Source organism: Salmo trutta, chromosome 26 (assembly GCF_901001165.1).
Source record: "Salmo trutta chromosome 26, fSalTru1.1, whole genome shotgun sequence".
NCBI lineage: Eukaryota > Metazoa > Chordata > Actinopteri > Salmoniformes > Salmonidae > Salmo > Salmo trutta.
In genome coordinates, this window is record NC_042982.1 from 7,878,570 (window position 1) to 8,022,748 (window position 144,179).

Here is a 144,179-nt window from a genome sequence, read left to right on the forward strand (position 1 = left end):
AACGCAGGAATGGCTTCGGGACAAGTCTCTTAATGTCCTTGAGTGGCCCAGCCAGAGCCCGAACTTCAACCGGATCGAACATCTCTGGAGAGACCTGAAAATAGCTGTGCAGAGACGCTCTTCATCCAACCTGACAGAGCTTGAGAGGATCTGCTGGAAAGAATGGGAGAAATTCCCCAAATACAGGTGTGCTAAGCTTGTCGTGTCATACCCAAGAAGACTTGAGGCTGTAATCGCTTCCAAAGGTGATTCAACAAAGTACTGAGTAAAAGGTCTGAATTCTTACACTACAGTTCAAAAGTTTGGGGTCACTAAGAAATGTCCTTGTTTTTGAATGAAAAGCAAATTTGTTGTCCATTAAAATGACATCAAATTGGTCAGAAATACAGTGTAGACATTTTTGATGTAAATGGCTATTGAGCCTGTAATCGAACCCACAAATGCTGATGCTCCAGATACTCAACTAGTCTAAAGTTGGACAGTTTTATTGCTTCTTTAATCAGTACAACAGTTTTCAGCTGTGCTAACATTAAGGCTTTTCTAATGATCAGTTAACCTTTTAAAATTATAAACTTGGATTAGCTAACACAACATGCCATTGGAACACAGGAGGGATGGTTACTGATAATGGGCCTCTGTATGCCTATGTAGATATTCCATAAAAATCAGCTGTTTCCAGCTACAATAGTCATTTACAACATTAACAATGTGTACACAGTATTTCTGATGAATTTGATGTTATTGTAATTGTCAACGTCGTGTGTGTAGGTGGCAGGGAAGTCAGGCGCAGGAGAAAAACTTCATATAAGCGGAGTAGTTTAACAAACTTTCAAACAAACTCCAAAAATAGAATACATAAAAAATCAACATGGGTACACATACCCGTCGCACACCTAAATAAACAACACGCACACAATAACACAAACAATCTCGGACAAGGACATGAGGGGAAACAGAGGGTTAAATACACAACAGGTAATGAATGGAATTGGAACCAGGTGTGAAAAGAAAGACAAAACCAATGGATAATGAAAAATGGATCAGTGATAGCTAGAAGACCGGTGACGTCGACCCCGAGCATCACTCGAACAAGGAGGGGCATCGACTTCGGTAGAAGTCGTGACAGTAATGGACAAAAAATTTGCTTTTCTTTCAAAAACAAGGACATTTCTAAGTTACCCCAAACTTTTGAATGGTAGTGCATGAAAATTTGATATTTCAGTTTCATATTTCTTTTATAAATTATCAATAATTTTTAAAATCCTGATTTTGCTTTGTCATTATGGGGGTATCGTGTTTAGATTGCTGAGGTAAAAAACATTTCAATACATTTTTGAATAAGGCTGTAACCGAACAAAATGTGGAAAAAGTCAAGGGTTCTGAATACTTTCCGAAGGCACTGTATGTATGGAGCATAATGTATTTACTGTTTTATTCACATTTCAAGTACTGGTGACAAATCATGCATTCCAATTCTTGCATAGATTGTAATGGACACATTTATGTAAAATACTTTCTTGAATGTTGTACTGATTATAATGAGCTAATGACAAGCTAATTGCCGGCTATATGTGGTGCGATGTTTGTTGACATCATACAATGCATTCTGGCTGTATGTAAATGTCTGTCAGACCAAAGATGTTATAACTAAACAAGGTGAAGGGATGGTTCACCTCATTGGTGAGGTCACCCGTGACGTGAGAAATTGTAAAAAGTAATTGCTATTACCTAATTCATATGGTTTCTGCCAGCCGAGAGTTAGATAAAAATGACCACTTGTGTTAGGTCACTCTTTCCTCAGTTAGCGGTACAACTAATGTAGCCTACATTTTCCAGTTTGGATGAGAATTGTGTTATGCTGTAGCTACTTCTGTGAATGTCTGAACGTTGCATCCAAACAAAAACTGCTCACATTGTGGACATAACGTTGTAAAAACTGTGTTTGTCCAAAATGAGAAAAAAATTGTGTGGCCAGCTCGAACACTGACTCTTGCATCAGTCGTAAATGGATGTTCTAAAGTGTTCGAATCACACCGGTTCGAGCGTACGCTGCTAGGACCTCCGTCGAAGGATCACACCTGCGTGTTCGTACGGTACCAGTCAAAAGTTTGGAAACAACTACTCATTTATATTTTCCACATTTTTGAATAATAGTGAAGACATCACAACTATGAAATAACACACATGGAATCATGTAGTAAGCAAAACAAAACAAAATATATTTTATATTTGAGATTCTTCAAAGTAGCCACCGTTTGCCTTGATGGCATTCTCTCAACCAGCTTCACCTGAAATGCTTTTCCAAAAGTCTTGAATGAGTTCCCAAATATGCTGAGCACTTTTTGGCTGCTTTTCCTTCACTCTGCGGTCCAACTCATCCCAAAACATCTCAATTGGGTTGAAGTTGGGTAATTGTGGAAGCCAGGTCATCTGATGCAGCACTCCATCACTCTCCTTCCGTGTAGAATAACCCTTACACAGCCTGGATGTGTGTTTTGGGTCATTGTCCTGTTGAAAACAAATTATAGTCCCTCTAAGCGCAAACCACATGGGATGGAGTATCACTGCAGAATGCTGTGGTAGCCATGCTGGTTAAGTGTGCTTTGAATTCTAAATAAATCACAGACAGTGTCACCAGCAAAGCACCCCCACATCATCACACCTCCTCCTCCATGATTCACAGTGGGAACTACACATGCAGAGATCATCCATTCACCTACTCTGTGTCTCACAAAGACTCAGCGGTTGGAACCAAAAATCTCAAATTTGGACTTGTAAGGAACCATTTGTTGTCCCAATTTGTATAAAGAATAACTTATAGTACAACATAAATATCTAGCTCACGCAGTCAGCACTAATGTTGAGTAGAGCCAGTCTATTACTACAGCTACAGTTGAAGTCGGAAGTTTACATACACCTTAGCCAAATACATTTAAACTCCGTTTTTCACAATTCCTGACATTTAATCCTATAAATATTCACTGTCGTAGGTCAGTTAGGATCACCACTTTATTTGAAGAATGTGAAATGTCAGAATAATAGTAGAGGATTATTTATTTAAGAATTTATTTCATCACATTCCCAGTGGGTCAGAAGTTTACATACACTCAATTAGTATTTGGTAGCATTGCCTTTAATTGTTTAACTTTGGTCAAATGTTTTGGGTAGCCTTCTACAAGCTTCCCACAATAAGTTGGGTAAATTTTGGCCCATTCCTCCTGACAGAGCTGGTGTAATTGAGTCAGGTTTGTAGGCCTCCTTGCTCGCACACACTTTTTCAGTTCTCTTTCGCCCCAAAGTATGTTCATCTCTAGGCGACAGAACGCGTCTCATTCCTTAGCGGTATGACGGCTGCGTGGTCCCATGGTGTTTAGACTTGCGTACTATTGTTTGTACAGATGAATGTGGTACCTTCAGGTGTTTGGAAATTGCTCCCAAGGATGAACCAGACTTGTGGAGGTCTACAATTATTTTTCTGAGGAATTGGCTGATTTCTTTTGATTTTCCCATGATGTCAAGCAAAGAGGCACTGAGTTTGAAGGTAGGCTTTGAAATACATCCACAGGTACACCTCCAATTGACTCAAATTATGTCAATTAGCCTATCAGAAGCTTCTAAAGCCATGCCATCATTTTTTGGAATTTTCCAAGCTGTTTAAAGGCACAGTCAACTTAGTGTACGTAAACTTCTGACCCACTGGAATTAAGATACAGTGAAATAATCTGTCTGGAAACAATTGTTGGAAAAATGACTTGTGTCATGCACAAAGTAGATATCCGACTGATGGCCGACTGGCCAAAACTATAGTTTGTTAACAAGAAATTTGGGGAGTGTTTGAAAAACGAGTTTTAATGACTCCAACCTAAGTGTATGTAAACTTTTTGACTTCAACTGTAGGTATGCTACCGAGTGTAACATCACTTTCAAGAATGAAAGTTACCGTTTCACAGACAGACTTCTCCAGTTAGCTGATAAGTGCAGATGTCCTCTCTATGACCATTGCCCACATTTGCAGAAGTGAACATTACAAAAGTACTGTTATCGACCCACCAAATTAATTACTCAAGAAATCCAATAGACATGGCCTTTTACCATCACTTCTGTCTCACATTCCATCGACTGGAAACCAGTACTGTCTGTGGTGGGGGAAAAAATACATGGGAAAATATAGGGTGTATGCGAAAGAGTCCAAAAGAGGGTTTCCTGACTGAAATATGTATAGGGGGGACATTTTCAAACTCACTTTAACTCACAGAGTGACTGATGTTAACATTTAATTTATTCTGGGCAACCCCATATCTCTGCACCTCGATGTTCCCCTGTATTAATGACAGTGAAATCCTTCGATCTCTTGCCATGAGGAAATAGTGAGGATTACTCCATTCTATGATGTATGTAATAACAGCAAAATGATGATTTAGCACAATGTCAGACAGTCATTACTCTCATGGCACACATCACCCAGCAAGCCTTTAGGAGGACTTTGGGATAGCTATAAACAGCCATGAAAGCCAGGCTTTCGCACTTTCAATAAGACATCCAACTCACGCAAAGCATTCTGTTGGTTAAATGACTGACCTGGATCGGATTCACTGCACCAGATGGTGAAAACCACCACAAGAGATTCTGTGCAAATTGCAGTGTTTAAATTCATGTCGGCTTTGAGGGTCAGGGGGAAAAACATAAAAAGAAGTCAGTGGAATTGAGTTGGCAGAATTTAAAGCCTACTAGGTGGGGGAGAGAGGCTAACCTTGATGCTGAATATCTCTATGTGGAGAAGGCTGTAGGACTGGTGGGGTAATATATATAAAGGGCTGGACGCTATGGGATGATTCAAACCTAATTTATTTTTACCTCTGGGATCCCTTTCTCCCTCTAAAGTAATTTGGATTGACTGCCATTGTGCTACAACCATCAGGTAACACATGTTTTCGGCTTTGCGGTGCCATGAAGCAGAGATAGGTGAGGCGGGGATAGGGAGTGGGTGTACAGTACTAGGTTTGTATAGGGGGAATACAAGAGGAGAGAAGTACGTGTAACAGAAGGTAAATCATCAGCCACAAACAGGCCTGTTAGTCTCTAGGGAATGAATCCACTTTTTTACAATTTTATTAGAAAAATTTCACACACCATAAAAATTACATGTACAAAACTATAAGATTTGGAATTGCGTTATGTACAGATACAAAAGATAAAGCCAAATAAAAAGTGACGGAGAACACAGAAGAAGGTGAGTCCCCAGCGCTGAGCGTTTTGTCTGAGTCTGCCTGTTTGATTCCGTTCTCACTGGGTTCGGCTCAAAGGTGAGAAAAAAAAAACGCAACACAGGGTGATGAAGACCATGGTGACGAAGAGGTGGTGGTGATGCACAGACATGCGGTTCAGTTTGCTTAGTCCCTGTTAGTTCTTCCTCCTTTATATCCTTGTGTCCTCGGAGTCCGGATGGGGTAAACTCGGCCCATACCTGCAGAGAGAAGAGAGAGACAGCGAAATCAGTGAGGAATATGTTCTATTTTGCCCTTTCATCCGTTTACGATTGACCACATATACAAGTCCACTTAATCCAGGTTGATCATTGAAAGGGCTTCATGAAGATCAGCCAACATTGTAGCCCCTGAAGTATCGTGATGATACTGTTTCTCCTTGACCGGTGTTCGAGTCATTGAATCCCTGCCATACTAAGGCTTTATTTCATGAAACGGAGAACATTCAAACATTTCCATAATGACAATAGACCAAAGTACATCAGTTGAATAACCTGTGTGTCTAATACAAACACAGGAAGCTTCACAAACACTGGCAGCCATACGACCACCGTGCTTGGACAATGCCCTCTGTTTGGATCCGTGTTGTGCTCTACTGCTGTTTGATACAAATGTAAATGACTGGCAGCCTCCCTCACAGCACTGGCCAAACCGTGGCGGGCTTGCCTACGTGGCCATGAAACGAAACAGGATTATAAAACAACAACCCAGTGCCATTAAACAGCCATTGAAGTGAACAGATGCTTTTCCAGTATAGTGCAAGATTACATTTGGGACTCCTCGGCCTTAGACTCATCCTCAATGTCTCACGCACTGTCCACAGAAGAGTGATAGGAGCTAAGCCGGTCAGCTCAGACAGCCCAGCCCTCACGGTAGCCTGACTAAGCCTCCCTCGGGTTGGGCATATCATGGCTCTGGATGCATGACAGGTGGTGAGCTGAACACAAGCCTGGCAATCATTTTAAATAGAATACTTCGGCTTACATCTACATATGGAACTAGGCACTTTGAAAAATGGTGCTGGATATAGGCTCTCTGGTGGATACGTATGGTACCTGGATATAGCTGACTAGCTGGCACTGCAGGTGGTTTGTATTGGAGAGGAGAAGAGGCTGAGCAGGTGCATGAGCAAGAGCTACAATGATGGATGCCATTTTGGAAATGCTGATCCCTTGTGTCAGGCTAACACGTTTGACGCTGAAAGCCCTGAGTGGACTGAGGCCTATAAAGTGGAGGAGTTGAGAGGGTACTTATTTTTGCTTCACAATTGGCTGAATGTACTAGCATGACGTTTATGTCAAAACACAACTGCATGACAGTGTTTTCAGGCACTTCATGCTGGCTTCACAAGGCAAAAATAGATTGTCCATTCGAAACATAGGGGCCATTACTCCTTCACCACAACCCATTCAAACAAACAATTTGCTTTTCAATAGCAAAGTGTACTGTAACACTTGACTTGAACAAAATACATTCTACATTCACATTCAATACATGTTCAGGACTAGTCTATAGCAGGTTTTATCTTGTGAAAAATGTATGGCTTAAAGTTTGATGTAATCTGCTCCAGGACCTTAGTGACCATGGGCGTTCTCTGCCTCTCCCTCCCAGCGTGGGAGCATTGATAAATTCAGCCAACGTCTACACAAAGCAGAACCTGCCCATCTGTACTACTCTCTTGTTGGCACAGCAGGAGAGTCTCTCTTAAAGCACAACCACATATTATGAAGCGCTTGGATTCAGCAAAAGTGCAGAAATATATTCCTGTATTTCCTTAACCACTTTAAAAGTTGACGTATCAAACTGAGTACACGAGACCTATTTGTACACTAAATTACAGCATCATACTGTAGCTTAATTTCCATTAGATCTGCTACCTGCTCCAAATCATTCATGGTGTTGCATGACAAACTATCTCTAGAAACGCTATTGACAGCGACTCTACGTGGAATAGCTTCATTTACAGCTATTTACAAACAAAGCATGTTTCATTGTGCTGAGCATGCACTACTGAGCTAAATATATGATCTTCTTCACCATCCAGGAGAAAGGATATTGGACCAGCATTGCTGTCTCAGGGTCATGACATGGCGGCACTCCTGTCCTGAGAAAGTGCATTCCATGGAGGGGTCAGTGCGATACACATTGTCCGACTCTTATTTTGCAACCCCGATTATGATTCCCATCGTCACACTTTGTTTCTCATCAGCACATATTGATTATGCAATTAAATGTGGCCTGAGCAGCAGAAATCAATTGGGACCGGCTGTACTAAGGAGTGAACACCGCCCCCGGGGCAATCACCCAATCATCATCTGATATGAATCACCTCAGTGTGTCTGCCAAACAAATCTCTCTCCGAACGGCATCCACTGCGATCCTCTGCCGGCCAACCCATAAACTGTTCAGGGGGAGACCGTAATTTATTCTCCATAGCAACTTTCATCATCTCACCTTTTTACATGGGATGTTGTTATTGCTGTTTCACATTGTCTGACTAGAGGGCGAGTGATAACATCAACTGCATTTTGCCCTTGGTTTTAGCCTCTTAGTCACCAGAACCGGCAAAGTCTGTTTAACAAAACCATAACTCTGGTATTGTGAATCTCAGTAGCCTCCTCTACATTTGCCCTGCTCAGAAGAACATGATAAAGTGACAAAGTGAAAACAAATAGAGCCTAGAACCTAATGTCCCCTGTTGCCTCGGTTCTGCCCCATGATATCTGAGCCGAACATCATTCTGTCTCCCAAAGAACTTGTTTGCATAATGTCTGCATAGTGATGCCATAGCTGAGCTTTCAGACAGTTCAGCACAGACCATTTAGCCCGCTGTTCTTGACTTCCATTAGTGGGAAGACCTCTGTGATCTCACTCAGAACAACCTGTTTATTGATGCCAGGGACCTGTGATCATCAGGCGCCATGCCGCTGCTGATACATTGGGTAACATGCTCATCGCTGCGTCATCAGCATGGAGCAATGATTAGCCACGTAGCTATCCTCTAATTGCCAGAGCAATGAGGCTGGAGACTTGAGAAAACATAATGCTAAGTGTGGGAGGATTGGAAGATGGGCGCCATCAAGCCATACAACATGTCATCATTGATTTCTCCAAGGCCTATTTTAACAAAATGTTGATAGCAATCTAAAACCAGCTGTGATCTCAATCCGTGAGGAATTTTTTGTTGTTGTTGTGATAATGTCTCCAGAGCAATAAGGATCATAGAACACGTAGCTAGAAAATAAAACTTTGAGAGGCAGAAAAACGGCAACCCCTAACTCAATTCTGTTCTCGCTCAATACAAACGCGAAGAGACAAGAATGGAATTGCCACTCGGTATACAAACATATTTTTGGGGGCGCAGACGGGCAGTGTGACAAAAAGAAACAGAATCAATGCCTTTGCCATTGTTTGGAATTAGTGCTGAGTTTAAATTGAGCTGCAGTGCGCCCCGAGGCCCAGTGCCTCACACACACAGAAAGCAGAAACTACGGCCTCGATCAAAGCAAACACACAGCAATGGCAATAAAGAAAGCTGCAAAATTAGCAAAATAAATTCCTCTGCTGACATTTGCCGGCCTCTTGGTACGGTAGTAATTAATTACATTTGGCAGTGGTTGTGATATGTAAGCGTCATCTGCTTTTTGTTTGTGTGGTTTTTGTTTTTTAGGATGGACTCTTGTGTAAACATTTTTTTATTAACATTTTAGTCATTTTTAGCAGACGCTCTTATCCAGAGCGACTTACAGTAGTGAATGCATACATTTCATTTCATGCATTTTTTTTGTACTGTGAGAGGCATGGTGTTCTCACAAAAACCACACACACACACACACACACACACACACACACACACACACACACACACACACACACACACACACACACACACACACACACACACACACGTATGTAGGAAAACACACACAGCCCACACGTATCCTACAGATTGTCTCTACATCTCCCTTGCTTGAATAGCAAACACTAACTAGGAAATTACACCAGCAGCAGGGTTTACGATCCTTTTACAGTGGTTCTGTTTTCCAATCCTCATGTTATTTTGTGAGACAGAATATTTACGATACCAGACTCTTTGAACACACACATCTATCTTCGCCTCATCTCATCTCTTTCAAGTCTAACCTTAAACCAGTCTAATTTCTCAAACTCCAGCTTGATGGAGTTTGATATCGGTTGATCAATAGTGATTTCATGGCCCAGGCCTTGGCGCTGATGGCCGACTGAGCCTTTCCATTTGTCCCTGTCCACTCGGGGAAGGGTGAGGGCTACGAACAATGGGGTCCCCTGATTTCACACATCACTACACCTCAACCCTCTCCACATTAATATCCAACAAAGAATGCAAACAAAAGCACCTGTCCACCCGCCCCTGACATTTTATTAATCAGACGGGCACAACGTTAGTTTGCTGATCAAATATATTAAGGGTGAGTTTACTCTCAACTATCAAAGGCTAAAGCCATCAGAGTGAGAGTATGATGAAACTATTTGTTAGGACATACAGCGATGCTCCAGAACTGTCCTGCTCATTTTCCCTCCCTTCTCGACACGCTTCTGTGCTCTCAGATGTTAGCAGGTAAAAGAAAGACTTCACAGGGGAATTGAAGGCAAGGTTAACGTCTGAGGCGAGAACTAGCTGCTGTTATCAATTATGCATACCTCCCTTGCTTTGTTTCAGAAAGCCGAAATGTAATAGCAGAAGGCCCTTTCACTGCAACATCCCTCCTCTCCATCTCACGATAGGGCCAGATCACTGTGTAATCACCTTGTTGTACAAATTGTAGACGTGCCGTCACAGAGACACAAGCCTGTCTGAACACATGGTGGGCGAGGGTAAGAAATCAACTTCAATGAGTTGTGGGATCCAACGTTAATGGGATTCATCTGTGTTTGGTTGTACAATGGTATACTATGACCACGGCAGTGATCTAAGATAGCATAGACCTAAGCTATGACATGATGGCTGGATAAATCTCTAGGAAGCGCAATCCTATCTTTGATGTGAGAATAATTAAGTATGATCTCGTAAGGCGTCCCGGAAATGACCAACCACATGCATGTCCTCCAAGAAACTTATTTATTGACTTACGTAAACAAAATGTTTCAAGTCAGCACAGCCAAACACAAAAAGCACACCATTACCCGAATGAACACAGCCATAGCCGCGCTCAGTATGGAACTCTACTGATTGGTTTACTAAACATGCTACAGTAAAGCCGGGCTTGTGGCTGTCTAGATCGCTGCGGTTAGTTGTTGTTTTCAATCTTATCTGCGACCTGCCCTTCTGGAACTGTGAGGAGTAACAGCATAACCTACGTTGCTACCATGACAAAGACCAAAGCTGGCAGGAGTGCTGTTGAGGACAGCGGTGTCTTTCTATCACAGGTGAAGGATCTTTTAAACAAACAAACAATATATATTGTAGTACTATATATATATATATAGTGCTACAAGCAGTTTTTACAACAACAACAAAATAGCTTCAAGTGTTTTGTCCAAACACTGGTGGAGTCAACTAATAAAATAATGGACGACTTGATCAGAGAGGTCCAGGACCTGAAGAACAGTTTGTAGTCCTCCCAGGGTCAGCTCGGTGAGTTTAAACAGGAGAAAGGCAAGATGACAGCAATCTGTAAATCATTGAGAGATGACATCAGTTCTGTGTGTGAATCATGATAACAATGACAGAGAAATCAGATTATCTCGAGGGACAATCAAGGCGTAAAAACATGGTTATGGACAGAAATGCAGAATCTCCACGAGACCTGGACGGAGTCTAAGGACAATGTGAGGGAAATTCTCGGAGAAACTGAATATGAACCACAGGAAGATTGAGGTCCAGGTGACAGGCTCAGGCCGATAGTGGTCAAGTTCCTGAAGTTCAAGGACAAGGTAGCTGTTCTGGAAAGAGTCAAGAACATGAGAGGAACGTATATCTCCCTCAACAAGAACAATCCTGAAGCTGTGCGCCAGAAGAGGAAAGAACTTATCCCAACCATGAAAGCTGCCAGAGCGCGTGGGGACATTGCTTACATCCGCTATGACAGGCTCATTGTCCACCCTCCCTCCCAAATGCCTGGAAGGGATGAGAGAGCCAAACCTACGGGTTCGTAGCTTCAACCCCGCAGCACACACACACTTACATACACCAACTTATTAATGGACTGCTGAATGTTATTTATTTTGTGTATACCATGTCTATCTCTGATAAGCTACCCAGGAAAGGGCCTGAAAATAGACCATTTTAATATATGTAGCCTTAGAAATAAGGTTCATTAAATCAATAACTTGATAACATCAGATAATGTTAATATATTAGCCATTTCTGAAACTCACTTAGATAATTCATTTGATGATACAGCAGTAGCAATACAAGAATATAACACCTATGGAAGAGACAGGAATACTTATGGGGGAGGTGTTGCTGTATATATTCAAAGCCATATCAAGTGTTATTGAAGTGTTGTGGTTGCAGGTTCACTTGGCACATCTAAAGCCTTTTCTTTTGGGGTGTTGCTAAAGGCCACTAAGTGCTAACAGTCAATATCTAAATAATATGTGTGAAACGCTTGGTAGTGTATGTGATATAAACAGAGAGGTCTACTTTCTTGGGGACCTGAATATTGGATGTTTTTTATCAAGCTGTCCGCTCAAGAGGAAGCTTCTCACTGTAACCAGTGCCTGTAATCTGGTTCAGATTATTAATCAACCTACCAGGGTGTTTACAAACACTACAGGAACAAGATCATCCACACGTATTGATCACGTTTTTACGAATACTGTAGAACTTCGTTCTAAAGCTGTATCTGTACCCATTGGATATAGTGATCACAATATAGTGGCTATATCCAGGAAAGCCACGGTTTCAACAGTTGGGCCTAAAATAGTGTATAAAATCATACAAAATGTTTTGCTGTGATTTATGTGGGTGAGGTTAAAAATATTTGTTAGTCTAATGTGATTAATAAGGAGCATTCAGGCGCTGCACTTGAGGAATTTGCTTCTTCCAATTATTAATAAACATGCATCTGTTAAGAAACTGACTGTTAGAACTGTTAAGGCTCCATGGATTGATAAGGAATTGAAAAACAGTATGGTTGAAAGAGATGGGGCAAAAAGAGTGGCTAATAAATCTGGCTGCACATCTGAATGGCTGAGTTACTGAAAACTAATAAATTATGTGACTAAACTCAACAAAAAGAAGAAGAAACTGTATTATGAAGTCAAGATCAATGATATAAAGAATGAAGATTTTTTGGGGGGTGGGGCAGAAAGACTAATTCAACAAATATTTTCATTGAATCAGATGGCTTATTCAACACAAAACCATTTGATGTTGCCAATTATTTTTATGATTACTTCATTGTCAAAGTGGGCATATTTAGACAGGAAATGCCAACGACTAACAGTGAGCCATTGTACTAATAATGAAAGAAAATAATTGCAAGTTTGAATTTTGTAAAGTTATTGTGGGAGAGGTGGAACAATTATTGTTATCCATCAATAATGACACACCTCCTGGCATTGACAACTCAGATGGAAAGCTACTTAGGATGGTAGCTGACTCTATAGCCACTCCTATCTGGCATATCTTTAATTGCAGCCTTGAGGAAAGTCTTTGTCCTCAGGCCTGGAGGGAAGCCACAGTTATTCCGTTACCCAAGAGTCGAAAGCGGCCTTTACTGGTTTTAACAGTAGACCTATCAGCTTGCTGCCAGCTCTTAGCAAACTGTTGGAAAAAATTGTGTTTGACCAAATACTTCTCTGTAAACAAATTAACAACAGACTTTCAGAATGCTTATAGAGAAGGCAGTAAACATGTACTGCACTGACACAATGACTGATGAGTGGTTGAAAGAAATTGATAACGACGACTGTGAGTGCTGTACTGTATTATTGACCATAACCGGTTTTTGAGAAAACGTACAGTACCAGTCAAAAGTTACCAGTTACCAGTACCGAGTCGAAGTGCAGGGGTAAATGCAATTGAGGTAGATATGTATATACATTACCAGTCAAAAGTTTGGACACACCTACTCATTCTGTCACAGTATCTAACGAAGGTGGCGCCCCTCCTCGGTCGGGCGGCGCTCGCCGGTCGTCGTCGCCGGCCTATTAGCTGCCACCGATCGTTGTTTCTGTGTCTTTTGGTTTTGTCTGTCTATCCCGCACCTGTTTTGTGTTTGTCATTAGTGGGGGGTTATTTAGTGTGTATTTTCAGTTGGGGTTCTCGTGCGGGATTGTTTATTGTTCACTCAGGACAGTTGTGATTGTATCCTGTTAGTATCCATTATATTGCCATTATATTTTCAGTGCGCTTATTTTGGGAAAAGTGTTTTCCCCTGGCGGACTTCGCCACGCGCCCTGTGCCCTACGGCTATTGCATTTTTCTATTATTATTAAAACACAGTTGCTCCGGCCCTCTGTCTCCTGCTCCTGATTCCGCATCTCCACTGGTCCTAGACAACCGTGACACATTCAAGGGTTTTTCTTTATTTTTACTATTTTCTACATTGAAGAATAATAGTGAAGACATCAAAACTACGAAATAACACATATGGAATCATGTAGTAACCAAATAAGTGTTTAACAAATCAAAATATATTTTAGATTCTTGAAAGTAGCCACCCTTTGCCTTGATGACAGCTTTGCACACTCTTGGCATTCTCTCAACCAGCTTCATGAGGTAGTCACCTGGAATGCTTTTCCAACAGTCTTGAAGGAGTTCACACATATGCTGAAAAACCCTTGAATGAGTAAGTATGTCCAAACATGCCACCAGGGGTCTTTTCACAAGCCCCAAATTCATGGAAACGTACAGCATTATACAGAGCCATGAGTGCATGGAACTCCTTTCCATCTTATATAGCGCAAGTGAACGGCCAACCTGGTTTAAAAAAACAAATAAAGCAACACCTCATGGCACTACGCCTCTCCCCCATGTAACCTACTTGTTGTATGTATGTACTGACATGTATGTGTAACTGATAGATGCACACACACACGTATGTCAATTGTAAAGTATTTTGTCTGTAATGTCTTTTTTGTTATGTGTCGGACCCCAGTAAAACTAGCTGTGGCCATTGGCATCAGCCAATGGCCATCCTAATAAATGAATCAATAAAAAAAAAGAGTTGAAAGAGAAAGTAGGATTAGCTCCAGACAGATTTAGTGATGCGTTTAGGATCCTCTCCCACTGTGTTCCTCCATCAGTGTGTTCAGGACCTAATTGCGCTGATCGCTTACAAAATTTGACTCCTTAATTGCCTGTCTACCCATAATTATCTCCCGTCCGTTTAGCCAGGTTCTTAGTTAAGCCAGAGGAACCAGTGGAATGGGCAGGGAGGAGACGGGGGGAGATGGGAGGCAAACATGGGAGAAAGATTGGGTTGGAGTGGTTTTCCTCCTCCAGAATAACCACATGTTATATTCAAACACCCTCCTTCTCCTGTTCTGTAACCACAAGCTAATCTGACTAGAACTGTCTGGATCTTCTAACACGGTTAGCTAAATACAAAACAGAACACACTCTCACACACAACCCTAAATTAGCTTTCTGATTTGAGTTGAATTTTTCATCACTCTCCTTCATCTCAAAGATACAGTGCCTATTCATCCCTCTTGGCGTTTTTCCTATTTTGTTGCATTACAACCTGTAATTTAAATATATTTTTATTTGGATTTCATGTAATGGACATACACAAAATAGTCAAAATTGGTGAAAAGAAAAAAGAAATGTAAGTAATGGAAAAAGTGGTGCGTGCATATGTATTCATATGCAACCAATTATCTTCAGGAGACACATAATTAGTAAAAAAAAGTCCACCTGTGTGCAATCTAAGTGTCACATGGTCTGTCACATGATCTCAGTGTATATACACCTGTTCTGAAAGGCCCTAGAGTCTGCAACATCACTAAGCAAGGGGCACCACCAAGCAAGCGGCACCATGAAGACCAAGGAGCTCTCCAAACAGTTGTGGAGAAGTACAGATCAGGGTAGGGTTATAAAAAATATCCAAAACTTTGAACATTCCACAGAGCACCATTAAATCCATTATCAAACAATGGAAAGAATATGGCACCACAACAAACCTGCCAAGAGAGGGCCACCCACCAAAACTCAGGGACCAGGCAAGGAGGGCATTAATCAGAGAGGCAACAAAGAGACTAAAGATAACCCTGAAGGAGCTGCAAAGCTCCACAGCGGAGATTGGAGTATCTGTCCATAGGATCACTTTAAACCATACACTCCACAGAGCTGGGCTTTACGGAAGAGTGGCCATAAAAAAAATCCATTGTTTAAAGAAATAAGCAAACACATTTGGTGTTCACCAAAAGTCATGTGGGAAACTCCCCCAAAATATGCTGTACACCAGTGGAACCCATCCAACTTGAAGGAGCTGGAGCAGTTTTGCCTTGAAGAATGGGCAAAATCCCAGTTTCTAGATGTGCCAAGCTTATCGAGACATACCCCAGGGTGGCTCTACAAAGTATTAGCTTGGGGGGGGGGGGGTGAATAGTTATGCATGCTCAAGTTTTCAGTTTTTTTGTCTATTTCTTGTTTGTTTCACAATAAAAAATATTTTGCATTTTCAAAGTGGTTGGCATGTAGTGTAAATCAAATGATACAAACCTAAAAAAAAAATCTATTTTAATTCCAGGTTGTAAGGCAACAAAATAGGAAAAATGCCAAGGGGGGAGAATACCTTCGCAAGCCACTGTATCTGTGGCTGGCTTGATTGAAATATATGGTCAACTTGGTTAAATCATGAGTAAGTCCTGGGGGATTTTCTGACCTTGTGACCTGACCAGGGAGTGTTTCCTGGTCAACCCACATAGAGTACATGATCCTGTGTACACTCACCTTAGGCTGGGTCCCCATCCTGAGTCTGTAGACAGTCAGGTAAAGTAAGGTACAGTATGAGCAGGTCCAGGAATAGATCCAGGTGCATGAACAGGTCCAGGTATTGGCAAGTCCTGGTCCAACTACAGGTCCAGGAACAGTAGTAGTGCTGTGGTAATGACAGCGGATACACAGACAGTCAGCCACAAAGGGATACAAGGCAATACGTTTCAAAAGCCACCGGCGAGGCCTTTGGCCCGTCTAGTTCCACTCCCATAGATTATGATGGTGAATTGAGTCCTTATTTAATCCATCTAGGTGTGTTTTCATGGAAGGGTCCATGGGTACCGTGTGAACTCCGGGGTCGCAAGGAGGAAGTCCGACAGAAGTCCTAAAAATGTTCCTGATTTATAATCTAATCTCCTTGATTCCTGGAACCCTGGAATATTCTGAAAAACATAAACATGAGCAATGGTTACTGATTGAGTTGAACGCATGACATTAATCACAGCTGATCATGAAAAAATGTGCAATTGTTTGAATGGTCATTTGACTTAATTGCAACTGTGCAATGATCCGTTTTGTATTGCTGTTGCAGTGTATTGGTGTAGGATGAAAATGTAAGTAAATGTAATTCATGTTTTTGCATTATGTTGTTTGGATGTCTGCTGCTATCAAAGTGCAGCACTGAGTGTTAAGGGTGTGTCCTCTGCAATTAGTCTCGCTGAATATGGCATATGTGTGGAAACAGACTCCGGAGGGAGGTCTCTGGCAGTAACGTGGCTAGTAATATGTTAGCTCTGACTAAGTGATATTTTCTCTCTGACATGGCCATCTCTCCGTCTCAGTTTGTATCTATTCATCTATCTTACACTAAAGACCCCCCCCCTCTCTTATCTTCTTCTCTCAAGTAGATTAATGGAGAGGAACAGGGAAAGAAGGGCACCATTACTCTTGGAGGTTGATGGCTGCTTCTCACCGAGAAGCAGAAGGAGTCATCAAATTTTAAAGTCGCTCCAGTCTCTGTGAGCCCTCTTGTCGTCGTCGGCAGCCGCAGGCGCCGGCGTGTCTGGTGGAAGAGACAAATAGAGGTGAGAGATGAGGCGGGTAGAGTTAGTGACAGCCAGGCTGGACATGGCGCAGTGCATCCCACACCCTTCGTCTCAGGGACACAGCACTCGGGAGCCTGCGGACATGGCCGTGGGAATGTGATTCATGGCCCGGTGTCATCTGTACCAAATTGGCACCATTTTGTCTCACACAGGGGAGCTACACAGGTTTTTGGCACAGATCTGATATGGGATCCGGGCAAAGTGACTCCGATCTCATGGTAGCCTTGCACTGGTTGTGTGTCGCATATGATTCTACTGGTGAAAGTAAATTATGATTACAGAATGTAAATGTATAGAGTGATTTGTTCACTGCAGCACCTTTTGGGAGTTCATTATCTGCATTGCAGTGCAAAGTGTGCATTACACAGCAATGACTGTGAGAATGTGGTTGGCTGCAAAGGTTTTGGTCAGGTTCAAGGGCAGCCAAACTCAACCGTTTTCATTGACAAATTATCCTCAGTCTAGATTGATCATTTTGGTTCATTACGTCCCTTAATTTCAACCAAAATGTATTTTGCAGCTGCACTGAGTGATTGACGCTATTGAAAGAGAGGGCCTGTCTCTCCCTGACCCTGATTTAATTCACCATATTGATTTAGTGATTTACAAGGCCAAGGCTCTGGAAATCCATGGCCATTCATTCAGAAAGTGCAATTATCCGATTGGAACAATGTATCCAAGTTTCTCACTCTGGAGAGGCTCTTAAAATATACTTGTCTGTGGCCCATTGAGTCAGTAGAATAGCACTGTTCTTAGCAATTACATGTCTCAGAACTGGCATTTTATGTGCTGCAATGAGGTGTGCTGGGTTGGGCTATGCAATGGACTCATGTTCAGTGGCAGAGCTCTAACTGCCGATACCTACTGTTGGTCACAGAAGGAATAAAAATGAATTACAAGCCAGATGTTTCAGACATGCCATAGAGATACCACATTACAAAAAATGGGGTCATTCACTGCCATTCTCTCTCATTAACCCCATTCACAACCATTTGTATCACTCAAGTACTTACTTCCCCCCACATTCACATTGGTGGCCTCTTTGGGTGTGAGCTCTTCTCTTCTCTTCATCTCAATGGCAGTCCTGGAGTGACGCCTCTTAGTAGGCGACAGCAGGTCCTCAGCAGTCATGTCTGATATCTGCACCACCTTCTCACAGTCAACCACCAGCACCAAGGTGTTAGAGTCCTTTTGGGTGGCATTAGGTGATGCCGCTCCACTCACACCCCCTCCTCCCCCTGTCCCTGGCCCCCCTCCCACCCCAGCAAAGGCATGAGCCTGTTGCTCCTCCTGGCTCTCTGTAACTTTAGACCCAGAGTGTGACACTTGTCCCCCAGCCTGTCCTCCGTTGGTCTGGGCACAGATGTTGTCCAGGGTGCCCACCTTACCTGTGTCCATGCCCTGGTGGCTGTAGACCTTGTAGCGGATCATGAGGATGATGATGAAGACGAGCACGGAGGCCACGATGATGCCACCAATAATGATGATCATGGTGCCGCCCAGGAACTGGCTGTGGAGGGCCTGGCATTGGCTGTACTCGGTCTCCGTGATGAACTGGACGCAGCCCACCTGCCGCGTGGCCGTCAACGAGGTGATGCCGTCGTCGTACACCGCCAGGACACACAGGTCGTACTCACGCCCTGACACCAGGTCACGAACCAGGAAGTCCTGACTGGTGGACGGGATCATTCTATTGATTAGAGAGAGGAACATGTTTTAGGACTGATGACTGCCATGATATATATACAGGTACAAATAATCTGTAGATGGCACATATTTTCAAAATATGATTATTTCTGAGTAACTAAAAGGTAGTGTAGACACTGGACTTGTCTATAGGGCTATGTGAATCGATATGGATAGTTACTCGCTAAGACATACTTTTATCTTAAGAAATTGTTCCACAGTATTATAATAGCGTTATGGTACACCCCTTGGTTTGAGATGAGTGGTGCGATCAAACTGGTACAGCCCATTGGGCTTACTAGTGGGACCATCATAATGACAAACCTCAAAATCAATATTCAAGGGCCATAAAATGGATTTACCAGAAATGTATAACATGGAATATATTATGGATGAAAGTAATCAGTGTAAGGGCCCCTTGTGGATTCTCTGAAACGTTGACTCTGCAGAGAGCTTGTGAGTTACACCCACAGTCAATCACCTAACCCTGGTCCAATGAGTTTGTAGAGAAAGACCATATTGAGATCAATGTCCATCCAAGGAGTAAAGCATGTGCCCAATAGGTGCCAACACTACCAGATAATAGGGTGCATGTAGGCTTCAGAAGCACTGTAGAGCCTATCAACACAAGCAGTTTCATTTTCCTTTTGGTACCATACCTTTTCATTCTGAAATCACCCCTTTCAGCACTAAACTGAAATGACTGTATATGATTGGACTGCATTTGTCAGGTCATTTTTCAGGATTGCTCCACTTTTCTAGATTATGTCAATGATCTTGTCCCATTCCTGCAGCTATGCAGCACTATCATGGGCAGGGTCGGGAAATAATAACAAAGAGACAATAAAACTATGCAGTCGTTGGCAGACACCGTTCCCTGTGATAATAGTCTGGTGAATCCGACCTTTGCAATGACAACAATATGCAGACTGTTGTGACAGAAACTACAAAGTCGGCAACACTGTAGTATAGACCCCTGAAAGGCACTGTGATAGTGTGCGGTCATGCGTGTGATTTCTGACAGTATAAGTGAGCAGTGTATTTTCCGCATACGTCCGGAACTCTTTCATTAGGGGAAAAATGAGAGGATGACAGTCATTAAAAGTGATGCCAGCGACATCTTGAGCTGTGATTAAATGTCAGTCTCCATTCGCATAACTCCCAAAAGCTTCCAAATCTCCCATTTCCATTACGTGTGTACCATTATCTGGCTAACAAGACTTGACATTTAAATTCACTTCAACAGTTCAAAAAGCTGAGTTTGTAAACAATACCCGGTGTCATCTCATTAAGCCGCCTTGGTTGAGGCTGAGTATACCAATAGAACACTTAATATAAGCTAAGAAAACTCTCCTGGACTTGTTCAAATAGATTATAATCATTTAATGTTTTGAAGACATTGAGAAGACATTGTTGACAGGGTTGAAAGAATGGGTGACTTTGGCTAGGACCTTGTTACTACAGTGCTGAGCTGTCCATCCCGAAATCTCCTCCACCGAGACACATTGACTGAGAATGTGCATTGCTCAGTACAGTGTTAAATCACAAGGTGCCTCCAGCTTGAGCTTGCGATCATTAGAACCCCTATTCAATATAAACCAATAAATATTAAAACATTTCTGGCTGAAAGTTTAACATTTACACTAAGAACAGAATGAATTGGAAATGTAATTTTCATTTGTCAAATACATGTTCTACTAGCAGAGAAAGCTGTTACGCAAACCAGACATAATTAAATAGGAAATATTCTCTGAGTTGTTTGCACCAACTTCCGAAAAATCTAGTGCATACAAGAAAATGTATTCACTTATGTGAACTGACAAAATGAAGTACATGGGAAAAGTAACAATAATCGTAACCCTGACATCCAGCCAGAAATGTTATTGCTGCCAGTGCAACCTCTTCCTAATCTTTATTCACTCAGATTATCTTTGCATCTTCTTCTAGAGGCTTTTCCAATCCAGTACCAGCTAGAGAAGTGACGTGTCAACTGCAAGGCTATGAAAGGTTCAAATCCACATTCTCCATTCAGACAATCAACCAACCATAACCTTAGCCTTGGTCTTAACCCCATTTTTTAAGAGTCATTGTAGCTAATGCTCTTACAGACAATCTTGGCTACAATAATATCAGATGTCTGAGTCCAATGGAATGCCTCTTTCACATGTTATACAAAGGCCTTAACGGGGATTGGAGAATATAGGAATATAAATAGGTTTTAGCTAATATAGCGTTCTTCCAATTATCTTGGTCAATGTTCTAGTATCAATGTTCTTGTGTTTGAATCACTATCACACTTACATTGGCAGGAAATTGGTTGAGTGTATTCCTATTAAAGTTGAAAGACATTGCTAGAAGACGTTTGTTTATTAATTGCGGATCCCCTGAGGTGGCCGTTTTGCTTGGGAACTCCTCCAACCTATCGACTACTAAAACGAGAGCACCTGTTTGAGGAAGAATTATCCTAATCCAACTAGGATCACGGAAAAGTCTTCAAATTAGTCCACGAGTCAGCAAAGACAATTTTTTTCTCTCTTTCTCCATCTCTCTCTGTCTCCCTATGTTTGTCTCTCTCTCTCGGTGTGTCACTCTCTCTCTCTGTGTGTCTCTGTCTGTCCCGCTTTCTCTTCCTCTCTCCTTTAATAGTTAATGTTATGGTCTGTAGGGGAAAAAGAAGATCTCAATCCTGGATCCTATTAAAGTGTGGCAGGGAGAAGGAGGAGCTCCACGACTAGCCCCTTTAAAAGTGCTCTGAAGTCCTCTTATTTGCCTCACCTTTGCCTGTTATTTTGACTGGAAGCCCAGAGTCTGCCTCATTCTGTCTCTCTCTCTGTATAGGGATGACATCCAGACTGCCTTTACGGAGAATCATCATGGCACAATGCTGAACAAAGTCGCCTTGATCTGGGCTGTGTAGAGGACCTTTATCTGGTGTTTTTGTGCTTTGGTTTATTGCGGGATTTATCATGGATGTGGCAGCTCTGGAATAGGCTATTAGACATTAGACACTTTAGGTGTAAAACACATGAACATAGTTACAAAAAGGAATAGAAAAAAGGTATTGGAGCGATGCAGGGGGACTGATACCTGATTCATGAAGCATCCTTGCGGCAGATACCCCAAATTAAATTACTTCACAATGAAGCCTGGTGCCGATTGTGAATAGGGAAGCAAATTATTCTCTTTGTGGGAAATTTAGGGCAGAGAAATGAAACTGCGATGTATTTTTTTATTTTTTTCGAGGCTGATTGAAATCTCTAAGTGAAGAGCCTGATGAGATGAATGAAGCTTGAAATGGAATGCAAATGAAATGCTGCTTCTTGGTAAATAACTACGACAATCAGCTTGTTGATCCCAAAATGCATCGTTGGATCACTAATGCTGATAAATCCTTATTTGGTAGGTGTTAAAAACCAATTTCCTAATATAATTATTTAAATGCACCACATATGCATACTCTAAACAACATACAGTATACACCATTGGCCTACAGTACGAGAGGACTTGTTTTAAATTACAGTACCAGTCAAAAGTTTGGATACACCTACTCATTCAAGGATTTTTCCTTATTTTTACTGTGTTATACATTGTAGAATATTAGTGAAGACATCAACACTATGAAATAACACATATAGAATCATGTAGTAGCTAAAAAAGTGTTAAACAAATCAAAATATATTTTATATTTGAGATTCTTCAAAGTAGCCACCCTTTTCCTTGATGACAGCTTTGCACACTCTTGGCATTTTCTCAACCAGCTTCATGACCAAGTCCATATTATGGCAAGAACAGCTCAAATAAGCAAAGAGAAATGACAGGCCATCATTACTTTAAGACGTGATGGTCAATCAACCCGGAACATTTCAATAACTTTGAAAGTTTATTCAAGTGCAGTCGCAAACACCATCAAGCACTATGATGAAACTGGCTCTCACGAGGACCGCCACAGGAAAGGAAAACCCAGAGTTACCTCTGCTGCAGAGGATAAGTTAGAGTTACCAGCCTCAGAAATTGCAGGCCAAATAAATGCTTCACAGAGTTCAAGTAACAGACATATCTCAACATCAACTGTTCAGAGGAGACTGCGTGAATCAGGCCTTCAAGGTTGAATTTCTGCAAAGAAACCACTACTAAAGGACACCAATAATAAGAAGAGACTTATTTCAGCCAAGAAACACGAGCAATGGACATTAGACCGGTGGAAATCTGTCCTTAGGTCTGATGAGTCCAAATGTAAGATTTTTGGTTCCAACCACCGTGTGTTTGTGAGACGCAGAGTAAGTGAACGGATGATCTCCACATGTGTAGTTCCCACCGTGAAGCATGGAGGAAGACGTGTGATGGTTGGGGGTGCTTTGCTGGTGACACTGACTGTGATTTATTTAGAATTCAAGGCACTCTTAACCAGCATGGCTACCACAGCATTCTGCAGCGATACGCCATCCCATCTGGTTTGCGCTTAGTGGGACTAACATTTGTTTTTCAACAGGACAATGATCCAACAGACTTTCAGGCAGTGTAAAGGCTATTTGACCAAGAATGACAGTGATGGAGTTCTGCAACAGATGACCTGGCCTCCACAATCACCCAAACTCAACCCAATTGAGATGGTTTGGGATGAGTTGGGCCGCAGAGTGAAGGAAAAGCAGCTAATGAGCGTTCAACATATGTGGGAACTCCTTCAATACTGCAGGAAAAGCATTCCAGGTGAAGCTGGTTGAGAGAATGCCAAGAGTCTGCAAAGCTGTCATCAAGGTAAAGGGTGGCTACTTTGAAGAATCTAAATCACTTTTTTTGGTTACTACACAATTCCATATGTGTTATTTAATAGTTTTGATGTCTTCACTATTATTCTTCAATGTAGAAAACAGTAAAAATAAAGAAAAACCCTTGAATGACTTGTAAGTGTTCAAACCTTTGACTGGTATCGTATATCTATATATTGTACTTTGTCTGGAATCTTTAGAGGGGTGATAATTAATTTGTGCTACAGGTGCAGTCTTTCTACCTGTGACATACACTGTTATTTAATATTGGTAGTAGCTCTTACTAAAATCAGCCTCCATGTTTTCTCAAGAGGACTAAGTATGAACACAAAAATATGACAAAAAACAACATTTCCTTCCCACATAATCCCATCTGTAGGGATGCACTGTATAATTTCCTGAATGATTGGCATGCAGTCTGGCGGAGAAACACTGACCTAAAAAATTGCATCGTGGATGATGGCGTATCAGGGAAGCAGTGGGAATTAAAGGCGTATCGCTAGTGAGGTGTGTATGCTTACACACCATGCTCATTTATTTATACAATTATCAGAGCTAGCTGTCGTCTCAGGCACACCTGAATAGGTTACTAACCAGCCCCCATTGACTGAGGGGGTAGGGAGAGTGGTAGTGCATGCAACTTTGAATCATTGCACGCACACACATATCATTGCACGTGCACACACACACACACACACACACACACACACACACACACACACACACACACATATATATATATATATATACACACACACACACATACACACTCTCCCAAGGCTGTGCTACCAGTTTCCCCAAATGGGCTTTTCCAAAAGGAAGGTTAAGGATAAGTGACAGTCAATTCCTCTGACTCTCTTGGGTTGTCCCATTCATATCAGGTACGAAGGAATTCAGATGGGAAATATGTAATGCTCTTTGTAAAATAAATGTGCTTGACAGGATTCATTATACCAGGTTGGGAGAATAGACAAGCCAGAGGTGAACTGAATTAAAGAGAGACAAGATTCTTCATAAAAATTGTTGAGCAAAGTTTCAGTTTGAGGATTTACATTTTGATTCATGGGGCTGAACTTTATTTTCCCCTGGTATTTCCTTAGCCCGTTTGGGGTCATTGAGAAGCTCTGTTTGGGGACAGATTAGGACCAACACACAAACACTAATCCCTTCTTAAATCTCCACGCATCAGACTGCATTTCCACTGCATTTTAAATTAGTTAGAAACATCCATTTAATACTGATGAGTCAATGATTCAAAAATAAGTTGATTAATAAAAGAGTAAAAAATGAAATACTGTTGGTGCCGCTGCGCTCAAGGTTACGCACATACCTCTACACAAACATATAAAGATGCATGTGCGGATGAACGCACATGCATATACACACACACACACACGCATACACACAGCTGCCTGTCAGCTTCTCTAAGTGCGTGAAAGTGGCTGTATTGTGCCGACAGGCCTGGTTGCCACAGAGACTCCGTGCCACGCCCCATTATTCATTCCCCTCAGAACATCAGGGAAACACTTCCCGCGGGCCCCAGAACAAAGAGCACAGGCAGGGACAATCAGTCTGTGTGTAGCAGAGCCTTTACCTGCTCCCCGTTTCCCTTCTGAACTAGGCCACTGCCCTCCTGATCCTTAGCACAGACTGAATTCTGCCCATAATGTTGTGTGTTTGACTAAAAGGGCCTGTGTGTGGTGAGGAAGCAGGTCATGGATAAAACACCTGCAGAAAGGGAAATGCCCACTCCTGCCTGCCAAGCTCTCCCTTCACCTGTAAGCAGGGGTCTGATGCATTATTGATGTTGGTTGGCCCCCACTGCGGTGAGGAGCAGGCAGAAGAAACAGTTAGCCAGCACATAATCTTGGTTACCCAGAAATTAAAGTTATCACTTCCTGTTAAACTTCTGGGGGGAATGTGCTGTGAAATTGTGATTTCCATTGTGTGAAGGAAAGAAGCGAAGTCTCTTCCCTCGCAAAAGGAAACTCTCGGCCAAGCCCCTCCCTTATGCTAATTTTACCTGTATTTATGATCCGGGTGGACAGGCGCCAAGCCGTAATAATGGATGATTGAGTGAGCACTGAATGTTTTCAAGACAGATATTTTGAATCTTAGCAGTGTCCACTCCATCCCGTCGTTTAAGCCACTGCAACAGTTGTGCGTAAAATGTTTGACTGGCAAAGAGGACGATTTCGCATGCTCGCAAACTAGCAACATACACCAAGCGATGTATGGAGAAAATGTCTTCAAACAACCATGTTCAGCAAGCGGTTGATAGGACTGGCAGTGGACGAAGTATGCACTGTTGTTCACCGGTAAGTATACACTTCAGGTGAACTCTGGCTAGCCATTGGCATTGCAGTTAGCTAGCTGTATCATTCATTCTACATTACTATCAACTGGCCCGCTGTATCAGGTAGCTTTACTGTAGATACAAGGGAATACTAATATATTTGCTAGCTATCCATCTGATTGATGAAGTTGAGAAAATGCCATTTTAACTAGTTCGCTAGATTGAAACTTCTGGGCGGAAAGCTAGCTAACGTTAATTCCCACCGTCACCTTGAGTTTGGTTCACCTTAGCCTAGCTAAGTGGACTGTAGCTAGGCTTCTAGAAAATAACTAGCTAGCTATATAATTGCTAGCTATATTTTAAAAAGACTAGTTACTGACTATGAAACACTTTGTCAAACTACTTCATTCCCCTGCCTGTTTGTTGATGCATTTGGAGACTGAAGTTGGCAATACTGCTAAATGCCTCTCCAGATTTGACTGAGAATAGGCTTTGCCGTTTGGCTGACTAGGCATGTGCACATTTACCTTAGTGTTTCGCTAATTAGCTAAGTTACTGACTGACTAGGCTAATTCTTATTCACGTTGTTGTTGCAATTCAGGTGGAGAGGGAGTTGGGTCACAGAAAACAGGATGCTGCAGACAGACCAGGGCCCATATTCACAAAGCATCTTAGAATAGCAGTACTGATTTAGGATCAGTTTTGGCTTTTATATCACAATGAATATGATTACATTGACAAGGGGGAGCTGGTCCTAGATCACCCATTCATACTCTGAAGACACTGAATACGGGCCCTGGAATAAAGCCATTGCCCAATACCTTACACAACAGTTGTTTCACCACAGGACCGTAGAGGTATTACAGGCAATGCTTATGAACTGAATATAAGGGAATTTCCATATGCAGTGTATCAGTGACACTAACAAATGGGTTGAATTGTTCAGCAACATGTGCATTAAACGCTAAAATGGCTTTGCTGATGAAAGGTACACATGCATTTATTGTCATGCCGACTAATGGGCCTGGATGGTGACACACATCTTCAAGCTGCCTGACTGAATACCGGAAGTGCTACCGGAAGCCAGGACCTTACCTGGAAGCACAGCAACAGGCTCTCTCTCACAGCCATTCTGTCAACATGTATTGTATGTCACCTCTCAAATTCATACGAAGTACTATGGGCAAAAACATTGACTTATATTCACTTAGTCCATTTGACCCATTCTTCAATCTTTACTGGGATATACAGTATATTTTAGTTGACACACGTGTGTGATGTGTCTGATATACATGAATAAAAAGGTATTTGACGTTTTGAATCATAAGCTCTACGTGCTATCTTGATGTTGAAGTTAAACACAGGAGTAAAAAAAGAAAGACCAATGTGACAAACATGCTATGAACAAGTTATCGTTTTTAATCTAACAATTGAAAAATGAATTGCTTATACAAAACTTTATTGCATTTGGTCAATCCCAAAATGTGTTAATTAAAATGGTTAGTTGCATCCTTCCTAAAGGAAGTGTCTGTGGATAGCTGACAACAGGGTGGCAGGTTTTTCGATCTGCCATTCTAGAGTTCCATAGCCCAGAAGACTCACCTGGTGACAGGGGGATGGACACACACGTTAGTTGTTTACACAAATCTGTGAGACTTTTACAGGGAGGAGAGAGAATGAGTTTGAGTGAGTACATTACATCCAATCCAACCAGTGGCCCTGGACAATATGCTATTTGATCGCACAGGCAGACTACCATAGTAAGAAGATTTACAGAGTGCGTCAAGTATACTATTATGAGTGGAGCTTACTTCTCGGTGCTCTGAAGAGACCGCAGGTAATTTGTCAGAAGGCTCTAGAGGTCCTTGGACCATTCTGTCTCTGTATCACCTGGAGAGAAACAGATAGAGGTGGGCTTGAAATGCAGTTGAAATTACAATCCTCACCCCTGACCTCCCACTGGCACAGGTCCTCCTGCATAACCCTCTAATCACAGCCTCTCTGACAGATAATTACTCCAGGATTATACAGGAGTATAATATTACTATTACAAGAGTACAATCATGCAATGTAAAGGAAAACAATATTATGACTAACTAACACATAGTGCTCCATGTTCCTACTGGTAGCAAGCCTCAACCTGGATGCATATACATAGATGCCAGTATTCTACAAGGCACATATCTCCACCAGGCTCCACGAAATCAGATGACAAACCTGCAGAGATAAACAAAAGAAAATTGAAACTGCAATTAGGATTCATGTATCAGTTTGAATATTTCCTGATTCATGTCTGTAAATAACAACAATACAGCTAATAACAAAAAGATGACACACCATCCAAGTGAATTATATTATAGCACCAAGTCTCATATCACTAACAATTGCTACCTTGACTTATTCCATCATAGCATCACGCTCCTCCTTATTTTATTGTAGCTAGCTGTTAACTTAAATAACTGTAATTGTTGAGACCCAACTTTGCAGCCAAACTGGCTCAAATATGGCCTAGGTAGCTAGCTAGCTAGCTAAGTGACAACCCTATTAATTCTATAAGTATCTGCTCTATTGCTTAAGTAGGCTACACCTCTGAGTTACATCTGTAGGATATAGATGGCTAATGGGATCTAGCTAACGTGAGGTAGCTAGTCAACATTAATTGCTTCTGGCACGTGCCACAATCCTTCTTGCTATACATCTTACAGATATAGCTACCGTAGGTAGCAAGATAATGATTTACAATAATTGCAGTTTAGTTCATTATCTAGCTAGTTATGTGTTAAACTGACAGTCTGCCTGTAAAATGCAACAAGTTAGCTAGCTACTGTAGCTAGCCTGACACTTACTCCTTAACGTTGGCTTACCATGCTTTCAGGACGACTCCGCATTCTTCTTGCCAATCCCGATCGACTCCTTCGTGACCTACTCCTGTCATGTGGGTCTTCTTCTTGGTTAAAAACATTATGTCTGTAGACAGGTGGTACCTTATTGTCAAAAAGCAACCCACTCGGGATACAGGCACCTGGCGCAGTGTTCCAGAGCTGTTCATCGGCACAGCCACATCGTTTTTATCTCAAATTTCCAATCTTGAATAAAAAAAACAAAGTGACATATCATATTGATACATATATGCACTACACATTATTGTTTTGGGGGTGTTAATGTGAAACATGGCATTTAATGAAAATATACATGTAGAACGAACAGTCCGTCTTCAGTGTTTCCCCATAGGTACAATAACTACTGCGCACAGAGCTTAAAATCATCTCCCTAGTTTAAGCACTGCCTTTGCCAAATCCATATCCATCCAAATAATCAATGAATAAAACACAAAACCAGGAACTAGGTTTTATTTATTCGCACCAAAGAAAAGAAGTGAAAGACAAAACAGTACAGATAAAAAATGGTGTGCAGGTGAGGTTGGAAGCCCAAAAGGGCTTATATGAAAACCACACCACAAATATAGATACATATAACTACTGCTGCTCATAATCACATAATTCTACATGGGTCTTGACAGATTCTAGCCTTTTAAACGTCCACGAGAAATTAGCCAACACAGAACACGCCCAAGGCCTCTCTGCCTGAGCCGGCACCTCAGCCAAGCAGAGAGAACTGTGGCAAGGGGAGAGTAGGACAGGCATGACCAGCCTCTCAAACAGACAGCAATTATTTCATCATTTATTCATGAGCTAACCTCGGTGCCCTCTACCTGGTGGAGAGGAAGCACTGGAAACCATGCTAGGTTTCCCCACCATGCTAATCAGAGTGAGCGCTTCAGAGCTGCATCATATGATGAGCGGTACTAAATAGGGGTCGACAACAGGGCGCTTTAGGTAAATAGGAATAAATATGACTGGTTAGAAAATGAATCCGTGTGAATAATTAATTTCCGCAGCCCTCAACACAAAATGGTTGCACGATGACCTTTGCCCTGCAACCGGCTTCTGTCAGTCCGGCTCAGAGTGGTGTGTCAGAGTCCTCTGGCCATGCAGACAGTAAGTGTGAGAATGCTATGTTATTGTATATGAGCCTAAACAGCTATGTTGTAATTCTCTATACAGGCTATTCAGGATGCTGCCATTTCTCCCCACACCACCTCTTTCTTCTCCCTGACTCTCCCGCAGTGCATCTTAAAGACAGAGCCCTTGTCTGTCTTATTTTTCTGTGTACTAGAGCCATCTCGCACCGAGTGGATAAAAGACTTCAGGTGAATACCCAGAGGTCTCTCCTTTTACTATCCCCGTGACGTCAGCAATAAAACATTCACCTCATCTGTAAAACATACAGATACTGCTTATGTCTTAAAACACACACTCTCAAACCGGGAAACACTGCAGTAAATATCTATCCAAGGTATAACCGGATTTTAATGTGGCATCTGTACTACCCTCATAATCGCTGTGTGTCCCATTCCCAGTGCAGATGAAGTACCTACTATGCATTCCTTTAGTACGCACCAGAAGATAAAAGCACCAGAGATGTATATAGGGATCCATTGGAAGGCCCATTCCCATGTAGCCTTTGAATCAGTGGTGGAATTCGTTTTGCATGGCTCGGTGCTCCAGGTGGGTGAAGATTTCCCTTTAGGACCAATGGAAACGCTGCCTACCCGGGGCACCAGGCCATGCAAAACGAACTTGACCATTTTCATGCTGTTGTAATGCAACCAACCAGCAAGTGATAAACATCAGAGACCAGTGAAACATATGCAACAGCCTTGAGCTCCCACAGTCTACCACCATTAACAGCAAAACAACTCCATTTATCCAGCAGCCTCTCTGTCATTCAGCGTTTTATCCCCAGATGAGACACTGTCAGTCGCTGTCTCTAACGAAAAACAAACCCAACCGTCGGGGATCTCGCTAAAATGAATTGGGTAAGAATCAAAAAGGTAGGATGAATGGAATTTTGATATCAGTGCTCAGCATTAGGAGCTATTTATATTACCGCACTGCTGCGTTCCCTCACCCCGGTGTTGGGGCGGGCTAATTCCTTGTCTTTATGGAAGAGGAAGGGATAATAAGACCCCCTGTGGAGGATGCGGGATCCTTTTAGCTGCAGATAGTGTGGCGTCAACTCTACTAGCCTCGTATCTTCACAGGGGCAGCCAGACTAATTTGAGGGAATTAAAGAAGCCCCCTCAGTGACAAACACGTGGAACACCCAAGCATAGAGCACACTGGCACAGTAGACCAGGAGACAGGGCTACACGGATTGGATTGTAATGACAATGGCACACAAAGTGAAAGACAAAAGCGCACATTGGTTACAGTAGGGGACTTTGGCAAAGGCAAGGATTTACATTGCGCTTGTGCTAATCTTAAAATTGGGGGATCTGGGTGAGGTGTGTAGTTGGATGTGTGTTGCTGCCCATCTGCCAGTGTCACTCCTGCCCTCCCTCCGTGTGAATAACCTATGGACTGAGATTGTGGTGGTTCTGCGGGCTCGTACCACGCTGATAACAGTTAACTTTACTCCCTCGCTAATGTGGTGTGATGCAAGCTCTTCCAAGCATGTTGCAGAGGGCGGAGAGACGCGTCACGCGTCACCGGCCACGGACAGACAGGTTACCGATACAGAGGGGAGAATCACAGAAGGGTTCGCCAGACTCTGAGCAAGTCAGAGAGAGTTGGCTGGTAACCCCTTGGGATAATTGTCATGGCCATCATCATCACCATCCTAATTATAGAGGCCAATAATGTCATTCTGATATCAGTCACTACTTTCAAGCCTGTCATCTATGTCATGCTTCTGGTTGTCACCGTCAACAGCCAAATAATTACCATCATCACAGTCGTCATGACCGTCACCGCCATATGAAAACTCCATTAATAAAGTTGTTTTCATCAGCTCCATCGTCATCCGTGCACCCTCGATTTTGCCTAATGCATATTCACCCGCAGCTAGAGTAAAAGCAAAATAATATGATCTCTCGTTTTCATTAAAATGAACAACTAATTATACCTTTGTAAAACCGTTAGTGTAGCGCTCCTTGTCTCTAATGGATTGTACGCCAACACAGCATGACATATTAGTAATGGCTAGTGACGAATGCAGTAGCTCTCGACAGTGTTATCTCATGCTTTTATTCCACTGGAAGAGGAGGACATTTGTGTAAGTGCTAATTGTGTGGTGGCTGATAAAATGGAGAATACAGTACATACCGGCGGGATGAGAGATTAAGAATAACAGAGGGTATAAAAGTAATGTATCTTTCCTTTCTGCAATCGCTGTAGGCGGTCATGGTAAAAGGGCACATTTATGCAATTAGAGTCTGCATGTACCGTACCGCATGCAAGAGACCCTGCTGACAATGCATTTAGCTATCCTTGCTTCACGATACAGGGAGGAAACTTTATTTGCATGCCATTAAGCTGTGTAAACACATCAGACCCTGAATTAGGTGATGCACAACGCCATTTAAGCATAGCAAATATTCTCTTAATATATAACTAATATCACTTTACGGCTTACAGTACTCCTCATCTCCATGTACTCGTTTTCTGCTTACTATGCAGTTACCATTGCATACACTACTAATCTGTCTGTTCTTTTTGTGATCAAATGTTTTTTATTGTTTTTAGTAAGGTACACAAAACAGGTACACATGGACAAAGAAGTGACAAGATGGTACAACACAGACAGTTCCCGTCCCACCCCCCACCCACAGGACTAGTAGTTCACAATAGCTATCTTTTTACAGTCATACGCTGATGAAAGAGCAGTAATGTTTCTTTCACTCGGCCCATGCGTACGTGCTACAGACATTTCCACGTTTACAATGTCCATGAATGACAGGAGCCACTGCTGTCTGTTTAAAGAATGAGTAGCCTGCCAATGCGAGGCTATCGTCTTCTTGGCCGCTGTTAATCCAGCCAGCCAAATACGTCGCTGTCTGACAGATAAGGTCTAAAGTAGTATCATCAATTAACAATAACATAGATGGTGAACATGGTACATTTCTACACATTATGCCAGAGAGACAGGATGAAACACAACTCCAGAAACGGAAAACCTCCGGACATTACCAAACCATATGGAAAATAAATCGTGCCAGGAGCCCCCTGAGGGCACAGTGAGCAGGTTGGGGGAATGTCTAGCTTTAACCTTCAATAGTTTGCATGGTGTACAGTGATTTCTATGGGCAGAACTTGTGTCTGTTCTGTCCTCTTCACGTTACAGTATGATCTGACTGAAATGCCTTAGTCAAGATCTTGATCATCGCTGTCCACTTTAATGATTCAGGAGGAAACTACAAAAAAACAAAAAAAGACTCAATCAAATATGAGTGAGAATTAAGAACTTCATGTGTAAATGCAGCGCAATACGTAATTCAAACTCCAAAGTCACGATACAAAAGAAAGAGCCATCATACAATGCAGCATATGGAGTCTAACAGTCCAAGATGTACTCTTAAGGAGTCTACCGTTACTCCTTAAGGTCCAAGGATCTTATGTTATTTTCAGAGATGGACTGGCTCTGGCAGCTAAAACTCCATCTAAACGCGAATCCATTCTCAATTGCGATGCGGTTCTAGAAATATAAAGCCCTTTACTTTCATGTCACATCAAAATCATTTCACAAATGCAAAATATGCGCATGCTCTACACTGTTTTAAATAGCTTCATCACAGTTGAAGCCAGCAGTATTTTTCAGTGACACCACGTTTCTGACGGCCTTCTTCCGTTGCACACAAGTGTTCGGAGCCCGCAAGATTGCTAATTAGCACAGGTGGTCCCTCGGTCTTCCGTAAACAAGCGCTGTAACATGGAGACATGGCCGTGTGGGAACATTAACCCTATAAAGCTGTGTATTCATTTAACCTTTTGTTTTTTGAAAATGATTTCTCGCTGATATGAAAGATGAGGTCCTTATGCTTCCAAAACCGTACCGCAAGTGACGCAGGTTAACGTTCTGACTGAGATTTAACAACCCCCCCACTACAAAAAACGCCTTCGTCCAATGACTTAGTGATAACTAGCAAACTTCCGTACATCGCTGTGTTCTGTATATATGACCTTATTTTAGCGCCCCAAACATGTCATACTTCCAGGTCAACTGTAATCTGAATACCATTGTAAAGCACAATCAAGCAAAATCAAATGATCAGACTTTCATGCTGCCCGTCTCTACATGATTGAAGAAGGTCATTGAGCTCCGTTGCCTTCTGAGCTACTGAGTGATAGTGAAAGGGGGAGATATGTCGTGTGGGGAAACAACTTTTTTCACCCGACTTGTCAAACTTATCACCTCTAAAATGTAAATTAAACACTCTAAAGAGTTTATATAATGTGTCATTACATACCTATTGAAGGTTTGTGTCGAATTTGAATAGAGTTTTTAGGGCGGCGCTAAAGTTATCTGCACAAGTAAACTGCTGCTGTCGCGGCTTTTGAGAGTCATGGTGACTCGCAGTGATGACGCGAAAAATGTACTATCGATTGAATTAACTATTGATGAACTAACGAGGAATGAACTTTACACTCATCATTACACTCACCACTATTCGTTTCTTGTTTTTAAACCCCCTGGTGGAAAGAGGCTGTACGGCACACAACGAGTTGCATTATGCACGCCGTACGTAACGTCGTGAGACGTCACATTTTCTCGAATACTACTGGTCCATTACCATGTCAATCAACGCATTTAATGTGCATATTCTTGCACCATCTTGTACTTGAATGACCTCTAACCTTGTGTTCTTCTTCTTCTTCCTTTGGCTTTCTGGCCGAGTAAACGCTGTGTTGCGTATTGCTGCCTTTCACAGGTTGGAGTGCGGATTGCACATTTTGTTCTCCCCCACAGTTGGCACACAGTAGTTTCTCCATCCCAACCCTCTGACTATGCCTTCTTGCCATTGCCATTGAGTCTACGTCTCACCCAAACGGCAGGCTCACAAACACTAGGAATAATCAATTTAATCCACCTCTACACTCAACGCTATATGCGCTATAAAACGCTATATGCTACACTCAACGATCACTTCTTTGAGCGGTGCTTTGCACTGGAGAGCAAAACACGCCACAGGTTGAGCCCCGAGCAGCGTGACTCAAAGCGCCCGCTTCCTCTGAGCGGTAGATACTCAAAAAATATCGAAACAATTCCATTTCCCGACACTTTCACAGATGTAACCATTCCCAGTTTGTCCTTTACCCAGCTTGACACAACATATGGGTTGGCCAAAAAGCAGGAATTCACTCTTTCCAAAACTCTCACTCCAACCGGTCCAAAATAATCTCTGGTAGGATTCTCAGGGCAAACGTTAGAGGTCTCCACGACACCTGTCGCCGCAGGTAGGCCCAATGCTTTCTCAAAGCGCTCGCCACTGCCGACCAACTCCATTTCAAAAGCCTCAAGATTCTCAGGAGAGCAAGAAGACCTAAAAGGTAAGATAACTTGGATTGCATACAGGCGACATAGGTATGTAGTCAAGTGACAAACCTCTGAATTTAGTAGCACCATTATGCCATCGCGTCATCACACTCCCTCCAAAAGGCCTCTAACCTTATCACATGACATGAGTCAATTATAGGAAGGAAAATATCTGACCACTAGGGGGCAAGAAGCCACAGAAACATCTAACTGGAAACATGACAGTGGCCATGTGACCACCCTTGGTTGAAGTCAGGACCTGATCTTTGCAGCACCTGTGTCACACTGCGTCTAGTAGTTCTGGCAGTTAATACAGTTCTACTCTTCCCCAGTGTTTGATTGTGTGTGTGTGTGTGTGTGTGTGTGTGGGGGGTGTGGGGGGGGGGGGGGGGGGAGTGTGTGAGAGAGAGAGAGAGAGTCACAGAAGGTCTTTGTTGTGTGCCACACACACACACACACTCTCTCACAGGAACACACACCCATCCCCACACACACACACACACACACACACACACACACACACACACACACACACACACACACACACAATTGTCCAGAGCACCTGCTTCCCTCTGTCGGGTCCTCAGGTGGCAGACAGGGCTAGTTCAGCCCACTTACACTGATGACCATCTGGCTTAGGCTATATAAGTGGCCCATCAGTTAACACATGGCAGAGAGACTCCCTGCTAGGCTGCCCTCAACCCATGGTACACACTCCTGCCACCACTCAGAGTCTTATGATTTGCATGTTCACCAGACAGAACCTAGTTTCCCCAAAACTAAATCCTTCCAGCCATCTCAAACTGCCCATACATTTTAGCAGAGTCCCAAGATGGAGGCCATTTCGCTCTGATTGTTTCCAAACATACAATACGTTGAGACATAACTGTAAAATGGCAGATTCAACTCGCAATGAAAAGCAAACCTACAGTAGGAGCCGCTCGGACACATAGAACACAATGACAGTATACATCTCTCTGTGGCCGTGTTGCGGATCGATAGATGTGATAAATGTGGGATAAATATGGCACTTGCCACGCTTCCTCAAATCTGCCCGATTACTTTAAGTGGCTCTGAGTTGAAGGGGGGGGGGGTCAGAACACTTAATGCCTTTCAGAGAAATCCCAGTCATCCACAATCACTAAGGAGCTTAGCTACAGGCTTTGAGAAGAAGCACCCCAAAGCACCCAGAAACACCCCAAGAGCCTATAGGAATTGATCTACTATCAGCGGACATTGGCTTACTATAATTGAGTATTTCAGGAATTAAATCTGCTTGGAAAACTTCCTAAAGTCATTGTGAGACATGATTTGGGCGAAGACAAGTGGACAAAGTCAGTTTAAAAGTTTTTTTGTTTTTGTTTTACTTCACAGTGCAGGCTTGAGTGCTCCAAAGAAATTAGTATTTCAATCAAACTGTTTCTGTGATGGATTTGCACTTAAAAGAGCAGGAGCATACTTTACTAATGCTTCTTATAGCATTCCTGCTAACCAAATTAATGTAATGCTTAGTTTGATGTAAATTGCTAAATGAGTCTTGCAGTTCTTCCAAACAAATTAGAATCTCTATTTGATGCACCATGAACAACAGCATCCAATAGATAATAGTATTAATCTATGATACAAAGTACATTGTTTGAAAATCCCATGGAGGATAATTGGATGGGTTGTGCGTGTCTGTGTGAGTGTGAAAGAGTGCGTGAGAGAGAGAGCAAGAAAGAGAGAGAGAAAGCATGTGACTGGGTGTGTGTGTGTGCTCATGAGAAAGAAAGAGCATGTGACTGTCACGCCTTGACCATAGAGAGCCCTTGTTTCTCTATGGTGTAGTAGGTCAGGGCGTGACTAGGGGGTGTTCTAGTTTAAAATGTATATGTTGGTGTTTTGGTATGGTTCCCAATTAGAGGCAGCTGGTAATCGTTGGCTCTCATTGGGGATCATATTAAAGTAGCTATTTTTCCCACCTGTGTTGGTGGGATATTGTTTTGTGTTTGTGCATGTGCACCACATACTCACGTTTCGTTGTTCGTTTATTGATATATTTTGTTTTGCAAAGTTTCACTTTGGAATAAAGATGTGGAACTCTACACACGCTGTGCCTTGGTCCCGTTTTTACGACAACCGTGACAGAATATCCCACTACACAAGGACCAAGCAGCATGCCATGGAGGAGAAGGTGTTTTGGACATGGGAGGAAATCATGGGAGGACATGAGACCCTTCCTTGGCGGGAGTCGCCAGGGACCACGGCCACAGAAACCCCAATAATTTATTTTTTTTTGGGGGGGGGGCACATGGAGCTGGCGGTCGAGCAGCGGAGAGTGCCAGAGCCTGTTTGGGAGTAGGAGGAGGAATTTGATGAAAGATTCCGGAGAGAGGTGGTAGCGATGAGAATGTTGCAGCACAGGCGTGCTGAAGAGCATGACACCAGTCCGGTGCCATCTGCACCGGTTTCACGCATCTGACCTCCAGTGCGCCTCCCCAGTCCGGTACATCCTGTGCCAGCTCCCCGCACTAGCCCTGAAGTGCGTGTCACCAGTCCGGTGCCACCTGTGCCGGCTCCACGCACCAGGTCTCCAGTGCGTCTCCCCAGTCTGGCACGTCCTGTGCCAGCTCCCCGCACTCTCCTTGAAGTGCGTGTCACCAGTCCGGTGCCACCTGTACCGGCTCCATGCATCAGGACTCCAATGCGCCTCCCCAGTCTGGTATGTCCTGTGCCTCCTCCCCATACTCGCATTGAAGTGCGTGTCACCAGTCCGGTGCCACCTGTACAGGCTCCACGCACTAGGCCTCCAGTGCGCATTCACAATCCAGAGCTTCCGGTGACAGTCCCCAGTCCAGAGCTTCCGGCGACGGTTCCCAGTCCAGAGCTCCCGGCGACGGTTCACAGTCCAGAGCTCCCGGCGACGGTTCACAGTCCAACACTCCCGACGAGAGTTCAAAGTCCAGAGCTCCAGGTGGCGGTTCCCGGTCCAGAGCTCCCGGCGACAGTTCCCGGTTCAGAGCTCCCGGCGACAGTACCCGGTCCAGAGCTCCCGGCGACGTTTCACGGTCCGGAACCTTCAACAACGTTTCGCGGTCCGGAACCTCCCGCGGCAGTCCGCGTTCCGGAACCTCCAGCGATGATCAGTGGTCCGGAACCTCCAGCGACGGTCAACGGTCCGGAGCTTCCAGGCAAGGCGTCCAGTCCTGTTCCAGGGCAGGAGCCTTCCTCTGCGCCGGTGGCCAGTCCAGACACGGCGTCCAATCCCGCTCCAAGGCCAGAGCCTTCCTCTGCGCCGGTGCCCAGTCCAGGCACGGGGTCCAGTCCCGCTCCAGGGCAGGAGCCTTCCTCTGCGCCGGTGGCCAGTCCAGACACGGCGTCCAATCCCGCTCCAAGGCCAGAGCCTTCCTCTGCGCCGGTGCCCAGTCCAGGCACGGGGTCCAGTCCCGCTCCAGGGCAGGAGCCTTCCTCTGCGCCGGTGCCCAGTCCAGGCACGGCGTTCAGCCCAGCTCCAGGGCCGGAGCCTTCCTCTGCGCCGGTGCGCAGTCCAGGCACGGCGTCCAGCCCAGCTCCATGGCCGGAGCCTTCTTCTGGGCCGATGCCTAGTCCAGGCACGGCGTCCAGCCCAGCTCCATGGCCGGAGCCTTCTTCTGCGCCGGTGCCCAGTCCAGGCACGGCATTCAGCCCGGCGCCATGGTCGGATCTGAGGTCTGGGGGGGGGCCACGACCCGCACTGGAGCCGCCACCGACACTAGTCACCCCCCCAACCCCCCCATTTGGTTTCAGGTTTAGCGGCCAGAGTCCGCACCTTTGGGGGGGGGGTACTGTCACGCCTTGACCATAGAGAGCCCTTGGTTCTCTATGGTGTAGTAGGTCAGGGCACGACTAGGGGGTGTTCTAGTTTAAAACGTATATCTTGGTGTTTTGGTATGGTTCCCAATTAGAGGCAGCTGGTAATCGTTGCCTCTAATTGGGGATCATATTAAAGTAGCTATTTTTCCCACCTGTGTTGGTGGGATATTGTTTTGTGTTTGTGCATGTGCACCACGTAGTCACGTTTCGTTGTTTGTTTATTGATATATTTTGTTTTGCGAAGTTTCACTTTGGAATAAAGATGTGGAACTACACACACTGCGCCTTGGTCCCGTTCTTACGACAACCGTGACAGTGACTGTGCGTGTGTGTGTGTGCATGTGTGCGTGCGTTTGTGCATGTGTGTGTGAATTTGATATTTGCGTTCAGATGATGGACTGTTCATGAAGACACCGAACAGTGTTCATATTACCACACGGTAATGACAAACGCATGGCCTTTGCCCATCATTTCCGGCGCATCAACTCGATCCATCCTCCTCATTCAATGACGTAGCCACCTCCGTTATGATATCCATCAATAGGTAACTCAACAGCATCTCTGTCACATTCTGCTGCATTCACTCCTTTATAAAAAAGAGTGACCTGTTGTCGGCGATTTAAATCACTAACTGGGCCAGCGCCTCCCTCCCTCGTTATCACTACGGCTGTTGCATGTCTGTCTGCTTAATTAATCTAAACACTCTCTGGGATGGAGGAGATGGGGGGGGGGGGGGGCGTGTCAACGCCCATAATTAAAAAATGATCTGGGCCTTGGGGAGGATGATGAAAACTCTGAGCAAGATGCCAAAGACCAGCACATCAGTATGGGTCTGGGGAGGTGACAGGGCCTTTCGCTGAGCACAGCTAGATTTGGACCAGAGGAGGAGAGAATGGAAAAAGTACCGCGGTAACTATGCAGTACAAAAGGGCCTCTCTCACGCCCATGTAACTAGCTAGAGCGAAGTGACTCTTTTGAACTGTGGCGCTTGATAACATTCATTCTTTTTCATGGGTTGAGTATAATTGGCAGTCATTGAAGCAGGTATTTGGTACTTGTGTGAATGCCCAGTTGGTGTTAGGGGGTGTAATCCAATTAGTTAATACTAAGTGAATCATTGAATTCGAGGACAATGGCCTAATGATTAGCTAAGTGCGTAATGCCATTTGTGTGTACACACATATTAGTAGAGAATTACAAACAAATTAAATAAGGAAGGCCGTAAGTGAACTAACAACTGGCAAGACTCAGCAGAAGAGTTAGGGAGAAACACACGGCTTACATATTCTCCCATTGATCGATAAAACATACCGTGACTAGGGTTACAAAGCTACCAGTAACTTACCAAAGTTACCCGATATCTTCGGTAATTTTGGCAATCTATTGTAAGTTTGGTAATTTATAGTTCCATAACTTTGTGTCCATAATTATCCATGAGTTTCTAGTAGATAGACCATATGGTTCAAAAGGAAATAATTCATTTTACCCTCCTGTTGTGTAGTGTTGAATTGGACCGATTTACAAGTTTGCTCTATGAAAAATGTAGTTCATTTAATCTGATTGTCATAATGTTCCATGACTTTGTCCACACAGGGCATCTGAACACATAAAATACATTTTGATGATTTTCAATACATTTTGGGTGTTTTATTTAGGTTTTGTACACCTGTGGTGTTCCCGGTCAAAAATGACCGGTCATTAGAAATGAATGGGTGAGACTGCAATTAGTGAATAAAATTGAGTTCAGGCACATGCCCATTAATCAGATGGACACTTCCTCTCCCAGACCCTCCACATGCATGTGTGATTGAACACGCACGCACACCTCACTTCCCTTCTTGGCTTCCATGGCAACCCCCATGGGAACCTTTCCCCAATAGAATCATTCCACCACGAGAACCACACCTGTTGGCATTCTCATAAACAATCGCAACATTGTTTCAATAATATATAGAACTTTTCTCACAGCCCTGGTTTATAAAGCTTTTTTGAGGCCTTGCTCACCATTCATTCTGTGGCAGCACAATGACAAAACCATATACTGTATGTGAGGCTATTGATCCTATCTTTGATAATGACACTGGTGAGGAGGAGAGAGGCCAGGAAACTGACAGTTTCATCTGAGTATTTGTTATAGTCAAAAAAATGCCAAATCAACAATGGCATTGTTTTTAATTCCCTCTGCAACTATTGACAACCTGCCACCAGTTTGATGCCAAAACATTGACAACAAATACGTATTGACATAGTAAAATAAATAAAAGTGTGTAAAAAAGAATAATATAAAGGTTATTTCATGCTGAAACCCTCATATTAAACCCCAACGGTATTCAAAATTCACGGTTTATATTTAGGATAATATTTTAGAGCGTTTGTCCAGAGATAAATACAGACACCTGTAATAATCTTACGTACCCAAAAAGGCCGCTAGATGTCTTGTGATATATTACATCGATTCTTTGAAAGATACAAAAATGCTGGTAGTTTACTGGTAAACCTCAAAAGTTTCCATAAATATATCCTACATTTGCAACCCTAAGAATGACACAACATTCCTTCTTTAAACTTAAGTTCAGGATAAAATTGGATCATACCAGAGCTGAAACAGGAATACCAGTGTGTGGTTTTAGGGTTATGGGTCATCCGACCACATAGTACATACCCTGCAGCATTCCAGCAAGGAGACGTCCTCTCATCCCATCAATCATTCACGGTGGGGGAGTCACTAGCTTGGAGGGGAAGACTATCTATCTAGGCTAGTCTCTTCTCCATGCTATATCCCGGTTCACACATTAACCATCTGCCAATCACCTCTGACGGAGTGCAGCTTCCAGAACTACTATATGGAGCCTAATGACATACTGTACTTCCTCGTCTTCATGCATGGCCTTGGCTAAGTTCATATTATCACATGAGATAAAGGTCTGGCTTCAAATTGAAAACATCCTCTATCACCCACATCAGAATTCAAAGGAATCGGTCCATAATTCCGGCTCATTTCATGTTGATTTTAAACACTTTATCCTCAGCAGTCTAGTCTAACTTGTTGTAATATCTTTTCAGAGAGGGGTCTGTTATTTAATTTCCAGCATAGGGATAGTCAGGTAAGTCAGTTGATTTGATTGATATGCAGCCGGAGTAGCACGCATGTATACATTAAGGGAGCAGAGTTTTTTGGGGGGGGCGGAGATGAGACACCCAGATGGGTTCATGTCTGGTGTTTCTGGTAGGGGATAAAGCCAATCGGCCCCTTGCTGCCCTTTCCAACAGAGGCACACGTGAGGAGAATCCACTGAGATGGATAAACCAGGAAAAAAGGGGGACATCACCGGATTCTAAGAGGCCAGTCATAGAAAATGGGAGCAACGAAGAAGAAGGAACACTTAAAAGAAAAAGGCTAAGCTTAGAGATTTAGAGTCAGACGTTGCATGGTAGTTAGTAGAGCAGTGTGTACGCGCGTGTGTGTGTCAGAGAGAGAGAGAGTGTGTGTCTGCGCACTTGTATGCCCGTGTCTCTGAGTATAAGTGTAGTGCACATGGTAATGTGCAGCTGAGCATGTTATGTGTGATATCACAAACACCAGTCGAAAGCTTCAGCACTCTGTACGCATACAAATGAGATATCACATGTGATGGCAGCCTATCAGAATCCCCACCTTCTTTTTCCTGCTGTACATAACTTAAATGCCGTCACGGCGTATAACCTTGAAGAAAGCGTTGAAATGGGCAGGTAGACGAGGAAGAACAGGTTGGGATATTCATCTGTCCCACACCAACCTTCAACTCAACGCCTGGTTTCATTTGTACTGGCAAGCCTTAAAACCAACACTTTTAGAGATTAATAATAGAGATTTCATTTACTTTTAAATTGATTTTTGTGTTTTGACTCAATCTTCGACAGTCTATTTATACAAGGCGCGTTTGTCTTACTGTTTATGTTACAGTTGTTGGCATCTGATAACAACAAAACATTATTATGTTGCCATTCTTTGTTGAAGTAGGCTATCAAAAGACAGGCAACAACATTGTCTTTCTTGGATCCCTATTCGAGATCTCCACACGAGATCCGATCTTACATACTATGTGGACTGGATGAGTCAACTTTTAAGCTTTAAAGCACTGGCCAGTTTGGAGGTTAGTTCCAACACTGAGGACCGCAATGTAAAGAGTGGTTAACAAAAAGAACAAGGTAGACCGGCTTGTTCCCTCAGCCAAAACCTACATAATTAGCCTTTTGTCTATCAGCCCATCTCTGTACAGGCGATACGCTGCACCATCATGCACAGTGAGACAACTACTTTGATGGTATACCCATTGCTCAGGAGAAGCTGTGTACAGCAATGTAATGCTCTTCTGTTTGATTCTATTTTGATCTCACAAGGCAATGCTGTGAACACGTCATTGTGCCCTCTTTGCAGGGGGCCTTCAAGTACAACACCAAAAGGAAATTACCTGTCACGTTTGAAAATAGGATGAGCTTGTTGGCAACCGAGTCTTATCAAAACCATAATTTGGGGAATTCACTTATGCAATGCTCCGTTTTGCTTCACGCATCATACTTTGCCAAGCCTTTGTTTAGAAGAATCCCTAATGTTTAGTGTTTTCATTTGTTCTGACTATATATAGTCCTTATAAGGACTGTCTGAGAGATATCGCAGGTACACTTCAAGTGGGCAAATGGTTGCATACCAATGATCTCGCTGGGCAAAGACGTCAATTCAACATCTATTCCATGTTGCTTCCACGTCATTTCATTGAAATGACGTGGAAACAACGATGACTGAACCAGTGTGTGCCCAATGGGATGGCTTTGTCTCTCCCAAAAAACATAAGTCCAGCTGGGTCCCATTGTTTCCTGGTGACACCCCGCATGGATACACTATCAATGCCATCGACGGGTACCGCCCAAGTGACTGTGCCAGCATATATACAGTGGAACCCAATGGTCCTCACAGCCGGCCCCAGGTGCTTCTGATATAAACTATAAATCACTTCCTACTTCAGAGGAATGGTAGGGGCCATGTCCCAATACTGTCAGATGGCTTCCTTTAATAGTAAAAAAAAATCTGGCCGCTGATGTGAAAAAGAGGGCATTGATTTACACTGTATCAAATGCATTTGTCAACTCATTTCAGATCCACGGACATGAAGGAAAGGACTATCAAGCCCTATTGGGCACTATTGGGCCAAAATGACTTTTTTTACGTTTTTTTTTTACAGAAATGGCTAAAATGATCAAGGACACATTTTGAGTAGGAGCTGGAACAGACCAAAGCGTACATAGCAGCTAATTTGCAAAGGGCCAAATCAGCAGAAGGGTACCGGCAGACATTTCCATAGCGCTAATGCGTAGCGAGCTGGCAGGCTGGACCATTCGTTTGGTCGACCCAGTTCCTGTGGGCATTATACTGATTCGCTCGTCATAATTTTTGGGCTGCGGCGTGTTGTGTACTGGGACCTGGCAGTGGCTGTTACGCCATTCCTCTGCACAGCTTTTGAAAAATGTCTATAAATTACAGCTTCGGGGTGTTGTTGCTAGCTTGAGCTCCTCGCCTCTGAAACATGTCCCTTATGCACATTCTTCTCTTCTTCCAAATCAATATGGGAGACAGAGGCTGAATTTAAGCAAGCTTTGCTGCCCTAGAGTCGAACAAAACCTCTGATTCATCTAAAACAAAGAAATATGTTTTTTTATGATGAGTTGTTTAAGAAATGTACTGTACTGTACTTGCTTTGTTTGTGTGGGTGTGTGTTTGTATTAGTGTATTGAATGCCTTTGAGTGTACTATGTGCTCATACCCTTCAGTGGGTGTGTAGACAAGTGCAAGATACATACTGTAATATGCTAGGTTTACATAACTGTGTGTGTGTGTGTGTGTGTGTGCGCAATGTGTGTGTGGGCTCACTGCTTGCCCACACCAAATAAACAAATCAGTCAACTAGTCAATGAGAAAAAAGAATCAGGGAGCCAGGTTTAAGTCCTTAGTACTAGATAAATTCACCTACAGTAACATCTCTCCTGTCCATTCAGTTAATTTGCTGCCGTGTTCATTCGTTTAGGCTCCCCACACTATCTGCTGAGACTGATGCTTCTGTGCTCTGATGCACTCTGTCTATAAACTGTGTACCTGCTCTAAAACTATCCACAATCAAAACTGTGTCTCTCTGTGCACAATGCTCCTCTACGTGTTCAGCATTCAAAATCATCCCTCCAACTCCGCGTGGTAACAGACACCGCTTGGGGAATACGTTTCCCTTGAAACAAAGATTGAAAAGTTCTCTCTTTCTCTCACTGTTGGCTGTGCATTTTCCACAGTGGGACAGACCTGCCTACCTTCAGTCACTAAGAGTTGCCACCAGAATCTCGGTGTGGACGCCCTAAATGAGATCCTAAATCAATTTTCTCCCTTTGTGACTGCTGTCATTGATCAGAGAAGAACAAAAAAGTTGCCTGCATACAGCGCTGGGCCAGGCCCTGTAAGAAGACGTGAGGAGACTTGAATGAAAACCAATCCTTTTTGAGGACCAAAATAATGAATGAGCGAACAGAACGATCCATCAGCATCTATCAGAGCGATACAAACTCTACAAATTGATATAAATTGATGTTGGACCTGGCATATGCCATGACGGAAGCATCAAAACAAAAAATAATTACCTTGGAACAAGAACAAAGGAGAGAAATAATATATAACAAAAGAAGAGAGGAAACATTTTCTCAAAGCAAATGAAAAAGTGTCCTTGTTTATCTCGATTAGTTATTACCACCTATTTATCATCTCATTATAATGACATACATTTGTCCAAGATGAAATGTTTCTGGTGTTCTTATGATTGCTACTGATAGACATCTTGTAATTTTACATCTGTGAGTCAAAATGGTATTTAATCATAAAACCTCATTAATACAACAACAAAAAACTGTTCAAAGTTATTAACTCATTCTAACCAAGAGACTGAAGCTATTTCCCCTCTTCATTTCCCCATCACCCCTGTTTAGATCCCTATCCCTCCTCACCTGTAGATGAGTGTGTCATCCAGGGAACTGTTGTACTGGACCTGGTACATCCTGATCCCAGGAACGTGGTTCTGATATGGCCATTTGATCAGCACTGAGCTAGCTGTCAGCTCCACCATCAGCACCCTTCCCTCCTGGTTCCTCCGTGTGTCGTTGCCCGTGGTTGAGGTGGACTTGGCCGAGGTGAGGATGTCTGAAGGACCAGGGTCGGGCTCCCGTAGCCGGTTGGTGCTGTTGGCCAGGTGAGGGAGGAGGTTGACCACCAGCTCCACCTGGCCCGTGGACTCCCCCGCCGCGTTGGAGGCAATGCAGGTGAAGGTTCCAGAGTCCTTTAGGGAGGTGATGTTGATGTCCAGGCTGCCGTTGCTGAAGGTGACAGTCCGTGACGTGTTGGAGATCAGACGGCCCTCGGGGGAAATCCAGTGAATCTCTGGGTCCGGGTCTCCATTGGCCTTGCACTTCAGACTGGTAGGCTGGCCCTCCATGGTGAAGGTCTTGGCAGACTTCCTGGTCATGACCGGAGGCTCACAGATGAACTCCTCCTCGGGGATGGTCCAGAAGTACTTGGCTGTGAGGTCTGGAGGAGAGGCGCAGGTCTCCAGATCGTCTTCTCTGGTCAGCCTCCTCAGCCACAGCAGCTCACAGTTACAGTGGAGCGGGTTCCCACCAAAACTCATCACCAATGACGACTGAGGAGATCCTTTGGCTTTAGCGTAGACAGGGATGCGCAGAAAAAGTGGATCCGGTGGGATCTTCTTAAGCTTATTGGACGTCATGTCCAGACGCGCCAGCTTGTGCAGGTTGGTGAAGATCCCTTGGGGCACGTGCTCTATAAGGTTATGGTCCATGTTAAGGGTGTTGACATTGGTTAGACGACCTATCGTCTCCCAGGGGATGTCCACCAGGTTGTTGTAGGACAGGTCCAGGTCTTCCAGGGTTCCTGTGAAGTCGTCAAAGGCGTGGGGAGAGATATTGTGCAGCTGGTTGTTGGCCAAGATCAGGTGCCTAAGGTTGGTGAGCCCCCGAAAGTGGTCATCCCTGATCACACTCAGCCGGTTGCTGTCCAGGTGCAGCGCCCGCAGCCGCTTTAGGTCCTCGAAGGTGTAAGGCATGATCTGGCTTATGGTGTTGCGGGACAACGTCAGATGGATCAAACTAGTCATGTTGGCAAAGTCCCGCCTCCTTATGGCTGTGATATAGTTCTCAGTGAGCCGCAGCTCCACGGTGCGCCGGTCGATGACGGTGGGCACGAAGAGAAGGCCCGTCTTAGCGCAGAGGATGGCCAGCGAGGGGGACAGGTTCTGGCACATGCAGCGCTTGGGGCACAGCTGCCCCCTGGTGGAGACGGCCAGCATCAACAAGGAGAAGATCAGCCGGTCCATCCTCCCTCCGGCTTTCTGGGAAACTGCAAGGCAAAGGAGAGAGGCACTGGTCAGGACATGTCAGGACGTGAGACGCCAGGTGGGGAATTCACTAGGTGAATCAAGATGCATATCTATGCGTTTAGCTATCAAAGTGGTAAAACTGAGATTAAATATCTCTATCAGTCACGATCAGGATGCAAAACAACAGTGTTTGAAGTACATTCAGGTGATTAAAGCCAGTAAATGCATTTCAATGAATGTGCAATAGCTTGAATTAAATGTTTAGCACAGACTGAGGCATAAGGTTGATGTGATGTTTCAAGAGAGCCAATTTTCTTAACAGCTTGTATCTTATTTTGCTCCTCATAGGAACTTCTTTAAGATGTTAGGGAATTATACACGTCGTGCTAATACGCCCAATGAAGAGATAAGGACAAATAGTAGGTTTGTGTAATTATAGCTTAGCAAATCATTTAACTCAACATGCAATCCCTGGACAAAGTTAGTTGGCTGCACAGTTTAATAAGGGGTTTATCACAGTGGGTCTACCTTCTGTGGATTCTCTAAAAGCCAGTCTTTTAAATAGCTACATACATCTCCAATATGAGTGAAAACAGAAATGTATCCTTATAGAAGACGCCAACTGGCAATGCATATACAATTGTAGCAAAAGCACGCAGTCATCCACCCACACACTTACGAACACATTATTTTTATATCCTCTCTAAAAAACACACACATGCAAACACAGAAACACACAGTGTCTCATATCTACCCTGCTTCCAGGTATGGCAGATACTGGTTTTTCTTTAAAATAAAGATCGGTAGTCCTATCACAAATAGAAAAATATCTGAGGTAGCGGGACAGATTTGAAGTGCTATGAACTGACTATGGCCGAGATATAGATATATATATATATATCCTCTCTCTCTCTCTCGCGCGCGCGCGCGTATGAAGCATATCCATGAAATGGTACTTTAATATTTTTATCGTGGTAATTCCTTGTTCATGCCGAAGTACCTTAAACACACACGCTCTATCTGTACTGACGACAGCATTTCTGCGGTTACAGTTTTCAGCTTTACAACTTAATACACCAGGATCTGCATGGGATTTGTCATAGGCCATTAAATAGGCCTTTTGTTTCCCGTCTGTGCTGTTAATTCAATAAAAACCAGGGAATGGAATTGGTATGGAGATGTATGAGGTTACTGTATGGCTTCTCTCATGCGACGAAGTGGCCATCAGCCACGCAGCGTCAACAGAAACAGAGCAGCTGCCCATATGCATCTCATTTCACCGACCCATTTCACAGCTGTACCTTGGATTACGGGGCTAACGCTATGATGAATACCAAACGAAAGTAAAGCCACGGAAGCCACGTTGGAAGCCTTTTTTTGTTGTTGTTTTGTTTTTACAATGCATTTGATCTTGTGAATAGAGGTGCAGTAGGCACTGGTGCGGTTACTCAAGGTCAAATAACTGTGTGAGACATTTAGGCCACCATACCGTACATACTGTAGTGGATGAAAAAGGGCAGCATGATGGATGCTCTGAAAAACGCTTACCTGCTGGCTCTTCATAATTAAAAAGGAATTAACTGTACTGCCAGACAGCTATTAGCAACTGTAAATTGCCGTTTCGCTGGGAAGGAACAAAGAAACACGGTACATAAAAATAAAGACTAACAAGGAACATGCTGCTCCGCTGTTGAGTTAATGGCGGTCAGGCAACTTTCAACTTGATAAGAGGAAAAGCAGGTAAACGACAAAATAACATGGATGCTGTTAATACATTTCTCTCTCCCACTCTCACTCTCCCCATCTCACTCAGGCTAAGTTGCTGTAAGACAACGCCATCTGCCATCATCTAAAGGTAAACAATCTGCCCAAAGAATGAGGGCCTGATCTCCAGCTCCTCTCATATCATGTTTACTAAAACCACAGTCCTGTCAGCTGTAGCGGGAAACATCGTTACAGTATACGGGCAGAACTCTCCAAGGTAGACGGCTTGAAATGCCAAGCAGCTAGCCATCAGCTCTCTGGGGAATCTTGGTGTGGAGACTGGGAACAGTCGACATCCCAGAGCTTATTTACAGGATGAGTGTCCACTATGCTCTGCTCAGACAGAATTCTCTGACTCCTATGCCTCCCCACAATGGAGATGGATTAGGCTGTCGGCTGTGGAGTGGAACGGCCTGCAATGCCCCAGGGGCCCAGGGAGGGCCCAGTCAATGAGATCTGCTGCCCCGCCGTCGAAGGATTGGGCTGAGGGAGAAGAGAATAAGAGCAAGACCCAGGGCGGTTCACTACGCATGGAGTAAAGACAGTCTGGGCGACACTTGATGGCTGCTGTTTCCTCCACTCTAAGATAAACAGAACATGGGATCGCTTGTCCGTCTGTTATTCAGGGAATCGGGCTTCTGCTTACTGTCAGTATGTTTTCACTTTAATGCTGAATAGTTGTACAAGAGCACTAATGTATTCTGGTCTTGATAGTACAAGACAGGCTACAGGCGTGTGCAAATACCAAGTAGTTAATACATGAGCATCAATCGTTTTTAATCATATAAACTACCAAGTTTCTACAGTATAATGTGAAACATGAGGCAAGATGAAAGGAACCTGGTAGAACGTAGTACAGTAGTACACCAAAAACCTTACAAAGAGGACTGATACAGGAATATATCAGCGTGATTCTTTCTCCTTCTCAGATGGGCCTATCACATAAACTGACTGAGAAGATCTGGCACATGCAGATGTTTGTCGTCTCAACTTGCCAATAACTTCATTGCTATGACAATCGTATCGCTGCGTGATATTAATCATGTCGCATGAAACGTTTGTTTATCATGGCAATGTGGCACCACATCCTGCGTGTCTGGCTGACACGTTTTGACTGATGTGCGCTCATGTTATTGTTTTCTGTGGCAAGTAATGAGTTAAATATCACAGTGGTGTTTTTTTCCTACTTGACGGTATGACGCTGATATTCTCTAAATTGTTTTGGGATAAATAGACGATTCTGGTTTGTGCGTTTGATCAGAAGTCGGCTCTGGTCTGGAGCTTATCCATTAGGGCCATGGACCAAAAGCCTGTTTTACACACCCCATTACACACCACCACTCTCTCCCTCAGATAAAGGGATGGACAGGAAAGAGAGAAAACAAAGTGCTTCAGCAAGACGCTGAGCCATGCATCTCCATTATTGGTCAGGGTGACCCTCAAGGCATGCTCCAAGGTGTTTGTCTCATAGCAACCGCAGATGAACAGGCAGACTAGGGGTCTAGGAGAAGGAGATTGGGTTTCAAAAGCCAGTATATTGTACATTTGGAGACTTGTGTTGTTTGTGCTTGGGTCTGCGAGGATTGAGTTGGACTGCGGCGGTGCTCAGATGGAGGGAGACCGCAGAGAATCAATCATTTGACACACTGCCTCAGCTGCTGAGTTACATCATGAGACACACAAACACTGAGGGGCAAAATACCAATCTATATACCTATATAGTACATTTACAGTATGCTAGTAGATATCCATAGACTACCAGTAATTGTGCTAACGCTAGCAGATGAAGGGCCTCACTGCTAAAATCCCAAAGTATCCCTTTAATCATGAACTTTGCTGTGTGACATCAATTATGCAGTATTAATGGGAAAACAGGGGGAAAAAAAGTTTCTCACCATCTGTGCTCGTCAAATAAAAGGAATAACGCCCCCACTGCACATTAACTGGGTGTTGTGTGACGCTAGATACTGTGAAGACTTTCCTAGAGGGCATTTTGGAGCCATTTTCAGTAGTGTTCCAGCGGTTAAGTTAGAGTACAACATTGCTTGATTATTGCAAGGCAAACATCCTCTGGGTTTAGTCAACTTACTCTACCATAAACTCAGTAAGCCTTCAAAGAACAAGCTTTTAACTGGAGCCTTAGAGATCAAATATTTTGCTGTGAAACCCTAAAACCAGCATTATACCTCAAAGACGAAGGGTCCCCTCGCCACACATCCCCACATTGGCCGGGATCACTACCGAGATCTAAGCCGCACAGGGAATTCAGTGCGTCTAATGGGGCTTCAGCCTGTAACACATAGCACTGCGACTGAATTATTCTCTCACAACACCTCTAAAGCATCCTACAACCGTAACGCAGACTACAACCGTAACCTAACATAACCGATCATAATTTATGGGTGTGTATATTTCCTGCAGAGTCATCACAGCAAGCCTTAAATGAATGTGAAATCAAAGCACCAAGAAAATATTCTGTTGGCTGTGGACTTTACGTGGTGACACTGGGAAGCCGGGTTCCCTTTGAAAGCCCCTTTTAGCTGGAAGAGGCGAGGCGGGGGCCCTACTTGGTAGTCAGCAGTGTTAACTGAGCTCCATTCATGATCACTGCATGCAGCTGTCCCTCTAGGGCTCCTCTATTTGAAGAGATAAGATAAACTGTTTAAAGATATATGCTGCTTTATTTCGTTTGAATATTCCGTTAATTTATCCCCTCTTGGCGAATTACGTTGCGGTTATCAACTCCATCTCAATGTGCCAGCATCAGCATCATACATAGCTGACAAACTAGAGGAAAATAGCAGAATTGTGAAATGTGAAGTATATATAATATTGTTTTAAGACAAACTGTATGTAATATTCAGTATTTAGGCCATGTGGGAATCAAAACACACAACCCTGCTGTTGCCAGAACCATGCTCTAAACCATCGAGGTATTACAACTACCGTACTTGGAAATCAAGCAAACATTTCAAATTGCTCTGCTGCTGAACAACTGGGAATTTGATCCATGTGACGCTGGAATAAAAAGTAGGCATTTTTCTGTCAGTTTGCCTACTTCCTATCCCTCCATCATGTGAAAAAAATCTAGTCCTTCAGCCTCAGAGCATTATAAAATCCACTTGAGTATGCTTCATCAAACTTTCCTATGCAAATCTAGCTGAAATCAGGGATTCCATGGCCCTACCGTATATAAATCAATGCTATTTGACTAGTAAACCTACAAAATGCATAGAGAATGTATGCATTCTCCCCTGTCCCGCAGTAGCAAATATCCTTCGGTTTTTGCCTATGTTTTCTTTAATTATAGTTGTGCTGCATGTGTGCCCAAGGGAAAACTCTGCAGTCTGTGATGGGACCCAGTACATTATGATTGAGTCTGATTTCAGAACCACTCTCTTCTGTCACAACTCCCCGGAAAATGTTTGAATAAGCTCTGTCAGCTTCAGCAGACTTGCTCCATTTCACAGCAACTCCCAGTGAATTACCCTTGGAGAAGACACACTCCCTCTCTGGATATATATGCCAAGACTCATCCGTGTCTCCAAGACCCTCCTCCCACTGCCCCAATGAACCCATCTCTACATGTCCCTCATCTACAGTACATCCCTTCATATCTCTCATCCTCTATCACCTTTGCCTCAACTCCCATATCCATCCATCATAATCGCCAACATAAGATCCCATATGGAAAATAATCATACAAATCAAATAAGAATTTTATATGGCAGACGAAGATGATTTGTAAAACATCTAATAAGTAATCTAATAATAATCTGGTAAGAATTTGTATGTGTTGCCTTATATGTCAGTGGAGTATTTGTATGTGTTGACTTACAATGCCTTCAGAAAGACCCCTAGACTTACTCCACATTTTGTTAGGTTACAGCCTTGTTCTAAGTTTTTTTTTATGTCCTCTCATCAATCAGAAATATCACATTTACATAAGTATTCAGACCCTTTACTCAGTACGTTGTTGAAGCACCTATCACGACTTCCTCCGAAGTCGGTTCCTCTCCTTGTTCGGACGACGTTCGGCAGTCGACGTCACCGGCCTTCTAGCCATCGCCGATCCACCTTTCATTTTCCATTTGTTTTGTCTTGTCTTCCCACACACCTGGTTTCAATTCCATCATTACATGTTGTGTATTTAACCCTCTGTTGCCCCCATGTCCTTGTCCGGAATTGTTTGTTGTAAGTGCTTGTTCACGTTATGCTGGTGGTTGATGGGGTTTGTAGCCATTTGATTTATTGTTCTGTTAACGGTGGTTTTTATTATTAAACTGCGCCGTTGTAAATCAGTTTTTGCTCTCCTGCGCCTGACTTCTCTACCGTCAGTACGCACCCCTTACAGCGTTGCTGCACAGCTATTTTCAGGTCTCGCCAGAGATGTTCGATCGGGTTCAAGTCAGGGTTCTGTATTTGCCACTCAAGGATATTCGGAGACTTGTTCCAAAGCCACTCCTGTGAAGGTCTTGGCTGTGTGCTTAGGGTCGTTGTCCTGTTGAAAGGTGAACCTTCACCCCCAGTCTGAGGTCCTGAGCGCTCTGGAGCAGGTTTTCATCATGGATCTCTCTGTACTTTGCTACGTTCATCTTTGCCTTGATCCTGACTAGTCTCCCAGTCCCTACCGCTGAAAAACATCCCCACAGCATGATGCTAGCACCACCATGCTTCACCGTAGGGATGGTGCCAGGTTTCCTCCAGAAGTGACGCTTGGCATTCAGGCCAAAGAGTTCAATCTTGGATTCATCAGAATAAGAGAATCTTATTTCTCGTGGTCTGAGAGTCTTTAGGTGCCTTTTGGCAAACTCCAAGCGGGCTGTCATGTGCCTTTTACTGAGGAGTGGCTTCTCTCTGGCCACCTCCCTTTAGCCGGGCGGCCAGCTCTAGGAAGAGTCTTGGTGGTTCCAAACTTCTTACAGTTAAGAATGATAGAGGCCACTGTGTTCTTGGGGTGTAGTCATTGTGTGTTCTCAATGTACATTCGGGTGTTTTCTTAAATTCGCTCTGGCTATCTACAGTACTCCGATTTCAGAGCACTCTCGTCTGAGTGTACCAGAGCGCAGAATAATGAATTTACGAGCGCTCAACACCCGTTGAATATGGCCGGTGTCAGTAACCGTCAGCAAAAAAGCGTAATTATATTGCTCCCAGCAGCACAGTTACAGTCACCAACCTTTTGGTAAACACGAAAACTGCCTAACCAGCTCTGCTAGGGCGAGTAAAATGGGTCAGACTGCACAGTAGCCTAATAAACAAATGCAGGTGGCTTATATCTTCAAAATGTTTTAAATGCTTTATTATCCAAATGTAAAAGCATTTACTGTACAGTACCATATTTCTTCATCAGCATCTTCATGCTTTCGTTAATAAAATAATGATAAAAATACTCTTTCAAAATGCAGATGTTGATATAGTTATGGATCCATAACGAATTACTATGGGAATAAATGTAACTGATTTACAGAAATATTGGAAGAAATATGTCTAATGAAGGCAAACAATTTAGAATCCTCCAATCCTCTTATGCTGTAGCCTACTCCCGACCATCACGTTGTACAGCACCATGTTTTCCATTCCATCCTAATGGAAACCCAGAGGGTTTGGTTTTTCTCTGAATAGATACACCATAATATTAATCAAATTAATCCCATATACTATGTTATTACAAAAAAGGTGTTAAATTCTCCGGTAATGGCAATATGGAAGACTATCAAATGCCTCTCAAAGATGCCCTCTGGTGGTCAAACTAGCACTAACTTGCATTAACAGAAAAAATGGCTGACAATTAGATAACATGCCACAGAATGCTGCAGCAGCCTGCAAGGTGTGCTGCAGTATGATGCAACTTTTAAAGGAGCAACCACTGTATGTACATTTTCATGTTTGCAGTTTCCATGGTTAAGGTTAGGCAGCACCTCCTACTGGACAGTTGATTTATCTACAGCTATGCCTTTGGTCTCCCAACCAGGGTTTAAACCAAGCCCATCCCTACTTAGGTTTGATATTTGTCACTGACTACTACCAACATGCTATCATGAGAATGGCTTTTGTGAGATGTCTACTTAATAACTAAATAGATTCAATGCAGCAATCAAAGTAATTCCTCCTCCTTCTGTCGTCCTCTCCTCTTCCTCCTCTTCTCCCCTCTCCTCCTCCTCCTCTCACCCCCCTCCTTCTGCTTTCCCCTTTCCTCCTCCTGCTTCTCCTCCTCCTCCTCTCATCCTCCCATCTGCCTCTCCCCTCCTCCCCCACCTGTCTTCTTCTCCCACTGCTCCTCCTTTCCTCTCCTCCTCCCCTCATTCTCCTGCTTTCCCCTTTCCTCCTCCTGTCCTCCCATCCTCCTCCTCTCATCCTCCTGCTTTCCCCTTTCGTCCTCCTGCTCCTCTCCTCCCCCTCCTTCTGCTTTCCCCTTTCCTCCTCCTTCTGCTCCTCCTCGCTGAGGACGTTGATTATTTTTTCAATAAGGTTCACATCACATGCTTCAATGATGTCAGACAGTGGTTTCAAGTGCTTTGATGTATGTATGTCACATGTATGTGAGACCTTAGAAGGCTTAGCTTAATGTCTCATGTATGTTTTTTATATAATACATTTATATAATACATGCAACATTTTTGTTATGTCTACATTTTAACCACCCGTATAAGTCAGATATTACACGAATCTTCTAAGTGTACTTGCTGCCATATGTACAGTATTACTTACAAGTTCCAGGTAGAACATATAGGAATCTTATTAAATTCTTCTATATCTTTTCCATATGGGATCCTGCTATCCTACTTTCTCTGATCTTCATCACCTGCCCTACCTACTACACATCAAACAATCCACCATTCCACCAATTCACCTATGCATCCACCCATGCACCCATCCAACCACCCACCCACCCATACTTCATCCATCCATGCATCCATCCTAAACACCACCCAGCCACCCAACCAGCCACCCCTCCATAATGTCAATATCAAAATCAATATTCAAATCATTCCAAGGGAATCTGTTTTTCTTCTCTGTTTTTCTCCATTAACTCAAAGAAGCATAAATATCAATTTATGCACATTTAACACCACCACCTGCCCCCAAATGACCTGTTGGCATTTCTACCGCAGTGTTTTCCTTAAATTAAAAACCGTAACAACATGCAAATACAAAAAGGGCACTTTGAGGTCCGTTACTTGTTTTTACAGAAATGTCAAGGTCTCAGAATAGCTGAGAAATTCTGCAAGACCTATCCAGGCAAATTACAAAATGACTCACTCAGACTGCATACTGTGTTATCTTCATGCATTATCCCTATTTCTCTTCTTTGTTACAGCTAGTTCAGTGATCGATTCACCGGTAAATGTAGGGTGAGCATCAATGTTTCTGGCTTTTAAAGCAACATTGAAAGTGCCTGAATGAATTAAGACTGTATGGGCTGGCACAAAATAAATCCTTGGCTGTGCATAGGCACAGCTACAGTATTCTTTCCAACATTACAAGTAGTAGTTTAGTTTGTGCTAATGGACTAGCAGATTTTATTTATGTATGGTGTTGTGTTGGTGTTGTGGTAGGTTTTACTTCCTGTTAAAATGCCTGTCACTTTGTGTTAGGGTGACTTTTGACCCCAGGCCAGACAGGGGCAGCTGTCTCAGGGGACAGGCTACAGCAGGTCCCTGTACTTGATAGAGGCTACGACACTGACCTTTGACCTTAAACCTCTAAACACTAAGGACAGCTCTCCCAGAGGGAAGGTGTAGCAGGTGCTGCCATGGCACCTGGATGTGAAAAGTAAAAATCAGCCCTTAAACCTCAGATGAACAGGAATGGGAAAGGCTTTCTTTACATTCTATCAATTCAGTTCTTGGGAAATTAAATCCCGAAAAACCAACTAGTGGTTTAGGGTTAGGTCTGTGGATTTGGATTGTGACTTAAATAATCAAAATCATTACTATTGATGGGCCAGATGGCCAGCAGATTGGCAGTGTGAGGGAGCTGTCTCTTGTCTTGGATATGTCAACGTTCCCCCTTCATGCCTCTTCACGCCATTGAAATCAAGACCAAGACCAAGACAGCTGTCCACCATCAAGCCACTGCTGCCTCATTACAATATTCAAAAGAAAGTCTGTCCATTATGCACACTGTGTAACATCTCAAGATTGCCAAGTATTGTTCAATACGAGATGTATCAAAGTACACTGTACTGATATACATACCTCTATCTGGTGTGGTCTGGCAGGGTCGTGATCCTCATGAAGACTGTGTGGGCTGTGTTGGCCTAGCAGAGAAGGGTAGACATGGGCAGCTACATGTGGTCAGGGTGCCGCTGAGCAGGGGGTAAGGGTGACTACCTAAGCAGCATCTGGGTGTCGGCACTGGGGACTAAAGGAAACAACTAGGTCCCTTGTGGAAGATGTCCATTGACCTGTGGGTGAGAGAGAGAGAGACACAGCATTATATACACTGAGTGTACAAAACATTAAGAACACCTTCCCAATATTGAGAACAGCCTCAATTAGTAAGGTGTCGAAAGCATTCCACAGGGATGCTGGCCCACAGTTGTGTCAAGCTGGCTGGATGTCCTTTGGGTAGTGGACCATTCTTGATACACAGGAAACTGTTGACAAGAAAAACTCAGCAGTGTTGCAGTTCTTGACACAAACCGGTGCATCTGGCGCCTACAACAATACCCCGTTCAAAAGGCACTTAAATCTTTTGTCTCGCCCATTTACCCTCAGAAAGTCACACATACACAATCCATATCTCACTGGTCTCAATGCTTAAAAATCCTTCTTTAACCTGTCTCCTCCCCTTCATCTACACACATTGAAGTGTATTCAGTCAGGGATCATAGCTTTCACATGGACTTAGTCCATGTCATGGAAAGAGCAGGTGCTCATAATGTTTTGTACACTAACCCTAACCCTTGATATGTTTTCAGAAAGAAATACGCTGACATAGCGTAGGTTATAGACAACAATGAAATCAAAATCAGAAAACAGCTATGGGGTGTGATGAAACACATTCCACAATGGAGTAGCAAACTGATTCAACTCTACACCAGACTGTATTCAATCCTGTTTTATTTGATCATTTTATATGATATGCTCGACTTAACTATAATATTCTCAACTTTATTCTATTCTATTTACATTATAATCTTAGAGTACATGACAGATACGTCTCCCTCTAAACTGTTGAAATTCACGGCTGACCTCAGCGGGAGAGCCGAGTTAAACTCTGCAGCGACTCCAAATCAGCCCAACTCGTCGCCTTGCACTCCTGCTTAGAACTTTTGCACATGTTGTCGGAAATATGCTCTAGGGAATCAGACCTCATTTGCATTTGCAGAGCAGAAAAACAGTGTATAATAATACACCGATGCACTGTCAAGTCCTTACTTTAGAAAGGGAGAGGAAAATAACACACTCACTCGCACACAACCCAAACAAAGAGACCGATGGTTAACTCTGGGGTTATTTACATCACTGGCCTGCTTTCAAACTAGACAGGAAGGAATTGTGTTTTTATTCAATCAGAGTATTTATCTACAAATATCTTCCTTTCTTCCTCTCTTGCTCTTTCCCACCGTCCCTCTGTATTTATTCTCTCCTCTCTCCCTCTCTGATCAATATGGACATAATTAAACAACCACTCATTAGCATCTGCATAAAAAACACATTTTTCATTAAAACCCAATATGCTCTCATTGGTTTCATGATCTAACAAGAGGCAAGGTAGTTGCAGAGTGTCATGACTGGCCTGTGCGGGTCAGGTTACCGTGTGGACCATAATCCTACAGAGATATCTCTCACACCCACCAGCAGGGGAGAGATCCAGAGGTATGGAGGTGGGGGGGGTTTATGACACCTCACCCCCATTGTAAATCTTAAGGGAGCAGACAAAATCCCTTTGTCCTCTCAGTGTGGAATGCATGATTTTTATTTTAACTTTATTTAACTAGGCAAGTCAGTTAAGAACAAATTCTTATTTTCAACGGCCTAGGAACAGTTGGTTAACTGCCTTGTTCAGGGGCAGAACAACAGATTTTTACCTTGTCAGCTTGGGGATTCAATCTTGCAACCTTTCGGTTAACAGTCCAACGCTCTAACCACTAGGCTACTTGCCGCCCCGATGGGTCTATGGAGAAGCTACCTCTGAACAGTAACATGCAATGAATGGACTTTGGGACAATATGTTTTGTCAGCCAAAATGGTTGTAATGACGATAGATGGAATATGAAAATGAATGTCGTTTTTGTTATGCTATTAAAAGTTAAATGACGACGTTATAACGAAAACATTGCAACTTGAAGAGTTTTCATAATATGCACTTGATGTTTGCATACTGTACGTTGTGTGGAAAATGTCCAGATCAAAGAGAATGTTTATGTAAAGATGAAATGTGAAGTTAGTTGGATCTGAGTAAAATCCAGACCTTGCCTCGTAACTAGTTACGCCCAGACAACTTGCCATAAAGGCGGAAACGCCCATTTCTGACCCGAGGGTGTAAAACGTGAGTTAAGAATTAACATTATGACTAGGGAACACGGGCTGCAGCCAAGGTCCGATTAGTTGTAACCCCAAAACGAAACACGAGGTTGAAGAAGACAAAGGAACCTTTTAACAATCTATGCTACGGATGAGTAGCTGTGTCTAAGAGGGTGAACTCAAGCAGGACCATCCGGTTATTCTCTCCAAGGAATCGTGTGTCTACACTGCTTTCATTGCCACGCTGGAACCACCTATATGGCTGATTAGGCGTCCTCAGAAGACCCCTCCTTCACAACAAGGTCGAGGAAACAGACCATTAAGAGAAAGGACACTGACATCGCGTGGACAATCAGAGAGTTACACCCGGTAACAACAGACGTGTCGCCATCAGAGGAGAGGTCGGAACTTGGTCCACAAGGAGAGACCCCATCGGAGACCTTCGAAATGTAATTACATCATTATATTCTGACCCATAAGAGTGGCAGTTCGGGGCAAGGTCAGGGTTAAACTAAGCATAGTTTACAAATGTACCAAAGTGTGCTTTTCTCTCGTGCACTCTCGCTCTTTCTTTTTCTTTTGAAATCCCTATTTTGTGTAACACGTGTCATATTGTGTTGGCCCACTAGGGACCTGTTTCATTGTACTAAGTTCTAATCAATATCCTAGACTGTGTGTTTGTGTAATCTATCGTTCAAAACGTTTGGGGTCACTTAGAAATGTCCTTGCTTTTGAAAGAAAAGCAATTTTTTGTCCTTTAAAATAACATCAATTTGATCAGAAATACAGTGTAGACATTGTTAATGTTGTAAATTACTAATGTAGCTGGATACGGCAGATTTTTTATGGAATATCTACATAGGCGTACAGAGGACCATTATCAGCAAATCAAATCAAATTTATTTGTCACATACATATGGTTAGCAGGTGTTAATGCAAGTGTAGCGAAATGCTTGTGCTTCTAGTTCCGACCATGCAGTAATATCTAACAAGTAATATAACCTAACAACCATCACTCCTGTGTTCCAATGACACGTTGTGTTAGCTAATCCAAGTTTATCATTTTAAAACGCTAATTGATCATTAGAAAACCCATTTGCAATTATGTTAGCACAGCTGAAAACTGTTGTTCTGATTAAAGAAGCAATAAAACGGGCCTTCTTTAGACTAGTTGAGTATCTGGAGCATCAGCATTTGTGGGTTCGATTACAGGCTCAAAATGGCCAGAAACAAAGACCTTTCTTCTGAAACTCGTCAGTCTATTCTTGTTCTGAGAAATAATGGCTATTCCATGCAATAAATTGCAAAAAATACTGAAGATCTCATACAACGCTGTGTACTACTCCCTTCACAGAACAGCGCAAACTGGCACTAACCAGAATAGAAAGAGGAGTGGGAGGCCCCAGTGCACAACTGAGCAAGAGGACAAGTACATTTAAGTGTCTAGTTTGAGAAACAGACGCCTCACAAGTCCTCAATTGGCAGCATAATTAAATAGTACCCACAAAACACCAGTCTCAACGTCAACAGTGAAGAGGCGACTCCGGGATGCTGGCCTTCTAGGCAGAGTTGCAAAGGAAAATCCATATCTCAGACTGGCAAATAAAAAGAAAAGATTAAGATGGGCAAAATAAAACAAACACTGGACAGAAGAACTCTGACAAGAGTTGGATCAATGGATCACATGGATCAATTTGCCTTTTAAAATGATAACTTGGATTAGCTAACACAACGTGCCATTGTAACACAGGAGTGATGGTTGCTGATAATGGGCCTCTGTACGCCTATGTAGATATTCATACAAAATCAGCCATTTCCAGCTACAATAGTCATTTACAACATTAACAATGTCTACACAGTATTTCTGATCAATTTGATGTTATTTTAATGGACAAAAAATGGGCTTTTCTTTAAAAAGCAAGGACATTTCTAAGTGACCCCAGACTTTTGAACGGTAGTGTATGTGTATCTTGTATTATCATTTTAGCTTGTCAGTAAATAAATAATCAACTCAATTGGTGTGGTAAGGACTTATTTAGTGAGACTCGGATTTGTGCAGATTCCCGGATTATGCGACGTTTATAATGAGACTGTAGAGGAAATTAATTCATTAGCGACTGTTGTAAAATCGATATTCTGTTATTCTTTGAGTTAATTTGGGAAATAGAAACTCAATAAAGCCAAAACTTTCCCATGAAGCCCCAGGTTAATGAGTTAATAATTACCTGATTCATTTAATCACATAATTAGAAACAGTTAATCATTCGATGGACAGCAGTCGTCACATTAATCAATCCAACGTCACAAGAGTTTTCCATTAAAGCATTGCCATAATTTACAGAATTACAACAACATTAGGAGTGGAAGGGAGAAGATACTACATATGGTATTATTCAAAATAATTAATAATTATAGCCATGTGTAAATGGATAGCTCACATTTCCCAGATCTACCATTTCCTGAATTTTTGATTCATGATGTACTGAGCTAATGGAGATGAAAACATCTCAATGTGTCAGCTGAACTAAAATACCCAGGCTAGCCGTGTGTCTGTGCCATGTGTGCTCTGTTTGTTTCGAACAGACCTGGCCTAACTTTGGCACACGTTACACACAGGAATCGGTGACCGTTCACCTAGCCTAGATGAGCACACTGTCATGGTGGAGCGGTGAGTGATTTATCACCCGCTCATCAGATGTACCCGTCAGCTCAAAGAGCCCTGTCAAGCAGCAGAATAACAATGCCGGTGGGTTACTTTCATCAGACAATAAAGATGTTCATTTTCCAAACAACAACACAAACATCAGACAGGAAATACTGCCAGCTACTGTACGTGGATGAGGAGCTTGGGTGGAGAGTGTTGGGTAAACGTGCCTGTCATGGGTCTGTGAGACAGTATGAAAATGTCCACTTAGGCACGAGAATCCCGAGTAAATAGAGACCGCATTAAGCTGGGTTAAAAAGCCTTGATGGATTTCTGGCCACCCATGCCTAAGCGTAAGCTTCTAGAATCACCTCTGGGTGTGGTCTGGTTCTCCTAAGCCAGTCGAGACCTTCTCTTTTCTCCGAATTCTCCATTACAGTCTTGCAGCCTTTCAGCATGGGTCGATACTGCACAGTAGGGAAGGGAGACTGTGTGTGTGGACTGTGCTGACCACTCTGTCTCTCTTTCCATGTACTAGAATGCTGCCATTGGCAAGGACATTCTCACCTTTACTGTTAAGGCGAGGCTGCAAGTTCTACCAACAAAATATAATCTAGCACTCCGGTACCCTGCAAACCATGACACATTTTGTATTCTACATGAGTGAAATGTAATGGAGTCCATTGCCCATGTTGTGAATGGCTGCTGTTCATACAAGGATTTGTACATGGCTAAACATGACCGTCTTGTTGACCTGATAGCCAGCACGGTGGGAAAAGTGGTCTCACCAACCGCACATATGCATAAGGGGAAGGGGAAGCTGGTTCGATGTTCATGATGATGTGTTTTCCTATGTGCCAAATACGGCAGATATTGTTGTTGTGGAGGAGGCCAGGGGGAGGTGTTCATTTTGGAAGTGGGCTGTTCATGTGACGGCTATATGGAGCAGGCCTTTGCCAATAAGCTGCTTAAGTACCAGCCACTCGTGGCTTTCTTGGACAGCCTCTGGTGTAGGTGCAAGCTGGTGGCGCTGATATTCGGCAGTCTCGGCCACGTACACAGGCTTGCAGTGTGTGGCCTTCACATTGCAGGCCTGACAAAAACTAGGGCAAAGCAATTGGCTAGGTACTGCTCTGTTTTAGCTGTTGAGGGCAGCCTAGCTCTTTTGTGAAGTAGGTGCTTTCTGTACCCTTGAGTGCCATGCATACAGGGGCCTTTGAAATGGTTGGATCCTTTTTTTGTAAATTTGATTGGTGGATTCAAATAAAGTATTTAAAATGTGTGAGTGCATGTGTGTGCGAGCGCATGACTGGGTATGAGTACAAAGCACATACAGTACCAGTCAAAAGTTTGGACACACATACTCATTCAGGGGTTTTTCTTTATTTTACTATTTTCTACATTGTAGAATAATAGTGAAGTCATCAAAGCTATGAAATAACACACATGGAATCATGTAGTAACCAAAAAGTGTTAAACAAATATATTTTATATTTGAAATTCTTCAAAGTAGCCACCCTTTGCCATGATGACAGCTTTGCACTCTCTTAGCATTCTCTCAACCAGCTTCAGGTGGAATGCTTTTCCAACAGTCTTGAAAGAGTTCAATGCTAAGCGCTTGTTGGCTGTTTTTCCTTCACTCTGCGGTCCAACTCATCCCATACCATCTCAACTGGTTTGAGCTCGGGTGATTTTGGAGGCCAGTTAATCTGCAGCACTCCATCACTCTCCTTGGTCAAATAGCCCTTACACAGCCTGGGGGTGTGTTTTGGGTCATTGTCCTGTTGAAAAACAAATTATAGTCCCACTAAGCGCAAACCAGATAGGATGGCGTATCGCTGCAGAATGCTGTGGTAGCCATGCTGGTTAAGTGGGCCTTGAATTCTCAATAAATCACCAGCAGTGTCACCAGCAAAGCACCCCCACAGCATCACACCTCCTCCTCCATGCTTCACGGTGGATACCACACATGCGGAGATCACCCATTCACCTACTCGGCGTCTCACAAAGACATGGCGGTTAGAACCAAAAATCTCAAATTTCGACTCATCAGACCAAAGAACAGATTTCCACCGGTCTAATGTCCATTGCTGTTTTTCTTGGCCCAAGCAAGTCTCTTCTTATTGGTGTCCTTTAGTAGTGGTTTCGTTGCAGAAATTCGACCATGAAGGCCAGATTCACATAGTCTCCTCTGACCAGTTGATGTTGAGATGTGTCTGTTACTTAATCTCTGTGAAGCATTTATTTTGGACTGCAATCGGAGGTACAGTTAACTCTAATGAACTTATCCTCTGCAGCAGAGGTAACTCTGGGTCACATTAAGAAGGAAAGAAATTCCACAAATTAACTTTTAACATTCCTGTTGTCATTGCATTCCAGATGACAACCTCATGAAACTGGTTGAGAGAATGCCAAGCGTGTGCAAAGCTGTCATCATGGCAAAGGGTGGCTACTTTGGACAATCTCAAATATAAAATATTGACTTTAACACCTTTTATGTTACTACATGATTCCATATGTGTCTTCACTCATTTTCTACAATATATATATATATATATATATATATATATAATATTTTTTTTTAAATGAGTAGGTGTGTCCAAACTTTTGACTGGTATTGTACGTGTATGTATCTCACAATACATCTCACTGGCACTTCACTAGGCATGATTAATAAGGATCTGACTTTTTTTCCCTTCGCCTAAAATGACATACCCAAATCTAACTGCCTGTAGCTCAGGACCTGAAGCAAGGATATGCATATTCTTGATACAATTTGAATGGAAACGTGAAAATAATATCAGAGAATATGACACAGTAGATCTGGTTAAAGATAATACAAAGGAAAAAAAACATTTTGGGGGGGATTCATCATCTATGAAATGCAAGAGAAGGCCATAATGTATTATTCCAGTTAGGTGCAATTAAAATGTTGGCCACTAGATGGTAGCAGTGTATGTGCAAAGTTTTAGACTGATCCAATGAACCATTGCATGTCTGTTCAAATGTTGTATCAAGTCTGCCCAAATGTGCCTAATTGGTTTATTGATAGATTTTCAAGTTGATAACTGTGCACTCTCCTCAAACGATAGCATGGTATTCTTTCACTGTAATAGCTACTGTAAATTGGACAGTGAAGTTAGATTCAGAAGAATTTAAGCTTTCTGCCCATATCAGATAAGTCTATGTCCTGAGAAATGTTCTTGTTACTTATAATCTCATGCTAATCACATTAGCCTATGTTAGCTCAACCATCCCGCGGGGGGGACACCGATCCCGGTTAATCAAGGTTAATCAGCACTCTCAGAGGTTAATCTATCTGTCCATAGGGACATGCAGCGCTGTGCGAGAATCAAACCCTCTGAGAGTGCTGATATTAACTCAGAATATTTGACCTCACACAGCTGATCATGCAGAGAGGATTATAGATTTAGATCTTAACATACAAAGGAATCAGTCAGTCACATAAATACTACTGAAAAGCAATTCTGGTGTCCGTGCATAGTACACACTTAAATACATCAAAGATAAAGCATGTTTGTTCTAATATGGCAGTCAGTGAAACAATTATGATTCTGAGTGCATCAAGGCTCCCTACACGGGTCTGCAGATTGGAGAGGGCTCTAGCCAGTCCAATGGTTTATTCCAGAACAGTGAGTGAAGCATTGTGAAGCACTGAGGGGAGATAGATGCAGAGATGTTACTTTGTGTTGAGCAAAACAAAGGCTTTGTAATTGGAGCTCACTCTCGTGATCGGTGGGATGGAGAGCGATGGCCTCAGCGTGATGCAAATCCAGTCACTCGTATTACAGCAGCGTTCCAAGTCACACAACACTGACGCCTCTACCGCCTGACCAAGGAGTGAGGTGTGAAACTGATGGGTTAGCGCTCCCTATAATACCTTCAAATAAGTCACGCTAAAAAGCCTGTGAACGCATGCGATGCAAATGGTCCGCTCTTATCTTTTCTCTCTGTTTTATTCCAGCTTTGGTACCAAGGCGACAGATGCAAGACAGCTGATAACTGACCGGCAGATGCGGGCCTAGCTAAATCCCAAGGGAACATTTCCCGGCATTACTGCCAACAGATAATAATCTACTTTGCAAGCAGGGGGACAATGTAGCTATGTTTTAGCAAAGGCATCACATTTGCTCCTCATTACGAGTATGCAAAATGGTCTTGACACACCTTCATTCCCCAAAACTCAAGCGTCCAGCGGCATAACTTTTGGCTTATTGGCGTCTATTTTAGGTCTGATTATTTCAAGTTAATGCCCTCCCTCCTTGTGGCTGTCATTTGCCAGATGTATGTGTGGATGGTTTCTGACACCTCTATGAGGTACGGGACAGTTTTCAGACAATGCAGTGGACCGTCTCTCTCAGCTTATTCCATGTCTGTCTCAGCAGTGGCTGTAGCAAGGCCCAGATCGCCTCTCCTCTCACTCTGACTGCACCACTAATGATTTAGTCTATATATAACCCCTCTCTCTGTCTGCCTGCCTGGACTGCCTGCCTGCCTGCTTTTCTCATCTCCTGCTCTAGCCCCACACCAGACCCATGTATCTAAACCCCATTTCATTAAAACTCCACAGCAGGCAGAATAATAAGACATTTTGGTGTGGATAAAGAATGATGCTGTTTGAGTGAAAGGCTCAGTCTTTGCTGGTTGCTAGTTTGACGATTGTGTCAAAGATCAAAGAAGAAACGGAAAATGTGAGCGCAGGAGGTGCAGTAATAGAGAAAATAAAGAGAGAGTTGAAAAAGAAAGAGACGTTTGCCTGTTTCTCTGTTCTTCTGCTAGATAGTACAGAGGGCTCTGGGTCTTACTGCAGTCAACCCAGAACGTCTGGCGGAGACAGATGTAATCTTCTAAACACCTGGGTGTTCCTGTTATGCCGTTCCCATCTCTGCTGTATACAGTTGTCGTAGTGACATCATGAACATTCTATTGCCATCCAACATCAAACTTGTCATTGTCGTTATGTAAAAGTATAAACGCAAAAATGACAGGCTGTATGACATCAACAGCATGGTGGTCCAAATAACATAATTACTGGATTTTAATTTAGTGTATGTCAATGTAGCAAGCCAGGCAACTAAAAGCAAAGTTCTAAACAATGTTTTGGTTAGTTTCTAGCTTGTTAGCTAGCTAGCTAGCTATCACTCCCTAAAAACACGCCACTTTGATACAGCTACGACCGGAAGTGACTTTTCATTGCAGGTTAGGAAAGCATTTTCGCTAACCCTTTTCCTAACCTTAACCTAATTATCCTAACGTGCTGCATAAGTTATCCTAACCTGTTACAAAAAGGTCACTTCCAGTCATAGCTGTATCAAAGTGGAGTGTTTTTAGGGAATCTCCTAACGTTAGCTAGTTCAAATAATGACCAGAGCATAGCTGACATATTAACTTTAGCTAATTTGTATTCATTATTGCAGGAAGATAAATCACAACAAGGTCATCATTTACAAGGTAATGATAATGACCTGATAATGATAGATAATCAAAACAAATCAAATGCTGTTGGTCGTATACACATATTTAGCCGAATGATAATGATAGATAATGAACGGAAATGGTCTCTTCACACAGACAATGTGGTGAAGAAGGCACAACAGCACCTCTTCAACCTCAGGAGGCTGAAGAAATTTGGCTTGGCCCCTAAGGCCCTCACAAACGTATACTGTTGCACCATTGAAAGCATCCTGACAGATTGTATCACCGCCTCGTACAGCAATTACACCGTCCGCAACCGCAGGGCTCTCCAAAGAGTGGTGCAGTCAGACCAACACAACATCAGTGGCACACCACCTGCCCTTCAGGACATCTACAGGACCCGGTGTCACAGATCATCAAGGACCTCCACCACCGAGCCATGACCTGTTCACCGCGCTACCATCTAGCATATGGAGACAGTAGAGGTGCATCAAAGCTGGGAGCAAGAGACAGAGAAACAGCTATCTCCAGGCCATCAATCAGACTGTTAAACCGTCACCACTAGCCAGCCTCCGCCCAGTAACCTGCCCTGAACCTTAGTCACTGTTCCAGCAAGCTACCACCCGGGACTCTACCCTGCACCTTAGAGACTACTGCCTTTTGTTCATAGAGTCATTGAACACTGGTCACTTTAATAATGTTTGCATACTGTTTCACCAACTTTATATGTACAGTATATAGTGTATTCTAGTCATGGCTCATCCTATATAACTTATTTTTTTTTAAATCTGGGTTATGGGTATGTTGTTTTTTTATTATTATTGGTAGGTATTACTGCACCTGCGTCTGTGACAGCATGGGCAGCACCATTAAGGCTACAATGCTTAGATATCCCCACTAAGTTGACTACTTTGACTACTTTAAAATGGCGGAAGCATGGTGGAAGCCCTCAATGGTGGAAGCCCTCAAAGCCCATGCTAAAACAGCCTTCTGGTCATTAGAGGCCTCTACCATTCTTTATGGGTGTGCACTGACTCGTTGCTGGTAACCATGACAACAGACGCTGAGACAAGGTCAAACTTGAACTTTTTTTATGCATCTGAGACATGGAAAACCATCAGTCGCATGACAGTCTACAGACATTCCACCGGAGTATAAATTAAATGTTGTTTTGACCAGCGACACTGGTCAAAACGCATTCTAATTGTCTACAGACATGTTGTTAGACCATGTATAAATCAGCCTTAAAGAGCCGCTGAGTAAAGTGATTGGCACGTGTTTTCCTGTTGCTCATTAGAAAAAAAAGATTTCAGTCTTGGAGGTGTGTTTCCTGACCGATTCTGCATTTGGTTAATGAGGTTTGTCCTCCATGAGACACTGTAGATGCGGAAGCCTATTTAATTTCCTCAAAATCCCCAGAATGATAAGATAACCCAAGAAATCTGTCATTCATTCAGTTTTAGTTGTGCAATTTTATATCTAAGGTGTTTGGTGCAGTAGTTCTCAAGTAAAAAAATGTGTGAGGTGTTGTCTTATGTAAACAGTCAGAGCTGCTGGGTAGGTCTGTCTCAATGTCTATGATATTGGATAGAGAGCAATCTCCGTAGCTGTTCACTCCATGTTAGTGGGTGAATGGACATCGTCAAATCACGGAAGTTCAAAACTATGTTTTAGACCAGACTGAGTTTATGGCAAAAATTATTAGATTTACACTTTGTGGTCAATTGTGACGATAGAATAACTGTTTCTGACTCATATTGATGCCACATAGGCAGTTTTAAAGGGATTTGTTGCTCTTTAACCAGATGATTATGTGCCATAATCAATAGGCTGGTTTTTTATTTATTCATTTATTCATTCATGGCAAAATGTGTAGAATTTCAGGAAATTTGTATTAAAATTGCTACATTTTCTCTCAGCCCCATGGCAAAATGTGTAGAATTGCGGGAAATAAGCTTCCAAACTGCAACATTTTCTCTCCGCCAACAAGAGGGGTGTGAACAGTTTGTGTGTGTGTGTGTGGGGGGGGGGGGGGGTCTGTTAACACACTGATAAATGGCAATATCCATCCGTACCTTCTCAAATACTATTTGAGTAGCCTTGCTTTAATTAAGGTTATGCTTTTACCAGACAGAGAACTCAGTCGATCTGTACAATACAGATCAGAGATTGGGAACAATTCTAGCTTTCTTTAACTTCTTGAAACCATTTATCTTTTCAGGCACTTGGAAGTAGGACTATATTTCTTCATTGACTTTCGCTGCCATGAAATGGTTGTGGAGGTGCTTTGCCATCGTGTTGTGATATTTTTCCACTAAATTGACTTAATTCGATCAGACGGGGCACAAGGTCCTCCAGCCTGGACTATATTTAATAGCAAATCCTCCTGACCTTTCGGGAGCTCTGTGGCCGCTGGATGCCAGAAACTTGGCCTCGCTCTTTCCACTCCGAGACAGCCTGAGTGCACCAGGGTGGAAGACTTAAGCCAGCCTGCATCCTCAGGCTGATTAGGACTGAAACCCCTTCATCTCAACGTTGGCATAACAAAACAATGTTCCTCCTTTTAGCACATAGCACACCCATATATCTCTTTCTCTCTCTCTCTCCTCCTTCATCCTCCTCCTGGGTCCCAGTCTATCATTCCAGCAAACAGCTTGACCTTGAGACATCCTGGCCCTCCCTCACCCGCTCCATCCCTCGCATCAGCCTCCCCTCCGGCTGCACCTGTTCTCATTTATCCATTTTGTGACGAGACGCTATCCTTTCCACCTGGTAGGGCATCGTGGTGTTTATTAATTTTTATTTCACCTTTATTTAACCTGGTAGGCTAGTTGAGAACAAGTTCTCATTTACAACTGCGACCTGTACAAGATAAAGCAAAGCAGTGCGACACAAACAACAACACAGAGTTAAACATGGAATAAACAAACATACAGTCAATAACACAATAGATTTTTTTTTAAAGAGTCTATATACAGTGTGTGCAAATGAGGTAATTCCTTTACTTGGTTGTAAAATGTTTGTATGCTTTTGTAAGCGGGTGTCACGTCCTGACCCTAGTAAGGTGTCATTTTCTATAGTAGAGTAGGGCAGAGGGTGTTTCTATGTTTTCTATTTCTATGTTTAAGTTCTAGTTTGTCTATTTCTATGTTTGGAGTTGATCTCTAATTGGAGGCAGCTGATCCTCATTGCCTCTGATTAGAGATCATATTTAAGTAGGGGTTTTTCTCGTTGTTTGTGGGTTATTATCTTTTGAGTAGTGTGTTTTCCTCTCTGCGTCACAGTTTGTTGTTTTGTACGTATTCAAGTATTTATGTATTGCATTCAGTTTCACATTTAATAAATATGTGGAACTACGAACACGCTGCATTTTGGTCCGCTCCTTCGAACAGCCGTGACAGAATAACCCACCATAAAAGGACCAAGCGGCGTGAGGAGAAGTACTTTGAGTCGTGGACTTGGGAGGAAATATTAGACGGTAAAGGACCCTGGAGCCAGGCTGGGGAGTATCGTTGCCCGAAGGAGGAACTAGAGGAAGCCAAGAGGGAGCGGCGTTACTACGAAGCGCTATATCCACCAATAATCAAGGTGGAGAGGGGGGGGGCATAAGGGGAGTTTGTCAACATCGGGGGAGCCTTGATCGAACTTCCCGTGCCTATTGGAGAGAGCCGTGAAAGACAGAAGTCAGTACAGGAGTCAAGCGAGGAGCTCGACGCGAGATTCCAAAGGGAAGTACTGTCAGAAAGAGCACGGCGGAGCGGGCATGCGGAGGAGCGAGCGATGAGTTACGGTGTGTTGCGCACTATATTGCCCATACGCACTCACAGCCCGGTGCGGTTGGTGCAAGCTCCTCGCCGGTGTAGGGCGAAGATGGTCATTGAACCCGGAAGGAGTAGGCCTGCTCAGCATGCCAGGTCCCCAGTTCGCCTACATAGACCGGTACGTCCTTTTCCTGCTCCCTGCACTCGTCTTGAGGTGCGTGTTGCAAGTCTGGCGCCACCTAAGCCAGTTCCACGCATCAGACCTCCAGTGCGCATACCCAGTCCGGAGTGTCCTGTTCCTGCTCCCTGCACAAGTCCTGAGGTACGTGTTACCAGTCTGGCGCCACCCAAGCCAATACCACGCACAAAGTCTCCAGTACGTATCCATAACCCTGTACAGCTAGTGCCTGCTGTGAGCACTCGGCCCTTAGTGCGTCTCCCCAGTCCGGTGAGACCGATTCCTGCTCCTCGCACTCTCCCTCCAGTGCGCATCCATAACCCGATACAGCCAGTGCCTGCAGTGAGCACTCGGCCCTTAGTGCGTCTCCCCAGTCCGGTGAGACCGATTCCTGCTCCTCGCACTCTTCCTCCAGTGCGCATCCATAACCCAGTACAGCCAGTGCCTGCAGTGAGCACTCGGCCCTTAGTGCATCTCCCCAGTCCGGTGAGACCGATTCCTGCTCCTCGCACTCTCCCTCCAGTGCGCATCCATAACCCGATACAGCCAGTGCCTGCAGTGAGCACTCGGCCCTTAGTGCGTCTCCCCAGTCCGGTGAGACCGATTCCTGCTCCTCGCACTCTTCCTCCAGTGCGCATCCATAACCCAGTACAGCCAGTGCCTGCAGTGAGCACTCGGCCCTTAGTGCATCTCCCCAGTCCGGTGAGACCGATTCCTGCTCCTCGCACTCTCCCTCCAGTGCGCATCCATAACCCGATACAGCCAGTGCCTGCTGTGAGCACTCGGCCCTTAGTGCGTCTCCCCAGTCCGGTGAGACCGATTCCTGCTCCTCGCACTATTCCTCCAGTGCGCATCCATAACCCGGTACAGCCAGTGCCTGCTGTGAGCACTCGGCCCTTAGTGCATCTCCCCAGTCCGGTGAGACCGATTCCTGCTCCTCGCACTCTCCCTCCAGTGCGCAGCCATAACCCGGTACAGCCAGTGCCTTCAGCGGTGGTCTTCAAACCAGAGCCTTCAACGGTGGTCTGCAGCCCAGAGCCTTCAGCGTGGTCTGCAGCCCAGAGCCTTCAGCGGTGGTCTGCAGCCCAGAGCCTTCAGCGGTGGTCTGCAGCCCAGAGCCTTCAGCGGTGGTCTGTAGCTCAGAGCCTTCAGCGGTGGTCTGTAGCCCAGAGCCATCAGCGGTGGTCTGCAGCCCAGTGTCTTCAGCGGCGGCCTTTAGCCCAGAGTCTTCAGCGGTGGTCTGCAGCCCAGTGTCTTCAGCGGCGGCCTTTAGCCCAGAGTCTTCAGCGGTGGTTGGCGGTCCGAAGCCTCTGCAATTTCACCGGATGTTGTCGAGGTGGGTTGCTAGTGGAAGGCCTGCGCCGGAAAGGTTAATGTGTGTCTGGAAGGAGAGTTTACAGTCTAACCAGACACCTAGGTATTTGTAGTTGTCCACATATTCTAAGTCAGAACCATCCAGAGTAGTGATGCTGGACAGTCGGGCAGATGCGGGCAGCGATTGGTTGAAGAGCATGTATTTAGTTTTACTTGCATTTAAGAGCAGTTGGAGGCCACGGAAGGAGAGTTGTATGTCATTGAAGCTCATCTGGAGGTTAGTTAACAATGTCCAAAGAAGGGCCAGAAGTATACAGAATGGTGTCGTCTGCGTAGAGGTGGATCAGAGAATCACCAGCAGCAAGAGCGACATCATTGATGTATACAGAGAAAAGAGTCGGCCCAAGAACTGAACCCTGTGGCACCCCCATAGAGACTGCCAGAGGTCCGGACAACAGGCCCTCCGATTTGACACACTGAGGCGAGGCAGTCATTTGAGAAACCAAGGCTGTTGAGTCTGCCGATAAGAATGTGGTGATTGACAGAGTCGAAAGCCTTGGCCAGGTCGATGAAAACAGCTGCACAGTATTGTCTCTTATCGATGGCGGTTATGATAATGTTTAGAACCTTGAGCATGGCTGAGGTGCACCCATGACCAGCTCGGAAACCAGATGGCATAGCGGAGAAGGTACGGTGGGATTCAAAATGGTTAGTGATCTGTTTGTTAACTTGGCTTTTGAAGACCTTAGAATGGCAGGGTAGGATAGATATAGGTCTGTAGCAGTTTGGGTCTCGAGTGTCTCCCCTTTGAAGAGGGGGATGACCGCGGCAGCTTTCCAAGCTTTGGGGATCTCAGACGATACGAAAGAGAGGTTGAACAGGCTAGCAATAGGGGTTGCAACATTTTCAGCTGATAATTTTAGGGTCCAGATTGTCTAGCCCTGCTGATTAGTAGGGGTCCAGCTTTTGCAGCTCTTTCAGAACATCAGCTATCTGGGATTTGGGTGAAGGAGAAATGGGGGAGGCTTGGGCAAGTTGCTGTGGTGGGTGAAGGGCTGTTGACCAGGGCAGGGGTGACCAGGTGGAAAGCATGGCCAGCCGTAGAAAAATGCTTATTGAAATGATTAATTATTGTGGATTTATCAGTGGCGACAGAGTTTCCTAGCCTCAGTGCAGTGGGCAGCTGGGAGGAGGTGCTCTTATTCTCCATGGACTTTACAGTGTTCCAGAACTTTTTGGAGTTTATGCCACAGGATGCAAATTTCTGTTTGAAAAAGCTAGCCTTTGCTTTTCTAACTGCTTGTGTACATTGGTTCCTAACTTCCCTGAAAAGTTGCATATCGCGGGGGCTATTCGATGCTAATGCCATACGCCACAGCATGTTTTTGTGCTGGCCAAGGGCAGTCAGGTGTGGAGTGAACCACGGGCTATATCTGTTCCTGGTTCTACATTTTTTGAATGGGGTATGCTTATTTAAGATTGAAAGGAAAGCACTTTTAAAGAATAACCAGGCATCTTCTACTGACGGAATGAGGTCAATATCCTTCCAGGATACCCGGGCCAGGTCAATTAGAGATGCCTGCTCGCTTAAGTGTTTTAGGGAGCGTTTGACAGTGATGAGGGGTGGTCGTTTGACTGCAGACCCATTACGGATGAAAGCAATGAGGTAGTGATCACTGAGATCCTGGTTGAAGAGAGCAGAGGTGTATTTGGAGGGCAGATTGGTTAGGATTATATCTATGAGGGTGCCTGTGTTTACGGATTTGCGATTGTACCTGGTAGGTTCATTGATAATTTGTGTGAGATTGAGGGCATCAAGCTTAGATTGTAGGATGGCCGGGGTGTTAAGCATGTCCCAGTCTAGGTCACCTAACAGCACGAGCTCTGAAGATAGATGAGGGGCAATCAATTCACATATGGTGTCCAGGGCACAGCTGGGGGCAGAAGGTGGTCTATAGCAAGTGGCAATGGTGAGAGACTTGTTTCTGGAAAGGTGGATTTTTAAAAGTAGAAGCTCAAATTGTTTGGGCACAGACCTGGATAGTAAGATAGAACTCTGTAGGCTATCTCTGCAGTAGATTGCAACTCCGCCCCCTTTGGCAGTTCTATGTTATAGTTAGGGATGGAAATTTCTGGGTTTTTGGTGGCCTTCCTGAGCCAGGATTCAGACATGGCTAGGACATCCGGGTTGGCAGAGTGTGCTAAAACAGTGAATAAAACAAACTTAGAGAGGAGGCTTCTAATGGTAACATGCATGAAACCAAGGCTTTTACGGTTACAGAAGTCAACAAATGAGAGCGCCTGGGGAATGGGAATGGAGCTAGGTACTACAGGGCCTGGATTAACCTCTACATCACTAGAGGAGCAGAGGAGGAGTAGGATAAGGGTACGTCTACGTGCTATAAGAACTGGTCGTCTAGTACGTTCGGAACAGAGAGTAAAAGGAGCAGGTTTCAGGGCGCAGTAGAATAGATTCCATGCATAATGCACAGACAAAGGTATGGTAGGATGTGAATACAGTGGAGGTAAACCTAGGCATTGAGTGACGATGAGAGAGGTATTGTCTTTAGAGACATCAATTAAACCAGGTGAGGTCACTGCATGTGTGGGAGGTGGGACAAGAGGGTTAGCTGAGGCATATTGAGCAGGGCTGGAGGCTCTACAGTGAAATAAGACAATAATCACTAACAAAAACAGCAATGGACAAGGCATATTGACATTAGGGAGAGGCATGCGTAGCCGAGTGATCATAGGGTCCAATGAGTAGCTGGACGGGCTGGAGACACGGCGATTCAGACAGCTAGTGGGCCGGGGCTAGCAGGCTAGCAGAAGGGCCTTAGAGGGACGTTGCGACGGAAGAAGTCTATTGTAGCCCCGTCGTGCGGTTACGTCGGCAGACCAGTCGTGGTGGATCAGCAGGGGTCCGTGTAGTAAAAGGCTCCAGGCCAATTGGCAAAATAGCGATAGTAGCCCAAGAAATTGACTGATGGACCACTTCAACTAACAGTCCGGTATGCTCTAGACAGTGTAACGAAGTGGTTGCTTAATGAACACCCCTGTGTCTCTCTACCTCCTGCCTCTGTGCCCTCTGCCGCACGTACAGCAGAATCAGCTCCACTAATAGGGACTTTGACGGGCAGAAGAGTGGGCACCCTGGTGAGGCACCCCATCATTACAGACCGGCAACGTGAGCAGACACGATAATGGGCTGCGGTGTTGGAACATACATAAAACAGCCATTAGAGCCACATACAATTTACGTTCACTAAACCTCTGTTACAGAATATGCCGTTTGAAATTGCACAGTCTTCCAAAACCCTCCAACCTTGTCACATCTTAAAAGCTCTTTATCAACATGCCTTCCGCTAAAAGTGTCTACATCCAGTATCCCTGTGAGATGGCCAATTACCTTACACACACATAGCTATAGTCCATCTCCTTGGGGATGACATTGTTACATAAAGAGGGAGGCGGGAAAGGACTGAGAGTGGATGTCAAAATCTATTTCAGCACTTGAATTTGAATCATAGGCCCATTGAACACATACGGTGGACTGTACTTATTTTCTTAAAGCACATGCCATTCATCAACAAACAAACATAACTTGTAGCGATGCCTCAGCAGCTTTGCGGTGGAGTTCTGCTACCTTGCCTGAGGCCATGATAATTGTTAGCCAGTTCAGGAATGACATGAGCACCCCCGCCTAAGAGAATGGCTGTAAGGGATCACACACAATTTAGACAATATTTATACCCACAAGCTGTCAATAACTCATGAAAACTACGAAATCTCATCCAACAACAAGAGTAATGGGAAGCAGTTACAGGGGGTCTTCACCCCCCATCTACCTGCAATCAACGAAAAATTATGATTTTCTTACGACCCCCACTGCTTCAATAGATCACAACAATATGCCCAACGGCAATTTTGGCCCAGCAAAATTTTACAGACTGTGCAATGATATGTTTAAGAGGTGGAACATTTTGCAATTTTTACAGACACAAAAATGTGTATGGGTGTATGTAATAAGAGCATGTTTTCTGCTCTTGTTGTCTGCTCTTGTTGCTCACAAATGACAGTGGCAATATTAGACTGATGTCTAGAAAACTACAAGGTTAGCTAATATCACAGAATTGATTGCTGTCAGTGACAAAAGGGAAAGAAAATTCTAGATTGTTTGTGAAAATGACTGGGGTGACAGACTATTTCTCTCAGTAGGATTAGTGAAGCAGACAGAGAGAAAACCACCTGTTTCTCCAAGGGACCCCGACAGGGATGGAAACAATCCACAACCAGAAATCCCGCCTGGAGTTAGATTATGACTGCAGTCTGCACATCACAGACAGCTGGGCTGCATTCACTTTGGAAGGACTGAACCATTCTGCTATTCTGGAGGGATGTTTTCACATATCAGCTAGGATGGCTTGGGGGGGTTGAGGCTGTGTGAGTCTTATGCTAGTTCTTAGCTGGTGTGTTCAACCTTCAATCCATGGTCAAGCTTGCACGGGAGACATATCAGATGTGGCAACACTAAAACCTCTGAGCATAGATATTATCCTCCTTTTGTTTCTCAAACCTTTCACTGTGAAGAGATACGTATTCCTTGCACCTTTTATCATTTATAATGGTCAGAAGCTTATCTCTTGACCCCCCCCCCCCAAAAGCCACAGTGCTGCCCATTGTGTGGGCTGAGACTGAGCCCCATCTCTAACAGTAGGTGATCTGAGGCTCATGCAGAACATCTGATGGGCCGGCATTAAGGTTTCATCTGTCAGCAGCCAGGCTCTCACTCTCTCTCTCTCTCTCAGCAGCCAGCAAGTTTTAAATATCACTAGTCTGACTGCAGCCCCGCATCGTTAGACTCTCTGGCAAACTCCAGGCTTCCTGCATTATGTATCTGTCCCGTTACCTTCCTGCCACAAGACTAATAATGTTTTTTTGCTCCTCTTTTTCTTCTGGGAGGTGAAGAGGTATGAGGAGAGGGCGGGGGGGGGGGGGGGGTGAGAGGTGTGGAGTGTGTAGGGGCTGGATATAGAGATAAATCAGATGTAGTGTGAAAGTGTTCCACTCAAGTGATCGCTCTCAATTGAGAATCCCCATCCCTGTGACAGTCTGCAACTCCACTACTCACTTCCAAACAAGCTACAGTAAGAGCGGAAAGGGAAGGAGGGAATGCTTTGGCAAAGGAACACATGCTTCCAGGATGAGTGCTGCCTCTATGGGACCGGCCTCTGCTGATATAATATTTATCCACCTTTTACCACTTCATTTGCATGATAGTAGATATTTTCAGAGAGGAAGGATGTGTTTGCATGAATTTGTTCTAAATTACATTTGGAGGTGACACCTGCATGCTTATACATTTTTCTAGATGTAGTCCCATAACATAAAAATAGCCCCATAACATCAAGGATCTACCATCATATTTTACAGTAGGTATGGGGTTATTTTCTGCTCATGTATTCTCATTTAGACGCCAATCCCACCACTGGTGTGCATAGCCAAAGAGCTCTATTTTCATGTCATCCAACAAATGTAAACTTCTGGAGTTTGCTAAAAGGCATTGGCACTTGGATTGGAACCGGTGCTTTGGTTAGATGAAAATAGAGCTCTTTGGCTACACACACCAATGAAAAGAAAATAATCCATACCTACTGTAAAATATGGTGATGGATCTTTGATGTTATGGGGTCTCTTTTGCTTTTTCCTGATCATTTCCTGGGGCCCTTGTTAAGGTCAACATCATTATGGACTTTACCCAGTGCCAGGATTTAGCCAAAAACCTGGTTGCCTCTGCCAGGATGCTGAAACTTCCAGCAAGACAAGTTCGCTGATTTGTTAAGTTCGCTGATGACACTGCCTTGATCAGCCTGTTGCAGGATGATGAGGAACAACATGGCACGGGCCTAAATGACTATGTAGAGTGGTGTGACGAATCACACATGGTCCTCAATACCGATAAGGCCAAAGAGATGTGCACAGACTTCAGGAAGCGTACAACACCTACCTCTGCAACATCTATCAGAGGTCAGAACATAGAGATTGTAGAGGAATACAAATATCTGGGGGTCCTCTTGGACAACAAGCTTCAGTGGAGTAAATGTACAGACCTGATCTACAAAAAGAGTCAGAGACTATACTTTCTCAAAAAGCTGGGAACTTTTAATGTTAATTCTACTATACTGACTCTGTTTTACTAATCTTTCATTGAGAGTATTTTAACTTTTTGTATTGTTTGTTGGTTTGGCAATGCCACTGTCAGCCAGAGAAATATGCTGAGAAGGATTATCACCACAGCAGGCAAGGTACTTGGAGTCAAACAGACAGGCCTGGATGAGATGTTTAAGTTCAGGGCCCTCCGCAAGGCTCACAAAATAATTTTAGACCCAAGCCACCCCTTGTACCCGTACTTTGAACTACTCCCCTCTGGGTGCAGGTATAGGGCACCCCTTGGCAGGAAAAACAGAACTAGACAATCATTTGTGCCAGGTGTGATAATCCTCCTATCGACCCAGTAAGGCCAGCAGGCTACTCTCTTTTTATTGGTATGTAACTTATGAAAGTTGTATTGTCAATTTGTTTTGTATTTAAAACACCACTTTAAATGTGTACATGACACTGCAACAAAATTTCTCCATGAGGACAATAGAGTCAGTAAAGTAAAGTAAGACAATAACCCCAAGCACACATCGAAATCCACGAAGAAATTGTTAATTGGCAAAAAAAAAAAATTGTGTCCGGACTTCAACCCTTTTAAAAACCTGTGGTTTGAATTAGAGACAAAGGATATCAAGGATCTGTAAGGATTTTGTATGGAGGTGTCACATTTGTCGTCGTAGAGAGAATGGGACCAAAGCGCAGCGGGTTGCGTGCTCAACATATTTATTAATCAAATAATGCGAACACCACGGAAGAAAACGATAAACAAACTAACGACATGAAACAGTGAAAGCAGGCTCAACAAAAAGCAGTGCTCTCAAACAACTACCCACGAAAAACAAAGACAAACACACCCTACTATATAGGACTCCCAATCAAAGGCAACTCAACACACCTGCCTTCAATTGAGAGTCCAACCCCAATCAACTAGACATAGAAACACAGACATAGACCAGTGACAAACCCCATAATACATACATCAACTACTCTCTGCCACGTCCTGACCAAACTACAATAACCAAATATACTCTATACTGGTCAGGACGTGACAGGAGGAATGGCTAAGATCCCTCCCAATGGGTTCCTCAACTCATAAAACATTTAAGAAAAAGGTTCTGTGCTGTTTTCCTCGCATTGTAAACCCCTACATTTTTGAGCCATTGTATTAGTATAAAATAATATAATTTCCCAATTTTTTGGGGAGCACACAATATAGCTCAGTATTTGAATTATTTATTTTATACATTAATTGCTGCTCATCTTTATCAATGGTGTCAATAATTTCGGACCCCACTATATACATGCAACAGATACAGTACTGAAATTCACACAGCATTATAAATGGTGCTAAGTAAACACTGGTCTACTGTGATAGATGATTAGCAGAATAATTAACATCATTAACAAAATAATTACAGTTCATGTCTTGTGCACTCAGGCTCGCAACACTTCTGTTGAAGACATCATCTTTTACTAATGACCATATTTCCACCACATAGTAAGAGGTTATTGAAAAAAAAACAGACAATGAGCAGACAATGACTCTTCAAGTTACTGTATAATGACTCTGTCTTCTGTTATTCAAGCCTGAAACCAGGGCGGCAGAACATCAGCCTCAATGGACTGTTTCATCCAGCAATTTTTTAAATTTTTTATAATAACATCCGTCTTCTTTTCCTTCACACCAGCTTCCTTAATGCAGTCCTCGGGGCATTGCTGCACCACAGAAATACACCCTGCTGGGAGTCCCTCCATCGCTGCACAAACTGGATACAGCATTAGACTACAGAAATCAATAGACATCCATGACGGAGCAATTCCAATGGGAATACAGGAGTTCATATGGCACGCTGCATCCCTCATTGGCCGCCATTTACCTTTTGACTCATCTGACTCACCACCCCATTCCCATACCATCCATATGTGAATTTACTGTACATCATTTGTTTCTGACTGCAGCTTCACCCTGTCCACCATTTTGAAAGAGTTGCTATGTGATCCTCCTGAGCTATTAGGTTTACCGTTTTCCCTTTACGTATACAGATGGCTGCAGGCACAGATGTTTTAGTTTAGGTCATTAATTAGAAATTCTCCCCTGCCTGACTCACTAGCTAGCATCAGGTACCTGCTATGATCCAGCAACTCTTTTACTGCAATATGTTCAATAACAAAACATGCACAATGGGTCTGCCTGGGCCAATCAATCCACGACATGTAATGATGCAATCAATCACTAAGGCACATGTATCTGACACATAGCCTGTGGCAACTTACACAGTGACACCTGCGGTCATGTTGTGGATCTATGGCATGGCTCACACCTGTGTGTATTAGATGTATACATCCAAGGCCCAACTGTGCCTTTGTGATGAAAAAAGTTGAGTTTGATGATTTTGACTGATATGAAGTACAAATAGATGTTGTGTTCTTTATTTCGACTCTCTGTGATCAATTGTCGCAATGGGCTACAGTTTGTCTTCCCCCTGAGAAGAGGATAAATGGGTCAAAAGAAAACACTTTGGGTTTGTTTCTGTTTTCTCCTCTAATCGATTTGCTTCTCCGGGACTTGAGCTTGCTGAGCTAATCCTTGGACCACTTGTCAACAGTTTGTCAGACATGACATCTGTGGCAGGCGAGGAAGATTTGGGTCTATCTACTGACTGAAGTCCAACTGGAACTTTCAATATGCTTACCTAATCCGTTGCTCCACATGTCTTCCAAGCATTTTCATTTGTATATTGTAATTTGGCCCCAGCTGTACCATGAGGGCTGAAGAGTAAATTATTGATCGGTAATCTGTTAGTGGATATGTTAATAGTTAAATGAGTCTGATCTTATCCTCTTGTACTCTGGACCCATCTATTGATACCAATCAATATCAATATCACTGATATGTGATTATGGTAATCAGCAATGGATCAATTATTCGATATGACTAAAGTGGCAATCTCTTTTGGGAGATTTCATAAATGCTCATCTAGACCGGTTTGAACAGCATGCCTCTGTGGCACAATGATAGAGGAGCAGAGCGTGAGAGTGAGTGAGGGATGGGGGGAGGGGAGAGGAGATAGGAGCTCCATTCAAAGGGGCTGGATTCACATGTGATCTGAGAATCATTAGTCAGAGTGAGCCTCTCCTCTGCCTGCGTGTGTGTGTTTGCCTTCCTTCAAATCAAAATGTATTTGTCACATGTGCCGAATACAACAGAATACAACAACCTTACAGTGAAATGCTCACTTACAAGCCCTTAAACTACAATGCAGTTTTAAGAAAATCTCTCTAGACAGACAGCCAGCCAGCCAGTCTATGGGCTGGCTGGCTGTCTGTCTAGCTAGCAAACGTAGCTACACACAATAATACCAAAGACAATACCAGCATGTAAAGTAGCTAGTTAGTGCAGTTTGTTTAGGCGATGTTACAGCTATCAATTTAGGAGTCTGCAATCTCACCATGTTCAACCTGCAGATCAATGTCCCTCACAGAGTGGAGTCTAACATTCATAATGGCAGATATATATATTTTTTTCTCCACAATTTTCGTGGTATCCAATTGCTAGTTACAGTCTTGTCTCATCGCTGCAACTCCCATAAGGACTCAGGAGAGGCGACGGTCGAGAGCCGTGCGTCCTCTGAAACACAACCCAACCAAGCTGCACTGCTCCTTGACACAATGCCCACTTAACCCAGATGCCATCCACACTAATGTGTCAGAGGAAACACTGTACACCTGGCGACCCTGTCACCGTGCACTGCGCCTGGCCCACCACAGGAGTCACTAGTGCGCGGTGGGACAAGGACATCCCTGCCGGCCAATCTCTCCCATAGCCCGGACAACGCAGGGACAAATGGGTCTCCCGGTCGCAGCCGGCTGCGACAGAGCCTGGACTCGAACCCAGAATCTCTAGTGTCCTTAGACCACTGCGCCAAACGGGATGCCCAACGGCAGATATATTTTGAGGAGATTCTGGACGATTCTAGGACAAAGAGTGCTCTCCTTCAAGGAGCGAATGGTAGTCTATTGGGCGCTAGCTCAAAAACCCAATATTTTCAGAGGTGTGAGATTTGGAATCGTGACATTACATACTTTCGAAGAAAATAGTTACGTTTCTCGACATATACACTAACTTTGAGAGGATTGCATGACAACGTGAACACGATTGGTCGACAGTCTGCAGGGTGGGGCATTATACTGTACATTCCTTAATTCATTGGATTCCTATCTCCTTTCTATAATATCTCTGGCAACAGCACCATGAAATGCACCCTGGACTAAAGAGGAAGCCAAGTATGAAAAATGTGCTCGACCCTCCGTTAAGTTACACATTTCTTGAGGTAGGAATATCGCAAAAATATGATCAATGGCTCATTCGAGAGAACACATCCTCCCGAGTTATGACATCGGACAGTATTGAAATCTGACATGTATGATAGATGTTTTCACAATCCAAAAGTTGTATTCCTAATGTACTGTAGTGAGAGTGACTTTATCACAGTGTTGCATAACACTGTTTGGCCATAATGACCATCGTTATGTTTGGAGGAAAAAGGGGGTGGCTTGCAAGCCGAAGAACACCATCCCAACCGTGAAGAACGGGGGGGGGGGGGGGGGGTGGCATCATGTTGTGGGGGTGCTTTGCTACCCAAAACGTTTGACCCAAGTTAAACATTTTAAAGGCAATGCTACCAAATACTAATTGTCACGCCCTGACCTCAATTTGTAAGTCGCTCTGGATAAGAGCGTCTGCTAAATGACGTAAATGTAAAAAATTTAAATGTGTGTTGTTACTGGCCCATGTGCCTCACCCTAATAATTTGGTCACTTTCCTCCCTCGTAGCTTAGCCTACTGTTCTGACTTGATGATGCACGTGTAGCCTATAGCTTGTTTTAGAGAAATGTAATCATTGAATATTGTAAAAGCTTTTGATTGTCTGCTTATATGCCCCCTTTATTTATCCTATGGTTGGTGTACAGGGAGAATACTGTAAGAACGGCCCATGTTCTGAATTCTGTCGCTGTACATTTCAAAAGTGCTAAACAAATAGTTGTGTCCATCCCAGCTCGCTCATTAATGTTTTAATCGAAATTACGGATTGCCTCTTATCTGCTCGTCGTTCCCTTATCAAATCAAACTTTATTTGCCACATGCACCGAATACAAAAAGTGTAGACTTTACTCTGAAATGCTTACTTATAAGCCCTTAACCAACAGTGGAGTTCAGTGCAATCCGTATGCCATAGTTTGTACATCTCAATTGTCAGTAGAAACCACATTTGTTTAAGCAAGTCAGCCATATCAGCTATGTTTTTTTTAAGGCAGTGAATAAGGCTGAATTAACTGTTTCGCTGACAGACAAGGCTCCACTGATAGCCAGTTGTAGTGGTGGTAAGGATTCACTCCATGGTGCTGAAAAGAAGGCTCTGCTGTTGGGACAGCTTTATGTAGGCCCTAACAGTTTGTGGGCACCATGTGTCACCGTTATTGTGCAATGAATGTATTGTTTAGTGTTGGTGTAGTGGCTTTGCTGGCATGCATCCTCATTTTTTGGGGTTTGTTTGCCCCACCAAGATGTACATGCTAAAATCGCCACTGGGAATGACCTAGGGAATCGATAGAACATCACTCAGAGATGCACAAAAACAATATAACAAAATGGGTGAACCTTTCCTATTAAGCATTAAAAACCGACCATGGTGAAATACAATTTTCACATGTCCCTAGGTGGGTATAATAAGCTGATAATCAACATTACAAGGGAGTTGGAAAACTGAGTGCTGGTTAAGCCGAAATAAATATCCCCCTTTGGTTTTCATTTCGTAACATTTACTTTCTAACGGAAAGAACTCTTCATTCTCCCAAAATAAGCGTTGAATATTAATCACCTTTGTTTTTGCTCGAAAATTACACCGGATACATTCAAATCTATTCAAATAAAATGTTATTGGTCACATACACATGTTTAGCAGATGTTATTGCGAGTGTAGCGAAATGCTTGTGCTTCTAGTTCTGACTAAAACTACATGTCCAACAGATGCCCTTGAACAAAAAAGGGAGACCATGTTGTGTGAAGTAGAGAGCTCCTTCTCTTTGATATTTCTGGCTCCAGCTCTTGGACTTGTGGGAAAAGGTGCGATCAATCACATTTGAAGTGTTTGATTGCTACTAAAGGTGTGGTGATGCAGACAGCAACCACGGCAAAACAACAATACTAGCAATCTCCCTGAGCTGTCCTTGTTCTTGTTCCTCTATGATTTATTAATTGGATCCATGGCTTTTGTTTCTTTGTGTCTGACTCTGAAAAAGGGGAAAAGGTAGGGCACAGCAACTCCCAGAAAATAAATGTTGCAGCAGCCTACACCTAAACATTATCGATCTGACATGCTGTATGGGATGAAAACAACATGGTTTTTTGAGTCTGATCAACTGTAGACTACTGATTACCACCGCAGCTGCTATGCTACAGCCAATGTGCTTTGTCCCCTCTGGCCATTCTAAAGTGGTAATGTTATATGCATAGATTCATTTTTTATTTATTTATACCTGGGTTAGGAACACAAATAAATAGGCTATAAATACATAAACTTCTGAAAATGTAAATGTGATCAAATTTGGTTTATATTTAATTGGGTTGCCTAGGCTACCTTGACCTTTTCATTCCAAAATTATTGACTTACCTGAAAGGAATCAATTAGTTACATTTTTAATTACTTAAATGTTCTGTGTTCACACATGCATGTTCCACACGCCAAATGTGTCACGGCAGAAGCATTGGAGAAACAGTGTGCTACAATTTCAACAGAGGCTTGTGCTATGCACTGAATATTTAAGCGACTACAGAGTGTTGTGGAAATGTATTTCGGACACAATGACTGTGGATTGACAATGTGTTCCAGGTTCTGGAGGAGCACTATTAGTGAAAGGTTAATGGTATTCTGGGTCTGAGACACAGTGGGAAGAGGGGGGGATAAAGAGGGAAGAGGGGGAGGAGATGCAAGGATGAAAGGAACGTATGACAGACAGATGTACACAGAGTGCCGGTTGGCGACAAGGGCCTTGAAAATGATACAATGTTTCGAGACAATAGCAGTGTTCCTGTTCCATCTCTGTCCCTCCTCATTCCCTCTCACCTCCTAACACCTCTCCCCTCCCGTCCAAGGGCTGCTCTGATATAGAGGTGTGAATGGTTGGAAGAGACAGAAAAGGGTAACAGAAAGATAAGGTAGCTAGCGAAAAGAAGACCATACTGGGCTATGTATTCTACCATTCTGCCTGTTAGGTTTGATGTTGTATCCAACAGGAACACTTCAACGTTCAAGCATGTGAAACCTCCGGGAAACCTTGAACAAACTTCAAGCCTTCGACAACAGGTTATAGCCTGTAGCTAGCTATTTATTCAAGCTATTTTTGCTTGTCTCTGTGGTACCGAGGGAGTAACAACCACCTTGATGCGACCGGGGTGCTACCATGAGCTGATAAAAATGAACGTGTTGTGTTGACGGCAGGTCCTCTCTGCAAGTCTGATTGCATAAATACACAGTGTACAAAACATTAAGAACATCAATCAATCAAATGTATTTATAAAGCCCTTCTTACATCAGCTGATGTCACAAAGTACAGAAACCCAGCCTAAAACCCCAAACAGCAAGCAATGCAGGTGTAGAAGCACATCTTCCTAATATTAAGTTGCACCCCCTTTTGCCCTCAGAACAGCCTCAATTCGTCGGGGCATGAACACGAAAGAGTTCCACAGGGAAGCTGTGGGATTGGAGTCATGTTGACTCTAATCCCACATTTGTGTCTAGCAAGCTGGGTGACCTTTGGGTGGTGGACCATTCTTGATACACACGGGAAACTGTTGAGCGTGAAAACCCCAGCAGCGTTTGTCTTTCCCATTCACCCTCTGAATGGCACACATACACAATCCTCAATTCTCTCAAGGCTTAAAAATCCTTCTTTAACCTGTCTCCATCCCTTCATTTACAGAGACTGAAGTGGATTTAACAGGTGACATCAATAAGGGACGATAGATTTCACCTGGTCAGTCTATGTCATGGAAAGAGCAATGTTTTGAACACTCAGTGTATGTGTGTCAGTGTGCATACATGTGTGTGTATAATAGCATGTGTACTGTATGTGTGTAAATGTATGCAGGCTTGAATGTTTAGTGTTGGCAGCATGTACAGAGATGATGTTGACATGGATTAATGTATTACCACGAAGGGACAGCTACAGTTGAAGTCAGAAGTTTACATACACCTTAGCCAAATAGATTTAAACTCAGTTTTTCACAATTTCTGACATTTAATCCTAGTAAATATTCCCTGTTTTAGGTCAGTTAGGATCACAACATTATTTTAAGAATGTGAAATGTCAGAATAATAGTAGAGAGATTTATTTCAGCTTCTATTTCTTTAATCACATTCCCAATGGGTCAGACGTTTACACATACTCAATTAGTATTTGGTAGCATTGCCTTTAAATTGTTTAACTTGGGTCAAATGTTTTGGGTAGCCTTCCACAAGCACCACAATACGTTGGGTGAATTTTGGCCCATTCCTCCTGGCAGAGCTGGTGTAACTGAGTCAGGTTTGTAGGCCTCCTTGCTCGCACAAGCTTTTTCAGTTCTGCCCACGAATTTTCAATAGGATTGAGGTCAGGGCTTTGTGATGGCCACTCAAATACCTTAACTTTATTGTCCTTAAGCCATTTTGACAAAACTTTGGAAGTATGCTTGGGGTCATTGTCCATTTGGAAGACCCATTTGCGACCAAGCTTTAACTTCCTGACTGATGTCGCTTCAATATATCCACATCATTTTCCTCCTCATCATGCCATCTACTTTGTGAAGCGCAAAGCACCCCCACAACATGATGTTGCCACCCCCATGCTTCACGAATGGGATGGTACAAGCCTCCCTCTTTTTCCTCCAAACATAACAATGGTCATTATGGCCAAACAGTTCTATTTTTGTTTCATCAGACCAGAGGACATTTCTCCAAAAAGTACAATATTTGTCCCCATGTGCAGTTGCAAACCGTAGTCTTGCTTTTCTATTAGCCGTTTTGGAGCAGTGGCTTCTTCCTTGCTGAGCGGCCTTTCAGGTTATGTCGATATAAGACTCGTTTTACTGTGGATATAGATACTTTTGTACCATTTTTCTCTAGCATCTTCACAAGGTCCTTTGCTGTTGTTCTGGAATTGATTTGCACTTTTCGCACCAAAGTACGTTCATCTCTAGGAGACAGAACGTGTCTCCTTCCTGAGTGGTATGACAGCTGCGTGGTCCCATGGTGTTTATACTTGCGTACTATTGTTTGTACAGATGAACATGGTACCTTCAGGCGTTGGACCAGACTTGGAGGTCTACAATTTTTTTCCTGATTTCTTTTGATTTTCCCATGATGCCAAGCAAAGAGGCACTGAGTTTGAAGCTAGGCCTTGAAATACATCCACAACTACACCTTCAATTGACTCAAATGATATCAATTAGACTATCAGAAGCTTCTAAAGCCATGACATAATTTTCTGGAATTTTCCAAGCTGTTTAAAAGGCACAGTCAACTTAGTGTTTGTAACTTCTGACTCACTGGAATTGAGATACAGTCAATTATAAGTGAAATAATCTGTCTGGAAACAATTGTTGGAAAAATGACTTGTGTCACGCACAAAGTAGATATCCTAACCGACTTGCCAAAACTATAGTTTCTTAACAAGAAATTTGGGGAGTGGTTGAAAAACGAGTTTTAATGACTCCAACCTAAGTGCATGTAAACTTCCGACTTCAACTGTATAGGCTAGTGCTGCAGCATGGAAGACTGCAAACAACATTGTTTGAGAAATGAGGCCAATAGTAAATACACGTTGAAAACACGCAAAAACACATAATCCCTCTGAGTTCATTATCATCAGTATAGGTGGAAAAGTAGTCAACACTATATCCACGGGAGTGAAAATTCATTCCTGTCCTATTTTTTGCTGCGAAATGTTTTCCCATACTGTCCTGGTAACCATCAGTTCTATAACCCCGGAACTTTCCTGTCCCGTCCTGATAAAAATCACTCCAGTCATTTAACATTTTTGTCATTTAGCAGACACTCTTATCCAGAGTGAATTACAAGAGCAAGTAGGGTTAAATGCCTAGCTAAAGGATACATCGACAGATGATTGTTCACTTGGGGATTCGAACCAGCAAACTTTCGGTTACTGGCCCAGTGCTCTTAAATGCACACACAGCTGACAACAAATTAGGAGAGTTTGGCAATGAAGGCAGTCCTTCTACTGGAAACTGGAGACAAAGGGTTGTGAGACATAGGTTTAATCCTAGACACATGAAAAGTGGGATGAATACGGAGAGTACGGGTCAACAGAAGACAAACAGCAGAGGGGCTAATGATTTTGGAGATAAGGAAAGGCCGATAAAGCAAGGGGAAAGTTTGCGGGACTCCACCTGGAGGTGCAGGTCACGAGTGGACAACCATACCCTCTGCCCGAGACGATACCGGGGAACCAGGGTCCGGTGGCGTTCCGCTTGTCATCGATACCCGGAGGTGGTCTTGAGAAGAGCCTGCCGGGCTGTCTTCCAGGTATGGCGACAGTGGCGGACAAACATCTGGGCTGAGGCGATACGCCAACCTCTTCCTCTTCTTCGGGAAGAGCGGGGGCTGACACCCCAGGGAACACTCGAAAGTAGAGAGCCCAGTGGCAGAGCAGGGGGTTGGGGGAGTTTTCAACCCACCTGAGTTGCTGGCTCCAGGTGGTGGGGTTGGCGGAGACAAGGCATCGAAGAGTCGTTTCCAGGTCTTGATTGGCTCTCTCCGACTGGCCGTTGGACTGCCGGTGGAATCCGGAGGGCAGGCTGGCCGACGACCCAATGAGCGTGCAGAACGCATTCCAGAACCAGGACGAGAACTGAGGTTCCCGGTCAGAGACCATGTCCACCGGGAGTCCATGGATGCGGAAGACGTGCAGCACCATGAGCTGGGTCATCTCTTTGGCAGAGGATACTTGGGGAGAAGAATGAACTGGAAAACCGGGTAAGACCGTGACAAAGTCCAGTGATATGTTAGACCAGGGATGGTGAGGGACAGGCAGTGTTTAAAGAAGACCAGCCGGAGATTGCTGAGGAGTCTTGCTCTGCGCACAGACCGTGCAGGCGGTGACGAGCGCGGAAACATCCGGAACCATGGTAGGCCACCTAAAGCGTTGTCGCACAAAGGCCAGGATCCGATGGGAGCCAAGGAGCGGACAGCGTCAGCCACAAACATCTGGTTATCTGCCCCCCCCCCCCCCTCCATATTCCCCAGCTGATTACCGTTGCCAAACACGAGGTGGGAAGGTTGGTCTCGGGGTCTGAGGGTGTAGCCGCGGGACTATAGTGGCATGACAGCGCATCTGGCTTGATGCTCTTGGATCCTGGTCAGTAGGAGAGGTAGACTGACGGGATGGGTCAAGATGAACCAATATGGAAGCAGTGGTGAAGAGGTGGTTGAGGTCCCAGAACGCCCAGTCAGCAGCTTGGGACCATGTGAACGGAACCTTGAGAGAGGTGAGTGCAGACAGGGAGGAAACCAGGGTGCTGTAACCCCGGATAAAGCGGCGATAGAAGTTGGCAAATCCCAGGAAACATTGCAGCTGCACTCCGGACGTAGGCTGGGGCCAATCCACCACCGCTCTCACCTCCCCGGGATCCATCTGTACATTCCCTGCAGCGATGATGTGACCAAGGAAGGGGATGGTGGAGCGATGAAATTCGCATTTCTCCGCTTTCACAAAAAGCTGGTTCTCCAGGAGGCGCTGGAGTCCCTGTCAGACGTGGATCATGTGTTCTTGAGCTGAGTGGGAGAAAACAAAGACATCATCGAGGTAGACAAAAATGAAATGGTTCAACATGTCGCGGAGAACATCATTAACCAGTGCCTGGAACACAGCAGGGACGTTGGTAAGTCCAAATGGCATGACCAGGTGTTCGCAGTGGCCGCTGGCTGTGTTGAAGGCAGTCTTCCAATTGTCCCCTTCCTGTATCTGCACCAGATGGTAGGCATCCCCAGGTCCAACTTGGAGAAAACGGTGGCCCCCTGGAGTGGCTTGAAGGCCGAGGCGACGAGTGGTAGCGGGTAGCGGTTCTTCACCGTGATGTCATTGAGGCCCCGGTAGTTGATACACGGGCCGGGGAGGCAGAAGGATGGATACATCCTGCAGCTAGGGAGTCCCCGATGTAGGTCTCCATAGCCTTGGTCTCCGGACACGACAGAGGGTACAGTCGTCCCCAGGGCGGTGTGGTGCCTGGGAGAAGGTTGATCCCGCAGTCATAGGGTCGGTGCGGAGGAAGTGAAGTGGCCTGGGCCTTACTAAAAACCTGCCAGAGGTCCTGGTAATCCGCGGGAATGGCGGAGAGGTCTGGGGCAACTTCCGAGCCCACAGGAAGACGTCCTGGGACAGGCTGCGCTGACTTCAGACAATGGGTGGCAGAACGGGCTACAGCCCATAATGGCACCAGCAGTCGTCTATGATGGGATTGTGTCGCTGGAGCCAAGAGAATCCCTATACCACAACCTTCTCCCAGGCAGACTTAATCAGCATAAATTGGATTTCCTCGCTGTGGTTCCCTGGGTTTATGGGAGTGGTATTGTGAGTGACCCGGCCTAAAGAGTGCCCGTCCAGCACTCTAACGTCCATGGGAATTGAGAGGGGCTGAGTGGGAATGCCCAGCTCAGACACCAGGATAGCGTCTGAAAAACTTGGCCCCAGAGTCGATGAGTACCCGGAGAGATTGACTGGTTTCCCCACAGCAGGATGGCATGGAAATGGGTGTGATTAAGGGAAAAGGAAAAGTTATCCGTATGGCCCACCGGAGTACTCGCCCCTTCTTGATGAGCTTGGGTTTTTAAATGGGCAGGTAGCTACGAAATGGCCCGTAGCGCCACAATATAGACAGCCTGGTTATGACGTTCTGCCAGGGTATTGAGTCCCTCCATAAGACATTGCAGTAACTCCTCGTGTCTTACAAGGGTGGCTCCTTACAGGGAGACAGCATTGTGGAGCTGGTCTGTGTCTGCTGGGTCAGTCATGGCCAGTTTGTACTATCAGAACTCAGGATAAGACCCAGATGCAGACAGCTAGAGTCACAGATGATTATTGACCCAAACAGGAGGCAGGCAAAAGACAGGTCAAAGGCAGGCAGAGTTCCGTAATCCAGGGCAGAGTCAATAAGGTACAGAACAGCAGGCAGGCTCGTGGTCAGGGTAGGCCGAATGGTCAGAATCGGGGAAACTAGGAAACAAAACTTCAGAATGCAGGGAGACGGGAAAACACGCAGATTAGACCTGACAAGACGAACTGGCAACAGACAAACAGAGAACACAGGTATAAATACACTGGGGATAATGAGGAAGACGGGCGACATCTGTAAGGGGGTGGAGACAAGCACAAAGACAGGTGAAGCAGATCAGGGTGTGGCAGAAATGCTCCACACATTACATATTTCTAACCCCCCCCAATTTATTTTTATATTTATTTAATATTTATACCTGTACTGCCCATTCCTGTGAACCGTCGATCCTGTCCCAAACTTGACTCTAGAGCTTCACTCCCATTCCTGATGGAATACCGCGGGAATCCTGTTCCCATGTCAACCTCTAGTCCACACATCACATCAGACTACGTATGCACAGCCTCCATCAGACCACACAGACATACACATGACAGCACAAAGAGTCAGAACTGTTAGATACAGCCTTTGAGTACCTTTGAATTGGAGAATGTGCATGGCATACCATCTCAGCCATTCTGAGCAATCTTTTCCACCCACTGAGTGCTACTACCCTACCAGTGGTTCAACAAGCATATGGGAAACTAAAACATTGGTTTCTCATTGCATTCACGTTCAAGCTCTTATAGGTTCTCCTGATGGCAACAATGATTTGGTATTTGCTATTTTGGTATTTTATTATGAATTCCATTAGCTGTTGCTAAACCAGCAGTTACTCTTCCTGGGGTCCACACGAAACATGAAACATGACATAATACTGAACATTAATAGACAAGAACAGCTCAAGGACAGAACTATATTAATTTAAAAAAGGCACGTAGCCTAAATATCAATACATACACACAAACTATCTAGGTCAAATAGGGGAGAGGCGTTGTGCCGTGAGATGTTGCTTTATCTGTTTTTTGAAACCAGGTCTGCTTTTCATTTGAGCAATATGAGATGGAACAGAGTTCCATGCAATAATGGCTATATATAATACTGTAGGCTTTCTTGAATTTGTTCTGGATTTGGGGACTATGAAAATACCCCTGGTGGCATGTCTGGTGGGGTAAGTGTGTGTGTCAGAGTGTAAGTTGAATATGCAAACTATGTGATTTTCAACACATTCATGTTCCTTATAAAAAGAACTGATGCAATCAGTCTCTCCTCAAATCTTAGCCAAGAGAGACTGGCATGCATAGTATTTACTTCAGCCATCTGATAACAATTAACAGCAAGATGTGCCACTCTGTTCTGGGCCAGCTGCAGCTTAACTTGGGCTTTCTATCCAGCACTCGACCACACAACTGGACAATAATCAAGATAAGACAAAACTAGAACCTGCAAGACTTTATTTTTGGAGTGTGGTGTCAAAGAAGACACCAGAATGCACTTCCTCGACTTTCTGCTTCAAACCCCCCCCCCCCCCCCCCCCCGGCCTGTTAAAATCTATTTGCAGGGGCCTCCCGAGAGGTGCAGCGGTCTAAGGCACTGCATTGCAGTGCTTGAGGCGTCACTACAGACCCGGGTTTGATCCCAGGCTGTGTCACAGCTCGCAGTGACTGGGAGACCTATGAGGCGGCACACAATTGGCTCAGCGTCGTTCGGGTTAGGAGAGGGATTGGCAGGCTGAGATTTCGTTGTCCCATCGCGCTCTAGTGACTCCTGTGGCGGTGCCAGGTGCATGCATGCGCTGACACGGTCGCCAGGTGTACGGTGTTTCTTCCGACACATTGGTGCGGCTGGCTTCTGAGTTAAGTGGGCATTGTGTCAAAAAGCAGTGCAGCTTGACTGGGTCGTGTTTCGGAGGACGCACGGTTCTTGACCTTTGCCTCTCCCGAGTCTGTACCGGAGTTGCAGCGATGAGAAAAGACTATAACTACCAATTGGATACCATGAAATTCGGGATAAAAAAGGTATAAAAAATATATATGTGTATTTTTTTGTAAATGTCTCGTGGGCCGGATTGAAGTGCCCGGCGAGCCGTACTTTGCCCCCCCTTGCCCTAGGGGATGAAGTCATGTAATTTCATTGTTGCTCCCTTCATTAGAATATCGTATCACACACTCCTGCTGCACTCGTACAGTATTGCAACCTCTATCTGCCATGCGTCAAAGGGCTGCCGGGGTAATGAGTGAGTTTAGGCATGCAATACATCCCAGTGTCTCTCCTTTGAAAGGGATGAGGGCCTTTCATTCCCTGCTGTCCCATCCGATCGGCAGTCAGAGAGAGATCTGTCCCCAGAACACACTTTTTATTCCTTACATCAACAGTCGCCCACCGCAGGGAACATCTGCTACTTATTGCCTTCATTGTGAGACGCCAGATAGGGGATTCTGTACGTTTGCGCCATGATGCTCAGGTCACACATTTCCAAGGCCACTGATTTGTTATCGCAGTGTAGTTGTGTTCCGTCTCGCCTGTATTGGTGAAAAATCTAACCGGGCATCTCGTCTCGACGTCTCCTCAACGTTTTCACACAGCTGGGCCATCTTGATACAAGCTTTAGCAATAAAGCAACTTGTAAAGCCTCATAATGGTAATATTACCGGAAAACAGGTTGTCTATCTACTGCTATTGTAGGCTCTACTCCAACCGTGCTACTTTAAAATGGGCCAATGGAAGATAACCTTGAGTGGTTTAGGCTGCAAGTAGTAATAGAAGAACTGGACAGATAAAAAGCATCTGAATCGCAAAATCAAATTTGACTTGGCTGGACACAGGGAGAGGGAAGGAAGGGGACGGTCCACAGTTTATTTTTCTTGGTTGGGCAAGATAAAATGATTAGATAGGTTAAAGGTACAGCCACATACAATATTAACACATTGCTCTGTTAACACGTTATCTGCACCAAGGCGTGTGCGCCCATGATGCTTTGCAAAGCAGCATGAAAGCGAGTGAAAGTTATCCACTTTCCCAGGCGGCGTACCAGTAAAATGGTGAGGTTGTCAGCCTGCTGAGGGGGTATGAGAAAAACATACCCAGCAGCGTGTCTACACAGACCCCCTTCCCTGGGAGCCTCACTGCAATGGAAGCTGCTAGACCCCCATCACATATGTGGCTCCTGGGGTAGCAGAGCCCGTTCCTAGCCCTGTGATCCAGGAACAGATCAGGTTCCTAACAGAGGCCCTGTCACCGCACACCTCCCCTTTGATCAGCCAATGGAAGCATTCTCCCCCCGTCCCGCACCCAACCACCAACAGCCGCGCCCCTTTGAAATCACACGGTGACTACGGCAGTTGGCACACTGTGACAGCGAGAAATGTAAGAACTCTGCAAAGTTTGCAGTGTCAAACGAACCTAGAAAATATATGTCAAACACTTTGTTTGCAGTGTGTAGACTTTGTAGAGCAACAAATCTCATTTGAAGTTTTTCAACTGTCACTCGGTGATGCCCATTAACAAAAAAAAAGAAAAGAGCTGTTTCAGGATAAGTTAAGTTGTTTCACTACAGTACATAAGCGTGATGAAGTCACCAGAGAAGAAGTGTCAATGTGCAGAGCTAGGCTCCTGTCACTAATAGAAAGAGACTGCTTGGCTCAGCTGGGGCCCAGGCTGAATGCTAGTCCTCATCACAGAACCAACTGTTGATCTCTGATAGTACCAACTGGACACAAACAGACAGAGAACACAGGTATAAATACACAGGGGATAATATGGGAGATGGGTGACACCTGGAGGGGGGTAGAGACATGCACAAGGACAGGTGAAACAGATCAGTGTGTGACAGTACTATCAGAGATCAAGGTAAGACCCAGATGCAGACTGTCGAAGTAACAATGTTTATTGTGGCAACAGGGGCAGACAAATACAGGTCAAGGCAGGCAGGGGTCGAAAATCCAGGGTAAGGCAAAGGTACAGGACGGCAGGCGGACTCGGGGTCAGGGACGGGCAGAGTTCAGTAATCCAGAGGTGGAGCAAAGGTACAGGACGGCAGTCAGGCTAAGGGTCAGGCAGAGTGGTCAGGCGGGCGGGAACAGGGTCAGGACAGGCAAAGGTCAGTAACCAGGAAGACGAGGAAAGAGAGGCTGGGAAACAATAGGCGCTGAAAGGAACAACACTGGTAAGCTTGAACGAACAAGACAAACTGGCAACAAACTGACAGAGAACACAGGTATAAATACACAGGGGATAATAGGGAGATGGGCAACACCTGGAGGAGGGTGGAGACAAGCACAAGGACAGGTGAAACCGATCAGAGCGTGACAAAGCCTAGTTTTCCCATGACAAGTTTTTATTTGATTTGAGCTTTCTACTCGACTTCCACGTTACATTTGCTAGCTTTTTCTCTGAAGTTGTTTCCATCTGGAATATTAACAAGGCCACATTTACTGGATTGGTTGAACAGTGCAGAAGAAAGCCTCCCCCAACAGTTTATTTTTCTCATCAAGACCAAAAAAAATAATATTTTACCCCTGCTACATTCGGTTAGCCCCTTACTAGTCTCGCATATCCATACCTGAGATTCAAGAGTTTATGAAATTAGCTAATTTGATGTGCAACTCATTGATGTAAAGACACAAAAATGAAAAGAGACAAAAAAAATCTAAAGTAATTCATATATTTCAAAAACTCTTTGTCGAAGGAGGGTAAAATGGCAGGCGCTCAGGCACTGGTTGAGCCCTATCTCTGCACATGCCTGCTTACAATAAGAAAGAACACTGTCGTGATCAACAGATCAATAAAGAGGATACATTGAGGAGATACAGTTGAAGTCAGAAGTTTACATACACTTAGGTTGGAGTCATTAAAACTCGTTTTTCAACCACTCCACAAATGTCTTGCTAACAAACTATAGTTTTGGCAAGTCGGTTAGAACATCTACTTTGTGCATGACACAAGTCATTTTTCCAACTATTGTTTCCAGACAGATTATTTCACTTATAATTGACTGTATCACAATTCCTGTGCCTTTTCTGTGCCTTTAAACAGTTTGGAAAATTCTAGAAAATGTCATGGCTTTAGAAGCTTCTGACAGACTAATTGACATCATTTGAGTCAAATGGAGGTGTACCTGTGGATGTATTTCAAGGCCTAGCTTCAAACTCAGTGCATCTTTGCTTCACATCATGGGAAAATCAAAAGAAATCAGCCAAGACCTCAGAAAAAACATTGAAGACCTCCACAAGTCTGGTTCATCCTTGGGAACAATTTACAAACACCTGAAGGTACCACGTTCATTTGTACAAACAATAGTATGCAAGTATAAACACTATGACAAAACACAGCCGTCATACCGCTCAGGAAGGAGACACGTTCTGTCTCCTAGAGATGAACGTACTTTGCCGCGAAAAGTGCAAATCAATCCCAGAACAACAGCAAAGGACCTTGTGAAGATGCTGGTGGAAACAGGTACAAAAGTATCTATATCCACAGTAAAACGAGTCCTATATCGACAAAACTTGAAAGCCCGCTCAGCAAGGAAGAAGCCACTGCTCCAAAACCACCATAAAAAAGACAGACTACGGTTTGCAACTGCACATGGGGACAAAGATCACACTTCTTGGAGAAATGTCCTCTGGTCTGATGAAACAAAAATAGAACTGTTTGGCCATAATTACCATTTTTATGTTTGGAGGGAAAAGGGGGAGGCTTGCAAGCCAAAGAACACCATCCCAACCGTGAAGCACGTGGGTGGCAGCATCGTGTTGTGGGGGTGCTTTGCTGCAGGAGGGACTGGTGCACTTCACAAAATAGATGGCATCATGAGGATGGAAAATTATGTGGCTATATTGAAGCAACATCTCAAGACATCAGTCAGGAAGTTAAAGCTTGGTCGCAAATGGGTCTTCCAAATGGACAGTGACCCCAAGCATACTTCCAAAGTTGTGGCAAAATGGCAAATGACAACAAAGTCAAGGTATTGGAGTGGCCATCACAAAGCCCTGACCTAAATCCCATAGAAAATTTGTGGGCAGAACTGAAAAAGCGTGTGCGAGCAAGGAGGCCCACTATCCTGATTCAGTTACACCAGCTCTGTCAGGAGGAATGGGCCAAAAGTCACCCAACTTATTGTGGGAAGCTTGTGGAAGGCTACCCGAAACGTTTGACCCAAGTTAAACAATTTAAAGGCAATGCTACCAAATACTAATTGAGTGTATGTAAACGTCTGACCCACTGGGAATGTGATGAAAGAAATAAAAGCTGAAATAAATCATTCTCTCTTCTATTATTCTGACATTTCACATTCTTAAAGTGGTGATCCTAACTGACCTAAGATGGGGAATTTTTACTAGGATTAAATGTCAGAATTTGTGAAAACTGAGTTTAAATGTATTTGGCTAAGGTGTATGCAAACTTCCGACTTCAATGTATGTATTGGAGCTGTGCTCATGTGTCTTATGTAATTCCTGATGTGTCATGAACGTTCATATTTGGTGTGGATCTGTGTGGCTGAAATATAACCCAAACAGGAATATATATATATATATATATATACACACACACACACAGTAAAAAAAAAACATTTTACACCATATCACGGAAACACTGGACCATCCTGTGAACCTCAGCATCTAGACGATAGCGGTTTTCCTTTTCATGTGAATGTGTCATACCATCACAGAACTAGATACAGCCGGAGCTAATTCTAGTTCTCAGAATCACAAGTACAGCCTAAACCCTAAATCCACATCAAGTGCATCAATAAAAAAAAAGGCCACGTAGATTGGCACATCAAACTTTAATTTCAGCGTCCATTACTAGACACGCATATGGTGTTATTTAGTAGAGGTTACAAAAGTTACTGAGTGCCTACAGAGTCTCCATATAAAATGGTTGAATCAGACAGATTAACCTTTATATGCGAGTGATTCATCACGAAACCAGGACAAAAAACGACTATGATTTGGGGGATTTTCACGAAATATAATCCATAGAATAGTCTTTTGGAGGATGAATTATTGACATATGTTTGACATTTGCATCTAAAAGCATAATTAAGAAATAAGTAATCGAATTTGCATATTTATGACATTTTGGCCTTACCCAGGCATCCTGTAAGCCTCCATAATGTTTCATCTGTAGGTGCTGCAAAGCAAATGTGCGTGTTGTATGAAGCTTTGCTGCTTGCTCTGTAACATGAGTAGGATTTCGATTTTTTTAAAAGCACATTAATGTATGACGATTGAAAAATATAAACATTAATATTGAAAAACACCATTTTACATTAACAATATATTGAAAAAATAGCCTCAAACATAATGTACTCTATGGGCATATCAAAGTTCCAGAATGGGATATCTGCTAGTTTTAAGGTTATGGCCCATTTTATAGAGAGAAATTGGCATAGTGCTTACAAAATGGCATAGACGCTTACAAATTGAATCATAACTCTAAACTAGCAGAGATCCCACTCTGGAACTTTCATAATGGCATAGACGCTTACAAATTGAATCATAACTCTAAACTAGCAGAGATCCCACTCTGGAACTTTCATATGCCCATAGAGTACTATGTTCAACAATATAAAAAAAAAACAAATCTAAATAAATAAAACATTTGATTAATATTCATAAGTTAATGTAATTTTTAAAAAATTGATATAAAAAAAACAATCATATTACAGAGCAAGTGGTAAAGCTCCATATGAAACCAATTGTTTCTTTGTAGCACCTACAGATGAAACATTATGCGAGTCTTAAAGGAGGCCTGGGTATTTAACTAGGCAAGTCGGTTAAGAACAAATTCTTGTTTACAGTGGGTTAACAGTGGGTTAACTGTGGGTTTAACAGTGGGTTTACAGTGGGTTAACTGCCTTGTTCAGGGGTAGAATGACAGCTTGGGGATTCGATCTAGCAACCTTTTGGTTACTGGCCCAACGCTTTAACCACTAGGCTACCTGCCACCCCATTGATATACTATAAATGTAATATCATTACACTTTAACATACTTATTAAAAGTGAACTTTATATTTATAGTATATTAAAATAAAATAAAAAACATCACACTTCAATACACGTATTAAAAGTGTTCTTTAGATTTGATAGTTTATTTTTAGTATACTAAAAGGCAGAAAAACTATCATCAACCTTCAATACACTTATTAAAATACTTTAAATTAATTGTTTTTCAGTCTTTAAGTATACTATATGCTCATTATCATTAAACTTAAAAACACTAATTAAAACTGTACTTCAATTTAGTATTTTCATTCAAAATACACTTGGAGTTGTTTTTAAGTTGAAGCATCAATTTTTTTCCCATGAAACTCTATACAGTGCCTTGCAAAATCATTCATACCCCTTTAATTGGGTTAAAAAGTGGGATTACAATTGTATTGTAATTTACTTTAATGTCAAAGTAAATGGATAATGTATAATACAAATGTATAATACAAATTAGATAACTAAAATATAGTCATTGCATAAGTATTCAGACCCTTTGTTTAGGAAGCCTAAATTAGTTCAGGAGTAAATCTAGCTAAGCAAATCACAGAATATGTTACATGGTTTTTTTATGACTAACAAGTCCTCTGTCCCCCACGTAACATCTGTAAGGTCCGTCAAACAACTATTGAATTTCAAGCACAGATTAAACTACAAAGACTAGGGAGCCTTTTGAAAGCCTCATAAAAGGGAAGTGGTTGATAGATCGGTAACAATATGAAATCAGACATTGAATATCTCAAGCATGGTCAAGTTAATAATTATGCTGTGGATTATGTATTAAACATATCAAAGATCCAGTCGTCCTTCTGAACTGAGCTGCAGGACAGGAGTGAAACTGCTCAGGGTTTGTACCATGAGGCCATTGTGAGCGTAAAACAGTTAGAGTTCAATGGCTGTGCTGGGAGAAAACTGACAATGGATCAATAACATTGTAGTGACTCCACAATAATGATAATAATGACAGAGTGAAAGGAATAAAACAAATATGCAGAATAAAATGTTTTCCAAAAACAGTACATCTTGTAAGCAACAAGGAACAAAATACTACACAGCAAAGGAACATGCTTCCTGAGAGTATACTTTTTCATATCTCAAGAAAATATACTTAATAATAATTTCCCCCCAAAATATTGAACTTAAATGTCCACAAAATATATTTAAAAGCTATGTGCATGTGCACAAACATTTGCATATTACCCAGCATCCTTTTCTGCAGTTGATTTATAATATTATATTCTTCCTCGTATTTACCTTATTCAAATGTTATGGTGTTCATTTTCAAACTTAATAATTACAATTTATTTTATTGAAACGTTAATATATTACCATAATGTGAACAACTACAGTATGAAATACTAATAGTACACAGTTCTTAGCAGTGTTCCATATAAGTTGCTGATCCATCTACAACTGTTTTGTAAATAACATGTTAACATTGGCAGAGAAGATCCTTGTCAATCAAGGTGGAAGTGTATTTGTAAAAGTATATTTGAAACACATAAATACAGTTTTTTTTGTAAAGAAAATTCAGAAATTCTAATTCAAATACCATTTCAGTATGTTTAGAAGAAATATACGTAAAATGTACTTAAGGTGTATTCAATGTATATTTGTTTTGATCTTTGTCTAATATACTATACAACAAAATGTATTCAGACACCTTCCCTTTTTCCACATTTTGTTACGTTACAGCCTTATTCTAAAATGAAATGTCATTTTTTTAAATCCTTCTACACACAATACCACATAATGACAAAGCCAAACACAGGTTTTTAGATTTTTTTGCGAATTTATAAAAAAATAAAAAACCTTATTTACATAAGTATTCAGACCATTTGCTTGGAGACTCAAAATTGAGCTAAGGTGCATCCTGTTTCCATTGATCATCCTTGAGATGTTTATACAACTTGATTGGAGTCTACCTGTGGTAACTTCAATTGATTGGTCATGATTTGGAAAGGCACACACCTGTCTATATAAAAGGTCCCACAGTTAACAGTGCATGTCAGAGCAAAAACCAAGACATGAGGTGAAACTAATTGTCCATAGAGCTCCGAGACAGGATTGTATCGAGGCACATATCTGGGGAAGGGTACCAAAACATGCCTTCAGCATTGAAGGTCCCCAAGAACACAGTGGCCTCCATCATTCTTAAATGGAAGAAGTTTGGAACCACCGAGACTCTTCCTAGTGCTGGCCGCCTGGCCAAACTGAGCAATCGGGGTAAAGGGCCTTGGTCAGGGAGGTGACCAAGAATCCGATGGTCACTCTGACAGAGCTCCAGAGTTTCTCGGTTGAGATGGGAGAACATTCCAGAAGGACAACCATCTCTGCAGCACTCCACCAATCAGGGCTTTTTGGTAGAGTGGCCAGATGGAAGCCACTCCTCATTAAAAGGCACATGACAGCCCACTTGGATTTTGCCAAAAGGCACCTAAAGGACTCTCAGACCATGAGAAACAAGATTCTCTGGTCTTATGACTGGGGCAAAGGTTCACCTTCCAACAGGACAATGACTCTAAGCACACAACCAAGACGTCACAGGAGTGGCGTCTGGACAAATCTCCGAATATCCTTGAGTGGCCCAGCTAGAGTACGGACTTGAACCCGATTGAACATCTGGAGAGACCTGATAATAGCTGTACAGCGACACTCCCCATCCAACTTGACAGAGCTTGAGAGGATTTACAGAGAAGAATGGGAGAAACTCCCCAAATACAGGTGTGCCAATCTTGTAGCGTCATACCCAAGAAAACGTGAGGCTGTAATCGCTGCCAAAGGTGCTTCAACAAAGTACTGAGTAAAGGGTCTGAATACTTATGTAAATGTGATATTTAAGTTTATTTTTTAAATATAAATTAGCAAACATTTCTAATAGGCTGACCACACCGTTGCAAAATAAATGTAGGGATATATGTTATTCAATTATTGCACCCACACTGCTCGCGTGCGCCAACGAGCGTCTGCGTTGCCAAGGGCTAAAATAAAAGTAATTCCTATTTCTGACGCAGATCGCGCTGCAAGTCCTGCCTCTCCCATCTCCTCATTGGTTTATAGAAGCAGGTACCCAAGTGCCATCTCCTCATTGGTTATACCCATGTGGGTGATTGAAAGACGAACTGTTTTGCCAGTAGTTGTGGTAATACTATGAAAGTGTAGATGCCAATCACCATATAAGTTCAAAGATGAAAAAGCCTGGAAGGAAGAGAGATGACTAGAAACGATTCGGTTGACCGTTTTATGTGTGTATTAAATTTCAGAGTATAGGACCTTGTGCATGTCAGGTAAAATAACAAATCAATGTTTATATCCCAGGACAAATTAGCTAGCAACAGCAATCAATAGGACAAATTAGCTAGCAAGTACAAGCTAACTAGCTAAATTGCCATACATGTTTAATGCTTTTCGACCTGTCCCCCAAATTAATGTCATTGGTTCAGAGATTGTTTTGATATTTTAATCTACGTGTCGTGATCGCGCTTGGTGTAGGGGGACAAAATACATTTATGCACGATAGCGCATGATGGCGCAGTGTGCAGCTGGTTTGGGTTCCGTGTAATACATTTGTAAAAACATCTAAAAACTTGTTTTTGTTTGGTCATTATAGGGTATAGTGTGTAGATTGATTTAATCCATCTTAAAATAAGACTGTAACATAACAAAATGTGGAAAAAGTCAGGAGGTCTGAATATTTCCGAATGCACTGTATCTACATACATTAGAAATAACTGTATTTTACGTATTTCAATTACAACCACTAATGATTAACTTGGTGTTCCTCAAACTCATTAAATTATACATTTAATGGTAGTAAAGAATTTCTAGGTCGCTGCATTAGAGACAATGATCAACCAGTCATCTGCCAACATCGCCTAATCATCTATTCATTAACACATCAACTGACTGTACAAATCATTAAGAACACCTGCTCTTTCCATAACATAGACTGACCAGGTGAATCCAGGTGAAAGCTATGATCCCTTATTGATGTCACTTGTTAATGGGAGGAGACAAGTTAAAGAAGGATTTTTAAGCATTGAGACAATTGAGACATGGATCATGTATTTGTGCCATTCAGCGGGTTAATGGGCAAGACAAAATATTTAAGTACCTATGAACAGGGTATGGTATTAGGTGCCAGGCGCCCCGGTTTGTGTCAAAAACTACCACACAGTTTCCTGTGTGTATCAGGAATGGCCCAGCACCCAAAGGACATCCAGCCAACTTGACAACTGTGGGACGCATTGGAATCAACATGGACCAGCATCCCTGTGTGTGGAACACCTTCAACACCTTGTCCATGCCCTGACGAATTGAGGCTGCTCTCAGGGCAAAAGGGGGGCTACAACTCAATATTATGAATGTGCTATTCATGTTTTGTAAACTCAGTGTACATTCCAACATCCATTTCTCAAGCTTCATTTCATTTCGGTGAAAAGGGCAGGGCATTAAACAGAATAATAAAATCTGTGAGATATCCCCAAATAGAAATAAATCACAGTGTAATTTCCCCTCTCTCACCACGGCCTCTCCTGCTCTATCACTGGGGAGCAAAGCAGACAGATGTCACCCTCTGAACGAATCACATCTCTGCTAGTCTAGCAGCACAACTAGAACTGTCATGTGACCGCTACACACACTCAGGTCAGTTGAGTTAGTGCCAAGCCCATCAGATAGAAGGGACTTGGAGCCAGGCAACAGAATACATCAAGGGGAGAGCCTGTCATGTACACACACACACACACACACACACACACACACACACTGATCACACTCAGGAAGGCATATTATAGACCATATGTTACCATGCACTTAGAGTAGAGTTCAAATGGTGAAAATGGCAGACAGATTCAGCTCTAACTCAGCCACTTATGGCCATGAAACACAAGACGTAAGATGAAACGAAGAAACAAAACAAGTGTGGGGGTTAACAGCATGAGACCTATATCTAAGTCGAGTTAAGCCAGCGAGAGTGGAGCGGATGTTGTTGGTTAAACTACTTTAGGCCTAATAAACAAACTATACACTCTTAGAAAAAGGGTTCTATAGGGGTTCTTCGGCTGTCCCCATAGGAGAACCCTTTTTGGCCCAGGTAGAACCCTTTTGGGTTCCATGTATAACTGTATGTGGAAAGGGTTCTAGATGGAACCCAAAAGGGTTATACCTGGAACCATAAAGGGTTCTTCAAAGGGTTATCCCATGGGGACAGCTGAAGAACCCTTTAGGTTCTAGATAGCACATGTTTATTTAAAAAAATTGTGATCGAGTTTTTATATTTTTTTGTTGTCAAGACAAACAATAAAACACAAACCAACAGACAGAAATTGCAACTTTTTTCTAAGAGTGTATGTATGGGTTAGGAAGAACGAGTAGAAAAGAACACTCCTATTGCTCAGGAACAATGCATATCTAAGGGCCCTATAAATAAAACAAGACCCTTATTAAATATGTAACACTGTCTCCATTAACATATATTACCCTTGGCAGACAGCCACCCAGAGGTAGCGGGAACCTTTTACAGTTGAGATGTGAAGGTTTGAGATTCAAATGGTATTCTTCTGATAGAGTGCACTTGGTGTACCTATTTAAATGAGCCATCAACATTATCATAGCTAATTTGAGCCGAGGGAACAAAAATGAAAAGTGAACGTGTGAAATACGGTCCTTACGTGATAGGAACATTCCATTTTGCCTTACAGAAATATGGCTTATAAGTCTGAGTTAAAATATTTATTTGCTTTCAGTTTGTTAAATGCTATGTTATTTTAAATGCATCTCACACTGCAATAACAATAACACTAGCTTTCATGGGGCACATAAATAAACTAGTGGGATTCATAACTAGTATAAAATATTACATACTGTCACACATCAAGAGGAGAAGGAATGTGGCTTCTCCATTCAGGCTGGCCATGAAAGTCATGTGAAAATCAGCCTGTTTAAGCATGCGCCCCCATTACCCATATCGATGTGCGGAGCGATATCTGCCAACAGATCTTTGTCACTTTGACAGTACTCTAACTCACTGCGAGCTGTACATACCAATGCCTGTGATGTGTCGTGGAGTTGGTGTCTCCAAACTTCACACCTTAGCTCGCAGGGGGAAACCTAGAGTTGTGCTTGGTTAGCAGACACTATCTGTGATTGACTGTAATGTATTCTGAATGCAGTACAACATATGGAAAAATGCACTATATATATATATACACACACATACATACATACATACACAGTACTACATAGTAAAACTTAGTTATGCTCATACTCTGGATCAGCCTGATGGCTCTCATGACTTCCTGAGGCCTCCAACAACATTACTGACCTCCTAACCTCTGTTGCCCTGGCCTAACCTAACTCAATTCAGGGCTCTGGACTGGAGCTTCTCTCCAATTACCAAATTGTAAGAAAAAACAAGAAAGTGCTATTGACTTCAACTGACTTCAATTACAAAAAGACGCTGACAAAGTATTTCTCAAACCAGCTAGACAAGTAATCTGCTGCCTGATAGTCAAGGCCCATGAGGGACCTAATTACAGACATGCAATTTACAGCACCGAGTAGAATCACCACACTCCACGTATTTAAAAAAAAAAAAATTATTTCACCTTTATTTAACCAGGTAGGCAAGTTGAGAACAAGTTCTCATTTACAATTGCGACCTGGCCAAGATAAAGCAAAGCAGTTCGACAAATACAACAACACAGAGTTACACATGGAGTAAAACAAACATAGTCAATAATATAGTAGAAAAATAAGTCTATATACAAAGTGAGCAAATGAGGTGAGATAAGGGAGGTAAAGGCAAAAAAAGGCCATGGTGGCGAAGTAAATACAATATAGCAAGTAAAACACTTGAATGGTAGATTTGTAGTGGAAGAAAATGCAAAGTAGAAATAGAAATAATGGGGTGCAAAGGAGCAAAATAAATAAATAAATACAGTAGGGGAAGAGGTAGTTGCTTGGGCTAAATTATAGATGGGCTATGTACCTGTGCAGTAATCTGTGAGCTGCTCTGACAGCTGGTGCTTAAAGCTAGTGAGGGAGATAAGTGTTTCCAGTTTTAGAGATTTTTGTAGTTCGTTCCAATCATTGGCAGCAGAGAACTGGAAGGAGAGGCGGCCAAAGGAGGAATTGGCTTTGGGGGTGACCAGAGAGATATACCTGCTGGAGCGCGTGCTACAGGTGGGTGCTGCTATGGTGACCAGCGAGCTGAGATAAGGGTGAACTTTACCTAGCAGGGTCTTGTAGATGACCTGGAGCCAGTGGGTTTGGCAACGAGTATGAAGCGAGGGCCAGCCAACGAGAGCGTACAGGTCGCAGTGGTGGGTAGTATATGGAGCTTAGGTGACAAAACGGATGGCACTGTGACTGCATCCAATTTATTGAGTAGAGTATTGGAGGCTATTTTGTAAATGACATCGCCGAAGTCGAGGATCGGTAGGATGGTCAGTTTTACGAGGGTATGTTTGGCAGCATGAGTGAAAGATGCTTTGTTGCGAAATAGGAAGCCAATTCTAGATTTCACTTTGGATTGGAGATGTTTGATGTGAGTCTGGAAGGAGAGTTTACAGTCTAACCAGACACCTCGGTATTTGTAGTTGTCCACATATTCTAAGTCAGAACCATCCAGATTAGTGATGCTGGACGGGCGGGCAAGTGCAGGCAGCGATCGGTTGAAGAGCATGCATTTAGTTTTACTTGTATTTAAGAGCAGTTGGAGGCCACGGAAGGAGAGTTGTATGGCATTGAAGCTCGTCTGGAGGGTAGTTAACACAGTGTCCAAAGAAGGGCCAGAAGTATACAGAATGGTGTCGTCTGCATAGAGGTGGATCAGACTCACCAGCAGCAAGAGCGACATCATTGATGTATACAGAGAAAAGTGTCGGCCCAAGAATTGAACCCTGTGGAACCCCCATAGAGACTGCCAGAGGCCCCTCCGATTTGACACACTGAACTTAATCGGAGAAGTAGTTGGTGAACCAGGCGAGGCAATCATTTGAGAAACCAAGGCTATTGAGTCTGCCGATGAGGATGTGGTGATTGACAGAGTCGAAAGCCTTGGCCAGGTCAATGAATACGGCAGCACAGTATTGTTTCTTATTGATGGCGGTTAAGATATCGTTTAGGACCTTGAGCGTGGCTGAGGTGCACCCATGGCCAGCTCTGAAACCAGATTGCATAGCGGAGAAGGTGCGGTGGGATTCGAAATGGTCGGTAATCTGTTTGTTGACTCGGCTTTCGAAGACTTTAGAAGGGCAGGGTAGGATAGATATAGGTCTGTAGCAGTTTGGGTCAAGAGTGTTCCCCCTTTGAAGAGGGGGATGACTGCAGCTGCTTTCCAATTTTGGGAATCTCAGACGACACGAAAGAGAGGTTGAACAGGCTAGTAATAGGGGTTGCAACAATTTCGGCAGATAATTTTAGAAAGAAATGGTCCAGATTGTCTAGCCCGGCTGATTTGTAGGGGTCCAGATTTTGCAGCTCTTTCAGAACATCAGCTGACTGGATTTGGGAGAAGGAGAAATGGGGAAGGCTTGGGCGAGTTGCTGTGGGGGGTGCAGTGCTGTTGATCGGAGTAGGGGTAGCCAGGTGGAAAGCATGGCCAGCCGTGACAGAGTGGTGACAGAGTTTCCTAGCCTCAGTGCAGTGGGCAGCTGGGAGGAGGTGCTCTTATTCTCCAAGGACTTTACAGTGTCCCAGAACGTTTTTTGAGTTTGTGTTGCAGGAAGCAAATTTCTGCTTGAAAAAGCTAAAAAAAGCTAGTGTATAAACCAGTGTATAATAGTGTAGTGTATAAACTAGTGTGTAATAGTTTAGCACCACAGTTGTCCTCAATATGTGCCGCACAGCACTCAGGTTGAAGTCTAGTGTCTACCCACCCTGTGCCCACACACACATGCCAAGCCACACAGCTGTTACAGGGATCATATGCAGGGCACTGGAGCAATGTGATGTGGCAGAGATACTATGGAGAACATTGACCCCCTGACTCAGGGAAATGTGCCAGCGCAGCATCCACATCCTCACATAGATCTGCATAAACAGACGTAAACAGGCAACTTGGACAATACCGCTCCACCACTCTAATGCATTCCACCACTGCTTGAGGAGCGGGTTGTGTAGTTGTTTAACCTGCTGTAAAAGTGTACAGCTTGTGTGTTAACACAGCATGTGAAATTTCTCACCGGGGCCAGGGTCAAAAGACTGTCATGATAAGAACCTCTCAGTAACCATATCTTGTTCCATAAAGAGTCTGTCAATCATAAGTGCTTTGTTTATGTTTACAGCTGTTTTGATGCAAAGCCGGAGGGAGAACAAAGAGAGAGGAGAGCGTCCTGGAGCGTTGCACTGTGGGGGAAGGGGTTAAGCGGGATACAGACAGTACTGTACGGAACGCAGCCTCAAGTACTGCTCTTTGATGGGACATTTCCACAGCAGCAGCTCTCCTACTTAGTCGTGCAAGTCCATCCCTCATCCTCTGCTCATGAATAGATCCTCTGCTTTTTGTTTTATATTTAGATCAGGACCAATCTGCTCGAGGCTCTTTGTAGCGAGTCAGTTGGGGAATGTGATCCTGACTGTATAATCCTGATCATGAACCTGGCACAACCACGTCTGCCTCCTTTTTCGGCTCTTATCCCAACCTGATGTGTGTCACTAAAGTCTCAGCTCAGGAATCCTCTCGACTGGCACACTAACCTTGGCAGCACTAATGCTAATGCGGCTGGTTGGATGTACACAGGCCCAGATGTGGCAGCATTGCCTGGTGACACTGACCCGGATAGGTCTGTATAGATCCCACTGCCTGATCCCACCGTCTGATAGGAAAGGACGCGGATGGTTATAGAGAACATTGTTATTTACTGTATATAATCCACCCGACAGGCTGCACTAGGCTGCGGGGGGGGGGGGGGGGCACTGATATTCACAGGGTTTGCTGTGTGTCATGGTTGATTTGCTGGCCAAGTGCTGTGCCCACTAGGACTAATATAAAGGTCCAGGCAGAAATATATGACTTTGGATGTGCACAGCACAGAAGCAGACCTGGCCGTGAGGTCTGTCCCAGCCCAGCCCGGCACAGCACAGTAGCAATCCATTAATACCCCATCTCACTAGGCAGTGAGTGGCACCGGTCCAGATAACTGACAGCAGAGGTCAGAAGCAGGCTGATTGAGATTCTGGCCGCTCGATAGGCAGGATGCAGCAGGATTGAGTCACCTCGGAATGCGGCAGCCGGGAGGAGGAGTAGTCCCACAGAGCCAGATCTGTTCCCCAGAGGGGATTCGGCAAGTGATTAGTTCTGTCTGTGCCAGTGGTTACAGCAGAGAGAGAGAGAGAGAGAGAGAGAGAGAGAGAGAGAGAGAGAGAGAGAGAGAGAGAGAGAGAGAGAGAGAGAGAGAGAGACAGAGAGACAGAGACAGAGAGACAGAGACAGAGAGACAGAGACAGAGACAGAGACAGAGAGAGAGAGACAGAGAGACAGGTGGTCGGGCAAGAATAGAGCACAGAATACAGGCCAGGATAAAGTCAAAGGAAGGAACTGTTGAGATAAGATAAATGAGGTGCAGGAAATTAAGGTTGACTTATGTAATAACAGGGGATGGGACTTTCTGAATCCCAATATTCCATCAGTGAATGATATTTAATATTCTATAGCCAACCTAATGAGATAAGGTAAGCATATATTTATAAGTAGCACAAAGTCATTACTCCCATACTTAACCTCTGTGTAAAATGGCAAACCCAATGGAACTGAAAGACCCTCGTTTGCTTACCTAGTAATTAGGAATTAAACGAGAGCCTTCCTAAAGGTTGCAAGCAAATGATTGCAATTACAATGTTACATTTTAACGGTGGGGTGCCATAGATGCGTAATCCTCTCGCTTTGATGTCATCCAAACGAATAAGAAAGGTCAAATAGACAAGTGGCATAATTAAAATGAACTTGTCTTAGCGAGATAATAATAGTTGTACAATATATGGAATAAGAATTCGCTAATGGAAAAGTTTTGGGGAAATTAGAAAATTATACACTATGAGATGCCACGGTCTATTTCCTTTCTTGCATCGCCACGGTAACAGCCACCATGAGATGCAGAAGGCTACAGTCCCCAGCTCCAGCTCCAGCTCCAGCTCCAGCTCCAGCTCCAACAATAACCATAGAGCCCAAGAAATTGACACTGCAATTGCTGCCCGCCTTTTCAGACTCAGAGGTGTAAAAAGGTTTCAAGCACAGTATCAATCTGCTTCCATCGTAAAGGCTGGTTTCTCGAGTGAGATGGGGGAGCGACAGACCCCCCCCCCCCCCCCCCCCCCCTCAGCCTGGTCCTCACATCTGTTCCATCACAGTGGGGGGTAATAGAGAGATGGGGGAGCTTAGTCAAATATACTTCCACAGCAGTCTATTTGGGCTTGATAAGGATCAATTGGTAAATTACATGCTGGACTGATTGTGGATCCACAGCGATTGTGATGCAGTATAGTGGAAATGCTTAGTGTGCTTGTGGAGAGCTACGCTTAGTGGTGTTAAGTACTGGATGGAGTGGAGGGGGTTGCGGGGTTAAGGGGTGGTACTGGTGATGGGAGGGGTGCTGTGAGCACTGGGGAGCTGACATACGTAATGAATAGGGAAAGCAGTGTCGTTAAGTAAGGGATCTGGTTGCTGGCTGGGATGTTAGTCATTGTAGAACATAATTATACATGTATAAAATACACTTCCTGTAAATCACGCTCCCTGTGCTCATCAGGGAGTAAGACTTTCTGTTGTCATCATAAAGCACCATGCTGACTACCAGCCTACTGTAGTGTAGACATTTCAGTCTCAATCCCAGGGAGAAATGCATAAAAAATGTCCTCAAAAGAAACCCATTGGGTGCTGAGCCTTTTGCTTTTGGGGAAGACCCAACCATAACACACATTTGGAAAAGCCTTGTCCAAAAGGAATGTATTAGATTCATTTAACTGATGCACGGATCGAATCAATAACACACCATAAGACCGTAAGACCGTAAGACCATAGTCATTGTGAAACAATCAGCATGGAAGCAGATAACGAAGGCCAGGTTTCATGGCGTAGCTGGCATGAAGCGTCGTCAAAGATGCCAGCTGCATCAAGGTACTGTATATGATAAGACTTCAGTCTGCTGCTGAAACACGGGAGACTCTAGCACTTCCCTAGCTCTCTTCACAAAAACAGGAAAAGTATTAATAAGTGTCTGACACATCCATCTCAACACACTTTTACGTGTGATGAAAACGCCTTGCACATTTTGAGGATAACATCACTTTACCAAATTTCACATTAGCATACAGCTACTCTGGAAGTTCTGTCTTTCTGCCTCTATCTTGGAGAGTGATTTGGTTTTCCTGGCACTGGGGTCCTTAGGGCGAAGACAGGTGGGGTTTCCCACCAGTTGAAACTTAATAACCCATCTGAAGTGCTCACTGACATGGCATCCTGATTGATAAGCCCATGACTTTGAGTTTGACTTTAAATGATTCGTGGCCTTACGGACTGGATGGAAGAACACCCGTTTAAGAAGCGCTTGCTAAGCAGGAACCAACACCTGCATTATGAACGGATCAGGTGATTTGTCCAAAACGGCTGAAATCTAGCACCTCGGTGGACATTGTTACCGTAGCCTACAGGCTCTGCTCAACATAGAACTAACCATTTTTTTCCCAAAACATTAACGAGACCCTCCGGCAGGCAATCACAAATGACGACTGAGCTAATTCTCCACACAGAAGCGATATAACACCATACATGAATTTCAAAACGCATCATGAAATATGCATGCACCTTTCATCTTGATGTAGATCTGACATTATAGTGAAATATTCGTAAACTGTCTTCATTTTAGAAAGACACATTTTGGGACATTTCAGGAACAAAACTCAACGGTTCCTTTTTTTTGTCTTGACGTGATTAGTATTCCATGAAAGCATTCACGTTTTAAGGTCTTCAAGTAAAACAATTATAGCTGTAAATCTTGTTTCTGGAAAATCCAACTGATTTCAGGACAATCCTTTACAAACCCTTCCAAGGCCAGGATGCTCCACCAGGCCTATTCGCACATTTAAATAGCGAAACCAGGAGCAGATGGTGCAGCCATGTGCCTTATTATAGAGCCATGCTGGCACTGACAGTCACAGACTGGCGGCATGATGTCCTACATGGGCGGAGGGCACTGTCATTTTATTTGTCCCTGCCTGTCACCTGTCTTAGAGACAGAGGGTTAGACGGTGGGAGAGGGGATGGGGGGGGGGAGAGAGAGAGAGAGAATCTTGCAGAAAGTCAGATATCCATCCATCATCGCGGGGACAAAGAACGCCAGACAGCACTAATAGATCTCGAGAGATACCTCGGGAGCGCATGCACTCTTTGTCAATTTGAGGTCAGTGTATCTCAATATTCCGATGTCAAGTCTTATTTGTCACCTCAAGGGCACAGCAGAGTGATACAAGGAGGGAGATAACAGTCCACACATGCACACAGATCCTTGGCAGCTGTGCTGGAAATAAAAGTGCTGAAAACAAATTGGCTCCTTATTTTAAAAAGAAGATGGAGAACAATCTGTTTTGGGGAAGGTACAGCCAACTAGCGCAAAAATAATATTGCAATATTGTCAAAACGATACAATATATCATCCAAAATAATATCCTGATATGTAACTGTATCGATTTCTCCCCCCCCCCATCACTAATGCTACACACACATCACAACAGCTGCTACCAGACTCTTATTATGATTGCAAAATACTGCATAATTTAAAACACTTTCGCACCAATCCCCCCTTCCCCAAAACAGATGTAAATTGTGCCTTCCTGTATTATACTTATGTTGGAAAGTGTATACCATAGGACTAATACAATTTGATAACTCCAATAAGTGTTCAATTGGGTTGAGATCTGGTGACTGAGATGGCCATGGTGTGGTTTACATCGCTTTAATGCTCATAACACCATTCAGAGCCCTGTGGATGGGGGCATTGTCATCCTATGGGGGCATAGCCATGGTAGCTAAATGAATGGCCTGCCCAGCATTTTTATACATGACCATAACACTTCAGCAACACTATATGCATTATTTTGCTTTGCCAACAGCGGTGAGTCAATGTGAGGTTCTACCTTCTACACAGAGTGAGTATGTTTTGAGAGCAGAGAGGGGCAGAAGCCCAGAGCGACTTTATTCTATTTTCCCCTACTGTTCTGTACCATATTAATCCATTATGTGTAAGTACAATAGCTTTGGTCCAACCTTTCGCAAGTACTCATTAAAGGGTTGCTAGTGGTTGTACTAAATTATCTTCTAATTACACAAGTTGCTTTTGTTTACATTGTGAACACAGTCAATGTAGCTAGCTAGCTAGAGTTTCTGTTAGCTAGAAGCTTCTTGACTAAATATTAGTGGAATAACCAGTGGTTTATAGTCGAGGCCATAACGCAAACAAAATCAACTTTAATTTATCCTTATTTTAATTCACAAGACAGAATGAACTGCCGCGTCAGCCATCGAGAATGGAACCTCCCGAGCACAACACGGTCAGTAATGCAGCTTTCATTAAGTTCAAAGGAAGGATTCCCTCAATGGCTGTAGTGTCGCAGGACCATAACCCTGATGGGATGCTATTTGCTCAATTACCTCAGGAGCCAAACCTATGTGGAACCATCTGCTTTCAATATACTTTGTATCCTTCATTTCCATTATTTTGGCAGTTACCTGTAGCTAGCCAGACAAACATGCGTGTAATAGCTGACCTGGATTGTTCAGTAGCACGTTAACTTTGTTCCCACACATATAAGAACATTGGCATGTGAAGTATAACCGACTGTAGCTCATGTGAGGAGGGACCTGCAAGCTGTGGCTGGTACTCCGTGGCCCCCTACCTGCGGTACAAAATAAGACATTCTCAGGCACTGCAGCTTGACATTCAGAATTCTCCTTGCTGGATTTACGGTACAAGGGATATGGAGCTAGGTGCTGCATCAGTGGAAAAATACACTGCCATGATTGGGCAATGAGGAGAGACCTCCGCCGCGGCCAAAAGCCGAATTGCACAGACTCACCTACGTTCATTAGCCGAGCAGCCAACTAGCTCAGGTGGAACGGATTCATTAAAAGTGGTCCTGCGTTATGCAATGCCAATGGAAGCAATGATTAAAAGTAATTTAGAATTATTACAGAGACACAGGTCCACCGGTGTGCAATACAAAATTTAAAAAAAGGGTAGACCCGACGTTAAATTGTTCCACTACTTACACATTACTCATATGCACAGGCATTTCCTGAACTTCCTCCTCCCAGGGTGTCTATTGATTTTGTGAGGCACATAAGCGTCCCAACATAAACCCTGTATAGTCTTGTGGAATTGCAACGTGATTGAAGATCGATTTCACAGACACGGTCTCGCCCTTTTTTCTTTCTTTTCGAAAAGGGTCAACATAAAAAATTAAATAAAAAACATGTAGGCTAGGATCTGTTCGGCCAACATGGTTGAAAAATAATTTCCAAATGCAGTCTTCATAATCAATACTGTCTTTCGATGTTTGGTTACCATCTCCGATAGGCCATATAGTGCACTTGACACACAATCGAATCGATTTAGAAAAGGACAGGACTTAAGAAGCATATTTCACAAAGTCGCAAAGCAGTTTGATGTGCTGTAAGAGTGCGTGCAGTATTTGTCACAAATCAAGACAGAGAAGGATGGCCGGATAAAATAATGTTAGGAGTAAATATCTGGATGGGGGAACAAACTTGATTATAACCACATCTACATTTCCTGTGGTTGTTTGTGGTGAGACAATCAAACGAGACGAGAGTAGTCATCTTTCTGCTAACGAATCATGATATGAGGTTTTACTTTTGAATGGTGCAATAGCCTATCCATAGACCATTACACAGCATTATGTTGTAGACCCCCACCACGTCAAACAAACCACACCTGATCCACACCTCGTATTAGCCTACCATAAAAATGCAATTACACATGGAACTCCACTGTCACATAACAGCTCAATGTGACAATACTAGTACATCTGTAGAAACAATAATCTCTTACTCTCTTTTCTAAATCTTTCATATGAGAAAACAATGAAATCATGATGATAGATGGTTACCTCTATTCCTGAGCCCGATGTTACCTCTCCGTTATCTGTCAATCTCCAGTAGGCTATGCAACGAGGTAAATAGCCCAAGTAGATTTGAGCAAGAAATGCATCGATTTGCCGCCGGTCTGCTTCCCCAGTAGCAGAGTGAAGAAGCACCACAACCAGACAATATTTCTGGACTTGGTGCTCAAAGAACACTCACTTGCACCGCGGAGGGCAGTTGCGTTGCAATTAGTTCCCACGTATATTATCACACAAATGAGTAGCATCTATGCGTGGGATATCCAAGTATGACATTTCTTCCGTTTTAGCGTCAAATGACTCGACCCAGACAGAAAATACTTGTTTCCAAATGTCTTCTCCAGAACACAATCGTCCTTCCATATAGTGGCAGTGATTGTAAATTAATCTGCTGAGTCCAGCATATCCGCGCCCAAATATCGATCGTTAGTAGCCTTGTTGAGGCAGGAATATCCGTATCAGATTTACATCCTCGGAGCGAAGACCTAGAAGTTCAGTCGGTGGTGTCCAGTGCTAACCTGACGGCTCACACTACATTATTCCGCTGCTCTGTAGTTCGCGGAGAAGAAACTAACGTCCGTGGGCGTGGCGTACCGTTTGGCCGGAGCAAGGAGTCTGGGTAGCCAGGCAAGTCCGGTGCAGCACTGACAGGCAATGAGCGGCCGGCAGCGGTCCCCGGTGCGAAGTGAGGGGCGTTTGGAGGAGAGGTTTGAGCCAGTTTACGCATGCATCGCGCCCCTATTAACATAGCCTTCTCTCCACAGCTACAATCCGCAGCCGGCCAACAAACTCTTTCCACCTCCGAATTAAATTGGCAAAATGGTACTGCGTTTATGGGATTACAAATCGAAAATAAGGTTAACGATGACTGTCAAATCAGGCCATCGAGCGTGGCGTTCTGCTTTAGGAGACAGTGTATTGACTGCTGTCAAAGAATACGTCGTATTGACATTAAAGCCTTCATCATAAAACAGAGGACTCCATATCAAATAGAAAAAAAGCTCACCATTTATGATGATGATGCGTGCGCGTTGATGAAGCGTCTACATTAACCAACCCACAGCAGGGAGTGGATTACTGTGCTCAATTTACATGTTTGAGATTTCATAGGATTATTTTAACGTGCGCAATTATAGGATTAATTTGAGGAAGTGTTGTACACGCAAACCACTAATTTTTCAGAGCCATATGATGGGGATCGTGCAGAGAAGGGCTGTGTGTATCCTTTCTGACACATGTAGATTGAAAATGTAATATAGGCTATTATATTTAAATTGATATTGATTTTAAAACTAGATACCACAATAACTCAATCGCACCAGTGAAAACTGTGATTTCAGGGCCCCAACTCGCCATATCGCTAGTCAGTTCATCCCCATGGACAGCGCCGAGGACGCATAGAAATTTAGCACCGTTCCCCAGCAAGCTTTTGGTCTGAAAATCCTGTCTGATCAGACCACAGCTCTCACTCCCTCAGACACGTTTCTCTTTGCTACCTCTGTGGCAGAGCGGATCCTGACAATTTTGATGTCATTTTAGGGATGACTGCTTTTAGGGACTGATCGACAGACGATGATACAATGATGATTCAGAAATGGAACCACAGTCAGTAGCGAGTAAGCCGGTTAACTTCACTCACTGAGTCCGAGCAAGGGCAAACGTTCAAAAGGACAGTAGAATTAATCAGATTATTTGGTTTGGGGAATTTGACCAAATTGTTGGTCAGGAGCCATACATTTGTTAATGTATAGTGTAGTTGAAGCATACAAGCACTCCATCATAGGTGTGTTCCAATATCCTCCAATGGAATTTACTTTCTTGAGGTTATGATTTGTGTCCTTTTCTTGGATTTGCTACATTAGTGTTAAAAGTGGGATGAGGCTGCCAGGACATCTGACGTGTAGGCAGAAATTAATGAGCTCCAGAAAGAGGGATTACTAGTGTAGCCATCCTAGATAAGTGCATTACCAGCTCCCCCAAGGGAGTTAACTCTTGTGGAGAACATGTTTGCTTGGGAGAAACCAGAGGGACATGGGTTCGAGTCACAGTTGGACTTATGGAAAAAAAAGTACTTAACTCTCTGTCTCTAGTAGCAGGCATACTGTCTCTAGCATACTCCATCAGGTTCTATGCCAATCAATCAATCCCTTCTTAATCACTCAATTTAGAATTAGCCTAGGTTAGGTTTGACCACATTGATTTACACAGTGGTCTGCACAAGTTTTTGGGAGTTTCTGCCTAGTCAGTGAATGGGATGGAATGAAAGCAGCATACTCAAGGAGATTCCAACAACATACTGTAGCGTAAACATAGTTGTTGCGGCCGACATCCTTTCTTATGGATGCACATTTCCTGAATTACTAGGTTTTTTGTTTGTACAAACACATTTTAAGGAATTGTCTGTAGTGAATAAAATACATTGTCTATAATTTTGGCTCATTCACTGCATTGTGATTTGTTATCACACCTGGATATTTGTTTAGCAAGTGTACCTACATACATCACAAGACCACCATGTTCAACTTTGTTCTTTGGGAATGTTGAGAATATCAGACAACTTTGAAAAGGCAATAGTTGTTTTAAAGGTGTCCTTCAGTGACACAAAGGTTGGACTCAGCAGACCTTTCGATAACTCACCAGGCAGGTCATTCATTCTACCACTGGGGAACTGGGAAGGAGTCCGTTGGAGAGAAAAAGAGACAGAGAGAAAGATTGAGATCTGCAAAATGGAAGAACGAAGAGATGGAAGAGATATTCCGCCAGCAGATGTCTATCACAGAGAGGGCAATGAAAGAGTGATTGATTGAAGATAAAAAGGTGTGGAAAAGTCAATACTGGACTTGGGTTCAGGAAGCGGGGAACAAGGTTTTAAGGTTTCCTGGTGAATAACCAGACAGACTCAAGACAGTGGCAAAAAGAAACTGTACTATTGTTTCTGTACCAGAGTAAGATAAAGCAAGATTAGCCCAACTGAATTATGTATTATCCCAGGAGAACATGGAAGATAACGTGAAACCTGGAAAAACAGAATTACAAAGATAAAGGTAAAACATTTCCAAGAACCAGACAAGGGTGTGTGTAGAAGGGTACTGTAATTGATAAGGTAAAGCACAGCAAAAATGAAGTTCAGATGCTGTAGGAGTGAGAACAGTTCTCTCAAGGTTACCTGAGTTTATGAAATTGAAGCTACCAAATCAGCATTGCCGACGTCTCCTTCAGATATGCCCGGTACATGTCAGTGTTAGTAGTAACATTGTGAAGGTAAACTAACACTGACTCACACAGAATCCCCATGAGATGTCCTAGTTCAGAGCTACAGAACAGGCTGTGGAACATTTTCTAACCTTGTCTCGAAGCATTTTCTCAACCTGGTCCCCCATCTCCCAAAGACGCAAAGGACTTTTCACTCGAATGAATGTCAGACAGAAGGAAGGCACAGACTTTAAACAAAGTGGGATGATTGACAATGCATTTCGTATGAGGGGAAAAGAAGATACACTGTATTATTTTTCAATACAGCATAAAAACATTGATTACATAATTCCTAGTATATACATATTTTCATTACATTGTTTTATGTTTGCATTTCTAATGTGATACACAAACTGACTGTATCATACAGTTATGTAAGTGCAGCTGCTGTTTGATCAAGGTTATGATTGTAAATGTTGTTCAATGTAAAAGTTGTGTTGTGTGTATTTATGTAAAGCGTCTGTGTGTAGCTGGTGAGATGAGTCAGGCGCAGGACAGCAGATATGAGTAATGAAAGCAATTTTACTCAAACTATCACAATACAGGTTGTAAAAATACAAGGCCACAAAATACAGACCGCAATACAATAAACAATTACTCACAAACAAACATGGGTAACAGAGGGTTAAATAATGAACAAGTCATTGGGGAATTGAAACCAGGTGTGTAAGACAAAGACAAAACAAATGGAAAATGAAAAGTGGATCGGTGATGGCTAGAAGGCCGGTGACATCGACCGCCGAACGCCCCCCGAACAAGGAGAGGGGTCGACTTCGGCGGAAGTCGTGACAATATAACAGAAAATATAATTGTGTCAATCAGTTGTGTCAGATATAATAGCTAATCTATAGTGCAACCTCCTGGCTAAATGATCATTGAAATCCTCACAGGGTTTGTTAGGAGGATGTGGTCATTCCATGGTTCAGGGGCTTCCATAGGTGCTTTTTCATATATCCATTTATTTGTCAATTCATGCCTGTTAATGGTGAATTTTTTACACTTTTGACACATAATCCACTGCAATGCCCTGCATGCTCTGAGCTCTAGCTTGTGTATCTGCCAGGAAAGCTAAGCCAAGCCAATAGCATCGGTATGCTTCAGTGATGAACAGTTACTGTATATTACAGTGCTGTTATTCAAATATTACTTGCAGTGACATGAATATTACTATGTTTATTTTGATCATGCAGCAGATTCCTGTGACCGGAAATGTATGCATGCTGAGTGCAAGACAAGGTGCTTGCTGCAACACATCATGACATTGACAACTGCCTTGATACACACAGTACCAGTCAAAAGTTTGGACACACCAGGGTTTTTCTTTTGTTTTCACTATTTTCGACATTGTAGAATGATAGTGAAGACATCAAAACTATGAAATAACACATATGGAATCATGTAGTATCCAAAAAAGTGTTAAACAAATCAAAATATATTTTATATTTGAGATTCTTCAAAGCAGCCACCCTTTGCCTTGATGACAGCTTTGCTCACTCTTGGCATTCTCTCAACCAGATTCATGAGGTAGTCACCTGGAATGCATTTCAATTAACAGGTGTGCCTTGTTAAAAGTTAATTTGTGGAATTTCTTTCCTTCTTAATGCGTTTGAGCCAATCATTAGTGTTGTGACAAGGTATTTTTTTATTTTTTTATTTATCCTTTATTTAACTAGGCAAGTCAGTTAAGAACAAATTCTTATTTACAATGACGGCCTACCCCGGCCAAACCCGGATGGCGCTGGGCCAATTGTGCACCACCCTATGGGACTCCCAATCACGGCCGGATGTGATTCAGCCTGGATTCAAACCTTAGACCGCTGTGACACTCGGGAGCCCATGGAAGCTACCAAATCGGCATTGCCAAGGTAGGGGTGGTATACAGAAGATATCCCTATTTGGTAAAAACCAAGACCATATTATGGCAAGAACAGCTCAAAGAAGCAAAGAGAAACAACAGTCCATCATTACTTTAAGACATGAAGGTAAGTCAAAACGGAACAGTTAAAGAACTTTGAAAGTGCAGTCGTGAAAACCATCAAGCACTATAATGAAACTGGTTGCTTCACAGAGTTCAAGTAACAGACACATCTCAACATCAACTGTTCAGAGGAGACTGCGTGAATCAGGCCTTCATGGTCGAATTGCTACAAAGAAACCACTACTAAAGGACACCAAAAATAAGAAGAGATTTGCTTGGGCCAAGAAACACAAGCAATGAACATTAGAACGGTGAAAATCTGTCCTTTGGTCTTCTTAGTCCAAATTTGCGATTTTTGGATCCAACTGCCATGTCTTTATGAGATGCAGAGTAGGTGAATGGATGATCTCTGCATGTATGGTTCCCACGGTGAAGCATGGAGGAGAAGGTGTGACAGTGTTGGGGTCTTTGCTGGTTACACTGTCAGTGATTTATTTAGAATTCAAGGCACACTTAAGCAGCATAGCTACGACAGCATTCTGCAGCGATACGCCATCCCATCTGGTTTGCGCATAGTGGGACTACTGTTTGTTTTTCAACAGGACAATGACCCAACACACAACCAGGCTGTGTAAGTCCTATTTGACCAAGAAGAAGATTGATGCAGTGCAGCATCAGATGATCTGGCCTCCACAATCACCCAACCTCAACCCAATTGAGATGGTTTGGGATAAGTTGGACTGTAGAGTGAAGGAAAAGCAGCCAACAAGTGCTCAGCATATGTGGGAACTCCTTCAAGACTGTTGGAAAAGCATTCCAGGTGAAGCTGGTTGAGAAAATGCCAAGAGTGTGCAAAGCTGTCATCAAGGCAAAGGGTGGCTACTTTGAAGATTCTAAGATCTAAAATATATTTTGACTTGATTAAAAAAAAAAATTGTTCCTACATAATTCCATATGTGTTATTTCACAGTTTGAAGTCTTCACTATTATTCTACAATGTGGAAAATACAAAAAAATAGAGACAAACTTTTGACTGGTACTTTATTATGCCATGAAGTACCATGGAAAATCCCCTTACACCCTGAGTGATTGACATGGATGCAGCACATACATATTTACATAGACACACACAAATCTAGATGCATCTTTTGTGTCAGAGCTAAGGCCTGTTTTTGCCATGCTGCAGATGAGCTGTGGAATGGATCGTGGTTAATGATGAACTTGCAGCAGTAAAATACTAATCATCCACCACACGCTGAAATTGGCTTTCCAGAATGACATCATGCTGAAGTTTGCAGCAGTTGTAATCAAACCAGTTTCACAGCTTACAGTCCATCAATAACAACGCTGAGCATATAAACTGAGCAAGACAAACAGTGCTGCTAATGTTGCACATGAATGGGGCCTTTACAGATCTCAGGTGATATTGCTAAAGGGAAACACAGTCAAACCTAATTCCATTATATGCATAATACCAATGTGAAGCTTATAAATTACAGTGATTTTTATGCCTACAACTGTCACGACTTCAGCCGAAGTCGATGCCCCTCCTTGTTCAGGTGGTGCTTGGCGGTCGACGTCACCGGTCTTCTAGCCATCATTGATCCATTTTTCATTTTCCATTGGTTTTTTCTTGTCTTCCTACACACCTGGTTTCAATCCCATTCATTACATGTTGTGTATTTAACCCTTTGGTTCCCCTCATGTCCTTGTCAGTGATTGTTTGTTGTTTTGCGCGTGTTGTCATTTTTGGTGCGTAACAGAGTTTTGTACCCATGTTTCTTTTTTTTTATTGTACTTTGGTTTTGGAGTTTGTTTTACTTTATTAAACTACTCCAGTTCCACCAAGCTTGTTTCTCCTGCGCTTGACTTCTCTGCCACCTACACACACGCCGTGACAACAACATTACAGTGCACAATACCAATATAGTGCTGCTCTTGGTAAACATATATTTTTTTGCATAGAAAGAGTTTCATAAAGAACAATATGCTAATGTCTTCCGAGCTTCTTACAAGCTTCTTTCTGAGAGTTACATTTAGCGTGCATAATATTCAGACAGCGTTTTACGAGACCAGCAATAGTTTTTTTTCCTGGGTTATTCAAGATTGATTCCTTGAATAAGAGAGTAATGAGAAAGAGTCCGTCATATAGACGATCATCGGTCATGAGAGGAGCCTTAGGGCAGAGACAGACTAGATTACTATTGAGTCAGCAGCCTGGCAGGGAGGGGCAGGTGTGTTGGAGATGCTCATTGTAGTGTTATTAATCAGTTGTAACACCATCAACCCTTGGGCCTGTTTTCTGTTTCTTTTGGTTTACTCATGAGACCAACAGACCACAGTCTTCAAATCATCAGCTGATTTTAATTGAATGCCTGGAAGGATCTGCGTTCAGATATTCTTAGAGGACACTGGCTGAATCTCCGGTTTGGGGCTAGATGACAACATATATTTAGGAACCTGTTCCAAGGCAGATTACCCACATAAATGCATGGCAAGCAAGCTCTAGCTATTGTGAATGGGGCGTCTCACCAAACTCGTCTCACCAAATTACTTTTTTCATTAATATTTTTGCTATTTTCACAACCGGAATTATGAGCGCAGTAGCTGGCAGTGGTGCGAAAGGGCTGGGTTTTGACGATTAAACAAGTTGTGGGTGTGTCAAAGATTGGCCCCTAACTGGCCAATCAGAACATGCTCCATGGCTAAATATGTGCTTGCTTCAAGTTGTGTATTTATGGTCTTTTATGTATTGCATTGTCATCAACTCCAATCTCAATGTTAGTCCATTATAGCCTAGTTCATTAAAATGCCTGCTGTTTGCAGTTTACATAGTTTTAATTGCGTTGCTTCAAAATGGAAAGGCCTACTCTACATTGCGGTCTGGACATGTACATACCAAACATAGTCAATAAGCAATATTACATTCACTAGGTTATTGATAAGGACTAAAAACACAGTGTATAATTCGAATCAAATTCTAATTTGCAATCACTATAATTACTCCCTGTGGTCGTATAATACAGACAAGCCAACTTAGACTATGGAGGGTTTGTCGCACATCCAAACAGGATAAAGATCCTGTTTGGATGTGCACCTGTGCATCCTCAGACGCACCTGGACTCCATCACCTCCCTAAATACCTTCCCTAAATCTGTCATTACCCCTCACCTAAGGGAAGCATCACCTAAGGGAAGCATCAGGGAGTGATTTTTGTTTTTTTGTGTCAGGTGGAATGACGTTGGGTCCAGGAGCCACTACAGGCTTTCATGCCTTAGCGAGATCGCCAGGCTCCCTTGCCTCCGCCGGCTCGTCAGGCTCTCATGCCTCAGCCGGATCGCCAGGCTTCCCTGCCTCAGATGGTCTGTCAGGTTCCCGCGTCCCAGCCGGCTACAGGTTCCCGCGCATTAGCGGGGATGACCGGTCCGCTCCTGATCCCTGGGATCGTCCCTTGGGTTGGTGTCCTGTGGCTGGAGCCGAACGCGCCGGGGAGGGGTACCGTCAGGTATGCTCTCTCTCCGGTGCTCCAGGTCGCCATGCTCCTGCATCTCTGCCGGATTTCCTGTGCCTCTGCAGGGGTGAACGGTCTGCTCATGATCCCCTGGATCAGCTTTTTGGTCGGCGTCCTGCAGCTGGAGCCATGCATCGGGGAGGGGTACTGTCACGTGTGCTCCCTCTCCGGCCTCTAGGTCACCAGGCTGCTTGTTATGGCGCACATTATGTCACCATCATTACGCGCACCTGCGCGTCCTCAGACCCACCTGGCCTCCATCTCCTCCCTGATTACCTTCACTATATCTGTCACTCCCCTTGGTTCTTTCCTCAGGTGTTTCTGTTTCATGTCTGTGCGTTGTTCGAGGTTCTTGTTTTGTATTATGTTCCGTTTATTTTATTAAAACTCTCACTCTCTGAACTTGCTTCTTGACTCTCAGCGCACATCGTTACAGTGGGAATGTCCCCTCACCGTTATACTGCTCACAAATGTAATGTTTTATAAACATCAGGAAATCTTACAGATCATATTTGCAAATTTCCAGAAATAGCAGACAAAATTGCAATGCATTTGAGCCATGTACGTTCTCACCATAAACCCATGGATGGTGAATCATTGTAAGAATTTTGTTTCTTAACCAAATTGAACAGAAAACAATCTGTCTATTTTTTTAAACCAATATAGTTTATTAAATTGAACACTAAGCCGACAATAGGCCTAGTTATTACAACCCTGTAGCCAATCTACTTTTTCATTACTGGCTTCAACATGGATATTTTAGTCTACAAACATTGCATTCGCATTTCTAAAATGCACTGCATGTTCGAGCCATGGACAATTGGACAATGCCCGAACATGATAAGATTAGCCTAACATCGCTGTTGATATGCCCTGTTAGTGACTTTGCGACGTAGAAGGTAAACAAACAAACAGGCAAATAGCCTACGCTACAAGTTGATTCAGCACCAAGGACAGCGATTGGAATTCCTGCAATTTGACAGTTACAGTGAGGGAAAAAAGTATTTGATCCCCTGATGATTTTGAACATTTGCCCCCTGACAAAGAAATGATCAGTCTCTAATTTTAATGGTAGGTTTATATGAACAGTGAGAGACAGAATAACAACAAAAAAATCCAGAAAAACGCATGTCAAAAATGTTATGAAATGATTTGCATTTTAAATGAGGGAAATAAGTATTTGACCCCTCTGCAAAACATGACTTGGCAATCAGAGGTCAGACGTTTCTTGTAGTTGGCCACCAGGTTTGCACACATCTCAGGAGGGATTTTGTCCCACTCCTCTTTGCAGATCTTCTCCAAGTCATTAAGGTTTCGAGGCTGACGATTGGCAACTCGAACCTTCAGCTCCCTCCACAGATTATCTATGGGATTAAGGTCTGGAGACTGGCTAGGCCACTCCAGGACCTTAATGTGCTTCTTCTTGAGCCACTCCTTTGTTGCCTCGGCTGTGTGTTTTGGGTCATTGTCATGCTGGAATACCCATCCACGACCCATTTTCAATGCCCTGGCTGAGGGAAGGAGGTTCTCACTCAAGATTTTATGGTACATGGCCCCGTCCATCATCCCTTTTATGCAGTGAAGTTGTCCTGTCCCTTTAGCAGAAAAACACCCCCAAAGCATAATGTTTCCACCTCCATGTTTGACGGTGGAGATGGTGTTCTTGGTGTCATAGGCAGCATTCCTCCTCCTCCAAACACGGCGAGTTGAGTTGATGCCAAAGAGCTCCATTTTGGTCTCATCTGACCACAACACTTTCACCCACTTGTCCTCTGAATCATGCAGATGTTCATTGGCAAACTTCAGACGGGCATGTATATGTGCTTTCTTGAGCAGGGGGACCTTGCGGGAGCTGCAGGATTTCAGTCCTTCACGGCGTAGTGTGTTAACAATTGTTTTCTTGGTGACTATGGTCCCAGCTGCCTTGAGATCATTGACAAGATCCTCCCCTGTAGTTCTGGGCTGATTCCTCACCGTTCTCATGATCATTGCAACTCCACGAGGTGAGATCTTGCATGGAGCCCCAGGCAGAGGGAGATTGACAGTTCTTTTGTGTTTCTTCCATTTGCGAATAATCGCACCAACTGTTGTCACCTTCTCACCAATCTGCTTGGCGATGGTCTTGTAGCCCAATCCAGTCTTGTGTAGATCTACAATCTTGTCCCTGACATCCCTGGAGAGCTCTTTGGTCTTGGCCATGGTGGAGAGTTTGGAATCTGATTGATTGATTGCTTCTGTGGACAGGTGTCTTTTATACAGGTAACAAGCTGAGATTAGGAGCACTCCTTTTAAGAGTGTGCTCCTAATCTCAGCTCATTACCTGTATAAAAGACACCTGGGAGCCAGAAATCTTTCTGATTGAGAGGGGGTCAAATACTTATTTCCCTCATTAAAATGCAAATCAACTTATAACATTTTTGACATGCGTTTTTCTGTGTTTTTTGGTTGTTATTCTGTCTCTCACTGTTCAAATAAACCTACCATTAAAATTATAGACTGATCATTTCTTTGTCAGTGGGCAAACGTACAAAATCAGCAGGGGACCAAATACTTTTTTCCCTCACTGTAGGTCCAACAAGAAAGTGGAAAATTACAAAATGAAAAAGGAAAAACAATAAGCAGTCTATTGTAATAACTTGATATTCCTAAACATACTTCCTACAGTCTCTGACACCTTTCATTCATAGGGCATCGCACATAGGCCTAATGAGTCCAAACCTTTCACAGAAGCTGCACAGACAAAACTTATGTCCAATATAAAGAAAAAATAAGAATGTCTGTTGACTGTTTTGCTGCTCGTGATATATTAAGAAAACATTGGTTATAGGCTACTTATTAATAAGCTACTGTGTGCCTCAACTGGCAAAATCGATGCCAGTCTTAATCATTATCAGTAGTGCTGCCTGAAATTGGAACATTGGCACACGTTTTTAGGGGTCACACCTCAAATATTTCCACCCCTCCCACCTCAGAGCAAGCGAGCTGATATAAGGAAGGTAAATTACCAAACCTGGAGCCAGGGTTGGAAAATAGTAGAGCGCTTGCTTTTACAAGTAAAAATTGTCAAAGACCGTGCGTTTGACGCTAGTAAAAAATAGAGCCGAGTTTTTCTCTGCTGGTCTATCAGGGGGACTGCTTAGGAGACTCGTGATTGTCAGTACTGACAAGGAACTATCTGAATGGGTGGTCTCTTGAAGAAAATTGTATACAGGGCACAGGTGAAGCCTTATAGCGCACTGTCATACTCTGAATCAAAACAAACTAATTGATAATAACATTTTCCAACATTATCTGAAATAGTAATGCATATCGCAGTTCTAAAGAGCATGCTAGATGATACTGTATATGGTAACCAAATGTAATTTAGTATAAGTGTAATGTCTTCACAGCATTAGCCTTTCAGTCTCATCTGGTATTACACTTTAGATTCAAAGTAGATTTTCCTTGTTGTTTTTCAGCTCAAGGCTCTTGATTTCTCAACAGAGTGATTTAAAGGCATTGTTGATCTTATCTCCCAGCTTTGCTAATTTACTACATTTTTAGAGAGGTACTTTTACAGCTATTGAGGCATCCAGAGAATATGTCCTGAGGGCAGAGCTTTGGGGAAGGGTACCAAGGCTCCAAACAATTGTTTCAAGATACAGGGGATGAGTGTTTGATTTGAGCCAGTAAGGTGGAAAGACAGATTCATTAAAGGGGACAAGGCTGTTAGCTTGCTTTCTCTCGATGCCAATGTTCTCAAGTCCTGTCGCACCTGACCAACTCCAAAAGCATCTTCGCCGATAATTATCATGCTTGCCTTTTTGCATCCTGCACAAGGTGTGCCGTCTGATTACAGCAATGTCCATAACACTTGTCAGGCCCGCTGAAAACGTTACACTATCCCTATCAAGTACCATCTGTGTTGTCTTTTACTGAAAATACAGTCTATATTCTCTGGTTAGCTGTAAATGCTGCAGTGCTTCTAGTCATGTACAATGACAGAAATAAACTGGCATAATTAAACAAACTATAATCTGAAAGTATAAGGCCACATCGACCGAGGTACGGTAAGACTTTCCAGGATTTACTATAGAATAAAACTAGTATAATGTCTTGGTTTGCCAACAAGTATATTTAATGAAACAAGAAACTGGCAACAGGCAAGCAACATATGCAATGCTTGAGAGCTAAGATAAAACAATTCTGAAACAATTAAATGTACAGGTTAAATGAGAATGTCTTAAAGCCTTTAAAAGATAATGTTTGTATATTTGGTGATGTTTGAAGCTCACAATAAGGGGACATAGCCTGAGGTGCAAAACTTTTCCCTTTCCCAAGCTTGTATCACAGCAACAGGGTGAGGAAAAAACTCAAGGACAAAGTACAGAGCAAAAATACCTTTATGGTTCAGCACCAGAAAGCTAACTAGTGAGCATGAAGGTTTGAAAACCAATGTGTAATCTAGAAGTCAAGTCATTCACCGTGCACACATGGAAAACAATAATGTGTTGTCGCCAAACATCTACTTGAGCATTATGGACATATGGCCGATTTCATCCCAAAGTGGCCCGGAAATATTTTTGGTATCTCAGATCGTTCTGGCAATTCTCACATAGTAACTGCATTGGGATGAAGGATGTTTGACATTCTTTTAAAATTTGTATCACAATTACTTTGCAGACCTACAGAGCATTTGGAAAGCTTTCAGACCCCTTGACTTTTTCCACATTTTGATAGGTTAAAGCCATATTCAAAAATGTATTACATAGATTTTTCCCCTCATCAATCTGCACACAATACCCCATAATAACAAAGCAAAAACAGGTTTTTAGAAATGTTTGCAAATGTATGTGCCTTTCAATGAGGAGTGGCTTCCGTCTGGCCACTCTACCATAAAGGCCTGATTGGTGGAGTGCTGCAGAGATGGTTGTCCTTCTGGATGGTTCTCCCATCTCCACAGAGGAACTCTGGAGCTCTGTCAGTGAGACCATCGCGTACTTGGTCACCTCCCTGACCAAGTCCTTTCTCCACCAATTGCTCAGTTTGGCCGGGTGGCCAGCTCTATGAAGAGTCTTGGTGGTTCCAAACTTCTTCCATTTAACCTCTACGGGCCACGGTGGCAGTATTGAGCATTTTGAAAAAAATACGTGCCCATTTTTAACTGCCTCCTACACCAACTCAGAAGCTAGGATATGCATATTATTAACACATTCGGATAGAAAACACTCTGAATTTTCTAAAACAGTTTGAATGGTGTCTGTAAGTATAACAAAACTCATATTGCAGGCAAAAACCTGAGAAAAATAGATTTAAAAAAAAGGAGAATTTTGTGGCTGTACTATTTAGTGTCATTGTTTATTAGATACCATAGTGAGAAAGGATTCAGTTCGCAACTCCTACGGATTCCACTAGATGTCAGCGATCTTTATAAAGTTGTTTGAAGCTTCCATGATTAACAGGGAGCAAATAAGAATGCATTGAAGTTGACGTCCGTGGGATGTCGTCACTTCCATTATGGCCTGCACCTGTGCAATCATGAGACACGGGACATTTTTCAAAAACGTTTTTCTAGACACAGGTGAGGTCGGGTTGAAACATTACTGATGTTTCACGTTAAAAATGGCTCTAAAGATTGATGCTAAACAACGTTTGACATGTTTGAACAAACATAAATAGATTATTTTTGTAACTTTTTTAACTTTTTGCCGTGACTTCACACACCCCCCCCCGCGCTACTTTTTAGTAGCCACCGAAGCGCTAACAACATGGAACAACTTGGAGTTCTTTGGACATCAATTATGAACTTTGTCAAAAGAAACCACATTTGTTGTGGACCTGGAATTCCTGGAACTGCCAATGGATGAAGATAATCAAAGGTAATGGATTATTGACAATAGTATTATTGATATTACATGGTTACAAGATGATGCTAAGCTAATTAGGCTAGCTTATTGTTCTTAGCACAGCACCTGGTTTATTGCAACTTGTGATTTCCCAGTAAAGTTATTTTGAAATCTGGCAAGACAGTATCATTTACGAAATGTTAAACTATAATTATTTGAATGACAATATTATAATTTACCAATGTTTTCGAATAGTAATTTTGAAAATTGTAACGTTGTTCACCGGAAGCATTTCAGAGAAGAAAAAAAATCAGAATTTCACAGCTACTGTAAAATGCGGTTTTTGGATATAAATATGAACTTGATGGAACAAAAAATGCATGTATTGTATAACATAATGTCCTAGGAGTGTCATCTGATGGAGATTGTCAAAGGTTGGTGCATAATTTTAGCTGGTTTCTGCTTTTCGTGACGCCTGACCTTGAATTGAAAATGGATGTTTGTACTTTTGTGGCTATGTACTGTCCTAACATAATCTAACTTTATGCTTTTGCCGTAAAGCCTCTTTGAAAATCGGACAATGTGGTTAGATTAAGGAGATGTTTATCTTTTAAATGGTGTAAAATAGTTGATTCTTTGAGAAATTGAAATTATTAGATTTTTGATGTTTTGAATTTCCAGCCTTGCTAGCAATCCCGTCTCAGGGTTCATTGCTAACCCGTGGCCTCAACAGGTTTTAAGAATGATGGAGGCCACTGGGTCCTTGGGGACCCTTCAGTGCTGCAGAATATTTTTGGTACCATTCCCCAGATCTGTGCCCGAACACAATCCTGTCTCAGAGCTTTAAGGACAATTCCTTTGACCTCATGGCTTGGTTTTTGCTCTGACATGCACTGTCAACTGTGGGACCTTATGTTGATCAATTATGTCCAATCAATTGAATTTACCACAGATGGACTCCAATCAAGTTGTATAAAAATCTCAAGGATGATCAATGGAAACTGTAATGGTCGTCGTATGAAGTGGACCAAGGCGCAACGGGTTGAGTGCTCATTTTAACTTTTATTTGAACACTTGGAGAGAATTCATTTTTTTCTTCTTTTTTTAAAGAAAACGAACAGTAATGCAGGCTACACACAGCTATGCAAAAACAACTTCCCACAAGGGACATGTGAAAACAGGGCTACCTAAGTATGACTCCCAATCAGCAACAACGATGTACAGCTGTTCCTGATTGAGAGCCATACCAGGCCAACACAAAGAAATACACAACATAGACAGAGCATAGAACTAAAATACATAGAACATAACCAAAACCCCCGGAATACTCTAAACAAACACCCCTCTACATAAACACACATCCCAACAAACCCCGAACCACATAAAATAAACACCCCCCTGCCACGTCCTGACCAAACTACAATAACAATTAACCCCCTTTACTGGTCAGGACGTGACAGAAACAGGATGAACGTGAGCTCAGTTTTGCGTCTCATAGCAAACGGTCTTAATACCTATGTAAATACGTATTTAAAAAAAAAAAAATTACATTTTTCGATAAACTTGTTTTCTCTTTGTCATTATGGGGTATTGTGTGTAGATTAATGATAATTGTTTTTCATTTAATGCATTTTAGAACAAGGCTGTAACGTAACAAAATGTGGAAAAAGGTAAGGGTCTGAATCCTATCCGACTGCACTGTATATATGCCTCTTGTAAGAACCTAGAATTCGTGAACCTTACATGATACAGACGACATCTTGGTGTCATTATACTCCTTAAAGTGTGCTCTAAATTATGGAGTATATCTAGATTCAGAAGAATAAAAAGATACATTTATTAAACATTAAACATATGAATATGCATATCTCAAAAGTATCCTTTTTGATTTAGCTTATTTTTAAACATAGTGTTTGGAACAATTTTATACATAGAAATTGACATTATAGGTCATTAACCATTCAAAGCCCTACTTTAGGATTGCACATTAAGCAAATCCATTTTCCCATTCACTGTTTTGGTGGTGCTAAAATAATAGATAATTACTTCAAAAGTAGCAGAGCGCCCACTCTGGAAATGTGATGTACTTGTAAAGTATTTTGTTTAAAACAATATGTCTAAAAATTAAAAAAAAATCTAAAAGGGTACTTTAGAGTTCATATTCATATTTGTAATGTTGAATAAATTCATATGAATAATTGTATTTCAGACTCTAGTCTAGACACTACTTACTTCAGAATCTACTCCATGTTTTAGAGCAGACTATAAGGAGTATAATGATACCAAGCTGTTGTCTGTATCATCTTGATTTACGGATCATAGTGTCATACAGGAGGCATGTATAAGTCTAAAAACATCCACATTCATCATGTTTGTTTCTTGTTTTTTTTTCACAAATGGTTTGTGATACAAATGTAAAAAGCGTATCAAACATCCTTCCGCCTGATGAGGTTTCTATTGTAGAATTGTCAAAAATATTTGCGGGCCAAGCTGGCATATGGTTTAATGTGGGAATCTCAAGGGTTCAGACTACAGGTTGAAACAAGAGACTGGAATGGGTAGCACTGACTAAATGTACCTTTTCTTCCAGTAGGTATCATTACTGGAGGTTGCATCACCACAATCATTGGTTACAGGGATTAGCAAGAATGGAATAACAAATCTAGTTATCATATCCATTTTCAGACATAGCATCCTACTAATACATCATTGTTAATCAGTATTTTGTTCACAGACTATGCACAACTGACAAGATCTCAGGTAATTTAAGCAGGAAAATTGTACCAGATAAATCCCAAGGGGCTTCACAGTAATGTGATCGTGGAAATTATTATTTAAAGTTGTCAACCTCCCTTGTGATTTATTGTTCATGAGCACAAGATGCAAAAACACTCTGTGGCCATTTAGAGGAATAACCACAGGCTGGTTTAGCAAAGTTAATGTAGGTAAATATGGGTTGGGGTGGGGTGGGCATGTCAGCCTAAATCATTTCTCTAAGAGCTTGGTAACACCAGAGGGAGTTCTGTCACTGGGAGGGTTCAAGGTATGCTCAAAGGTTTCATGCGTATGTATTATGGCTTTAACAATGTTAATTAGTCAAATTTGAGTACCTTATTTGATAACAGGTCACACATTTCCATAAAAACTGTTAATATACATATAAAATGTTTATAAGACCAAATAAGGAAGCTTTCTCGTGTACACCTTTGACTGCTTTGGGAGCCTGTTCATTTATGCATTATGCTCTAGTTGGACTTTTAAAGGCTTTTGTCTTGTTTACTCTGCTGTGAGAGGAAAACAAACACACTTCACTTTATTTGGAGTTTAATAGGTTCTGAAAATTGTGATGGTGGACTTCAACAATAAGCCTATTCTCTTTTTACTCCAATGCAAACTTTAGCAATGTCAGATATAAAACGTTCTGTTACCTGAATCAAAATTCCCATCCAGTCAATGATATGTGATGCCGTGGTTCACACTCCATGCGTTGTTCTTGAATAATCCTGGGGGGAAGTGAAGAGACTGAAGCAGACGTGGGATGGACACAGCCACAGCTGATTACACTTTGTCTAAGCTTCTTCTTCACCTCTATCTCAGCTAATTGAGAACGCACTGCTCAAACACCTAATCCGATAACAAACTGAGCTTTCTGTAATTACTGAGTCACGATTTTACATCTTCATTTAATGCACAATTTAGTGTGTGTTGGGGTAAGTCAGTGCTGTCACCTAAAACAAAGAACTGATCCCAAATAGGAGGTAAGAGCAGAGAAAACGAACACAGGACTAGCAATGCAACTTTGACCGCACATCTAAAATGATGTCTTGTCCCACATAATATTTAGAATTTCACTCTGGGTTTCAGCAATGCCATGGATGCTAACAACCAGTCATGCAGGGAATGTTAATGAGGAAAATTTGAATCTGTCACAGGGGTTTACTGAATCATGACCCGAGTTGTTTTTATTTACATTTATAATGGGATTCCCTGAGTCGGCTCTTTCGGGTCCTGCGGGGCAATGTTGTGACGCTGTCAGCCGCCTAGGTGGCAGAGAAAGGCAGTCTCAGTGTAACTCACAGGCTTCCCAGGGTATTGTTGGCAGTCTTTTGCATTCCGGGGAAAGTCAGCGGCACTTACTGCTACGCCCAGGGAGATTCCCTATGCTGACCTTTTGGTGATGTATCAGCTCTGACAGAGTGTGGGTTAGTGCTGGGGACATGCAAATTCAGCCAAGACAGAAACGGGTGAGAAAAGGCATCAGCATCACCAAGCAGCATAGGAGGCGGGCCATTCTAATTATATGTGTAGAAAATGATTTAATGTTTACTCAATAAAAAAAATATTCCATTATCCATTTGGCAAAACAAATAAAACTGAACACAATCGATCATCACATCAATGCCAGATTACTCCTTAACCATGTTTACCGGCTGAGGAAATTGGTGGCGCAATCCTGCTCTGTTTTTGTCACGTCCCTATAAGCATTCTGAAATTCCTTTTGTGTTAATTCAAAGCCATAAACATAATTTAAATAACCATTAGGAGAGGGCAGACACAAATTAATGCTATGAATTATCCCACACTCATCTCTCTTAGACAGGGAACCTTTCAGCTACATTATTGTGACTTTTAATTTCACAGCCCGTCACTCTCGGATCAAACACTATGGCAAAAGGATGTCAAGCAGGCCAGGGGGGACACAGGTCAATGAGGGAGGGGGGTCAGGGGAGGGTAAGAAAGACAAGAAGAAAGCTGCTACATTAAAAAGAATCGGTTACACAAGTCTCCCAATCACGGATTAAAACTCTCGTTTTAAATGCCACATATTTCCAAATCCATCATAACACTGATGACAAGCCATTAACTACATCCTCCTCTCCAGTAAAAAAAATGCTGACCCCAAACCATTGTGATTTATGGATGTTTAACTTTGTCTTCACCACCTGGGAGGGATTGACTGTGCCTGTTGAAATCAGAGACAGCAACAGAGAGCTGGAGGAGAAGGATTACACCTCTTGAAATCGAAAATCACCCATGTGGATCTCATTTGAATATGTTTTTATATAAATAGAATAATAATACGTTACTTGCGCCTTTCAAGATACACAAGGACAATTACAAAGTAAAACATATAATATCTAATATAAAGTGCATTACAAAAAAAGGAACATGGCACCACAATAATAGCAAGATCAAAAATACTTGGGGAAAAACAACAACAGCGGAAAGGTTTTCAAGGCAGTTCAAATTTAGAGGCTAATTTAAAGGACCACAAGAGCAAAAATGAACTTTTTATACGATGCCCAGAGCTTACCCATGATGTTGCACAACGATTGAAGTCAATATCGTTTTAGTCAAAGTCAAAGATATACATTTGTGCTTGAAGTGGAAAATCCGAAGTGGGGACTTAACATTTTTTTGGTATCAATGCTCTGATATACTGTAACATGCTAATTATTTCCAGTCAACATTTATTTTCAATGCTGGGTCTTATTTGAATGATACCACCCACCAGCATGGCGTTTTTTATTAATTAATCAAAAACATCTGCAAGTTGTTCCGCTTCACGAGTTGCGACTGAGCTGAGCCAAATAGCTTTTCGCTGTAGCCTAGACTTGGCCACCTGAGCCATGGAGCAAATTAAAATAGGGGGTGTAAATTTATGTTTTTCCATCTCCACTTTTTTTCTCAAGCTAATTAAAATAATCCATTGGATAACTTGTAAATGTTCACTTATTTTGAGTTAGTCTGTTTTAAAACATATATACTGTATATCTGACAATTTTATAAATGGTATAATTGCATGTTATGATTGCATTTTGCAACCCTGCTCCCCCATCATCCCAAGATGAATGGTTTTAACCATTTAAGTCTTCACTGCTTTGATTGGTGCAGCTAAACTAGAAGTGTCTATCTTATAATGAACAGGTACCCACAAAATATAATGTATCTAATGTTTATCTATTTTTTTGTGTTGTTGTTACATTTCTATTGGTGTTTCGTGTCTGATGTGCTCAGGGTGCTTTTACATGTCATTTTCAACATGAATCACGAGCAAAGTCATTTTAGCCTATCATTTCACTTCCCCTGTGAGAACCATGAGCAGGGGCTGACTTGGCTTTGCTGTACCACAGACAAAGCCTGTCAGCAGCCTACCTACCAAAGGTAGCAACGTGTCCATTACAATGTACAAAAATGCATGTCTCTAATGAAAGATGCCAAAACTTTGGACATTAACAATATATGGCAACGTCAAAGATACTGGTTTCTATCTGTGGTCATGTTTTCCCTAAAAGCTTATGACTAATCCAGCTCCAGAACCAGTCTAGCCAGCATGGAATAGCCTTAATTTCTTAGAACAAGAATAGACTGATGAGTTTCAGAAGAAAGGTCTTTGTTTCTGGCCATTTTGAGCCTGTAATCGAACCCACAAATGCTGATGCTCCAGATACTCAACTAGTCCAAAGAAGGCCAGTTTTATTGCTTCTTTAATTAGAACAACAGTTGTCAGCTGTGCTAACATAATTGCAAAAGGGTTTTCTAATGATCAATTAGCCTTTTAAAATGATAAACTTGGATTAGCTAACACAACATGCCATTGGAACACAGGAGTGATGGTTGCTGATAATGGCCCTCTGTACGCCTATATAGATATTCATTAGAAATCAGCCGTTTCCAGCTACAATACTCATTTACAACATTACCAATGTCTACACTGTATTTCTGATCAATTTGATGTCATTTTCATGGACAAAAAATGTGCTTTTCTTTCAAAAACAAGGACATTTCTAACTGACCCCAAACTTTTGAACGGTAGTGCATATGGTTGAGGCATCAGCATACATAGACACACAGGCTTTGTTTAATGCCAGTGGCAGGTCATTGGTAAAAATAGAAAAGAGTAGAGGGCCTAGAGAGCTGCCCTGCGGTACAACACACCCGACATATTTGACATTTTTCTCAACAACAGGTTAGGGTTATAGGGCTGTTGCAGTGACTGTATTACCACCACCCTGGCAGTCATGAGTCATGTCAGTAGTAAAAGTCCACGTGAACATTGAGTCACAGTAATCTCCTTTTATGCACTCTGGACATGCTTTGGTAGTACCCAACTTTCTAACGGCCATCAGGTCCTTTTGACCTGGTACTCAGGGCCCTATTCTCCCTCTAACCCAGGGGTGGGCAACTCCAGTCCTCGAGGGCCTGATTGGTGTCACTTTTTCTCCATCCCTAGCAAACACAGCTGATTAATGAAATTGCATTCTAAACTGAAGGTCATGATTACAGTGGTTCGTCCTTTAACAGTTGCAGCGTACTGCAGGACAGCTTGCATGGTCTCGCAGAATTCTATGGCATGTTATTTAAGTGTCAGCCATTGTAACCATTAAAGCTAGTTAGTGCTAGTTTAACCACCAGAGGGAATCTTTGAGAAGCATTTGATAGTCTTCAATAGTGGCTGTTCTAAAGAATTTAAAACCTTTTTTGTAAGAACAAAGTATATGGGACTGATTTTAAGAAATGTTTCTTAATTAATTTGATTCATGGTGTTTCTATTCCAAGAAAAACAAAAACCCTCAGGGTTAGGATGGACTGGAAAAAATGGCGCTGTACAACGTGACAGTCGGGAGTAGTAAGTAAGAACATAACATTTCCACACCCTAATTGTATAATTGTAGTGTAACCAATACCCAAACGGAGATTCAGTGAAAATAAAAATCTCATTGATTTATCAAGACCAGTCCCCATGCTTGTTTCAGAGCAGCACGAAACGGTGCTAAAATAGTTGACCACAGCGGGGAGGCTATTGCTTCAAATCCTTTTGATTCTACCTTAAATATGCTCTTTAAGTAAATAAGACCTACACCACTTTTAAGAGCACATTACTCAACACCAGCAAGACTCATGTCGCCTACAGTATAGTGACCGCCAATAATTACATATGGATCTCCCAGTGGCAGCCATTAAGGGTATCGAACCTGTATCTGTATGCATGCATTTTGACCTGCAATGCAGTGTCTTAGACTGCTGCGCCAATCGGGAGGGCTATTATAATACTGTACATGGTGTCCAGGTCAGGATAACCAAAACATTTATTTATTAAAGACTATCAGAAAGAATGTTTGTACAGTGCCTTGCAAAGTATTCATCCCCCTTGGTTTTTTCAAACTTTGTTGCATTACAACCTGTAATTTAAATTTATTTTTATTTGGATTTCATGTAATGGTCCAAATAGGTGAAGTGAAATACAAAAAATGACTTAAATAAAAAAAATTAATGGAAAAGTGGTGCATGAATATGTATTCACCCCCTTTGCAATGAAGCCCCTAAATAAGATCTGGTGCAAACAATTACCTTCATAAGTCACATAATTAGTTAAAGTCCACCTGTGTGCAATCTAAGTGTCACATGATCTGGCACATGATCTCAGTGTATATATACACCTGTTCTGAAAGGCCCCAGAGTCTGCAACACCACTAAGCAAGGGGCACCACCAAGCAACCGGGGATAAAGTTGTGGAGAAGTACAGATTAGGGTTGGGTTATAAAAAACATCCCACGAAGCACCATTAAAACCATTATAAAAAAATGGAAAGAACCACAACAAACCTGCCAAGAGAGGGCTGCCCACCAAAACTCAGGGACCAGGCAAGGATGGCATTAATCAGAGAGGCAACAAAGAGACCAAAGATAACCCCGAAGGTGTCACGACTTCTGCCGAAGTCGGTCCCTCTCCTTGTTCGGGCGACGTTCGGCGGTCGACGTCACCGGCCTTCTAGCCATCGCCGATCCACTTTTCATTTTCATTTTTTTTTGTCGTTGTCTTACACACCTGGTTTCAATTCCCCAATTACTTGTTCTTTATTTAACCCTCTCTTCCCCCATGTTTGTTTGTGAGTAATTGTTCGTTGTAAATCGGTCCGTTATTGTGGGCTCGCTATATTTCTTTGTATTTGTATTTTGAGTAAAATACGTTGATTACTCATATCTGCTGTCCAGTGCTTGACTCATCTCACCAACTACACTCTTAAAGGGAGTGCTCCTCATCTCAGCTTGTTACCTATATAAAAGACACCTGTCCACAGAAGCAATCAATCAATCAGATTCCAAACTCTCCACCATGGCCAAGACCAAAGAGCTCTCCAAGGATGTCAGGGACAAGATTGTAGACCTACAAAAGGCTGGAAACGGCTACAAGACCATCGCCAAGAAGCTTGGTGAGAAGGTGACAACAGTTGGTGTGATTATTCGCAAATGGAAGAAACACAAAAGAACTGTCAATCTCCCTCGGCCTGGGGCTCCATGCAAGGTCTCACCTCGTGGAGTTGCAATGATCATGAGAACGGTGAGGAATCAGCCCAGAACTACACGGGAGGATCTTGTCAATGATCTCAAGGCAGCTGGGACCATAGTCACCAAGAAAACAATTGGTAACACACTATGCCATGAAGGACTGAAATCCTGCAGCGCCCGCAAGGTCCCCCTGCTCAAGAAAGCACATATACATGCCCGTCTGAAGTTTGCCAATGAACATCTGAATGATTCAGAGGACAACTGGGTGAAAGTGTTGTGGTCAGATGAGACCAAAATGGAGGACTTTGGCATCAACTCGCCGTGTTTGGAGGAGGAGGAATGCTGCCTATGACCCCAAGAACACCATCCCCACCGTCAAACATGGAGGTGGAAACATTATGCTTTGTGGGTGTTTTTCTGCTAAGGGGACAGGACAACTTCACCGCATCAAAGGGACAATGGACGGGGCGAGGTACCATCAAATCTTGGGTGAGAACATCCTTCCCTCAGCCAGGGCATTGAAAATGGGTCGTAGATGTGTATTCCAGCATGACAATGACCCAAAACACACGGCCAAGGCAACAAAGGAGTGGCTCAAGAAGAAGCACATTAAGGTCCTGGAGTGGCCTAGCCAGTCTCCAGACTTAATCCAATAGAAAATCTGTGGAGGGAGCTGAAGGTTCGAGTTGCCAAACGTCAGCCTCGAAACCTTAATGACTTGGAGAAGATCTGCAAAGAGGAGTGGGACAAAATCCCTCCTGAGATGTGTGCAAACCTGGTGGCCAACTACAAGAAACGTCTAACCTCTGTGATTGCCAACAAGGGTTTTGCCACCAAGTACAAAGTAATGTTTTGCAGAGGGGTCAAATACTTATTTCCCTCATGAAAATGCTAATCAATTTATAACATTTTTGACATGTGTTTTCTGGATTTTTTTGTTGTTATTCTGTCTCTCACTGTTCAAATAAACCTACCATTAAAATTATAGACTGATAATTTCTTTGTCAGTGGGTAAATGTACAAAATCAAAATCAACAGGGCATCAAATACTTTTTTCCCTCACTGTATGGTCGTTTTGTTAGATAAAATCCTTCTTTCTCAGTTTAATTTGGCGCCATCGATTTGAGTAATCCACTTGGTCAACATGCAGGGAAAGGAATCCAAAAAGCTACCGCTAAACTTTGTTAAAACAAGTCAAAATATGTTTAAATTTAATCCTTAGGTACCCTAAAATGTAATTAAACTATAATATTTCATACGGAAAGAAGTATGTTCTATAGAAAAGTAAAATTAGCAATTATGAGTCCTCTTTGTTGTGCGCTGACTGATTCCCAACTCTGACTCCCAGTACCAAAACTCAAAATTCTTCCTCGTTTGGGAAGAAACAAGCCTGAAAGCTTAAACAAAGACTGTTGACATCTAGTGGAAGCCATAGGAATTGCAACCTGGGAGCTGGAATTGCATAAGACCCATAGCTGTCCATTGAAAGAGCATGGGGTTTCAAAAAATAATATTTCATTTGGTTTTTCTTTGGGTTTTCTACTACCATATCAATTGTGTTATGGTCTCATACATTATTTTAACATTTCTACAAACTTCAAAGTGTTTTCTATCCAATGGTATCAATTATATGCATGTCCTGGCTTCTGGGCTTGAGTTACAGGCAGTTTACTTTGGGCACGTCAAATCAAATCAAAGTTTATTTGTCAAGTGCACCGAATACAACAGGTGTAGACCTTACATTGAAATGCTTACTTACAGGCTTTAACCAATAGTGCAAAAAAAGGTATTAGGTGAACAATAGGAAAGTAAAGAAATGAAAACAACAGTAAAAAGACAGTGAAAAATAACAGCAGAGAGGCTATATACAGTAGCGAGGCTATAAAAGTAGTGAGGCTACATACAGACACCGGTTAGTCAGGCTGATTGAGGTAGTATGTACATGTAGATATGGTTAAAGTGACTATGCATATATGATGAACAGAGAGTAGCAGTAGCGTAAAAGAGGGGTTGGCAGGTGGCGGGACACAATGCAGATAGCCCGGTTAGCCAATGTGCGGGAGCACTGGTTGGTCGGCCCAATTGAGGTAGTATGTGCATGAATGTATAGTTAAAGTGACTATGCATATATGATAAACAGAGAGTAGCAGCAGCATAAAAGAGGGGTTGGGGGGCACACAATGCAGATAGTCTGGGTAGCCATTTGATTACCTGTTCAGGAGTCTTATGGCAGGGGGGTAAAAACTGTTGAGAAGCCTTTTTGTCCTAGACTTGGCACTCCAGTACCGCTTGCCATGCGGTAGTAGAGAGAACAGTCTATGACTGGGGTGGCTGGGGTCTTTGACCATTTTTAGGGCCTTCCTCTGACACCGCCTGGTAGAGGTCCTGGATGGCAGGCAGCTTAGCCCCATTGATGTACTGGGCTGTACGCACTACCCTCTGTAGTGCCTTGCGATCGGAGGCCGAGCAATTGCTGTACCAGGCAGTGATGCAACCGGTCAGGATGCTCTCGATGTTGCAACTGAAGAACCTTTTGAAGATCTCAGGACGCATGCCAAATCTTTATAGTTTCCTGAGGGGGAATAGGCTTTGTCGTGCCCTCTTCACGACTGTCTTGGTGTGTTTGGACCATTCTAGTTTGTTGGTGATGTGGACACGAAGGAACTTGAAGCTCTCAACCTGCTCCACTACAGCCCCGTCGATTAGAATGGGGGCGTGCTAGGTCCTCCTTTTCCTGTAGTCCACAATCATCTCCTTAGTCTTGGTTACATTGAGGGATAGGTTGTTATTCTGGCACCACAAGGGTCTCTGACCTCCTCCCTAAAGGCTGTCTCGTCATTGTCGGTGATCAGGCCTACCACTGTTGTGTTGTCTGCAAACTTAATGATGGTGTTGGAGACGTGCCTGGCCATGCAGTCGTGGGTGAACAGGGAGTACAGGAGGAGACTGAGCACGCACCCCTGGGGGCTCCAATGTTGAGGATCAGCGTGGCAGATGTGTTGCTAGCTACCCTCACCACCTGGGGGCGACCCGTCAGGAAGTCCAGGATCCAGTTGCAGAGGAAGGTGTTTAGTTCCAGGATCCTTAGCTTAGTTATGAGCTTTGAGGGTACTATGGTGTTGAACGCTGAGCTGTAGTCAATGAATAGCATTCTCACATAGGTGTTCCTTTTGTCCAGGTGGGAAAGGGCAGTGTGGAGTGCAATAGAGATTGCATCATCTGTGGATCTGTTTGAGCGGTATGCAAATTGGAGTGGGATAATGGTGTTGATGTGAGCCATTACCAGCCTTTCAAAGCACTTCATGGCTACGGACGTGAGTGCTACGGGTCTGTAGTCATTTAGGCAGGCTGCCTTTGTGTTCTTGGGCACAGGGACTATGGTGGTCTGCAGTCAGACAGGAAGTGGAGAAAAATAGACCCTAGCCTGTGTCCAAAGAAGGGCCAGATGCACACAAAATTGGGTCATCTGCGTAGAGGTGGATCAAAGAATCACCCGCCGCAAGAGAGACATCATTGATATATACAGAGAAAAGAGTCAGCCCAAGAATTGAACATAGTGGCACCCCCATAGAGACTGACAGAGGTCTGGACAACAGGCCTTCCGATTTGACACACTTAACTTTTTATGAGAAGTAGTTAATAAACTAGGCGAGGCAGTCATTTGAGAAGCCAAGGCTGTTTAGTCTGCCGATTAGAATGTGGTGATTGACAGAGTCAAAAGCCTTGGCCAGGTCGATGAAGACGGCTGCACAGTACTGTCTTTTATCGATGCTGGTTATGATATCG

The 144,179-nt window shown here is 43.1% G+C and overlaps 1 protein-coding gene across 4 annotated transcripts; it reads right to left on the reverse strand.

Annotated features, from left to right (window-relative positions):
* Positions 1–5,072: 5,072 nt before the first annotated feature.
* zgc:172282 (leucine-rich repeat and fibronectin type III domain-containing protein 1-like protein) lies at positions 5,073–117,398 on the reverse strand. 4 transcript variants are annotated; one of them, XM_029714586.1, is made up of 7 exons: positions 116,586–117,396; positions 57,562–57,770; positions 46,212–47,616; positions 18,254–18,930; positions 17,108–17,197; positions 16,150–16,577; positions 5,073–5,464 (listed from the first exon to the last, which is right to left on the reverse strand). In XM_029714586.1, the coding sequence occupies exons 3-5, from the start codon at positions 47,591–47,593 to the stop codon at positions 17,127–17,129; spliced, it is 2,130 nt and encodes a 709-aa protein (XP_029570446.1). In that variant the 5' UTR covers positions 47,594–47,616; positions 57,562–57,770; positions 116,586–117,396; the 3' UTR covers positions 5,073–5,464; positions 16,150–16,577; positions 17,108–17,126. The 4 variants fall into 4 exon arrangements, with proteins under 4 accessions (XP_029570446.1, XP_029570447.1, XP_029570448.1 ...); XM_029714587.1 differs by having other exon boundaries at positions 17,081–17,197; XM_029714588.1 differs by having other exon boundaries at positions 17,075–17,197.
* Between the last annotated feature and the right edge of the window lie 26,781 nt (positions 117,399–144,179).

Bases quoted from the DNA above. Each gene is read 5' to 3' on its own strand.
- zgc:172282 (XM_029714586.1), bottom strand. From the start codon at position 47,593: ATGGACCGGCTGATCTTCTCCTTGTTGATGCTGGCCGTCTCCACCAGG. The intron at 18,931-46,211 runs GTGAGGAGGGAT...TCTAATCAATAG, and splicing joins GATGACACACTCATCTACAG to AATGATCCCGTCCACCAGTC. The intron at 17,198-18,253 runs GTAAGTACTTGA...CTCTTCCACCAG, and splicing joins CAATGTGAATGTGGGGGGAA to ACACGCCGGCGCCTGCGGCT.